Genomic DNA, 144179 nt, shown 5'->3' on the forward strand with positions numbered 1-144179 from the left:
CTACCTACGGCTCTAGCAGTGATTCTCAACCCAGAGACGAAATGGTTGAGTCAACCCGTTTAATTTCAAGGACCCCCCAGTTTGACATGCATTAGGCATTAGTCTACGGACCCCCATTTAATGGCATTTCTATCTCTGAGACCCCAATTGTAAAAGCAATGTTAATTTAACTCTGAGTGTACAAATGGAACAAATGGACCCTCAGAGTTACAGGCCAATAAGGGGTCGGTCCATTTGGTTCCAAACCATCTGACTGACTGACTAACTGACTCCTCTCTTCCTGACATCCCTCGGAAGATTCTTCTAGCTTCTTCTTTTCAACTTTTAGCTTTCCGGCAGTCTAGTCTAGTCTAGACTTTTCGCAGATAAGTAAGCCTGGGACCGAGGCTAGTCTAGAGTAGACCTAACCTGACTCTGCCTGTCCAGCAGGGGGAGTGGTTCCACCAGGCTACTCTAGACCAGTGGTTCCCAAACTTTTTAGCCCGTGATTTCTCTTTTGAGAAATTAGACCGGGACTCAAGCTAGCAGATCTACAAACTCTTAACTCACGTGTCGCTTTGTGCCGCATTGTAGATCGCCAATTTTCACTATACCTCTTAATTTATGGAATTTCTTCGATTTTTCTTTTATTTCTCCATGAAGTTTAATACTGAAAAAAATAATTTTGTTTCAATTCATGAAAAGTTTTCTTTTTTGGGAATGTTTTTTGAAAATGTTTTGAAATAATAATTAAAAAACAAAAACAATTACAAAAAAGAATCACACCCATGTGAAGTGAGGGGCGCTCTTTACATTGTACATCAGCATGATGTAAAATAGACACTAGGCCTGTTTACTCAGACACTATGACGTAAAATTCTCCATTCATACATTATGATGTAAATTCTCCATTCATTGTCAATGAGAATATAATGTTTGTGTAGGACGGAAATCTACACTAATAGCTGAATATAGGAGGGGCTAGCGCCCCTCAACAATAAGGAGACCCATAACAATGTGTCTGCGACCCACAAATGGGTCCTGACCCACTGTTTGGGAAACAGTGCTCGAGACTAGAGCAGTGGTTCTAAACTTTTTTATACCAAAGTACCACCCCAGAAAATATCTGGGGAACATGCAACACCTGAAAATGCATGTTCTGTTTACTAAAGAGCTGGAAAGACAGAGGGATCACTGTTACAGAACACAATACAGAGCTATCTAACCCTTATAACAAAGAATACTCCATTAAAAAACATTTGACTCAAAAATATAGTAAGGGTAATCTTTGTAGGACCCAAACGTACAGAAAATATATTTTGAATGAACCACTTAAGCCCCATTTAAAATATTTAGTTAAAAATAACTGATGATGCTCGATGACAAATTGACACGTTGAGCTTGTAGATCTGCTATTTTCACTTTCGCTTCGTATGTATATATGCACACATATGGGAAATGTTCTAAATATTAAAGTACAGCAAGTAATGCACTGATATTAAGGAGAAATGTTCTTGGCAATATTGTACTTGAATATTTAAATGAATATAAGCTCCATTATATGGACAGTCTACCTTTATTGACCCCATGGGGGGAAATGATCCATGTACACAGCACAGCAGTAGCATGAACAGCATCAGGGACGTGCACACATAGACATCAAAGGGGGCTTCAGCCCCTGCCCTTTTACCCGTCTGTAAAACAACTGCCCTCTCCAGACTATGAGTGCAGCATTTACTATAGTGAAAGAAATGCAAATGCCACTCCTTTCCATGCCATACCGGAAGGCAGCGTTCAGAAGAATAGCTTTTTTTCCAAAGTCTCCTGAACTTGAACATAGTATTTTGCGTTGAACTAATTTGTTTAGAAATCCATGTTGTTGCATCTCCAGTAGATAAATAGTGCTGGGTTGCGCCCCGAAAATAGCTGATCTACAAGCTCTCAACGCATCGCAACGCTTGTAGATCTGCTATTTTCGCTATTTTTGTCCAAAAGTGCCCTCTTATGGGATTTCAGCCCCTGCCTCAAACTGCCTTGCCTCATGCAGCACTCTGAATCAGCACTGCCTGTTTTTTGTGCTTGGTCGTTAAAAGACCACTTCACCACTTTTCAACATCTCTTCATATAATTGGTCCTCACTAATTTCATGATAAAATATCACGATTCTTTTCCTACTCAGTCTGTGGGCAGTTCAGAAACCCATCCACTATAGTGACATCATCGTTAGGCAGATTTTTTTATTTAAACAAGATTTAAAAATATACTGTATATAGGCCTATTTAGATTATCGTGAGAACGACCTTTCAGGAAAAGAAAGCCTGCAGTATAACAAAACATGCATCGCATGGATGCACCTGGGACGTATCCTCAGTGATGTATCCCAAGGTCATCGGGGTTTCGGGTCTTCCAACATCATACCCCTCACTCAGGTGACCCAGCCGGGGTGATCAAGTCCCGACTTACGTCCCATGCAGTAGCTACCCTCGATCAGTCCCATTAGGGCAAGACAAGGCCACATACAATCCGTTGCTCCGGAACCACTCTACCGGGACTGGGAGGATCAGCAATCTGGCGCATGGAGAGACTATAGGCTCTGTGGGTTGGCTCCTGTCCAGGCCCCTCCTACGTCTCACCAGGTCCACCCCTGCTCTCACCAGGCCCAGGACCTGTGCGTTGCACCAGACTCCCACTGGGTCTATTAGCTTGGATTCCCCATCGATGATGTAACTGGTGGAAGTGTTTCTGAACTGCCCACAGCCCTCCTATGAGACACAGAATGAGTAGAAAGAAATGGTGCTATTTTATCATGATAATTAGTGAGGACCAATTATATGAAGAGAGGTTGAAAAGCGGTGACAGACCTGTTAGCTCCAGTACCAAGACAAACATGTACCGGTATTCAAATAAAAATAAACCATTCTCACTGAAGGTTGAACAAACTCAATGTTATCGAAGGAGCAGTTCACTCCAAAAAAAAAAAGAATTATATATATATATATATACGATCTTGTGCGTAAGGGGACATTTTGAATATTTCTATACTGTTCCTGGGTGTGTGGGGACTGGGGAGGAAGTATGATATCGCAAAACGACATCTTACTATGCATCTAGTTGACTTTTATACCACTTAAATCGTTTTCTCCAGATCGGATAAATTGCCGATCGGGTCGAGTCATTTGGAGTGAAAATTCGGAACACAAGAACAAGGAGTATTTTACTCACTCAACAATAGAACAAACAAGCACTTCTTCGATCATACACAGCGCTTTATGAGGTACTAAGGGGTACCGCAGCTGGCGCAGCAGCAGGGACAAACTCTGCCTCATAGAAGTCCCGGAGAACTTTCATCTTCAGCTCCGACTTTTGGGGAGCGGGCAGCCTCTTCAACGCCGGCAGCAAGCTTTTGAGGAAGAGCTCGTCTTCGTCGGCGGTTTGAGAACCGAGCTTCTCCACGGCTTCCAGGAGCCGCTTGTCAAACTGTCTCTCAAACTGGGACTGCGTTCCTCCTTGTTGGCCTTCTGAGCGACGACGCTTCCGCTGAGTGGAGCCCGCATTCTGCTGCTGAGTGGAGACCCCAAGAAGTTCTGCCGCCGCAGCAAGGCCAGTCTTCAGCTCAGTGTCTTCTCCCAGGTTCGGGAGCGTTGGTCTGCTGCTCTCTATGTCTACGACATGGTCCATGAAGCTCATCAGAGTTGCGTATTTCCATCTGGCTGGACATCCTTCGTCCACGGCCCCACATGTCTTTCTATCCCTTTCGTATTTTTTTGATCTTCGGAAACTATCCGCCAGGGTTTTCCACTTGCGCCGACAATCCGCCTCTAAATTGAATGAATAATAACAATTAAAACATGCATATGTTTTCGTGAGGTACCCTAAAAAAAACATGCAGTAATCCTGGTCTCTATACTGCCTCTCCCTGGCCAGCTGGGGCACCTGATGGAGGGGAAAGGAACTGGTTGGAATAACGTGTTCCTTCCACGCGCTAAGTCCAACCGGGGAAACTCTCCCTGTCAGGTGAAATGGAGCGGTTTGGACTCCACATGAAGTGAAGGAAGCATGAGGTCAGTCCGTTGCTCTCCCCAGGTTGGCAGAGTGAGTGTAGAGCCCAGGATTACATTAGATAATTGACACTGGGTGAAGAAATGGTGACACGCCCACTTTGGTTCCCACTTCAGGGCAAGAAGAAGTATTTTCAGTAAAGTACAAGCAAGCAGGTCAACACAAGGAGAGCGTTGTTTTATAAGTTAAATAAACAATTATTATATTATCCAGTAGGCTACCTGTCTTTTCAACGTGCAAATGCTGTCAATGTTGTCACTTTTTTCTTATGTGTTCAAAAGTCGAGTGAGTTTGCTAGAAGATACTAGGCAAATCATAGCAGGGACGGATTAAACCCCACGAGGGCCCCTGAGCCGCAAATGTTTTGGGGTCCCCCAATAGTGCATCTTTTTTACCAAAATTGAACACAATCAACGCCCAACGAAGGGCCACAGGAGCCCTTGTTGGGGCCTCAAACCCATAGCATAGTCCAATTTCTCCATAGGGCCCCCGAGAGCCATTGGCTAATTTGGCCCTGGCATAGCTATATAAAAAATAAAAAAGATATAGCTATGCCTGTGTGCTTTAGTTTATTAGAAATTACCTGGTATTCCCGTGATTTCTTCCACTCTCCTCCACGCATCATCTTTTTTCTCATTTTTCCGGTACAGGTACAATTGTTTGTTCCATATAACTGGGAACTGGCTGACGGCGAAAATAAGTTGCTCTTCCATTCCCATGTTTGTTTGTTTACAACAACAAGCCAGAACAGGGTGGAATTGGTTGAAATTTATATTCGAGTTAAGTACAAATACAGATTAAAAAACGGTTATAGTTTTGTATCTTTGCATCTGGAAGTTTATTGAACCCGGGCTCAACTTCAATTTGTATCTTTGTATCTTTATATCTTTTGCAGCAACGGATTTGTTAGCTTGTAGCTTCAAGGGTTCACCACGTCGCTGGCTTCCATTGAAAATGAACGGTAGGCTGCATCTTTGCATCATGCTCTCCAGCTCTCGTGCGCCAACAATAGCAGATATACAAGCTCACTGCGCGTAGCAGCGCGGCGCGCAGTGAGCATATAGATCTGTTGTTTTCGGTGCTGCGCGCCGCCGCGCAACTATCAGACCTTTTTATGGTCTCCCTTCTACTAGGCTACGGTTCTTCGGTGAGGACAAACTTGTTTTGCGTTTGCGTTCTGCGCGAGGGAGTGGGCCTGTTGTCTGCAGGGTTGCCATGTCCGCCTATTATATGCGACTTTGGGTCTTTTGCGCCTTTTTTGGAAAGTTGCTTGTAAATATTGGTGTATTTGTAGGTTGCTGTTTTGGGGGCTTGTTTGTAGTTGCTTATTTTGGGCCTCCCCCCTAATGTTGATTGATTGATTGATTGATTGATTGATTGATTGATTGATTGATTGATTGATTGATAGATACAGTTTGTAGAATGGGTACAGTCCAAGGTCAATACAAAAACTGCTAAGAGGAAAAAAATCACACCCGTGTGAAGTGAGTGGTGCAACTCCGTGTGGGGGTCCCCGGGGGGTCCCCGGAACTTCCAGACCCCCAGGAACGCACCCAGGGCTCGTACTGTAGTGTACTCTGTGCCACTTTACTCTGTGCTGTACTCTACTGGCCACTTTCGGTGTTGCAGCTGTCCGTGCTTGGACAGACAGACAGGGACATATTAGGGACACACATAGCTACGTAATGGAGCGGCTGCGGAGGCACCGCTCAAAAAAGGGAATACGTGAACAGTATAGAAGAATAGAGTGGGGGCCTGGGCCGTGGCTCAGCGGTCCAGGCACTTTGGCTGGTAATCCAGTCTGGTAGTGTGCCGCGGGTTCGACTCCCGATCCCTTGTTTGAGCCGAATCTGGGTTGCACATGGTTTGTTGAACTCTCTCTGGTATTGTGAGTGTGGACTTTGTTGACATTCCCAAATTAATATAATACTATATGCTTCTCCACAGTCAGACCCCCATCTTAAAATAGTTTATGCCAGGGACAACATTTATGTTGTTAAAAGATATTCTACATTTTTCACCATTTTGACCAAGAATGTATTGTTAAAAAATATTGTTAAGTGCCCATGAGTCCATGACCCATGGGCTTGTTTTCATAGGCTTGTTTCTGTCGCAGGACCTGGCAACCGCTGCTAGCTGCCCTTATTTTTAGCATGTTTTTAGCTCCGTGCGAATATAAGGAATATTTAATTTCCGGTTTAATTCCGGTTTGGGAGCTGGCGAATACAAGGACTTCAGAATAAGAGCTCATAACTGATGTGTTCTTTTAAGTGCTACATTTATTTTTAAAAATGCATTTATGATATCTATTTGTAAATGGCATATACTAGACTACTTATATGTGCCCTAAAACGTTTTTTACCGATGTAAAATGGCTATTCCCATTACATTGGGCACATGTTCCCTGCATGAATTGTTTCAATTAAAGCAAAAGAGGGCGCTGTTTCTCCATTATTTGCAGATGGATTCTCAGATAGGCAATTATTATAGTGGTCTTCAACCAGTGGTGTGGGGACCAACCACCAGTGGTCCTTGCGGGGGTTCCAGGTGGTCCCCAGCTAAATGGAGAGTTGATAACCATATGGACCCTTACGGCCGGGCTCCACCGGGCGCGTCAGCGTCGCGTCTCCGTCACCGTCAGGGAATGTTCCCTTTTTAATCAATTAAGGGTGGCTCCACTGCCCGCGTTGACGGAGACGCGACGCGTGCATTAAAATTGAACCGGTGCGTTTTTTGACGCGACGCTGACGCGACGCAACGCGTCCGGTGGAGCCCTGGCGTTAGAGACCAACGGTGAGCGTCGCTTGAATTTCATTGGCTATCGCCCAATCGCCCACTATCGCCGGGCGACGTCGCCCAAAAGATGAATTATTTTTTATCTTTTCGGCCGACGTTCCTCCGCCCACTTTTCGACCATCGCCTGTTCGCCTTCTATCGCCAGTAGTTGCCGGGTCCCATTGACAAATAATTCGTCTGGCTGTCGCCCGCTGTTAAAACGTACTGTTATAGATCTTTAACTCTTGATTCATTGATTGATGAATGTATTAACAGATTGTAGAATTACAGTACATTTCAAGCACAACTCAAAAAACAACTGTTAACTGTGGACGACACTATAGAGCATTACACTTGTTTACAATAGGGCCCACCATGTTCAATTAATCATAACAATTAGAGACGTACAAATATACTCTATATAGCAAAAAAACAGGAAATCATCATAGAGGAGGTAAAAAAGGAAAGAAACAAACATACATACTGGGGTCAAAGGGTAACAAAAATTTGCCGATTCCGGACCAGAGTGGACGCTGGACAAAAAACGGCTCTTCGTGTCAGCTCGTCCGACATATGCACGCGTGCGGAGAGACCTCCTCTACAACGCCACACTCTCCGTTAAGCGGTAGAGGTGTAATATTAAGAGTGGCGGGCCTTCTATTGGGATCAGAGGTAAAAAATAGTGTCGTTTCCAGATCCCAGTACACTTTTTTGACCTCTGATCCCAGTAAAAAGCCTGTAACTTTTTATTTTACTCCTTTCCCGCTTAGCGGAGAGTGTGGCGTTGTAGAGGAGGTCTCCCCGTCAGACCAGCTGGCACGAAGAGACGTTTTTTTGTCCAGCATCCAATTTGTAAAGGCCACGCACTCCAGTGAACAGCATTTATCCATTTAGATATATTTTAAAGTTATTATTGATTTTATGTTTTTACAAAGAAACATAATGTGTGTTGTAGAGCATCGTTTAAATGTGTTTTAATCGTTTAGATGTGTTTTAGTGTGCAAATAAACAGTTTTTCAATGGATTCAGTTTACTCTAGAGGATACTCTTATTTTGAAGAGATCGTCCACCGGAAGTCTTATATTCGCTGGCTTAGATTCGCCAAAAAAACACTGGTCTCACAACCAACTGGTTGGATCAGGCTAGCTTAGCCAGCTAGCTAATGACATTACATTAAACACATTATAATATAATAATAATAACAGCACACAGTACACTTTTTACTAGTTGTTTATATTTATGCCACCTCCCTTATTGTCTAGGGCCCTCTCTCTGCCTGCCGACGGGACACACGCACAGGCTGAGAGCAGGACATTTTGTTCTGTAACCATATAGCATAATACAGTCAGGCAAATATTCTGCCACAACAACATATAGAGCTCCTTTTTCATTTCACAGGAGGAAACAACATGTCCTGCACTTGTAGAACAGCAGCGACCAGGCTGTATTCAACCTCCAGAAAAGGTACGTGAGTCTGTGTGCACTTTTACTGTTTACTTATCATGACATGTAGAGTAGACCAATATTATAATCCTTACATTTAAAGCCACGATTCAACAACCAACACACCCACTTTGGACATGCATGTGTTTAAGTCAATCCTAGCATACATAGTCGTAATAAATGACAACAATAGCAATGATAAATACTGATGATCGTTATGAATAATAGTGTAATAAGCATACTTTGATTTATTATTATTATTATTTAGCTGCTGTGGTTGTATTATGTTTTATTTAACCCTGCACTGTCTAGTAGGCTAAACACCAAAGTAGTTCATCCTCACAATGGAGCTTCATTGATGACTTTGGTGGTTATACTCAAAGCCTCATATACTATATAAGACAAATAAGTTAAATAACATAAATAAATTAATATAAAATATATAAATATGTAATTTAGTTTTTGGAGTACATTGTGCATTTGTACATTTGTGCATTGTTTTTATGTTACTAGAACGGCCCTGCATGCATTATCGATTAAATAATGTATTCTGCAATTACAGTAATGAATAGCCTATAGAGTAGAGAGGTCATGCAGAACATGTAATCAGTCACTGATGTGACATGTTGACCTACATGTCTGAATGGTGTGGCTGACACAGGCAGCGGCATAACTATTAGAACAATGATGAAGACATCCAAATTATATGAAATAATAATGCATACAGAATGTTGTTAAACTTGTTACAAGTACCATACATCAGAAATCAGCTTATTTTTAAAGAAGCCAACACAGGGCGCCTGTGGAATCTAAAATAAGAGCAATTCATGTTTACCTATATACCTATGTGCTGTATTCACTGTTGCTGCAATATAATACAGTTTGTTTTTTTAGTTTGAAGCTGAACCCATATTCATAGCTATGCAAGTCTTTGGCATAATAATTGAGGCATGACATTTTTTTATCGCACAGCCACATAAACAAACAAACAATTAATTAATTAATTATTAATTAATTAGTAAATGTTAAATTGAACTGTAAATCAAATTTTACCTATCATTTTATAATAGACTTTTGGGGCAAGTGGGCATGACCTGGCTTTGGGCAAGTAGAACATGACCTGGCTGTACTTGCCCGGTGTTGAGGCACGCTGTCTGAGCACGGAAGTAGTGTTTTTTTCACCACCAAGTTCATTCAAACCTTTATTTATTAGGTTTTCCCTCATTTGCCGTGTCGTCGAGATACGGTACAACATAATACAACATTTTCAAAGCAATAAACAAAAACAACAAAACAGAACGGCAACATTTCCTCATTGTGTGATCTAATACAAATACAAATAAAAACAGACACTTGGGGGTAAGTCTGCAATCAAAGATTTAAATTGACCGTATGTAATGGGAGAGCAGATCTTTAATTTAAGCTGTAAGTCATTCCATGTGGTTGAGGCACTAAAACAAAAGGTTGTTTTCCCCAGTTCTGTGTTTACATTTGGGACCTTTAGTGTGAGCCAGTGACTGGAGCATGTCCTATATGTTACAGAGCTTTAATATACAACGGTAATGTTTATTTCGCCTGTCGGCCAAGGAAGGCCAGCCCACTCTGTCATACAGGACGCAGTGATGAGTTCTATGAGGTTCACCAGATATAAATCGCAGAGTGATAAACCCACGGTTGGGTCGCGGACCAATTCTTATGGGTCAAAGAAATAAAATGTCAAAGAAATTCCATAAATTATCAAACAAATGTTTAAGATGTAGTGAAAAAAATAGCTTATTGCGACACGTTGTGAGCTCTGCTATTTTCCCTAGTTTGGGTCCCGGGGTCCGGAGACATAACATTTGGTTCACGGGCTAAAAAGTTTATGAACCACTGCTATAGAGTAAAAGCAAAAACCAAGAGTACATTGAATGGCGTCCGTCCGGTCAGTCATTATAGTACAGTACAAGCATGGGTTGACATGACATTAGGTAATGATAAATAAGACTGCTGGACTCGGGTTACACTGAGTGTTCTATACATTATGTAAGTGGGGTGGGCAGAGAGACCGCACACAGTTCCCACAGGAGGTGGACTAGGTGTGGAAACGCAGTGAATATCCTGGTGATGTTAGAGTATACAGGGGATACATTAAAACAACAACCACACTGCAGTGCAATATGCTGGTTATGTTAGAGTGGGGGTATACGTTATTATAACAGCAACCTCAATGCATTGACTATGCCGGGGTTTAGAGCGAATAATGCGCTATAACAGCAACCACATTCATCCTACTCTCGTCATAGGAACTAGGAAGTGTACCATGGGTGGTGGTGATAATAAGTTTAACCTGCTCTGTGGCCTTGCGGTCAGAGTGTCTGGGGGGCATACGTTAGTCCGACGACGTACCAATAGTGCCCCCTGTTCATCCCCCGGCCAGTGTCTCAGTCCCGCCCCCTTTCATGACGACGACAGGCCCATAGACGTTTCAAAAAGTATTTATTTAAAGACCTTTTTTTTTTGCCTTGGACAAAACCAACTCTTGCTGTGACAAATCATGACAATAAACACAACGTTTTGGGCCGATCAAATAATTGGAAGGAAAAAAAACGGCAGGTTACAACACTTTTTGTTTCGTTTTTCTTCTTTCTAATTATTTGATCGCCCCAAAACAAGAGCTGGCTTTGTCCGAGGCTTAAATGTCTTTGAAACGTCTATGGGAAACATGAATGGGGAATTCTCTTCCTGGCCTGTCGTTGTCATGTCTAGGGGGTGTACTGCACTTCACGCTACAGAAACAGGAGATAGGCTCCGGCTTCCCCTATGGGCCTCATGGCTCGGCGTAGGTGGAAACTCGACCCAGGCTCAATGATTACATAATCGCCACTGCAGTTAGTGCCTAAAAAAATAGCAGATCTTCAAGGTTACAAGGTTTTCTTTTATGTACAGCAGTGGTTCCCAAAGTGTGAACCACTCTCCTCTTCCAGTTGATCTTGGTGTTCATCATTCTCTGATGTTTTATAATATATATTATGTTGTATATTGTATATTATGAATAATAATATAATGTATATTATGTTTTTTTTATTCTCTTGCCAGGTATCTCTTCTTCACGATTTCATCTGACCATTTTAAGTAGAGCGGGGAAAGCTGAAGTACCGCTGACCACCAGGAGAGTGCCGGTGAGATCCTTCTCAGAAACGTCCGTATATTTTTCGTCAAGAGACGTCAAAGATGGTGCCGACGGTGGCAAGGTATGTTTGTTTCATTCAAATGAATTAACCCATTTTGGACTGAGGTCGTTTCAAAAAATGTCTTCTAACAGTTTTCTGAAATACCAATGTTTCTATGTCAGTGGTGCTCAACCTTTTTCAGGTCAATGAATTATATGCATTTGGCCGCGGACCCCCCATCTGAACATGTTTTTCCAGGGACCCTCCCCAGAAGCAAAGAAAGAATATATATTCAAAGATATGCACCACATTCTCACGATCTTTCAAAAATAGCAGACCTACAAGCTCGTAGCGCGGCACTTGGTGCCGTGCTATGAGCTTGTAGATCTGCTATCTATTTTTCAATAGCTGAAGTATAACATAATGCTTAAAACACGAAAAGGGGTTCTCGCCCAAAATCGGTTAAATATGTACAATATGCAATAGTGCAGCACAAGTAATCGGAGAAAAAAAAGATTGCGATCTAGATTATGCGATCTCATTTCTAAATTTGAGCAAGAATGGCGCAGCACTAGTACTTGTCTGTCCAGTTCATTTTAGTTACTCTGTTTTTGCTACAAGAGAAAGAGACTTTAAGAGAGGTTTAAGTCGAGCACTTTGATGTTGTCCGTTTAAAGTTGGCTCCAGGTGACACATTTCGAATGTAGTGGGGAAAAAAGGGGTGCAACAGGCGTACGACAGCTCAAGACCAGACGTGAGTTTTGGCGTGGCGTACTTCAAAGTTCAATGTCACGCTGGAATGATAAATGCCAAAAATTGCGGTGATTTCGGCGTACGCCCATTTTTGGGTGTAAATCGCGTTGATAAATGAGGGCCAAAGAGTGTACAAATGGAACCAAATGGACCCTTACGGCTCTGTGACTCTGAGAGTGTACAAATGGAACCAAATGGACCCTTACAGCTCTGTGACCCTGAGAGTGTAACACATGGAACCAAATGGACCCTTACGGCTCTGTGAGTCTGAGAGTGTACAAATGGAACCAAATGGACCCTTACGGCTCTGTGACTCTGAGAGTGTACACATGGAACCAAATGGACCCTTACAGCTCTGTGACTCTGAGAGTGTACACATGGAACCAAATGGACCCTTACAGCTCTGTGACTGAGAGTGTACACATGGAACCAAATGGACCCCTAACAGCTCTGTAACTCTGACAGTGTACGCATTAGGTTCCATTTGTACACAGCTAGTTCCATTTTTACATTCTCAAGAGTTCTGGTGTCTGAAATTAAACGGTTTGAGAACCGCTGGTATTGTAATCATAATACCAGCTCTGACAGTGAGAGGAAATCCGGAAACGGTTCCAATCTAAGTGTGGATCCGGGTCTTCCTGTCCTTCCGGTTCCGAAAGACACAAAATGTCTACATTTTCATGACCGTTTTCTGAAAATAAAACCTTAACGTTTCTATAATCAGTGATGCTCAAACTATTTCATGTCAAGGACCCCCCACATCTGTATTTAGCTGCAGACCCCCATCTGAAAATATGGGCACCCCCTCAGAAGCAAATATTTGAGTTACAAACGTTCGCTGTGAAAGAATCAAATATATTCAAAGGTTTGCACCGACATTTAATGCTTAATGTGGTTAAATGCTAGATGCGTTCCAGGTCTTAATGGGTTCAAACCGTCATTGTGTTTCCTTGTTTCAAATTGCAGAAATCGGGCGGCGAGTCGGGGAAGCGAGGAGGGTCCGGTGGCAGCCAGCTTCGCTGTCCTAAATGTGGAGACGCCTGCATACGAGTGGAGACCTTTGTGTGTGAGTCATTAAATAGGTCAAAGCTCACAGGTGTGCAGGGACTCACTGACCTAGTTTCTCTACAGAATGACTCACACCTGAGATTTATCTCTCTCTCTTTCTCTCCGTCCCCCTCTCTCTCTATCTCTCTCTCTCTCTCTCTCTCTCTCTCTCTCTCTCTCTCTCTCTCTCTCTCTCTCTCTCTCTCCCCCCCCCCCCAGCCTCCACTCGCTTTGTAAAATGTGAGAAGTGTCACCATTTCTTCGTGGTCCTGTCGGAGACCGACTCCAAGAAGAGTATCAACAAAGAGCAGGAGTCGGCGAACGAAGCGGTCAAGTTTGCCTTTCAGCAGAAACCTCCTCCTCCTCCTAAAAAGGTACAGAAAGAAACCTTATCATCGTACATCGTCATGACGTAACAATTTGACACATATGACTTAAATTCTCCATCCATTGTCAATGGGAATTTAATTTAAAGTTTGCGTAGGACGAAAATCTACACTAATAGCTGAATATAGGAGGGGCTAGCGCCCATCAAAAATAAATCATGTACAACCTCATGGTAATTATTAGGTAATTAGCGGTAAGTGATGTTGAACTTTGGTAGAACCGTGGTCCAGATATTTTTTATCAGGTAAACCATTGAGAGCATGCTCTCTTTTGCAAGGACGCCCTGAGTACAATCCCATATACAAAAAAAGAAACAACAACAACAATAACAAATAAGGTAAAATATACAAAAAACAGGTACAGTCGCTATGTGTTGCATCCTCAAGCAGTGCCTTAAAATGACTCTATTGTAGTTCATATTGTTGATCACTGTGGCCGGAGGCTAAGCCACCAATAGCAGGCTCTGGGGCGCCTGTATCTCCATAGACATAGAAAGGTAGACGCCTCCTTCGGCTCAAGGTAGATGCCTCCTTCGGCTCAAGGTAGATGCCTCCTTCGGCTCTGGGGCGTCTGTATCTCACAGATATGGCTGGCCAGGGGAGGCAGTTTAGAGAGTGTTCTTTGTGACACGGGGAGAACAACATGCAAACTCCAACATGCAAACTCCACACATAAGGGCCCTTTCGCCAACCCCACCCAGGGTATGGGCACTGATGACCAGTGTTGTCAAGTAACTTAAGTAATATACTACTTTCAGTAATATTATTATTTTTTTCCAGTAATATGTAACTTAACTAGTTACTTTCACATTTTGAGTAATAATATTACATTTACTTTTTTCCAAAAGTAATATTATTACTATTTTCACGAGCCTTGGTGGAACTGTGGGTTTGAGTGTTTATTTATAATGGTAGACTGGGTTGGGGTGGAGTTGCTTTGCAGACTGCTGATCCGCTCTAGATCTAGACTCTAGAGCGGATACGGAAACGATGCACACTCGTCGGTACGTATGTGTGAAGTATCGGATGCAGAAGGGCGGGCCTTAAACCGTCCGGAACACGGAACAACAACCTAAACTAGTGTGTGTAACTCGTTAGACTGCACTGTTAGAGAGAAGAGACGTAAACAAACTAAGCATGGAGGAGGTGGAGGAGACAGAGACACCGGCACAACAAAGCGTTATAACATTCAATACTTGGAAGTATTCGCATTATTTTGAGTATGTCCGCGATCGAGACGAGATGAACATTATTGTCCGCTGCAAGTTGTGCAAAGGGAAGAAGCTATATTCCACGTCGAAAAAAATCGACTTCAAATATGTGTACAAATGGACCCATCATCATGTGTACACTATACAGTATACCTTTTAGAGTTAAATAAACACTGCAGAATAGGGGACAGAATAGGACTTTTGGGGACAAACTATGCAATTACTGCAGGCGAGAGAAAAAAGTAATAAGTAAAGTAATAAGTAACTAGTTACTTTTCTCAGGGAGTAATAAGTAGTGTAACTTTATTCCTTTTTTTTTCAAGTAATAAGTAATAAGTAGTATATTACTGTTAAAGTAATATTTTGACAACACTGCTGATGACGCGGAGCAGAGAGCACGCCCCCAGCGCCCACAATGTCCCCAGCGGGAATCAAACCCAGGACCTTCTAGCTGTGAGGCGACAGCACTACCGACTACACCACCGTGCCCCCCACAAACATTTCTACTGATACTCTCTCTCTCTCTCCAATCTCCATGTGTCCAAACACGTTCAACACATGACCCAAAACGAGGTAGATTTTACTTGAATAACAACAAGTCCTGTTTCTCTTTCCAGCCTGCCTATTTCACCACCTGGTAATTGCACATCGTTGTCATCGTACCAAAACTCAAAACGTGTTGCGTCTGTGTTTGTTTATGTGCGATGAGAGAGCAACTATTCATGTCCAGATAGCTGTACGGTCCAAGGTTCTACCAAAGATAAACATCACTTTAAGATTACACTTCTTTTACTCAGTAGAATACCACCATGTGCTTTTTGATACCAATGAAAGTGGATGCAACTGAAACATGCGCTAACCCAGGGGTGGGTCAACTTTGAATTTGAGAGGGCCACTATATTTCCACATTCACTCCAGAGGGCCACATTGCACATACTGTTGTAGCAAAAACAGCAGATATACAAGCTTGTAGATCTGCTATTTTTGCTATATTTGAATTGATTTTTTTTTTAATATATATTTTATATTGGAAACCTGAACAGTAACATTTTTATTTAATTTCAAATGCAGTTAGTTATACTTATGTTAACTTTATGAACTTAAATGCAAATACATTGGACATAAAAAATACATTTTAATACTAGTCATTAAGCTACTAATAAAGCGGGTCATGTTTGCATTTTTGGAATTGTAACAGCTGAAAGAAATAATATATCAGTATCCTGAGGGCCGCATTAACCCATTTAGACCGTAGGACGTGTGGAGCCGTCATAGCTAATCCAACCGATGGATTGCGAGGATGTGTACACACGTCAGAGCGCATTTTCATTGACATCAAATGAAAGAAAAATATTCAGATATTTTTGGGGGGTTGGCCTCTCCTTCTGCACCATACTCCTTGCTGTTCGTGCTTGCGCGCTGCTGTTCACTTCCCTGTTTACCGCTAGGAAAAATAAAGAGGAAGGTGCACGGAAGTGCGGCCCGGTCTCCTGCGGGAGGTTTGCACATGTGCAGTGTGTTTTTAGCAGAGGTGCTAGATAGAAAGCTCATAACTTGTGATGTAAATAATGAGATTTCAAAATTGTGACTTTTCAAGTTATTATTATTATTATAACGTTGTCTTCCAGATCTACGCCTACCTCGACAAATACATCATCGGACAGTCTTATGCAAAGAAAGTGATGGCGGTGGCCGTTTACAATCACTACAAACGCATCTACAACAACCTTCCTGCTACCGGGGCCAAGCAGCCGGCGGAGACAGAGAAACAGGCCTCCCTGACTCCCCGAGGTGGGTGATATTATCGCAAACAAAACGTATCAAACTTAACTATAAACAGTTTTAGACAGACAGAGGGCCCTATTATGCGTGTCTTAAGTACCAGGTCTTGTTAACAGGAAGTTAACATTTTTATGAAAAAATAAAACCACATGAATTTTGGTGAAGCTCCATATTGTCTGAATCAACTTTGTTTGTGTTTGTTTACGTACTAAAAGAGTGACTTTGAGAGCCGTTTTAGCATACAATGTAAATCAATGAGGAGCATATTTTGAATTATCAATTCTGATCACTGGAACATTTTTTTTTATTTCTTGTCCACATGTGGAGTTACATCATGGCAAGGTAACTACACAACTCAAACCTAAAAAAAGTAATAAGTAGTAAGTAATAAGACCTGGTACTTAAGACATGCATAATAGGGCCCAGAGAGTCTAACAAAATGGTGGCAAGCACTGCTTATAACGGTTCTTGTTAACCTAACTTCTAGTTATTTAAATGCTAGACTGGAATATCCAATTGCCACTCAACACAGACGCGTTTTGGCGCACAGGCCCTTCGTCAGTGTCGGAAATTCCAACACTGACGAAGGCCTGCGGGCCGAAACGCGTCTGTGTGTTTGGTTTGACTGCTAACTGCTGATCCTACCATTATTCTGATGCTGCTGATCCTATCATTATTGTAAGATAGCGGTGCCCAAAAGGTAGATTGTGATCTACCAGTAGGTTTGCAGGTAGACCACATGACATGCCCCTAAAACTATATATCATTTAAAATAAAATCTATTTATGGCATCAGCCACTTGAATTAACCCATTTTGACCTAGGGACGATTCTACAAATTCCTTCTAAATCCTGACAGTTTTCTGAAAAACCCTATGTTTCCATGTCAGTGGTTCTCAAACATTTTCATGTCAAGGACCCCCAAAAATATATGTAATTGGCTGCCGACCCCCATCTGAAAATATGTTGTCCAAGGACCCCCCAGAAGCAAATATTTGAGTTAAAAACGTTTGCTCTGAAAGAATATATATTCAAAGATTTGTGCCACATTTTCAGGAATTTTCAAAAATAGCAGATCTACAAAGCTCGTAGCGCAGCACTCGGTGCCGCAAGCTTGTAGATCTTATTTTTCAATAGCTAAAGTACAATATAGCAAAATGCTTAAAACACCAAAAGGGGTTCCCGTCCAGAATGGGTGACTTGATTGAGTGACGTGAAAAAGTTTCTTTATTTCAACTGGTGAAGACGTCCTGGAAATGACGTAAAGATCATCCCCACATGGGCTGTGATCTGGCCTAGTCCTGAACGTTATCATCATAACGTCATCATGACATCATTTGGCTTGCTGGGTTGGCATTGGTACAGCAAGCATGCCCCCCCGTTGAAACGAGATAAGATCAGTCCATCGGCCCGTTTAAAATGCTTAAAGTGAACCTCAATGGGATTCAGCAGTTGATGCGCTAAGTTTGAACATAGTTAACTCTAGTCAACGCTAATGTACACAAAGGGTGAAACCTTGCCATTTAGCCCATGGCATTCCAGTGTCATACTGTAGTAACCTGCTATGATGTTATATTGACTCAGCATGTAACCAAACACTTCCAAGAGACTGGAAGAAAGGTTTTTTTATTTATAGAAAGCGCTTGGTGACAGCAAGTCAGTCAGTGCTGTTTGTTATGTATAGGGTTCCAAAAAGTAGGTCAACCTGGTCCTATAGCATGGGTTGATGTTCTGTAGTAGTTACTGGGTAAAAACAAATACTGGATGCAGTTATACTGAGTAAGACTACAGTCTGCAAGTGAGACAGTCTAAAAGGCAGTGTTTTTGGCAGCAAATTTAGATTTTAGTTTTATATTAGTCATAGTCTCTTGAATAGTTTTCATTTAGTTTTAGTCACATTTTAGTCACCTGGAATGTTTTAGATTTAGTCGACTAAATCTACAGTCATTTAGTCAAACAAAATGTATTTTGGTGGGCCTGGATGCCGTCATAATGACTGTTTTTTTCACTTGCTGAAAATAGCCGATCTACAAGCCCACAACGCGTCGCAGCACGACGCGTTGTGGGCTTGTAGACGATGTGGGCTTGTAGACGATGTGGGCTTGTAGACGATGCTTGTTGACGAAATTGTCAATATATTTAGTCTTGGTTTTAGCTTAGTTTCCATTTAGTTTCCATTTTGTTTACGTCAGTGAAAAAAGGTAGTCAACGAACATCAACACGAAATTGATGAAATCAACACTGTAGGCATTTAGCAGATACTCTTAAGCCAGAGCGTCATCAAGAACCCCTGGCCTCCTTACCTTCAACCCTGCAGGATCTCACAGCCTGGATCCTAATTCTCACCATTGGCTCACAAGCAGATTCCATCATTGACATTATTACATGATAATGCCAGCAGAAACATTGCTTTACTGTTTTATTTATTTTCTTTAAGCAGATGCTAGGCTTATATTTACGCCTAAAACCAAATACACCTAAAATTACTCCAGAGTAGACGGGCTCAAGACCCAAAAAGAGAAATTAGACACATTTTGCCCGGGACCCAAACTATAATGAAGTTGTGGAAATTATCACAATTTTGAAAAATGTTGTATGTTGTAATTGGATGAAATATATGATGATATTTTTTTAATTCCCTTCAATTATTATTATTATTTTTTTAATGTAGTGAACGGGGAAAAAAACGATTTTTATTCACGGCCCATAAAGTTATTGGTCCGTCCGTGACCCCAACATGGATTGTTTGGTGAAAACTAAAATGTTTTGTTTTTTTTCCACAGAGCTACTGCAGATCGCTGGGCTCAATCCCCATGGGAACGCGCTGGGCGCCTCATCACAGCAGACCAATCAGCAGCCTCCCCAGGAGAAGAGGGGCGGAGACGTCTTAGACTCAAACCCCACCCACATCAAACTAGAGAAGAGCAACATCGTCCTGCTGGGGCCAACCGGCTCAGGTGAGGAACCCATTAAGACCTGCAACGCATCTGTGTAACCTTATAGCTTTTAGCCAGGCTGTCAGTGGATCAGGGGTAGAGTGGCCGGTAGAGCAGCTGGATGGGGAATCGTGAGGTTCCCGGTTTGATCCCTGTGGGCTCTTCCAGAGTTACTGTCGAAGTGTCCTTGAGCAAGACTCTGAACCCCTAATTGCTCCCGATGAGCTTGCACATCTGCTATTTTTGAAAAATCGTGAAATTGCAAGTGCACATCTTTGAATATATATATCCTTTCACAGCAAATGCTTTTTAACTGACATCTTTGCTTCTGGGGGGGGGGGGGGGGGGGTCTCTGGAACAACAATATTTTCAGATGGGGGTCGGCGGCCAATTACATATCATTTTTGGGGTCCTTGACATGAAATAGTTTGAGAACCACTGATATAGAAACATCATAATGATTTAGAAGAGTGTAGAATCCGGTCTCAATGGGTTAAATATGAATACAGAAGACCTTAGCTGTATGTATGCCACTGTATCATGGTCTAATTACAGTAATGACAAGTTGAACTGTTAAGTCTACATTTGTTTTATTTTATTCAACATTTATTTCACCATGCAAAAGAGACTTTAGTCTCAATGTGTTTTTTTACAAGTGTGAACTGGCCAAGAGAAGAGACAAGATAATGTTACACAACTTTGCCAGTAAAAGAACACTATACAGGACGACATTTATGACAGACAAATAACATTTGTAAATTGTAGGCACAGTACACCCACTACCTATGAAGCTCAAGGAGAAACAGGAAAGTTTAATAAATTGACCAATAAAAAAAAAACTAATATAAACACTAGGCAACAATGTTTGCTACTAGACTAATATAAGACTAGAGCAACAACATTTTCTACACGTCAAAGAAGGAACAGTGTCTGTGAAATGTGCCCATGGCAATCCTTTTAAAACTCACTAGTGGAATCACAGAAGTCTGTAGGTCATTCCATGACCAGGAGCCAGTTGCACCACCTCACACTAAGTTCAAACATAGTTATAAGTAAGGCTGTCAAAAATTATCGCGTTAACGGTGTTAATCAATTGCGTTAATTCATTGCGTTAAAATATGTGACGCAATTAACGCATGCACAGTGTTCCCCTTAACGTGTGCCTGTGCGCGCTCAACGCCCAGCTCAGGAACGTCCCACGCATAACAAATCTGTCACGATTGAACATCACCAGAGGCCTAGCGAATGGCAGGCCTAGCGAATGGTAGGCCTAGCGAATGCTCACATCACTTCATATACAGTAGTACTAAATGCATTAGAAAACAAAAAACATAAAACAAACAAATCCACTATATGTGATTTATCTTTCCATTTCCACAACAATATACAGGAAAACATGGCATATTTTGGACATAGTTCTAATGGTGATTAATCGTGATTAATTCTTTTTTAAGCTGTGATTAATGTGATTAAAAATTCAAATCATTTGACAGCCCTAGTTATAAGTCAAGACTTTTGGCCATTTAAGCTATAACTAGGCTACGTTTTTCTTCCCCCCAGCCTCAAATCTGATTGTGGGTATGACATAGCGTAGCCAAGCATTTGATCTTGTCCCTAATTCATATCAAATGTTATGTAATGCAGCAGCTTGTCTGTGGCAAATGCCATAATCATATCAGCAGGTTACAAGAGAATAATCGCAACTGAGTTATCAGTATGACTAGTTTACTTTAATTTCTCAAATTATACAGGAGCAGGGACGTGCAGAGAGTGTTAGAGAGGCAGGGGCTGAAATCCCGTAAGAGGGCACTTTTGGACAGAAAATAGCAGATCTACAAGCTCACAAGAGAGCTTGTAGATCAGCAATTTTTCGGGGGGCAACCGAGCACTCTTTAGCTAGTGGAGATGCGGTGTAACGACATGGATTTCAAAACAAATTTGTTCAATGCAAAATACTGTGTTCAAGTTCAGGAGACTGAATGCTGCCTTCCGGAATGGCATGGAAAGGAGGGGCATGTGCATTTCTTTAACCATAGTAAATGCTGCATTCAGGGTCTGGAAAGGGCAGTTGTTTTACAGACGGGTAAAAGGGCAGGGGCTGAAGCCCCCTTTGATGTCTATGTGTGCACGTCCCTGTGTACAGGAGCTCATGTTGTCAACTACGTAGAACTGAACCGAATCTAATCCAGCCAGTCTGACGTCACCAGACTGTCAGTCACTACCCGTGACTCTTCCAGTAAACCTGTTGTGAGAACTGGTTAAGCAGCACGCCCTGGCCCGATGTCACAAACAACACACGTACACTTTCACAACACCCGAGAGTTTATCTGGGGGCACTGGGTTAATATGGAAGCTGAACAGGCTCAAAATTATTTGTATCCGTAAAATCTGATTTGTACTTGTGGCAATTCATAACTACAAATGTTCATATTTCAGTTACAAATCTGAAAAGGAGACTCAGTGGTTCTCAAACATTCTCATGTCAAGGACCCCCCTCTGAAAATGTTGTTCCAGGGACCCCCCCAGAAGCAAAGATATGAGTTAAAAACGTTCACTCGTTTAAATTCAATTCATTAAATTCAAAGATATCCACCGCATTTTCACGATTTTTCAATAGCCAAAGTATAACATAATGCTTAAAACACTAAAATGGGTCAAGCACTTAAACCCCATTATAATTAATTGGCCGCAGTCCTCTAAGGGTCCATATACTGTCATATAGGTCTAATTAACTCACGCTTGCATGGAGGTTGCTTTGAGACAATGTCTTGCGAGCTTGTACAGTAGATCTTATATTTTCTCAGAATGGTTGTGCCCCAGAATGGGGACAGTGGGGTTCATGGTTAACCCAATTTAGGCGGGAACCCCTTTTGGTGTTTGTAGCATTATGTTATGCTTTAGCTATTGAAAAATAGCAGATCTACAAGCTCATAGCGCGGCACCGAGTGCCGTGCTACGAGCTTGTAGGTCTGCTATTTTTGAAAAATCGTGAAAATGTGGCACAAATCTTTGAATTCTTTCAGAGAACGTTTTTAACTCAACTCTTTGCTTCTGAGGGGTCCCTGGAACAACATATTTTCAGATGGGGGTTGGTGGCCAATTACATATAATTTCTGGGGTCCTTGACATGAAATATGGAGCACCACTGACAGAAAACTCGACGTCGAGCCTAAATGGGTTAAAGAAAAACAAATACTAATAATGATATCAACGTTGCAGGCAAAACTCTCATCGCTCAGACGCTGGCCAAATGCCTAGACGTGCCCTTTGCCATCTGTGACTGCACCACGCTAACCCAGGCAGGCTACGTGGGAGAGGACATCGAGTCTGTCATCGCAAAACTCCTCCAAGATGCCAACTTCTCTGTGGAGAAAGCACAACAAGGTACAGGATGTACAGCATTCATTTGTTTTGAAAGATTTATTTTTGGGCTTTATTGGATAGTGTACAGTATGGTGACAGGAAATGGGGAGAGAGATGGTTGGGTTGACACGCGGCAAAGGTCGTCGGGATTGGGAGTCGAACCCGCGACACGCCGTCAGGCTGGCTTAGCAGCCTAGGTGCTCCGACTGCTACACTAGTGTTGTTTTTGGCAGCAAATTTTTATTTTACTTTTAGTTTTCATTTAGTTTCAGTCACATTTTAGTCACCTGGAATGTTAGTGTTAGTCTAGTTTTAGTCGACTAAATATCATAAGATTTTAGTCGACTAAAATGTATTTTGGTGGGCGTTGATGCTGTCATAATGGCTAATTTTACACGCGTTGTAAGCTTGTAGATCTGCTATTTTCAGCAAGTCGACCCAATAAATACAGACTGACAACGGGGGACTACTGTCACTCTGTTTTATTGTGGGTGTGTGTGTGTGTGTGTGTGTGTGTGTGTGTGTGTGTGTGTGTGTGTGTGTGTGTGTGTGTGTGTGTGTGTGTGTGTGTGTGTGTGTGTGTGTGTGTGTGTGTGTGTGTGTGTGTGTGTGTGTGTGTGTGTGTGTGTGTGTGTGTGTGTGTGTGTGTGTGTGTGTGTGTGTGTGTGTGTGTGTGTGTGTGTGTGTGTGTGTGTGAACAAAACCTTTAAGTGCTTAATGAAGTTCATGCTCGTTCCTGGCAGGCATCGTGTTTCTGGACGAAGTCGACAAGATCGGCAGTGTTCCTGGAATCCACCAGCTGAGGGACGTGGGTGGAGAGGGAGTACAGCAGGTCTGTATACTCACTGGAGTAGAGGGACGTGGGTGGAGAGGGAGTACAGCAGGTCTGTATACTCACTGGAGTAGAAGGACGTGGGTGGAGAGGGAGTACAGCAGGTCTGTATACTCACTGGAGTAGAGGGACGTGGGTGGAGAGGGAGTACAGCAGGTCTGTATACTCACTGGAGTAGAGGGACATGGGTGGAGAGGGAGTACAGCAGGTCTGTATACTCACTGGAGTAGAGGGACATGGGTGGAGAGGGAGTACAGCAGGTCTGTATACTCACTGGAGTAGAGGGACGTGGGTGGAGAGGGAGTACAGCATGTCTGTATACTCACTGGAGTAGAGGGATGTGGGTGGAGAGGGAGTACAGCAGGTCTGTATACTCACTGGAGTAGAGGGACGTGGGTGGAGAGGGAGTACAGCAGGTCTGTATACTGAGGGACGTGGGTGGAGAGGGAGTACAGCAGGTCTGTATACTCACTGGAGTAGAAGGACGTGGGTGGAGAGGGAGTACAGCAGGTCTGTATACTCACTGGAGTAGAGGGACGTGGGTGGAGAGGGAGTACAGCAGGTCTGTATACTCACTGGAGTAAACTTTTTGCTGTGGCAATTATTCAAATTTGTGATTTTGGTTGTGATCCTAGATCTTCATCAGGCAATATTTTGCCTGATGTGGAGCTCTATAGAAACAATACAATTAAGTAAGTCATGTGGAGCTCTAGAAACAATACAATTAAGTAAGTCATGTGGAGCTCTAGAAACAATACAATTAAGTAAGTCATGTGGAGCTCTATAAACAATACAATTAAGTAAGTCATGTGGAGCTCTAGAAACAATACAATTAAGTAAGTCATGTGGAGCTCTAGAAACAATAAAATAAAGTAAGTCATGTGGAGCTCTAGAAACAAGTGTGCGTCAGAGGGGAAGGACCCTCTCCTTGATGTTTGCCTTGAGGTCCAGCATAAATACAGGCAAGAGAAGTGCACACACACAGGGCTGGACTCGGTCAAAACAATTCGGCCCTGACATTCGACCCACCCAGGGATCCAGACAAACTTTTTCACAGGTAGCACTGGTGACACATACCTTTTCATTTTTGAGCACTTGGAAAAGTGCTATAAAAATGCAATTCATTATTATTACCCGACTAAATGAGGAGGGGAGAGGCTGGGCGCTTCTGTTGATACAGCGTTGCGATCCCTGCACGTTTTGTGATTTTGGCTGTCGTGGTGCTTCCTTAATGACTGAACCTTAAACACTGTCGACCCATTAACAAGTTTTGTTCTGCCTCCAACGGACGGGCCACATTGCTTGCAATAAACACACAGCGCTAAAACGGCATTGCGAGGTCGCAGGGATTTGTTATTGAGCTCCTAAAACATGGATGTTGTTCTGTATGATCACCTCAATCTGAGCTTCAATTTGGAGAAAAACGCAACTATAGATCGTTGCTAAAGATGAGGACGGAAGGGGAAATATTGAATGACGTTACAACACGGAAGTAAAGCGTTGCCCGGCGACGGAGAACCAAGACGCCAAGAACTGCTAAATGAGTTAACTAATAGGCCTATCTCACAGCCCGCTTTTCACGCCCACTTCCGGTAAATAGTGGTGTCATTAACATTAGCATTTACACGTTTTTTTTCTCTGGAGAATCTAAGTACATTTTCTAATGTAAAAATGTGACAGACCAATATTATTATGAAGCAAACAAGATGGTAAATCAGCTCGAACAGATAGAACAAACCTTACCTTGAGAAAACAAAAGTTGTAGACTTCTTAAATTACCTCTGTTAACATGTAGCGTCTATGGAGTGACGTCACGCTATCACCACTAACCCCGAAAGGGGGCGTATTAAGGGGGGCGGGGAAATTCTGTGAGATAGGCTTATTTAGACCTAAGGCCGATTCTTCAAAAATTGGTTCTAAATCCTAACAGTTTTCTGAAAACCCTCTGTTCCTATGTCAGTGGTGCTCAACCTTTTTCACGTCAAGGACCCCCAGAATTATCTGTATTTGGCCACGGACCCCCATCTGAAAATATGTAGTTCCATGGACCCCCCCAGAAGCAAAGAAAAACGTTCGCTCTGAAAGTATATTCAAAGATTTTTAAGTGCCGCGTTATAAGCTTGTAGAGCTGCCATTCTTCAATAGCTAGAGTATTAAAAATGTATCTTTGAAAAACAAAGAAAAGGTCGTCCCGTACACTGTCAGACACTTGCCAAAATGTTGCTCTTTATTAGGTCGACGTTTCGGTCGCTTATTTAGACCTTCATAATCAGGACAGACAAATAATATATGCTCTATTGCCCCACGCACCTGTCACCAGCCTTTTGAGGTGTGCAGCATCAGCATTTGGCTAAAAATAGCTAAAGTATAACATAATGCTTAAAACACCAAAAGGGGTTCCCGTCCAGAATGGGTTAATGTCATGCTGGCAGTCAGGAACATTCCTGGATCATCCTGGATTACATCATGTTTCATTCCAGGGACTCCTGAAACTCCTGGAAGGCACGGTGGTCAGCGTTCCCGAGAAGAACTCCAGGAAGCTCCGAGGAGAGATGGTCCAAGTAGACACCACCAACATCCTGTTCGTAGCGTCCGGGGCCTTTAACGGACTGGACAGGATCATCAGCAGGAGGAAAAACGAGAAGGTGAATTATATACAGTATGTACTGTATGTGGGTCATTCTACGAAAACATGCCATTTTGTGTCCCTCAGAACAAAACAATTTGTAAATATGAATTAAAAAAAAAGACAAAATTATAAAAATCTTAATTTAGTTTCCTTTTCATAACAAGAAAAGAACAATAAAGTTTGTGTTTTATTGTTTTATAGGGAAATTTGCACACTTTAAAAATGCATGGCCTTGGATTTATGCATAAATGGCCTGTCCCTCTGCATGATTGTTCAACTTTGACTAGATATTGAGCCCAAAAAATGTTAATGATCTTAAAAAAATCAAATCAAACTTTGGTCGATCAGTCGTTTTTAACCCATTTTGGGGACGGGAACCCCTTTTGGTGTTCTAAGCATTATGTTATACTTTAGCTATTGAAAAATAGCAGATCTACAAGCTCATAGCGCGGCACCGAGTGCCGCGCTATGAGCTTGTAGGTCTGCTATTTTTGAAAATTCATGAAAATGTAGTGCAAATCATTGAATATATATTCTTTCAGAGCGAACGTTTTTAACTCAAATCTTTGCTTCTGCAAAGATTCTGCCTGGAACAACATATTTTCAGATGGTGGTCCGGCAGCCAAATACATAATAATCGTGGGGGTCCTTGACAACGACTGACATAGAAACATAGGGTTTTTCAGAAAACTGTCAGGATTTAGAAGGCATTTGTAGAATCGTCCTCAGGTCTTAATGGGAGTAAATGTGCTTCATAAATCAGTTTGATTTGATTTAGATTTTTTTATTTCATTTCCTTTTTCCCAGTACTTGGGTTTCGGCGCTCCACCGGGCATGGGCCAGGGCCGGCGGGCCGCCGCCAACCTCTCCAGCAGCGCCGGAGAGCAGGAAGCGGTGCAGGAGATCGAGGAGAAGGACCGCCTGCTCAGACACGTGGAGGCCCGGGACCTCATCGACTTCGGCATGATCCCGGAGTTCGTGGGCCGTCTGCCCGTGGTGGTGCCGCTGCACAGCCTGGACGAGGACTCGCTGGTCCGCATCCTGACCGAGCCACGCAACGCCCTGGTGCCTCAGTACCAGGCCCTCTTCAATATGGACAAGGTAATGCATGCACACTTTACCACTTTAACCCATTTTGACCTGACATCGAAATTTAAATCATGACAGTTTTCTGAAATACCTATGTTTCTATATCAGTGGTGCTCAATATTTCATGTCAAGGACCCCCAGAATTATCTGTATTTGGCCGTGGACCCCCATCTGAAAATATGTTGTTCCAGGGACCCCCTCGGAAACAACGATTTGAGTAAAACGTTCGCTCTGAAAGAATACATTTTCAAAGATTTGCGCCACGTTTTTACGATTTTTCAAAAATAGCAGACCTACAAGCTTATTAGCTTGTAGATCTGCTATTTTTCAATAGCTAAAGCAGAACAGAATGCTTAAAACACCAAAAGGGGTTCCTGCCCGAAATGGGTTAACCCATTTTGACCTGAGGCCCATTCTAAAAAAACGTCTTCTAACCCCCAGAATTATCTGTATTTGGCTTCAGACCTCCATCTGAAAATGTTCCAGGGACCCTCCAGAAGCAAAGATTTGAGTTAAAAACGTTCGCTCTGAAAGAATATATATTCAAAGATTTGCACCACATTTTCATGATTTTTCAAAAATAGCAGATCTAAAAAAAAAACATGACTCGGGTGGTCCGCAATTCTCCCGTGATAGGATTGCTTATCCCTGAGCTAACTTCCATAACTTTTCTCCTTGAATAAGTCACCTCACTTTCAAATACCTGTGGCAAATGACTGGACAGAGACTGAAACAATGGTGGCAGTTCAGAATAGCTTCATGAGTAACACTCATGCCTTCGTTCAGTAAATATAGCATCCCTGTGTTGTCTTTTAGTGTGAATTGATCATCACTCCTGAAGCCTTGAGGTCCATTGCAAAGATGGCTTTGGAAAGAAAGACCGGCGCTCGCGGTCTGAGATCTATCATGGTGAGGAAGACGTTAATTTGTCCTTAAAAAATAAATGTTAACTGTAGACACAGGCCATGTTGGAAATATAAAATGCTAACTGTAGACACAGGCCATGTTGGAAATATTAATTGCTAACTGTAGACACTGGCCATGTTGGAACTATTAAATGGATTGTTGTTCAACAGGAGAAGCTGCTGCTCGATCCGATGTTTGACGTTCCACACTCCGACATCATGGCTGTAGAACTTAACAAAGACGCTATCGAAGGGAAATCGTTGCCCAGATACGTCAAGTAAGTATACTTAATGTCTTCAATTGACAGTGATTTAAACATAAGTCAAGTTATCGCTTCACAGCTTCAATTTGACCTGAAAAGCATGCTCTATAGTGTTTTTGTTTAGTGTCTGTGTGGCCAGTTGGTCCATCAGTCCGGTCTGGTCGCAGTTTATTGGATTATGTGCTTGTTTTCTTATTATTTGGTTGTATGTGTAGACTTAAAACTGTTTTTTATTATATTTTTATTTTTTTAATTCTCCAGAGCACCAGTGAAAGAACCTCTAGAAGAAGAGTACGACTCTGGCGTTGAAGAGGAAAGTTGGCCGAGGCAGGCGGATGTAGCCAAAAACTGATGGGGTGAAAATACCCCCCCCTAGAATTTCTACTGAATAAGCTATTGACGTTTTATTTGGGAAAAAACAGATCATTATGTATGGACCCATTTTCAAAATTTGAAAACTTGGAATTCAGAGGCCAGGCCTGATAGCAGTAAGGAGCATTTAATCCTGTTTATTAAGACTTATTTTTCCACGTGATTGTAGAATTGAGTCTCTCGCCCATCAAGCGACACAGCGGAATGTCGTCAATAATGTTTGTATCGGACTGCCTTTTATGCTGTCTGTCTGTCAGAGGAACCATTCCTTTATGTCACTGATTTATTAATAATAATAACAAACGTTAACAAAGACCTTTTTGTATTTTCTAAACGTTTTGCTGCTTAGGGGTGGATTTTAAATATTCTACACAGAATACACATGCAGTGCCACACACACACACACACACACACACACACAGGTGCGGTTTAACATAAAGTAATATTGTTTGCATCCTGGATACCAAGCAATATGGCATCTTTGTCTTTCTTTTTTATTGACGTTCTGACAGATTGTAGTATACAATTTGTGCAGAACCATCCATTTTTAACATGAAAAACAAAGAATGGCAAGTACCACACAATATACAGACATTACGTTAGACAACAAATAAAATAAAATAAGGCAAGATAAAATAGTCAAATATAAAGTACACCACCAGTTTTACATGATTGCATATTCCAGACAGGAGTCTTTAGAGCCCAAACTCGGGCACTCCTTACAACAAAACAGTTTTAAGGCCAACCGCACCAATGCAACTCCTTGCAACAAAACAGTTTTATGGTGAACCACACCAATGCAACTCCTTGCAACTGCCATTGGGGATAATGGTTGCAAGGAGTTGCGTGCCGAATTATTAATGTGAAGACGTAAAGTCCAGACCACACCATACTGTTCAATAATGTACATTGAGGCTCGGTCTAGAGAGTTCCACTGCTCAATATGGCATCTTGAAGCTTGCTTTCATCTGTGTTAAAGCCATAATATGGTGTTCTATAAGAATTGGATGAAGGATGGCTAGCTATTTTCTTTTCTTAGAATCATCCCGTAGCATATGCCTGGTGCATTCTGACCATGTTCGTATCAAAGAGTGTTATTTCTGTTTTGTGAGCATAACTGGATCAGTTATCCAAAATCCACATCTTGCTGAGATTTTCTTTTTACAAGGGACAATTCATCCAGAGATCAGATCATTTTGATTATGTATATGAGCTGTATATAATCTTTAAGTTGCCGTAACAAAAGTGCCACCGACATAACAACCAACCCTGACTGTAAAAAAGTACAGGTAAATTAACCAGCAATTTGCAATCAAAAAACCATGAAGATCAGTGTGATTGTGAACCCTTTCACCTCTGGAACGCAGCAGTTGGGGAAAACGTGTAGTATTGTCATTACATTTGGGACCTTTCTTAGTAGGTCCAAAAAGTCTTTACTACTGTATAGTTTCTGTATTGTGCAAGATGTCTTGATTGACTTAGAAGGAAAAACACCTTATATTAAACATTGTGTGTTCTGTTGAATGAACTGATAATAAGACAGAGGATCATCAATAAGTTAGTCAGTCAACACAAACGGCTTTTCCTCAGTGATTTGTTTTCGTAGACAATCTGAATTCTCTGCTACTTTTGGACACCTTGAAGCACCAATGCTACTGTCCTAATGGAAAGGTCACTGTGTGGCAGATGACATGAAAAATGTTTTCATGTAGCAACTATGAAAATCGTTAAGGCAACTAATGAGGTGTTCATTGATATTTCCCAGTAAATGTATCTAAAAATGATTTCCTGAGTAATGAAACTGAAAAACCACCATGAAGCATGTCTTTTGAAACTGAGGTAAAGTTGGAAACTAGTCTTTCCAGTTGATTCATAGTTCAGTTTCATTCTTCTTTTTTTCAATTCAAAGATGGACAATGCATTTGGGTTTATTATTATTATACCTGTTTCTAATATAAAGTGCTGTGAGAAGAACATGAATCTTAAGACGTCTTTCTTCAGAATGCATTGCAACGATTACTTTTCTAGACACTGAAACTTATCAGCAGTGGTTTTCAACCCTTTTCATATCAAGGTCCATTATTTATTGGGCATCTGAGCCACGGACCACCATTTGATGACATTTAGCCTCTCAGACCCAAAACTAGAATATTTTGTTATTGTTGCATTCGATTTTGTCCACATTTCCATGCTGTATTGATGTTAGTTTTGGGTCTGATCTCTCATCAGCTGGTGGTCCGTGGCTCAAATGCCGAATAAATAATGGACCTGAACTGTACTTTCGGTGTTGTCGTCCCCCTGCAAACTTTTAATAAAGTAATCAATCAATCAATCAATCAATCCCTTGATATGAAAAGGGTTGAAAACCACTAGTCATCGTACAGCATGTGGATTCTCTCTTTTAACCCAGAGGAGGGCAGTGTTGTGTCAGAAATGTGTTTAGCGCACAGGAAGAGAAGAGAAGAGGAACGTTGTGCTAAACGAAGGTATTTTTTTTTAGCCTGGTTAATAAACCAGACCGAATCAGCCGTTGGCAAAAAAAAGTTGCCTACCAGCGGATTTCGGTCTGGCGAGGCTCAGTAGCACGCCTCTTTCCTACAATCGAGAACAGGTCGGACCAATCGGGACACGGTATGCAATATGGGCGGGCTTTGGTACAGTGACGTTCAATGCTTGAGACCTTTGACTGACAGTAGCTCTGACCAATTGCGTCAAAGAGAAAATGTTTGAACACGCCCCACGGGAAATGAAATCCAAGTGGAGCCAGCCCAGACTGATATACCGCGACAGTGTTGTGTGATATTAGTCTGGCTTATTAGCCAGGCTAATTTTTTTTGCCCTGACTTCTTTACTGTAAGGAATAAGGATCCACACCGATCACAACACAACAGTACTGCAGGCTGTGTCTTTCGGGAGTTAGTTGACCCGAGTGGAATAGAAGAGAGTGGCGACACGCTTTGATCTCGCCGCAAAGCGGGTGCATGGGCTATAGTTCCAAACATGACCTGATGAAGATCGGATAGATCGAAACGTTGTCAGACTTTTCAATAAAGAACGTCTTTTCTTATACCTATGGTGTGCGGGCTCCATCCATATCCTACTAAACATTGGAACTATCCCATTGAGATAGAATAAGCACTTCCGCATTCCATTGTTACAAAGGGAGTCAACGCTAGTGTCGCCACTCTCTTACTAGATTACTCTGGAGTTGACAAGGCACAAAACTACCCTAGGAGTCTGGGACCTAGTTTTTATTTTTTGCGGAAGTCTTATTGAGAACTCCAGTCATATGACCAGAATCAGATCAGTAGAAAACAATGATACACACATTAATGGATAGAAGTGACATTATTCTGATACTCTGAATGACAACCAGGGGGAAAACAACGGTAAATATTTGCTTCGCAATCCAGCTACAAATATACCATTTCGTGTGTATACTTCATAATCGTCTCGACTAAAATGGTGTACAGGGTCGTTTTTTTATATTATAGTCACGTGTGGGTTGTTAGTTATTCAGCCCCCAGAAATACACACAATCCAACACAGTTGCTTCAGTGTGTTTAGATTGTTGCAGCAGCATTTATAGACGATCATACAAACATCAGAAACAATAACAAACTGTTCTGATGAATTGAATGCAAATGGAGGAGAGGACCCTGTGTAAACAAGTGCTTTTTTCCTGTGGTTTTATCCTCTTAGCAGTTGTATTGACCTGTACTTCTGTTGAACTGTACCCATATTCTACATACAATTAACATTTTCAATCAATCAAACACATCAATCAACAGCCTAATTCATATCGTAATAGGAATCGGTTGTGTTTATTATGGAGCATAACCACCAGATACTTACTACAAGAAAATAAATGTCACTATTTTTGTTGTAATGTGCTTTAGAAATGGAGGAGATAAAAGTGTCTCCTGACTACAACTGGTTCAGAAGTACGGTGCCCCTGAAAAAAGTAAGTATTTAATCTGAAAATAGTATTTAATCTGCTTGTGTAATTGTGTCACAAACAGGCTAGCTAGAATTATTTTTTACTGCATGATGAAATTCCCTTTTTTGTTTGAATTTGGGATAGTTTATATCAGGGATAGGCAACACCATTGCCAACATTGGCACAAACAATGATGAACACTGGCATAAGTGTGTGAGAGAGAGGATTTTTGGTTTAAAATAAACCATTTAAGAAAAAAGAAGTCCCTCACATTTGCATGTAAATGTAATCTTGCACATAATTCTACATTTGTTAAAACTCTGAAACTCTGACTGGGGACATAGGTGAGGTTATTGCTCTTGAGTCTAATGATCATTATAACAATGTGAAAGAAAATATTTAAAAGTTTTTTTTAATGTAGTGTCAATAATATGTGTATTGACATGGTACACGACTCACAAACCTGGCACTTCATTTCAAAAAGGTTGCAGACCCCCTTTTTATATCATTCTACACACAATTTATTAAGACTAACTGGATTTTTGTTTTAAATATAGCATGTGGCATCTTTGAATAAGACGAGAGCTAATTTGTGGCAGATTACGGACATTGAAATATGATCAAATATGGAGTGTTTTTGGCAGTGGCATGCACAGACATTTGGAGGGGCAGGTGCTCAAGTGAAAAAAAAGCCACCTTGTGCCGCGTGTGGAACCGGCCACCGGCCCTATAGTCCCATGAGCAAGGCAGCGCAGCCCCTAATCAGTGTTGCCATGTTTCGCGCGAGAAACGAGCCCAAAAGAAGCAACTATACGTACATGCTCACAACATGCCACATCACGCGTAGATCTGCTATTTTCAAGGAAATGTAAAAAATATATATATATATGCTCCTGGCATAAAATAGTTTAAGAGGGGGGAGTCTGTGGAGAATACATACTAATTTTATTTGCGGGTCCTTGACGTGAAAATGTTTGAGAACTCGTTTATAAAAAGCATTAGGAAGCACACCCAAAATAACCAACTAGACTTTAAAAAAAATCACACCCGTGTGAACTGAGTGGTGCAACTCCCCTCTCCCCCTGCCTCTCTCTCTCTCTCTCTCTCTCTCTCTCTCTAATTAGCAGGCAACAGTGCAACACTATCTCTCTCTCTCTGTTTCTGGCACAGCAGCGCCACTTTTGCCCCTACTGGTACTCTATAGGTTAGGACGGACTTTTCTCTTCCTTGGAGTGGTTGCACCACTCAAAAATATCCCCCCCAAAAAACGCAACCCACAACTGCAGATATTTACAAGCAGCTTTTCAGAAGAACAAACCCAGTCTCTTATAATAAGAAGACGTGGCAACAATGCCCGTAATTGCTCATGACCCGTTGTTGCTTACGCAAACCAAACACATCTAAGACGGTGGTTGTTGTTACCATTGGGTCACATGCATAACATGTTGAAATAACAGCCTTTTTAAAACTGCTGCCGGGGATCTTGAAACTATTAATGCTAGGAATGTTACTGGAAGTGCAGTCAAGTGAATGTTATCTCTCATCCTCCTGCTACAGAAAACATACATGCTTTGTTCAACACACATGCTATGAAATCGATTCATAGATTAATCGTGATCATTAATTGATTCGCAAATGTCAAAAACCAATTATTTTATTATTTAGAAAGAATATTATGTGTATTATTTTAGAAAAAAAGGTCTTGTTTATCTTCTTTTGAGTTTTCTGCAATTGTTGATGCTGTCAAATCTAACCTTCCAGTTGAGTTGACAGTGACGTATCGCTGCCATTTGTTTTTTATTAGCAATACAAGATAATGGAAGTAAATTAATGTGTTTTCGTTATGGGTCGTTAGAAAGCACGTTGTTTAGTCACACAGTGAGGGGGGAATAAACCAATGTATTTGCATCGCGATGCATCGGTAATCGAATTGTAATCGGATCCTAGCCCAATTAATCAGAATTTATCCAATCGGAATGGAGTCGTCATTCCGGTTCCCGCCCCCCTACTGGACATGCTAAATAATCGCCCCTTCTATTCTTTTTTGTCTGTCACGGTTTAGATCATCGTGGACGACGACGACAGCAAGGTGTGGTCGTTGTACGATGCAGGGCCAAAGAGCATCCGCTGCCCCATCATCTTCCTCCCGCCGGTCAGCGGGACGGCCGAGGTGTTCTTCCAGCAGGTGTTGGCCCTGACAGGATGGGGCTACAGAGTCATCTCGGTGAGTTCACCCATTTAGACCCGAGGCCCATTCTAAAACAAAAAACCCCCCTAAACCCTATGTTTCTATGTCAGTGCTGCTCAAACTATTTCATGTCAAGGAGCCCCACAAATTATATGTAATTGGCCGCTGACCCCCATCTGGAAATATGTTGGTCCAGGGACTCCCCCCAGAAGCAAAGATTTGAGTTAAAAATGTTCGCACTGAAATATACACATTTTCACGATTTTCAAAATGAAAGGAAACGAGGAGAGAGAGTGACGGGGAGTGCGTCATATACTGTACAGCAAAGTTCGTCAGGAACGGGACTCGAACCCGCGATGCGCTGTCAGGCTGCATTAGGAGCCCGGGCCAGAAAAGTCTTGTTTACTTTATGAGGGAGACGATATAGCGAGTTAATATACGGGGCACCCAAACTATGTTCAGACTTAGTTTGCAACTACAGATAACGACTGCTCACATAAACAGCGTAAATTGGGAAAATGTAAAAAAATCAGCTTTGTCAGTCCCTATAATATGTATGTATGTATAATATGCCAATGGCCGATGTTCAATTGACTAACTTAAAGAGGAGAAAAATGCATTACTGTGTACTGTATTTACTACACACTACATGAGCAACAACACAGGATTAATAGCCCAGACTTGCTGCTGTTTACCATGTGTTTAAATCAAAGTCCTTTAACTTTGTGTGTGTGCGTGCGTGTGCTTGCGCGTGTGCGTGCAAGCATTTGGCTGCCTCTAAGTCTACTCCTTAGAGAGTCTTAATCGAGTGAGAGTTCACAGAAATTCTAATAATAAGCTTAAATTTTATAAATTAGGAGGACAACGTTTGAAGGTAACCCATATGGTTCTTCCAAAGTATCACTATCAGTAGCAGAGATTCAATTCAAACAGATTCTTATTGAGGTAAAGATGTCTTATTTGGTTGAAAAGAGGCTTTCTGTAAATAAGGAAGTGCCGTGGCGATGGAAAACATGCAGAAAGACAGTTGTTGCACAGAGAATAATATGCAACTATAGTCATAGTGTTGTAAGTAAGTAGTAACCAGGTTTTCAATGTAATTGTCATCTTTCTCCGCTGTCTCAGTTGTAGCACCCTATCAGTGGTTTCCTTTTCACATCAAGGTCCATTATTTATTCACACAAACCGCCATTTGATAACATTTAAGCGTTATTCATAGTCTGATTTATCGGTGGTGAGGTGACCACCGCAACTACATGACGTCACGGAGCCGTGGTGAAGAGCAAACCACCGCTCTCCCTAGCCCTTCTCTCTGTTTTTACTCACCACCGCTCCACGTTATTACAGCTCCAGTGGTCAACTCACCACTGGAGCGGTGGTCACCTCACCACCGGAGCGGTGGTCACCTCACCACCGGAGCGGTAGTCACCTCACCACTGAAAAGCCAAACTATGAATAGACCTTAATAGCCTCTCAGACCCAAACCTAAAGAATATGTTGTTGTCGTTGGATGCGATTTTTGACCACAATTCCATGCTGTATTGATAGTCAAAATAACTATTCTTCTACATTCTCTAATTGTGTAGACAGACGTAAATTAAGTAATGCATCTGTTTAACAATAATTTTAACTCTTGAGAGCGTCCATTTGTCCATTTGGTTTCATTTAGAGTTAAGGATCTATAAGGGTCTATTTGGTTACCAACTCTCCATCATTTCGCCACCTGGAGCACGGCCCCCTCAAGGACCACTTGTGGTCCCCGGACCACTGGTTGAAAACCACTGCTATTTATTATCTATATTTCGGTCTTAGTTGCAGTACCATATATATTGTCTATATTTCAATATAGTTCGGTCTTCGTTGCAGTACCCTATATATTGTCTATATTTCAATATATTTCGGTCTTCGTTGCAGTACCCTATATATTGTCTATATTTCGGTCTTAGTTGCAGTACCCTATATATGTGACCAAATTTGACTGAGGGACTGCCATTGGATTTATTTTGTTATTCTCTTTTTTTTGTTCATGTCATATGAAAGCAGGGATTCATAGCTTCAAATTGACATATTGGTTGTTCAGTTTGACCAACCAGTTTTGGAGATATGGCTTATAGAGTAATGTCTTGCAGAAAACAGTGAGTTGAGAAAACAGGCTTGAAAGGTTCACTTCTGTGGACTCTAACATTACACCGTGACCTAGCTACATGTTTAAGCATTTAAAAAGGGAAAAACAAGTTTTTCTCCTCTGGTGAAAAACTGGAATTTGTGCGATGGCAGGCTCTCAGTCAAATCTGGTCACATATTGTCTATATTTCGGTCTTAGTTGCAGTACCCTATATATTGTCTATATTTCGATCTTAGTTGCAGTACCCTATATATTGTCTATATTTCGGTCTTAGTTGCAGTACCCTATATATTGTCTATATTTCTGTCTTAGTTGCAGTACCCTATATATTGTCTATTTCGGTCTTAGTTGCAGTACCCTATATATTGTCTATTTCGGTCTTAGTTGCAGTACCCTATATATTGTCTATTTCGGTCTTAGTTGCAGTACCCTATATATTGGGACCTCTTGGAGTTCTGCGATGGATTCCGGAAGCTTCTCGATCACTTGCAGCTGGATAAGGTAAGCCTACATGTTAAGAATAGCAACTCATTAGTTTGTGCCTGGTCTATAATGTCTCTATTTGGCTCTAAAACCACAAGAATGTATTTTTCTTCGTTGAAAAGGTCCATCTTTTCGGCGCCTCCTTGGGTGGATTCCTGGCCCAGAAGTTCGCCGAGTGCACGCACAAGTCCCCGAGGGTTCACTCGCTGGTTCTGTGCAACTCGTTCAGCGACACCTCCATCTTCAACCAGACATGGACAGCTAACAGGTATTTATTTATCTGTATTACACGTCTTGGTTGAATGCTTGATTGTTGGTTGAATGCTTGATTCTTGGTTGAATGCTTGATTCCATTTCAAGTTTTCAAATGTATAAAAAACGGCCGAAATGTATATAGGGCTGAAGTGGTTAGTGTTGTAGTAATGTACAAAGTATGTATCTACAAAGTAACTAGTGACTAAAGTTTTCAAATAAATGTAGTGGAGTAAAAGTACAATATTTGCCTCTGAGATGTAGTGGAGTAGAAGTAAAAGTATTGGAAGTACAAATACCTCAAAATTGTACTTACCACTATTTGTGCCCAACGCGTCTCCAGTCGTCTTTAGAAGACCCCCCTCCCATAGGGAGCCCATGACGCAATGTGCAGTTAAGACGAATAACAGTCTAAGTCCACACTAATTATCCATAATGTATAAATGATGGATTAGGACAGATAAGCCTTTTCGGTCAGAATAAATGATGGATTTAGACTGATATTCGTATCAACTCTCCAGAATGTATTTGAAAACATTTGAAGCGAGAAATGGACGATGCAGTAACCGAAAATGTATTTTATTTTTATCAACACTTCCTTGTTTTCCAAGGTGACAGAGTTACACAGAGTACAACACTTATAATATATGAATATTTTCATTATCGTAAGCAAGGAAATATTCGTTTTGTTGTTTTTTGGTAAATGTGTTAATTTATATATTAAGGAGCCGTGTACTAAGCAGGATAATTGTCAGCTTGCAGGTCGTTGTTTAAAAATAAACCCCCGACAGGATGTTTAATCACTCAGGCGAAGCCGAGGTGATTAAACGGCAAGCTGATTCCGCTCATTCCGCTGCCTCTGTTACATTGCTTTAGTTTTTAATACATGTCTTTGATGTCATCACTTAATGCCTTGATGGTGTGATTTGAGACTAAAACCACATCATTCTCTTCTTCCTCAGTTTCTGGATAATGCCTGCCTTCATGCTGAAGAAGATCGTCCTGGGGAACTTCGCTAAAGGACCCGTAGACCCCAAAATGGCCGACGCCATAGACTTCATGGTTGACCGGGTAAGTGTTGTTATGGGATCAAGTGTGGGTAATGCGATGTAATAGATCACATTACTGATTGGGAGGGAATTGTCCTGTCCCGCTATAGCGCACGTAGGCTACGCTATCGCAAACATAGCGGATTTATCCACCAAAAAGAAATTTGGGGTGGATTGGACATTCCGTTAGTGATTTGTGTCATTGTTTTGTAAAACAGGCCCCTCCCACTAACTTTGGAGGCTGATTACAGCCGAATGATGGACTATGAAAATTCTGCCTGTGGTGTTTTCGGATAGGTCCATAGATTATGTGTACCGTTTTTTGTGAGATTTGCACAAAAGCTGTATGTGGAAGAGCAAAAAGTGGCCTATATGAGTGGATGGGTGGATGGGTAATTTTAATGCACTAATAAATTAGTTATTAATCAATCATTTGTTAAAGTGAAAAAAGGGCGTTGTTAAGACCTCCATAATATTATGGTCAATGCCTGTCTGAAAAGTCGGTGCGATTGGTGCAGGCAGTGAGGCGCTACGACAGTGTTTCATTCACTCAGACATTGAGTGAATTATAGTATGATGTGCTCATAATTCAATCCCATAACTCTTTACTATGACGTCCATTTATTGTTGGTGGCGGATACATTTTATTGGTTTATATGATAATTATCAGAGAGCTTCAACTTGTGTTGCAGTTTCAGAGTACACAAGGACTCAAAGAACCTTCTGGATAAATTCCCTGATTTAATTCAATCAAGTACATTTTGAAAAACATTAGGGAAAAAATACATGATCAAATCTTGGACTGTTATCTATTAATGTTCAGTTTATTTTTATTTATAGTGTGTAACATCACACCTGGTAGTCTTAATTGGCGAGATATCTCCTCCATTTTGCTGTTGATTAGAAATTGATAATACAAAAATGACAATTTCCTGTTGAAGATCCGGATGTGTGGCTCCAGTCTGAATCTTCTTCCTAGTACAGATATAGATTGCTAAATCAACATGAAATTGACAATTTTCTTAATAAAAAAAGAACTTTGTAATGTATATATTGGCAGAATCAGCTTAGTTTGCATTTTTTATATGCTAAAAGAAAGGAGTCTATTTTTGGATTAAATTTATAATCAATGGCGCAAACGAAGTGACTAGTTGCATCATGTCAAGGTAACCACACAACACAAACCTCTACCAACCTCTTGGGTTTTTAACTCTTGCAAACTGGACTTGCCCTGACTCCCAGTCAGATCAATTGCTTGCTTACTTACTTATCAATTACAGATCAATAATGGGATTGGGACAGCATTGTAGTTAGTTCTGAGGCTTGAGGATAAGGCTGTTCTGATTTGAATTAGATTAACTCCAAACTGTTCCCAAGTACAGAAACATAAAAGTGATCACATGAACCTGTAACTCACTCATTCTCCTGTTCATTGAGTGACAACGTGTCTTGTCTGTCTGTCTGTCTGTAGCTGGAGAGTCTGAACCAGAGCGAGCTCGCCTCGCGGCTCACACTCAACTGTCAGAATTCCTATGTGGAGCCACACAAGATCAAGGACGTCGCCGTGACCATTATCGACGTAAGTCTAATCATTATCCTAACCTTGAACCTTTTCTATGTTTTTCGCTCAGCACAGTTTTGTGGTCGATTGTGCTGTTTACACTTCTGCCAATAAAGTATTCAAGCAATCAGAGTACGTACAGTCAAACACTTGGTCCAAAGGGATATCACCGGAAAACAGTCCTTGCGGTATTGTTTCCATTCAGGTCCTGGGTATTCAATTCATAATCATGACATGAAAAATAACAAAATTCAAATCATCATAAAAAGTAATAATAATTTCAGAAATCAGAACAAGCTGAAGTGAGTGGTGCTGTACTGTACTCGTGCTGTAGTACTGTACTCCGCTATAATTGGCAGCCGTCATACATGGTGGAGACGCTGTTACTTATACCCATAGAGTACTGAGTGACATGCCTGTTGTACCATGAAAACACATGCCAACAACTCTAATGGTGTGTGTGTGTGTGTGTGTGTGTGTGTGTGTGTGTGTGTGTGTGTGTGTGTGTGTGTGTGTGTGTGTGTGTGTGTGTGTGTGTGTGTGTGTGTGTGTGTGTGTGTGTGTGTGTGTGTGTGTGTGTGTGTGTGTGTGTGTGTGTGTGTGTGTGTGTGTGTGTGTGTGTGTGTGTGAGAGACTTGGTGGTCAACAAACATTATTTCCGAAAATCACAGGGGAGCTCTTATCATACATCACATTCCGTGCTCAGCCAATCAAATCATCACTTTTCTGCCCTCACTTTTATCTTCAATATGTACTTTGCTCAGCCAATCAAATCATCACTATAGGGTGATCAGCCAATCACAATTGATCGATCCAGACCAATGTTTGTGTTCACACAAACCCTCAAAGCTGGGCATAATGGGGGCTAGCGCCCCTCAAAAAGATATGTACAGGTTGGGGGGGAAACAGGAAGGGGTTATAAAGAGGTGAGGGTAGTCCTAAGGAAGGAGTGATCATGTCCTCTCCCTTTGGCCTGCTGAAAGGTGGGTTTTTTAGGCCTATGCTGCCACCTGCTGGACGCAGAGCCAACCGCAGACTGCTGAGCCTATTTCAATGAAGCACACACTGGGACTGTTTCCTGTTTGGAGCGTCCGTCTTACTGCTAAATAAATAGCATCAATGCTAGCGAGCTAAAATGAAGCCATCCTTGCTCTAGAAAGCGCCAATGTTTCCATCTAAACCACCGGATCAGCTTTTTAGTCAGCCTGTATAATGGGAGGTGGCAACACGGTTGCGCAACCCGGTCTAGGATTGCTAAAGAAGGAAAGGCCAAGCCAAAAAAATAATACAAAAATAGAAATCAGCGATCCGGTTTGATATCAATAATAAATCTTATCAGACGGAACGTTACATCACAAGCAGATAAACCGTTGTTAAAGGACACCAGTGATTTGCATTATTTGAGGGAAGGGGTCAGGGCATTCCGCACAGTCCTGCTAATTGTTACATGGTTCTGGTCCCTGCTAACCCCCTCTATTGTACCAGGAGATGGCGCTGTGGACCACTGCATGCCTCCTTCAAGTCACCAGCCAGCCTCTTCTTTATTATTATTATTTATTAGTTTTATTTGTTGTGCAGGTTATTTTCTCCACCAGGCCGAAGGCATGGGGAGAGAGTATGGTTTGCACTCTGTCCGTCCGTCCGTCCGTGTACAGCTAATCTCCGGCACCGTTAACCTGGTCGATGCCAAACTTTGCACACACACTCCATGGATGCCAACGATGAACCTCTGCCCCACATTTTCCAGAACGGCCTGTTATAGCGCCACCAGGAGGCCGACTTTCGTAAAACACATTTTTTTATATTACTTTTCCAGATTCTGTCCAAAAATCCCGAAAATTGTTACACACTATCTCTATAGTTATGTGTTCAAGACGGATCTGGCCTTTCAAAGTTGGCAGGATTGGCCCGTTTTGAACAAAACGCCTCAAATCATGAACGCAGCGTGCAATTTACGTGAAATCTTTTACAGACTTTCCTATTAGGCTGAGGAATATATCCCACCCTTTTCACATTGGCCTGCACATGTGGCTTCGCCACCAGGAGGCCACAACCTGCCCTGCCCTGGTGGAGACCTGTGCCCCGACTCCCGAGGGGCACTTTATCTAGTTATGTCTGGTTTGAGCTATGATTTCTTCATCTATGTATCTGTCTGTCTAATATGTCAACTGTGCTTCTTGTTCTTGCAATGCCACTCAGATTCAGTGTGGAGAATCCTCAGAGCAGAGCCTTTTCTGACAAAGATTTAATGCAAATGTCTGACAGAAGCGTTATTACGCGTGTGTTTTATATGTTTGATCAGAGTGTCTTATGTCTCATTAAAGGTGTTTGATCATGTCTTATGTCTCACTAAAGGTGTTTGATCAGAGCGCGCTGTCACTCGAGGCCAAGGAGGAAATGTACAAGCTGTATCCAAACGCCAGGCGAGCTCACCTGAAAACGGGCGGGAACTTCCCCTATCTGTGCAGGAGCGCCGAGGTCAACCTCTACATACAAGTACGTTTATCTGTGTCTTAGTGCTGAGGAGGGTTTTAACCCATTCAGGCCTGACGTCGAAATAAAAAAACCGTTCGCTCTGAAAGAATATATATTCAAAGATTTGTGCCGCATTTTTACGATTTTTCAAAAATAGCAGATCTACAAGTTCATAGCGCGCCACTCGGTGGCGCGCTATGAGCTTGTAGATCTGCTATTTTTCAATAGCTAAAGTATAACATAATGCTTAGTTAAAACACCAAAAGGGGTTCCCGCCCAAAATGGGTTAAAAGCTATAATATGACACAGATGCGTCCTCAGGTCTAAATGGGTTAAATGTTTATCTGTGTCTTGGTGTCGAGGTCAACCTCTACATACAAGTAAGGAGGGTTTTAAATGTGTTTATCTGTGTTTTAATCGAGGTCAATCTCTACACAGTACACACAAGTAAGTAGGGTTTTAAATGTTTGTGTCTTAGTGCCGATGTGAATCTCTAGGGGTGCACACGCTTGTCCGACACCAAAAGTCCGACATGCATTGCATCCCACGTGCGGTTAGGTTTCTGGTTTAAGGACTTAAGTGTTTTGTACCATGCTATGTATTATAATATAATATTATATTATATAATATTATATTATATTATATTATATTATATTATATTATATTATATTATATTATATTATATTATATATGTACAGAACAAATAATGTTTGCTTTTAGGGTTTGTGGTAGGGTGTAAGCATGTGACAGTTTTTGGTTCAACCAACCGGTTTCATCTAGTAAACCGGATTCATTTATTTAAACCGACCGAACCCTTTTTTTATGTTTACCGACGGAAGCGGCCGCAACGCGGTGCTCACACTTGACTGCTGCTACTGTAGGCAGTGCTGGCTGCCTGCTGTAGCCTGCAGAGCGGAGCCCAACACACACACAAGGTTTCAAGTGAATGGGGGCAGGGGGTGGAGCTGGGTGGTGGTTTGTTTACAATAAAGTTTCAATAGTTGTCACTGTACAATACTTTTAAACAGTTGTCATGTTGCACACATGCCTAAAATTGCTGTTATTTGCGCTGCCCTCGTTGAAAACAATGTATTTCAAACTCCAGCTTGTCACACTCCAGGCTGCATGAACAGCGCTCGAGCGCTCAGTTTTCTGCCCCATCAATGTTGCAAATCAAGACTCTTAAGGCTCTTCTCTGCACAGCGGTAGCTTTGCTTTGCGTTAGTCAAAACTAAAGCGAGTGACAGCGAGACGAGATTAACACAACATGTCGACCGTAGCAATGAATGGAGAGACCTACTTGGAATTATTAAATCCATTATTGGCTGGGAGAAAGTTTACAGCCGTCGCCTCCTCCTCCTCCCTGGCAACAAGTTAGCCAGAGGGTGAGAGGGTTTTCTTGTCAGTGAAAAGTCAAGTGGTCAGTGGCTTTATACAGTAGGTAGGTCTGCTCACATCTGGACTGGACACGACAGCGTTGTATTTATATGTTTTGGACTCAGCGGACCACATATAGCTGGTAGCTCTGGTCCATAGCTATAATGCCTTCATTACAGCTATGGTCTTCCTACGCTCGCATAAATGCCTCTTGTCTGTAGCGTAAATATTAAAAAAACGTTTTACCTACTCACCAAAACAAAGGTGGTTTGTGTAATTAGAAAGCCTACTTTCCTTTAACCCATTTTGGGCGGCAACCCCTTTTGGTGTTAGCATTATGTTATGCTTTAGCCATTGAAAAATAGCAGATCTACAAGCTCGTAGCGCGCCACTCGGTGACTGACATAGAAACATAGCTTTATCAGAAGACTGTCAGGATGTAGAAGACATTTTTAGAATCTGATCTCAGGCCTAAATGGGTTAATAGTGGACACACTCTGAGCCGCCCACCACATGCAACGGCAGCAAAGAACATTAGGGCTATGGACCAGAGCTAGTAGAACATTAGGGCTATGGACCAGAGCTAGTAGAACATTAGGGCTATGGACCAGAGCTAGTAGAACATTAGGGCTATGGACCAGAGCTAGTAGAACATTAGGGCTATGGACCAGAGCTAGTAGAACATTAGGGCTATGGACCAGAGCTAGTAGAACATTAGGGCTATGGACCAGAGCTAGTAGACACATTATTAAAGAACATTAGGGCTATGGACCAGAGCTAGTAGAACATTAGGGCTATGGAGCAGAGCTAGTAGACATTAGGGCTATGGACCAGAGCTAGAACATTAGGGCTATGGACCAGAGCTAGTAGAACATTAGGGCTATGGACCAGAGCTAGTAGAACATTAGGGCTATGGAGCAGAGCTAGTAGAACATTAGGGCTATGGAGCAGAGCTAGTAGAACATTAGGGCTATGGACCAGAGCTAGTAGACACGCAGATGTAGGGCTATGGACCAGAGCTAGTAGAACATTAGGGCTATGGAGCAGAGCTAGTAGAACATTAGGGCTATGGACCAGAGCTAGTAGACACGCAGATGCATCTATGAGATATATGTGCAGATCAAGATGCGTTATTGTTTATTGATGATTAAGTACCAGCAGCATTGTATTGGTATTTGAAGATTTTTACAGTTTGTTTTTCACATTTCTTACTTTACGTACTATTATTGTATTCTCAGATTCATTTACGTCAGTTCCATGGAACACGCTACGCAGCCATCAACCCTGCCATGATCAGCGCAGAAGAGCTGGAGGTGCAGAGGATGAGCGACAGCAGGGATACTGACGAGGACCAATGAAATTACTTCTTCTCTATCTCTCTCTCTCTCTCTGTGTGTGTGCGTGCGTGTGTGTGTATGCGTGTGTGTGTGTGTGTGTGTGTGTGTGTGTGTGTGTGTGGACCATAGACATAGAAAGGTAGACGCCTCCTTCGGCTCTGGGGCGTGTGTGCAAAAGTGAAGGCAAGCTTCCTTTTGTTGGTGCTTCACTAGTCTCGCGTAGCCAGACAACTATTGCAAGAGGCAACAGTCTGGCAACGCGAGACTAGTGCTTCACAGAAGCTTCCGCGCACAGAGTGGACGCTCGGGTCTGACATGTCCCGGAAAACATGCGCTGTGATTGGCCAGTAATCACTTGAGGGGCCTTCCGCACTTCCGGGGCAACTTCCGCCCTCACGTCGTCGATCCATTGAACTGCAGCGGCCAATGAGGTCGCTCCAATGAACTACAGCGGCCAATGAGGCGTCTATTTAAAAAAATCTATGGTTTGGACTAGCCTGGGCAGCATTCCTTTTCGGGTTTATGATCCGGTTGGGAGCGGAACCCTCTGAACCAGAACTTCCTTTCCCTCAAACCGGAAGTATAATACCTTCCCAATAAAAGCGTGACTCTCTCTCTCTCTCTCTCGTAGCCTGCAATGAGAATAGTAACAAAGGTATACAGACGCTAAATAGTCTCCGGAAAGCACACTCACAGTTATATTTATTTTGTATTTTAGAAATCAGCGAAACTACTCTTTTATTGGGATGGTATTCTTCCAGTTTGAGGGGAAGCAAGTTCTGGTTTGAGGGTTCCGGCCTGATGACTACAAAACAGTGACTACAACATGACGTAACGATATCATCCTGATGACTACAAAACAATGACTACAACATGACATAACGATATCATCCGCTCCCGACCGGATCACACAGTGATTTAGTAACACAGACCAGGCTTTCCTCTGAGGTGGAAAGCCAATGGTGACGCCAGGTTAGATTTGGACAAGCAGAACTTTGGGCTTTTTTCCCCTCCCCCCTCACCCCCTGGACCAGCAAACTGCGAGATATTCTCAACCAATCACCACTATCAGTCACCATGACCATTACAGACAACCACGTCCTCTTATAAAAAGTATTCATTTGAAAAGGACCTATTTTTTTTTTGCCAGAACGCCAACGAAGTGGCGAGTTGTTTTTTTTTCTATGAAGTCGAATAGTCAATCAACAGGTTCAATTGATTATTATATTTTTAATTTACAGGAAAAGAAAAAGCAATATTTTGATAATCACTTGTACATAAGATGTGATTGGCTGCTTTTGCTTTACAATTGTATGTATGACGATGCCATGAACCTTTTGCCTTATGTAATATGAATTTATGTAATATGACTTTCATGAACTTTGATAGATGTTGCACTTTTTGAATATTATAGCCTGATTCCCATGTTGAACGTGTTGTTTTCCTTTGATTGTTTTATGGTTACTACTACTGCCAAACCGTTTACTCTTAGGTCAGAAAAGGCAGAAGCAAAATCTTCTTTGCACTGATTACAGAGAAACGTATATGTGGATGATATTTCCATGCTATTTACTGTCACCTCATGTCAACCATTTTGATTTGTAACAGAGTAAAATATGGTATTGAATTTCATGGACGGTTGCTTTGGTGTTGCTGTTTCTCATGGTGTTCGGGCCGGCGCAAGTTGTTTGACGTTCTTTACTAACGGTGTTGTTTTTGGCAGCAAATTTAGATTTTAGATTTAGTCATAGTCTCTTCAATAGTTTTAATTTTGTTTCAGTCACATTTTAGTCACCTGGAATGTTTTAGTGTTTGTCTAGTTTTAGTCGACTAAATATCATAAGATTTTAGATGGTAAATGATGCATTTATAAATGGTGCATTTATATAGTGCTTTTATCCAAAGGGTTTTACATAAGACAGTTTAGACACGAACTCTGGGGGAGCCCACAGGGATCTAACTGGGAACCTTTCCGGTTCCTATCCAGCCCTCTCAGTTATCAAAGGTAAATGTATAGGATGCTGCAGTGAGCTGTGTTTTTTGAGTGGTGCAACCACTCCTATAGACAGCTATAGCCAAATTCCAATACCCAAAATCTCGGCCACTCGCTCACTCACACTCAGTCACTCCAGCATGGTGGTGTTACGGTGAAATTGGTGACCTGCTGAAATATGACAATCGTGTTGACAATCACATGATGTTAGTGTCTGAATGTAAATTGTTGCAGTTTGTTCATTAGCACTGCAGAGTTCAACCTAGCGGTATTTGGGCCACATATTTGAAGATTTCCATGTAAGTTATGTGAAGTCCACACGATGGTCACATATTTTGGCATGTCACCAATTTCACCATCATTTTGCCATGCTGGAGTGACCGAGTGTGAGTGCGCGAGTGGCCGAAGTTTTGGGTATTGGAATTTGGCTTAAGTGTGTGTGTCCCTGGGTCTGTCCCTGTGTCCGAGCACGAAAATATATAGCCTTTGTTCACCAGCAAGTGTCACTGTTGCACAGCCTAACACACAGACACACACAGGCCAGGGAGGAGGGCTAGTACAGTACAGCATATGTACAGTACAGCACCACTCACTTGAGACGGGTCTGATTACTTTTTTTAATCAAATACTTTTATGGTAAATGATGCATTTATATCGCACTTTTATCCAAAGCGTTTTACATAGACACTTCCACACAGTCCGGGATGGAACTGGGAACCTTGCGGTTCCCATCCAGCCGCTCTGCCCCAGTGGTTCGCTCATATAACCGTAAAATGAGCCCTCGCTGTCGGGGCATTCTCAATAGATGTGTCACTCACTGAACAATTAAGGGCCTGACATAATACTGTAACTGATCACTGAGCCCCAGTTCATAATCTACATCAGTGGTTCCCAGGAGTCCTTGAGGGAGTTCCAGGGGGTCCCCAGCTAAATGATAGTTTGGAACCAAATGGACCCTTATGGGTCTGTAACTCTGAGAGTGTACACTTATGGGTCTGTAACTCTGAGAGTGTACACTTATGGGTCTGTAACTCTGAGAGTGTACACTTATGGGTCTGTAACTCTGAGAGTGTACACATGGAACGGGTCCATTTGGTTCCATGTGTACACTCAGAGTTCAATTCACTTTGATTTTACAATATAAATTGCGGGTCCCAGAGATAGAAATGCCATAAAAATGGGGGTCCGTAGAATAATGCATGTCAAACTGTGGGTCCTTGAAATGAAACGGGTTGAGAATCACTGCTAGAGTCGTACAAATCTTCTCTTATGGTGGGTTCCTGGCATAATATTTTCAAGTGGGGGTCCAGGGGCTAATCAGTGTCAATTTGGGGGTCCTTGACATGAAATAGTTTGGGAACCACTGTTCTACTGTACATGTCACTTACTATTTCATTTCAGCCCAGGTTGTGCCATCAGTCTGCTGTTTCATTTCAGCCCAGGTTGTGCCATCAGTCTGCTGTTTCATTTCAGCCCAGTAGTCGGTTGTGCCATCAGTCTGCTGTTTCATTTCAGCCCAGTAGTCGGTTGTGCCATCAGTCTGCTGTTTCATTTCAGCCCAGTAGTCGGTTGTGCCATCAGTCTGCTGTTTCATTTCAGCCCAGTAGTCGGTTTTGCCATCAGTCTGCTGTTGACTCAATTCAGGTGTAGGTTACTCAGTGCCGGCTCCAGGTACAAATCGGGAGGGGGCAAACATTTATTCAAATGGGGCACATTATTTTTCCAACACCTATATGTATAACAAATACTTGCCTATACAAATAAACAGTGATGCATTGAAAAAGCCACAAGTAGGCTACAATTATATACAGCTGCACCAACAACAAACAATACAATTATGTTGAGCATTACGTTATGTTGAGCATTATGTCTTCTGCATATAAGCTTGTACTATTAATTAATTTCAAAATGTATATTTTAATAATCATAAAGAACATATAGATTTAACATTTGTAAAACATTAAAATATTGTTAGGGTAGGGTATAGCCTACTATACTGGCCAATCTGGACTGGAGGGGCACAATGTCCAATCTGGGTGGGCTTTGCACCCCAATGCCCCCCTGTAGCGCTGCCACTGATCGTTGTCTGATCAATGCCTGGTGTGTGGGTGGACCCTGGACCCTCACCATGCATTTAGTCATGTAGAATTTGTTGATGTTTTTCTTTTTTTTCTTTCCACTGTCTGGTTGAGAATAAGTAAACTGAATGCCCTGGTGACCTCGATGACCACCCATGTAGTTATTTACTGACAAGACGGAGGTCAAGAAATTCAACAGAAAAAGGGAGTTAGAATAAAAGAAGTGCACCGGATTGCATGGATGAGTCATAATTATTAGGAAATTATTAGTAGTCAATGGACCATTGGTTGAGAAACAGTGGTATGTATGTGTATACACATGGGATGCATAGTAGTAAGCATTACAAAAGCACTAAGCTTAGCCCCACCCAACACAACGGTGGTCCCCAGGTTGATTCCAACCTGGTCCCTCGTTCACAATCAGTTGAAAACCCTTGTCCTAAACTGTCTTTCAGTGAAAAATCAGTAAATCACGCAAAAACTCTGACCCACAACAAGTACTGTTACATAATATCCAGCAGACTGGCTGTTCTAATATGAAGAAAGAAATGTAAAATTATATAACGACATTGCAAATGTTTTCCCGGTTTTATTGATATTATGCACTTATCAAACCACAATTACAAAATTTAGAAAACAACATTATTGCACTGGTTATGAATCACATGACACCGTCCGGGGGGACACAACCAAGAGCTATATGAGGCCGATTAGGCAACACAAGGTAATTATATAACCTGTGTTCACACACCAGGGTTTGTGTTCCCCACATGCATCTTCCACCACATAGTAAGTACCCCAGCGCACACACACACACACACACACACACACACACACACACACACACACACATACATGCGCACGCACACATAGTAAGTAACCCCAACCCAAAATATATCCCTGGTCCCATACACGCACAGACACACGCACGCACAGGCACATGCATGCACACACACACAAGATGTCAAACAACTTGGCACGCTCTCCTGTTGTACAGTGTAGTGTTACGGTACGGTAAGCAGTACGTCTGAACTGGGTCTGGGAGTTCAAGACAAAATCTAAATAGAAAACATAGTTCCCCCTCTTCTCGGTAGCCGAGTCTGCAAAGCCCAAAATAATGGATGTTAGCAACAGAGTGTATATGTGCATATACAGTATCAGTACAATATACAGTACCTTGTAATACACGGTCTGTTATACAAATCCTAAACGTTCGATTTGTGTTACTTTGTGTAAATAAAGTATCACAGCTGTACATGCAAAAAAGAAAAGAAAAGAAAACATAAATGTTCAGTTGTACTCATCCTGTTCAGGAAAGGTTGAGGAACACTTGAGTAGCCATGATGGTGTTGCCCAATAACAGTGGTGGAAAGTAAGTACATTTACTTAAGTATGGTACTTAATCAAGTAAAATGTTGATGTATTTGTAGGCCTACTGTAGTTTAATTAATATTTTAATATTTCCAATTTCCAATACTTTTACTTCTACTCCACTACATCTCAGGTCCAAATATTGTACTTTTACTCCACTATTTGAAAACTTTAGTTACTTTGTAGATCTTGATTATTATTACAAAACATGCATTAACCACTTCAGCCCTATATACATTTGAAAATAGCAGATTTGCGACGCATTGTGAGCTTGTGGATCTGCTATTTTCAAAAGATTTGTATACATTTGCGAACTTGAAGCCAATACTTTTGTACTTTTACTCAAGTATAAATGTTGAATTCTGGACTTTTACTTGGTTGTAACAGATACATTGCAGTATTGATACTTTTACTTAAGTATAACAAGTGAGTACTTTTTTCCACTGCTGGTCAATAAAGCCCTTTGAAATGGAGATGTGCACGGGGGAAATATTTAAAAATATTTTGTTGTCATCACTATCAATTTGTACATTTCAAGGTACGGAAACAATTACAACAGAAATCACAGAGTTGCAACAAAGTTAGTCCCAAGTAGTGTAGTTAATGCCTTTGATTCACATGGTTTCCATTAATTGGCTCAGAGATAGTTGTGCATTGAAGTCCTGTATCTTGTTGTGTTCTCAAATTGTTCACAGTGTTGTTCACATCGTAGAGCATTTCTTACAGTGTTGTTCACGTCGTAGAGCATTTCTTACAGTGTTGTTCACGTCATAGAGCATTTCTTACAGTTTTGTGCACATCATAGAGCATTTCTTACAGCGTTGTTCACATCGTACAGCATTTCTTACAGTGTTGTTCACATTGTAGAGCATTTCTTACAGTGTTGTTCACATCGTAGAGCATTTCTTACAGTGTTGTCCACATCGTAGAGCATTTCTTACAGTGTTGCGCACGTCGTAGAGCATTTATTACAGTGTTGTTCACATCGTAGAGCATTTTTTGGGAGAGCTGGTGTCTGCTGCGTTGGCCTTCTGCCGGATGCTTTCTGATGGATTCAAGGAAACAACTATTTAAAATGTAATTTTTATCCCATGATTTTTGCAACCCATCTTTTCACCCAGTGTCAATTATCGAATGTAATCCTGGGCGATACACTTAATTCCTCTGCCAACCTGGGGAGAGCAACGGACTGACCTCATGCTTCCTTCTATGCAAGAGGAGTCCAAGCTGCTTCTTTTCACCTGATAGGGGAGAGTTTCCCCGGCTGGACGTAGCGCGTGGAAGGAACACGTTATTCCAACCAGTTCCTTTCCACTCCATCAGGCGCCCCAGCTGGCCAGGGGGAGATGATCATCTAGAGACCCATATGTCTACATGTCTTGGTTCTCATAACCCCCCTCCCCCCAAAATAATCATATTTTAACTGGCACAGTCCGGATGAATTAATGAACAATGCACAACAGCACTTTAAAAAACGGTGCTGGTAACGTTTTGTTTTTAAGGATAGCACCATGCCACTTTATTTATTTATAGGTTGTGCGTGGTGTTGGTAACTCTTAACTTTTCCATATGAATTGCACGTCATCATACATACTGGGGCTCTTTTTAAATGTTTGTCCATGTTTTGTTTTAGTTTTTAGCTTGTGTTTTTTAAATAGGCTCTATGTTTTATGTTGCACTGCCAATAACTGAGGGGAAACGGTATTTTCTTTTGTATGCAAGTACATAGGAAAATGACAAATAAAGTGATTCTGATTCTGATTCTGAATTAGCACAGTCCAGGTGAGTTGCGTCCACTCACCTGCCAGGTCATTCCGTGAGATTTGGGCCAGCCCTTCATAGAGGCCTTTGATGGGGTTCTCCCCTGACGTCACCACCCCGTGGAGCCAGATGAGCAGCAACCGATGACCATGCTCTCTGAAGCTCTTTGTACCTGGAATACAATGCAACAGGGACGTGCAGAGAGTGTTAGGTCATATAGCCTATTCACACCAGAAAGCTTTACTGCGATTAAAACGAATCCTGCTGCACATTCAGCCCCTGCCTCTCTAACACTCTCTGCACGTCCCTGGCGCAAAGGAGCTTCCCCCCACCTGTCCACTGCTGTTAAAGGAGCTTCCACCCACCTGTCCACTGCTGTTAAAGGAGCTTCCACCCACCTGTCCACTGCTGTTAAAGGAGCTTCCACCCACCTGTCCACTGCTGTTAAAGGAGCTTCCACCCACCTGTCCACTGCTGTTAAAGGAGCTTCCACCCACCTGTCCACTGCTGTTAAAGGAGCTTCCACCCACCTGTCCACTGCTGTTAAAGGAGCTTCCACCCACCTGTCCACTGCTGTTAAAGGAGCTTCCACCCACCTGTCCACTGCTGTTAAAGGAGCTTCCACCCACCTGTCCACTACTGTTAACACAGCCGACGCGAATCGCGTATCAATACGTTATCAATTAATCAAACGTCGGGTGCGGATCACGTATCAATACGTTTCAATCACTTTTTTATAGCATACTTTCATTCATCTTTTTACCCACCCGGACAATGAAGAACCATCGCCCTATCATTGCTGCTTAGTCCAGCTCACGTGATCAGAAAAAAAAACAAAAAAAAAAAACCCTCCCCTCCTGAAAACAGGAGGGCGGGCCGCTTTACGTGTAGAAGCCGGTGTAATGGCTGCGCCCATGCCGATCTAGTCTGTGTTTGAAAAGAATCAAATTTCACCTAACCTCGCCTCACCAGGCTTTCCACCTCGGACATTTGATTCCCCCCTCCCCTCCTGTTTCTCCAGGAGGAGGATCTTGCGAGGGGGTACATGCTCTCCTCTGTCTCTCGGAAAAAAACATGACGAACGCTGAACGGAACGCTGCCTGAACACATATGCACCAGATCGGCATTGCAATGCAACGTCTGCAGCACACATGGACAGATGCATGTTTCCTTCTTCATACTGTAGCGACCAAACGATCCCCGAGCCTACAATACTACGAACTAACCACAGTATCGAGGGGCCGCCACGACAAGACAGTGTTCCGTTGGTGGATCACGTATCGCCATGCAGAGCCGTCATAATCGGAGATCGCTCAGACGTGTGATTGTAACGCTTTTTTATTCATTATAATTGTAGTGATAAGACCGCAATGAACGCGTCGGGGACGTAATCGACCCGGGTGTAATGTATAACGAACTTTTCCGCGACCTAAACCGTGGTGTTGTCATCTGTGGAAGTCATTTTTTCCTTCTCGTCGACATCACAGCCGGGTGACGCTTTTTTTTCCCTCCATCGCCCCCAAGCTGCATGCCCATAGCCTGGCTTGGCCAGCCTCATAGCGGGGATTCACTGAAGATTCTTCCCCGGAGGAAACATCAGTGAACCCTCGCTATGAGTCTGGCCGTGCCAGGCTAGCATGCCCAGGCATGTTCCCCTACACTAGCTTGAAAAACAAAATCAGCTGATGACAACGCGTCTCACCGTTATACTATAGTTCTGAACCGAACGGTGGAATGGGACTTTTTATAGCCGTACGGATCAAGACTTTTGCTGCCCAATGTGCCCATGACCCCCCCCCCCCCAATGTTACTGCGATCAAAACAATGAAAGCAGTGAGATAGATTAGGCGAGGCGGCAATCATCATCATCATCAAAAAGAAAGCATAGTTATGAAGGTTTATAGTCAGACATTGACAGGCAGATATAACAATAAACACAATAAATATGCTATACATCCTATACATCGAATGAAAGCCCTGAATGTGTACTTTTACGAGGAAAAGAGTAAACATTGATCCCATGTACAGTTTGTCATAAATTGGATACTGGGTGGATGCACATTGCGCCCACCAGATATAACTGCAGAGAAGACATGGACCCGAACTCAATATTCACAAAATAAGGCCTATAGCGACATATAAATACTATATACCGTATGAAACAGAAGACTCTCTGCTTTCATAAGAAAAAAACTTCTACTGTAGTAATAATAAAAATCACACCCATGTGAAGTGAGTGGTGCAACTCTGTCCCATATTCTGTTCTCTGCTTATTCAATACAGCTCGCTATATACGGACTGAGGCAGAAAGTCATGTAAACCTTTTATTTACAGTTTGGTCTGTAAACTTCTACTGTAATAATAAAAATCACACCCCTGTGAAGTGAGCGTTGCAACTGTTCTGTACTTATTCACTACAGCTCGCTATATACGGACTGAGACAGAAAGTCATGTAAACCTTTTATTTACAGTTTGGTCTGTAAACTTCTACTGTAATAATAAAAATCACACCCCTGTGAAGTGAGCGGTGCAACTGTTCTCTACAGTTGCGCGGTGCAATGGTAGAGAACAGTTGCACCGCTCACTTCACAGGGGTGTGATTTTTATTATTACAGTAGAAGTTTACAGACCAAACTGTAAATAAAAGGTTTACATGACTTTCTGTCTCAGTCCGTATATAGCGAGCTGTAGTGAATAAGTACAGAACAGTTGCAACGCTCACTTCACAGGGGTGTGATTTTTATTATTACAGTAGAAGTTTACAGACCAAACTGTAAATAAAAGGTTTACATGACTTTCTGCCTCAGTCCGTATATAGCGAGCTGTATTGAATAAGCAGAGAACAGAATATGGGACAGAGTTGCACCACTCACTTCACATGGGTGTGATTTTTATTATTACTACAGTAGAAGTTTTTTTCTTATGAAAGCAGAGAGTCTTCTGTTTCATACGGTATATAGTATTTATATGTCGCTATAGGCCTTATTTTGTGAATATTGAGGAGTTCACGTCCATGTCTTCTCTGAAGTTATCTGGTGGGCACAAGCTGCATTCAATAACCAATTACTGTCTAACTGTAGATGGGATCAATGTTTACTGTTTTCCTCGTAAAAGTACACATTCAGGGCTTTCATTCGGTGTATAGGATGTATAGGATATTTATTGGGTTCAATTTTATATCTGCCTGTCAATGTCTCTGACTTTAAACCATCCATAACTCTGCTCGCTGTTCAAGATAACCACTTCCAGGCAAATGCAGGTGTTGCAAAAAGGTCAATATCTCCAGAATGGAACATGGTAAAATCAAAATGTATTTTTTTAATTGAAGTGGACAAGTTCAGCTTTCTTTTGATGTAGGCGTGTGATTCTCGCTATAAGAGAACATTTTACTGTGGGCCCCCGAACAAGGCCTTTGTGCAATGTTAAATGGCAGCAACATCCAAATAGGCCTGTTGAGATCTTCCAGCAATCAAAGTGTTAAAGGAGCTTCCACCCATCTGTCCACTGCTGTTAAAGGAGCTTCCACCCACCTGTCCACTGCTGTTAAAGGAGCTTCCACCCACCTGTCCACTACTGTTAAAGGAGCTTCCACCCATCTGTCCACTGCTGTTAAAGGAGCTTCCACCCACCTGTCCACTGCTGTTAAAGGAGCTTCCACCCACCTGTCCACTGCTGTTAAAGGAGCTTCCACCCACCTGTCCACTGCTGTTAAAGGAACTTCCACCCATCTGTCCACTGCTGTTAAAGGAGCTTCCACCCACCTGTCCACTGCTGTTAAAGGAGCTTCCACCCACCTGTCCACTGCTGTTAAAGGAGCTTCCACCCACCTGTCCACTGCTGTTAAAGGAGCTTCCACCCACCTGTCCACTGCTGTTCGATGGCTCGTATGTGAGAGTCGGTGAAGCCCCAGTGCTGCGCCAGGAGCTTCCACTCCCCTCGACAGAGCTGCCTGGTCGCCAGACCGTACAGCACAGAGCGCAGGTGCTGCGTTTCGCCATGGTGGTCCTGCTTGAAGCTCAGCTGTCTGCCTCCCTCCCACCAGTCCTGCTCACTGCCCATGTGCTCCTGGGATCACAGACGAGAGACGAGAACAAAAGGTGAACGGTTTAGCTGAAAAACCTATATGTCAGTGGTTCTTATACTTTTTCAAGGTTGAAGGACCCCCAGAATGATATGTATTTGGCTGCGGAACACCCCTCACCTGAAAATATGTTGTTCCAGGGACCCATCCAGAAGCTAAGATTTGAGTTAAAAACGTTCGCTGTGAAAGAACATGTATTCAAAGTAGGAATGCACCAAAAGGGAAATTCTTGGCCAAAACCAAATACCGAATATAGGAAACAGTTGGCCGAAAACCGAATATCCAAATATATATTAATATTATATATCTTTTTTCCTACCATTTCTGTTATGACCGTACCTTAAAGCTACCTGATTTATGGCAAAATAAATGGTTATGGCAAAACTTAAATAATAATCACTATTATGGGTCCATAAAACATTTATTCAGCTCTTTTGAATGCATTAATTGCATACACTATTCAGTGATATATTTTCTGCCTATTCGGGCTAAAACCGAATAAGCCGAAAATGCATTTTTAGCCATTTTCTGCCGAATATTTTCTGCAGACGAATATTCGGTGCATCACTAATTCAAAGATCAGGCACTGTACTGTATGATGATGAGGCTATAAGATCAGCGGACTTGCCTTTTCCCACTTGTAAAAGCGATCTGCTTTGATGATCATGTCGACCAGGAGGACATGGCCGCCTCTCGCTGCTACCTCCAGGGAGGTTTTCCCCTGCTGTGGAAGGCAGTGCAGTGATCACTCAACGCTGGACTGTAAGGTTACATCATTCCAAAAAAAAAAAAAGTGTCGTAGGACAGGGGTTCTCAACGTGTTTTGGCTGGGGAGACCCCCGGAAATGCTTTGGCCATGTCTCGGGACCCCCGCCCCGCTCCCCAACCCCAATACAAACTGACTGCAAAAATAACCTTTATAATAGAGAAAATATATCATAAATAAATACTGAAACCAGATATAATCATTAAGGAAGGTTTATGCATGTACTCTATGTGTACAATGTAAACTCTTCATTTCCATTTTCCAGTCATTCACTTGCAAAATATTTTTTTTATAATTTGGGGACCTCCCCAAAATAATTTGGCGACCCCCCTTCCCCCCCCCCCCCCGAGGGGTCGGGACCCACGGGTTGAGAACAACTGTCGTAGTGTACTGTTTAGCCAGGAACTTTTCCACTGTCATTTTGTGATGGGAAGATTATGGGCTATATATTGCGCCACCCCTTACCCCTTATCCCTAAACTTATTTAGCCATTTTTTACTATTTTGAAGAACATTTTAAAATAGTTCAAATAGCCGATCTACAAGCTCACAACGTGTCAATGTACCATTTTTAAATGTGTTTCAAGATAGTAAAATATGGCAAAAAAAAAGTTTAGGGATAAAGGGTAAGGCGCGCCCAATGATCTTCTCCAAAAATGTGTTATTTTTGTCTAAACAAATGTGTATTTTACATTATAATTCCGTACAGAGTGATGGATGCAGTGAATGATGCAGAATGATTAACAGGTCGTCCAGTGTGTGAGCTATAGCCTACCTTGTCGACCAGATTGAGGTTGACTCCAGCAGTGAGGATCATCTCAGCCACGTCCTGGCGTCCGAACTCTGCTGCGATGTGCAAGGCTGTCTGCTGTCTCTGTGAGGGAGGGGAAGGAATATCACGTGACACATCACACATGCCATGCACATCGTACTGTGCTGCGTCACCGGGCTTTCCACCTCGGAGGAAAGCCTGGTCCGTGTTACTAAATCGCCCGTCGGCAGCGGATGATATCTTACGTCATGTTGTAGTCACTGGTTTGTAGTCATCAGGCAGGAAACCGACAACCAGAATAACTACCCAAAATAATTACCTTCATGCAATCATAATTTTAGGGCCGGGCGCCTGAAGGAACTGGTTGGAATAACGTGTTCCTTCCACGCACTACGTCCTACCGGGGAAACTACACCCCTGTCAGGTGAAAAGAAGCGGCTTGGACTCCTCATGCATAGAAGGAAGCATGAGGTCAGTCCGCTGCCCTATCCAGGATGGCAGAGGGAGTGTATAGAGCCCAGGATTACTTTAGATAATTGACCCTGGGTGAAAAAATGGGTTGCACAATTGTGGGATAAAAATTTAAGTAAAACAAAAAAGAAAGATTTAGGGCCTACCCAATAAAATATAATTTCCCTGTGGGATAACAAAGGTATACAGACTCTAAATAGTCTCTGGAAAGTACACTCACATTTATATTTATTTTGTATTTTAAAAATCAGCAAAACTACGCCTCATCAAGGTTTTTATTGGGTATAGGCCCTAAAATTATGATCACAAAGAATTATTTTGGGTATAGTTCTTATTCCGGGTTGTGGTTTCCAGCCTGATGACTAGTACAAACCAGTGACTACAACATGAGTGACGTAAATTTTCATCCACTCCAGACCAGATCATAAACCCGAAAAGGAATGCTTCCCGTAGGCTATAGTGTGATGTGCAAGGCAGTCTGCTGTCTCTATGAGGGTGTGGGGAGGAAGGAATATCACGTGACACATGCCAGTCCCTATCTATCTGCTCGCCAAAGGCGTCTAGTACAGTGGTTCCCAAAGTGGGGTCCGGGGACCCCCATGGGTCCTTGAGGGAGTTCCAGGGGGTCCCCAGCTAAATGATAGTTTGGAACCAAATGGACCCTTACAAGTGTACAAATGGAACAAAAAATAAAATAAAATAAATTTGTGGGTAGTGGGTCAATTTGAAAGTAGTTCTCAAGTCAAAAACGTGCGTGCACCCCTGATGTACAGTACAGTCCTACCGTGAAATGCATTTAGATTTCCGGGACACATTACTAATCATCACTCACAGAGAAACCCCATATCTTTCTCCCAAACCAGAGCACCTAGAATAGACTCTCTAACTTCGCCGGTCATTTGAAATCAAATGCACATTGAAATGAAGTAAAGTGACAGTGAAGTGGACCGTGTTACATAAAACATCATCCCCCCCTGACACAGAAACGTGTACCCACGTTGTCAGAGATGTCCAGGTCACAGTCGGCGTCGATGAGCAAGCGCACCAGATCAGGGTGGTTGTTTGAGACAGCTGTGTGGAGCGCCGCCGTGTTTAGCTGATATAGAGGAAATTAATCACATTAAAGTGTATGTAGTTATATTGTATGTAGCAGAATCTAGTTTAGTGAACGTTTCGTGAAGATTCTTGTAACATGTGACATATGAAACTGGGGGGTTTTCATGATTCTGAATCCATTCCAAGCATTAGTTTTGCACAAAAAAACACTCCTTGGGCTAACAACGGTCATAACCGTCATCACAAATGTGATGAGGTCAGCACATTTGGTAGCGATGGCCGTTTTTAGCCCAAAAGGAGTGTTTTTTTTTGTGCAAAACTAATGCTTGAAATGGATTCAGAATCATGAAAAACCCCTAGTTTCATATGCCACATGTTACTTAAAGAATGATGACATTTTTAATTTTTTGCCTTATATAGGATGTTAATGGTAAATATTGTCAGGGCGAAAATAGGGTCCATAGAACAGAAAAAACATGGTTTACAAGAATCTTCACGAAACGTTCACTTAAGTACACAATGACATAGGCTACAACGGCAGTTAAAGGAGCATTCAGTGATTTGAGTGATTTGGAAAACCACCCAGTCCGCCCCAGTAACAAAATGTGCACATGCACACACTCTACAGTGGGGGGAAGTGCAACAGGCCAACAGCATGTGCCTCCACTCGATCATGATTGGAGGAAGGCCCCTCTCATCCTGATTGGATGAAGGCTTTGCCACCCGCCACCAAAACTGAAACTAGGGTTTTTTTACCCCAGGGGCTGACTGGGGACAGGGAGGAACTCCTTATATGGTCAGCACACTCTATGGTAGGGAGGATTATCCAAAAAAAAAAAAAGTGATATTTGAATTAAGTGAAATCACTGAATATACCTTTAATGTCTTATTATCCTCATGCAGACATAGTATTAAAGCTAAAGGCAGGCATAGCAGACAGTGCCGGATTTTTTGAGGTTCCACTCAAAAATAGGCCATTCAACCCCCCCCCCAATGAGATTTCCAAAAAATATTTGTATTGATTATTTTACGCCTAGAATCAAGCCATCCTGGATCCTGGATGAATCATGACCATAAAAGGTTTGATTCTGTGAAAAATAAATATTTAAATGTTTAACCCTGTTTTTTTTTTTCAGAATGAAAGGTTTTATGGTCATGATTCACCAGTTTTATGGTCATGATTCACCAGGATCCCGGTGATCAATATAAATATTAATCAATATAAATATTTTTTTTGGGAAAAATGAATGGCCTGTTTTTGATATAGTTTGATATAGCCTAGTCACCAGCTACTGCTAAACTAGGACAGAATCAGTTACGTCACGTTCAGCGTGCGTGCGTGCGTGCGTGCGTGCGTGCGTGCGTGCGTGCGTGCGTGCGTGCGTGCGTGCGTGCGTGCGTGCGTGCGTGCGTGCGTGCGTGCGTGTGTTCTACTCACAGTGTCTACAGTGTCAGTGTTGATGTGAGCCTCCAGCAGTAAAACAGCCAGTCTGACAAAGCCATGCTGAGCCACGTAATGCAGAGCGTTCTTGTTCTTCTGCAGACACACAATTTATCATTTACAATGTGAACAGAGCGATTTACAGTAAGCAAGAACAAAACATGGTAATACATCAAATACATAGAAAAGAATCATATACGTAAACTACGAACCTAATCTAAACCTAATCTGGAATATCTATAGCAGTGTTTCCCAAACTTTTTCATGTCAAGGACCCCCAAATTGACACTAATTAGCCCGCGGACCCCCATTTGAAGAGATATATGCCAAGGACCTCTCATAAGAGAAGATGTTTACGGCTCTAGCAGTGATTCTCAACCCATTTAATTTCAACGACCCCCAGTTTGACATGAATTAGTCTACGGACCCCCATTTAATGGCATTTCTATCTCTGAGACCTCACTTTATATTGTAAAATCAATGTTAATTTAACTCTGAGAGTGTACAAATGGAACCAAATGGACCCGTTAGATTCCATTTGGTTCCATTTGTCCACTCTCCGAGTTACAGACCCATAAGGGATGGACCCTTATGGTTCCAAACTATCATTTAGCTGGGGACCCCCTGGAACTCCCTTGCAAGGACCCCTGGGGGTCCCCGGACCCCACTTTGGTAAACCACTAATCTACAGTATATAAGGAAACCATGCGTATACATACACTATAGAGTGCTATGTGTACATAAAATGCTATTGAAATTATATAAATTGAGCCTTCGCATACGCCTGTAAGGTCTTCGAGTCTAGGGACATGAACAACGATGATATGACGGCTGACAATAACCCAAACTCTTCAAAGCAATATTTTGTCCACAATTCCATGCTGTATTGATGTTGGTACCATAACAATTCTTCTACATTCTCTAATTGTGACTTTTCTTGTAAATGAATTAACTAATGCAGATGTTTAACATAATTGAACTCTTGAGAGTGTAAAATGAAACGGTCCATTTGGTTTCATTTTACACTCATAAGTTAAAGATCTAATAAGGGTCCATTTGGTTACCAACTCTCCATCATTTAGCTATAGGGACCACCTGGAACCCCCTCAAGGACCACTGGTTGAAAACCACTGGTGTAAAAAGAAACAATCCTCACATTGGTTAATGCATTGATGTTGCAACATGACTCCACCAGCAGTCTGACACTGTCATAGTGGTCTCCTTCAGCTGCAAAGTGCAAGGCTGTGAGTCCGTCCTGAAAAACAACAAAGTGCAAGGCTGTGAGTCCATCCTGAAAAACAACAGAAAAGTTCATATACTTGGCAGTTCCTTCCAAGTGTTCTACATCTGAACTAAGTATTGTATATCTCTGCTGTCGGGAAGAAACCTCTTAACTCCAAATTGTTCATTGGAATGGGCCGTGGGTACAGCCCATTCCAATAAGGAAGTTATTAATATTTACATTGTCTTTTAGGCCGTGGGTACAGCCCATTCCAATAAGGAAGTTATTCATATTTACATTGTCTTTTAGGCCGTGGGTACAGCCCATTCCAATAAGACAGTTATTAATATTTACATTGTCTTTTAGGCCGTGGGTACAGCCCATTCCAATAAGACAGTTATTAATATTTACATTGTCTTTTAGGCCGTGGGTACAGCCCATTCCAATAAGACAGTTATTAATATTTACATTGTCTTTTAGGCCGTGGGTACAGCCCATTCCAATAAGACAGTTATTAATATTTACATTGTCTTTTAGGCCGTGGGTACAGCCCATTCCAATAAGGAAGTCCACCAGGTTCACATGGTTGCATTTCAATGAAAGTACAGGTAAATACAAAATCAGCTACGAGGATAAAACCAGAAAAAGCACTAAGGATTCAATAGATCCTGTGATCTTTTGTGGCCAGATGTAATTCCCTGGGGTCTAGTAGGACTATAGTAAATAATATGAAAGAAATAATAAAGAAATCTCCGTAAGCTTTTGTTAAAAAAACAAAAACAGTGTCAGAATATTTTTCAATATCAATGAAAATGCGTACACGTCCTAGCAATCTGTCGGTTGGATTAGCTATGACGTTTCCACACGTCCTACGGTCTAAATGGGTTAACATGTATAGGAACACCAGTTCACTCCACTCACAATGTTCCTGTCATCAATGTCTATCCCAGTGTCCAGGATCTTCTGGAGTAAGTCAGTGTGTCCATGCTTCGCTGCCAGATGCAGGGCAGTGTTCTCCTCCTGTATCCCAGTTACAAAGTTACAAAGATTATATTATGTGTGTGTCGTAATAAATGGTAAATGGTGCATTTATAGCGTTTTCTTCCAAGGCGCTTTACATTGCATTACAGTTACCCATTCACACACACACATTCACACACCTTTACATAGATTGTGCATTACATTTACCCATTCACACACACATTCACACACCTTTACATAGATTGTGCATTACATTCACCATTCACCCATTCACACACACATTTATACACCTTTACATAGATTGTGCATTACATTTACCCATTCACACACACATTCACACACCTTTACATAGAGGTATGGAATGGGTACAGCCCATTCCAATAAGGACTTTATTCATATTTACATTGTCTTTTAGGCCGTGGGTACAGCCCATTCCAATAAGGAAGTCCACCACTTCCAGTTGTCCGTGCTCGGCTGCCAGGTGGAAGGCTGGCTTTCCCATCTGAGCAGAGTGGGTAACATTTACACAGAAACAACAGCATGGTTCACAGAGTGAGTGTTTTGACATGTCATCATGCATGGCCCACGATATCCCTCATGAATTTAAATCCCTTTTTTCCCTTTTTTTAACCTGTTTTCCCTAAACGTTTTTGATAATATGATTAATAATAATACATAATAATTCTTAACATTTTCAAAACTAGCCATTTTTAACCGATTAATTTATTATGTCTTTTTGTGAGTTTGGTTCCTGGGGATATTTTCTCTGTTGGCTGAAAACCTGGGAATGCCTGTCCCTTGGGAAATTAATACAGACCATTTCTCTTACTCAGGCCTCAGAATCATAATATGCAATAATAATAAGAGGGATAATATTAGGAGAATATGGCTCACATAAGAGGGGTTCATTTCCAGAATGTTTCAGACTTAACATCTAGACTTACATCATCTTAATGAACTGCACATAAATTATAGACGACTACATCTTCAAACAAATATCAATATTTAATATTTAGTAGACAGAGGCTCTTAATTAAATTAAAACAGATCACATCTTATTTTTCTTTTAAATCTTCTGGAATTACTTTACTTTTATGCCAGAAAGGACTTTGAATCAGTGTGTTTGGAATGGACATTCATGGGATCTCCCTTAGAGATATGGTGAGAAGTTCAGTCACACGAGAGAGACTCAGAGTAGAGCCGCTGCTTCTTTGCCTGGAAAGGAGCCAGCTTAGGTGTTTCGGGCATCTGGTTAGGATGCCTCTCGGGCGTCTCCCTATAGGGAGGTCCTCGAGGCACGTCCCACTGGGAGGAGACCCCGAGGCAGACCAAGGCGCAGATGGAGGGATTACATCGACTCACTGGCCTTGGAACGCCCCGCGATCCCCCAGGAGTAAGTCACTAATGTTGCTCTGGAGAGGGAAGTCTGGAGCTCTCTGGTGGAGCTGTTGCCCCCGTGACCCGACTACGGATAAGCGGTTGTAGATGGATGGATGGATGGAAGAGTTTCCTAGAACAGAGACTTAGAAATCCTATTTTTTCCTGCTCATCTCCATGGCTTTATCAGTTGTAATAATGATAACTAACTTGGTGCTAGGCCCATCGTCAATGCTCTCTATATCAGGATTTCACCCAAACATTTTTTTTTCTATCATTATTATCCCACGATTTTGCAACCCAGTTTTTTCACCCAGTGCCAATTATCTAATGTAATCCTGGGCTACACTTCCTCTGCCAACCTGGGGGGGCAGTGGACTGACCTCATGCCTCCTTCTATGCATGAGGAGTCCAAGCTGCTTCTTTTCACCTGACAGGGGGGAATTTCCCTGGCCGGACGTATCGCGTGGAAGGAACACGTTATTCCGACCAGTTCCTTTCCCCTCCATCAGGCCACCCAAACATTTCCATGCGAACAAGGAAGGACCACCAAATAGCCATGGCTTCTGGCTGCGGACCCCCCTATTACAGAATACTTTTTTTTTTATTCCAAAACTTTTGGAATGAATGACGTGCCCAAAATATGGAACCCCAGCCGACACTTTGACCTGTCCTCTACAGAGGCAACCAATGGAAAGCCACACTGGGATGTCCAGATGGCATGGAGGTAAAAAGCACACGCCCTCCGGCTCTCGGCCGGGCGCTTCAATGAACACCATGTCAGAGTTTCAGAGTGGGAAGCAGGCAGGGGACTCTGTGTCCTTGTTGTCACTCCTTATAATGTATTTCCAACTGTACAACAGTACATTTACTTCTACTCCTCTACATCTAAGGGGAAAATATTGTACTGTAAAAATATTGTACATCGCCTTGCAACGTACTCCTTGCAACCATTATCCCTAGTTGCAGGGAGTTGCAGTGAAGCGGTTGAGCGGCTCATTATCCCCCCCCCCCCCACACACACACACACACACACACACACACACACACAATGACTTGTTCTTCTTGAAGCTGTTGATTCCCTGCTTTCACATAACATGAAAAAACGAAAATTGTGTGTGTGTGTGTGTGTGTGTGTGTGTGTGTGTGTGTGTGTGTGTGTGTGTGTGTGTGTGTGTGTGTGTGTGTGTGTGTGTGTGTGTGTGTGTGTGTGTGTGTGTGTGTGTGTGTGTACGTGTGTGTGTGTGTGCATATGCGTGTGTGTGTGTGCATGTGCGTGCACCTTGTCCACTCTGTCCATGTGCACATCCTCCAGATCCTCCATGATGAACTCCAACACTTTGATGTGACCTCGTTGAGATGCACAGTGGAGCATGCTCAGACCATTCTGTCACACACACACACACACACGCACACGCACGCGCACGCGCACAAGCACGCGCACGCGCACGCACACGCACACTCACACGCACACACACACACACACACACACACACACACACACACACACACACACACACACACACACACACACACAGTTAAAATGTGGCCTCGATAGGAGGCACAGTGGAGCATGCTCAGACCGTTCTGTCACACACATGCACACGCACGTGCGCCAGTGAGTTTGACCTTTGACCTGGCCTTTCTGCCCTACATGAAGTGGTTGAAGGGATGGTGAGGAACTGCATGCGGAGACAGCAGAGTTCATACATGATTTTACACGCACGCACGCACGCACGCACGCACGCACGCACGCACGCACGCACGCACGCACGCACGCGCGGTTAATAAGTGGAACGGTGCTGTAGTTGTGTAGAATGCAGAGCATACTTTGTTTTGGCAGCTGAGCTGTGCGCCGCAGGACACGAGCATCTGCAGGACCTTCAGGTGACCGAACCAGGACGCCAGGAGCAGCGCGTTCATTCCAAACTGGGTGGGAAACGGAGAATTAAAACGTGTGTGTGAATCTCACATGTATAGAGCGTCGCAGTCCCGCCCCTTACCATGGCCCAGGAAATTAATCCCAATGCATTTTTCCCATAGACATTTCAAAAAGTATTTATTTAAAGACCTTTTAAGCGTCGTACGAAGCTCGAGTCGTGACAACACACACAATATTTTGGACCAAACAAATAATTACATAGAAGAAAAACAACAAAAAAAGTGTTGTAACCTGCCGTTTTTTTCTACTTTCTAATTCTTTGTTTGGCCCGAAAAATTGTGTTTGTTGTCATGATTTGTCACGACAAGAGTTGGCTTTGTCCACGGCGTAAACGTCTTTAAATAAATACTTTCTGAAATGTCTATGAGGAAAATTAACGGAGAATCATTTCCTGGGCCATGGTAAGGGGCGGGACTGCGACGCTCTATAGGCTACAACATCATGATGTAGCAGCCTGTTAAACAATACCAGTTCAAATCTAAGTCTCACTCCTCTCCCAGAGAGGGTTGCTAGGCTAGCGATTTTCTACGGACATTTCCGGTCGTATTTTACTATTATTATTTATTTTTTTAGCAAATATTATTTCACCTTTATTTAACCAGTAACAACACATTGAGACTGAGTCTCTAAGTGGGGAACTGGCCAAGAAGCAGAAACAAATTTACTCTGCAATGCTACATCGTACAACAACAACCAATAATACATCCATGACATACCTCAAGAAACCTATACAATATATACAACAATTCTCCAATAATATTATGTTATAATGAAATTGAGTTGATGTGTTTTTTTTAAGGGTAACTGTTGTATAATCACAATAGGTTCGTGCTTTACCGTCATTAATGGCACTTCTGTGCTGATTTAAGAACTGTGTGTGCGTGTGCGTGTGCGTGCACGTGTGTGTGCGTGCGTGCGTGCGTGCGTGCGTGCGTGCGTGCGTGCGTGTGTGTGTGCGTGCGTGCGTGCGTGACCATTACACTGTCTCCTTCATCCACGTCTCTGTCATGGTCCAGCAGGAAACGAAGTGCCTGGACGTTCCCGGCTCCAGCTGCCCAGTGGAGAGCCTTACGGTCTATCTGAGAGACAGGCAGGCAGGCAGGCAGGCAGGCAGGCAGGCAGGCAGGCAGACAGACAGACAGACAGACAGACAGACAGACAGACAGACAGACAGACAGACAGACAGACAGACAGACAGACAGACAGACAGACAGACAGACAGACAGACAGACACAGAAAGGGTTAACACTGATGCCAGGGCTTTCAACACAGCCGTGTTGGACGTTGTGTTCTGTTGTGGAGTCATTATGTGATATCCTGTTTCCAGTCATTATATCCTGTTTCCAGGGACAACATGGAGACTGTTTCCTTTCTGCTCAGTCACTAACAAAAGCACTGCTGATTGGCTGGAAGGCTGTTTTCCAATGATGCTGAACATGGTGTGTGTGTGTGTGTGTGTGTGTGTGTGTGTGTGTGTGTGTGTGTGTGTGTGTGTGTGTGTGTGTGTGTGTGTGTGTGTGTGTGTGTGCGTGCGTGCGTGCGTGCGTGCGTGCGTGCGTGCGTGCGTGCGTGCGTGCGTGCGTGCGTGCGTGCGTGCGTGCGTGCGTGCGTGCGTGCGTGCGTGCGTACTCACTCTCCTCCTGTATTCAGCTATTAGTGTACATTTTCGTCCTACACAAAGATTACATTCCCATTGACAATGAATGTAGAATTTACATCATATGTGTCTGAGCAAATAGACATGTTACATCATGATGATGTATGATAAACGGGTGTGATTATTTACATTTTTTTGCAAACTCCACCTGTTATGACGCAGTAGAGAGAACACGCCCCCAGCCACCCTCAGTAAACTCACTTTATGCTTTGCTCTGTGTTGTGTGTGGTGGGTTGGGTGTGTTGTGTGTGGTGGGTTGTGTGGTAGGGTTGTGTGTGTTTTGTGATTTGACTTCACTTCATCTCCGCCTGTAATATATCTTATTTTGTTACCCTGACACCGGCGCTGCAAAAACAGACAGATCTACAAGCTCTCAACGCGTAGCGAACGGCGCTGCAAAAACAGTCAGATCTCCACGACGCCTGGAGAGCTTGTAGATCTGCGTTTTTTTGCGACTCGCAATGGGCGATAGGAAAAACTTGGCATATCGCCCAACCTTTAATAGTAATCAGTAAACTCACTTTATTCTTTGCTTTGACGTTGACACCTTTCTTCATCAGTTCCTGCATCTTGTCAACGTCGTTTCTCTTTGCTGCATCGTGGAAGTCCTGCTCTGAGCGAAGCACTGGACAGACAGACAGACAGACAGACAGACAGACAGACAGACAGACAGACAGACAGACAGACAGACAGACAGACAGACAGACAGACAGACAGACAGACAGACAGCATGGGTCAGTCTCTACTAGGGGTGTAACGACCAATTTTAACACATTTGATCCCATTGACAGGTATACTCGTCCTGATAAATTAATTTTGCGCAATGCGCGGGACGCTTTTGACGAGCAGGCTCGTCTTAAGGCGTTTGATATTGCTATAAAATTGCCTCGCTGTTTCATGTTTTGGAACCGCTCCGGTTGCTATGCACCGTTGTCAGGGCTCCGCCCGCACTGTTTTTGTTTCTCCATATAGCTTCTGTTTTAGTCGCAGCCTTCGAACGCTCTTTTCTCGGAAACTACGCCGCTGTCCGTGGTTTTGAACTATTCTCCGATGTTCAGAGGACAATTCTGATTATCCGGTGATCGCGATTGGAACATTGGCGTCAGGGTGGAGGGTCCCCTCCCACGCCCCATCAAATCTGACTATTTTCAATGGGAACCCCATACTTCACTGGTTCTGAAAATGTTTAATTTCCCCCCAGGGAGTGTACAACGGATTAACCAAATAAGTTGGTTCCATTTGTACACTCTTGAGTTACAGGCCTGTTAAAGGGTCTATTTGGAACCCCCTCAATAAGTCCTGGGCTTATGGCTGCATCACAGACCCCACTTTACTGCCTGCACTATATATGTTTATTGATTCACATTCTGTTTTTTTATTGTAGTTTCATGTCATACGATTGTTAGATGCCACATGCTTTCCCCTGCTGCTGTTGCTGCTACTCAGTGGTGTAAAGTAACTAAGCACATTTACTCAAGTACTATACTGTACTTATGTACAATTTTGAGTATTTGAGTATTACTTGAGTATTTCCAGTTTCCAATAGGCCTACTTTTACTTCTAATCCACTGCATCTCAGAGGCAGATATTGTACTTTTACTCCACTATACATTTATTTGAAAACTTTAGTGTTATCACCGTAGTTACTTTGATTATTATTACAAAACATGCAGTAACCACTTCAGCCCTATTGATTGATTGATTAAATCTAAACATTTTTGTAAAAAAGTCTTGAAAAATAAAATCTGCCTAACGATGATGTCACTGGTGGACGGGTTTCTGAACTGCCCACAGCCCTCCTATGAGACACAGACCGAGTAGGAAAAAAATGGTGCCATTTTATCATAATTATTAGTGAGGACCTATTATATGAAGATTGGTTGAAAAGTGGTGAAGTGGTCCTTTAAGCATTATTTCATCATAATTCATCATGAATTAATGATAAATTCATCATGAATTCATTGTGTATAGGTATTGAATCCTAAATGTCCACAATGTTTAACTTTGTTCATGACAGAGCCCAGGCAGTGCCCTGCCCGCTGACTGAGCTAGGACACTCACAGCATCATTAAATGTCATGTCATTTTATTTAAGTAAAACACTTGAGTACTTTTTTCCACCACTGTTGCTGCTGTTTCTGAACTGGCCTACTGTTTGCTGATGATGTTTATCTCAACTCAACCCGACAAGTTTAACCAGCTCGGGGGAAATTATGCTAAATGAAGCCTGATACTGTCATGCACATTATTTTAATCTCCACCAAGAGCAGCAATATTCAGCTCACTTGGTATACATGTATTTAGTATAATAATAGAACAGGGTGAATTGAGTACAAGGAATTGAGTATCTACATATGAACAAACATAGTGCTTTATTGGGTTATAAATCCTAGTATAATAATAGAACAGGGTGAATTGAGTACAAGGAATTGAGTATCTACATTATGAACAAACATAGTGCTTTATTGGGTTATAAATCCTAGTATAATAATAGAACAGGGTGAATTGAGTACAAGGAATTGAGTATCTACATATGAACAAACATAGTGCTTTATTGGGTTATAAATCCTGGAACAGGGTGAATTGAGTACAAGCAATTGAGTATCTACATATGAACAAACATAGTGCTTTATTGGGTTATAAATCCTCTTTAATAGAAGATCTTGTATTGAACTGTATATATATACTTCCCATGTGCTCCCCCCTGCAAACTGTTAATTAAGTATGCAATCAATGAATCAATGAATCAATGAATCAATGAATCAATGAATCAATCAATCATCTCCTAATCATCGGCTAATTAATCAATTAATTAGCCGAGCCCTATTAGTGTATAATGAATTGCATTAACTTGACTGAGGTTAGCCTGCTGCCTGATCAATATTGGCTGCAGGAGTCACAGACTCCTTTTTTCCCCTTTCTTTCCAAAAAGGAAATGTTAGCTAAATTCCTATAAATCAAACAATCAGAACATTTAGGCTATATATGTCACGCCTATTTTATAAAAGAAAGCAAATCAATATAATAGCCTACTATAGTCTAACTAACGGATCTATCGCGCTGAGCCGTTCACTTCATTCAGAACAGTCATATTACAAAGAAGAATGCTTATAGTTCCAGTCAAACCAAACGCATAATAAATCTCACACTTACAGATATCGTCTTCCGAAGCCAGATCGTCCTCCATTCTATCCTGTACAGTGTTACTCACACAGCACACACAGCCGCAGGCAGCAGGTCATGTTTATTGACGTGGTGTGCGTATCATTATGATATGATATGAATATGATATCACATTTCATCTGTAAGGATGTTTAATTAGTGTTCGCCAGCAAGCAGTCAATTCAGGACGGAACATCCGGGTGCTGCTTCTTATTTGACTCCAGTCCTGACGAGACGGTCCAAAATAACCAACCCATAGACATATATCGGTGGTCCAACCCCATAGTTACATAGTCCAGCCCCCCATAGAGTTATAGCTTATCTATGTCCAGCCCACATTCATTATAATGTAGGGCAAATATATGAGAGATATGATTAATGATATCATTGTCATCATGATGAGCAGCATGCTATAGGCTACCAGCCTTCTTATGGACAGAGTGCATTATTATTATTATTATTATTATTATTATTATTATTATTATTATTATTATTATTATTATTATTATTATTATTATTATTATTATTATTATTATTATTATTAGCCCAACCCATTCAATTCAAGTCAATGGAGCTTTATTTATTGGCATACGCTTAGAGTGCCAAAGCAAAGTGTCAGATTGATTGATTGATTGATTGATTGATTGATTGATTGATTGATTGATTGATTGATTGTGGAATGGGTATACAGTTCAAAAGAAAGTACAGGTTAATACAAAAAAAAGCAATAAGTGGGCAGTGAGATCTTTAAGTTTACAGAGATCGTGGGCATCCATGGTGGATGCTGTCCATGCACAATATTACTACTTTCAACTTTAGATGGACCTTTTTCATTAACTGCTGATTAGATATGTTTGTAAATAATAATTAATAATGGTGACATGTAAAAAGGTCCATCTGTTCTAGAGCCTACACTATAGAGCAGACTGCTCCACAAGAGGGAGCCCTAGTCCAACATACAAATCATACAGCATCCTCACAGTCGACCATGATAGACCATGGCTTTCAACCTTTTTCATATCAAGACCCATTATTTATTCAGCATTTGAGCCACGGACCACAATTTGATGACATAGCCTATAGCCTCTCAGACCCATTTGAGCCACGGACCACCAGCTGATGACATTTAGCCTCTCAGACCCATTTGAGCCACGGACCACCAGCTGATGACATTTAGCCTCTCAGACCCATTTGAGCCACGGACCACCATTTGATGACATTTAGCCTCTCAGACCCAAAACTAAAGAATATTTTGTTATCGTTGATAAAAAAAACAATTCTTCTACATTCTCTAATTGTGTAGACTTCTTGTAAGGTTAACGGATGCAGATGTTAACAATAATTTAACTCTTGAGAGCTTAAAATGAAATCAAATGGACCCTTAGTTTACGCTCTCAAGAGTTAAAGATCTATAGCCTATAAGGGTCCATTTGGTTACCAACTCTCCATCGTTTAGCTGGGGACCACCTGCTGGAACCCCTAAGGACCACTGGTTGAAAACCACTGACTGAGATGGACTGTTAACAGGAGCAGAGAGTGGAACTAAACTATTATCTAATATTACACACCAACACTCTCAGTGTTCATTTAACTCTGAACAGTGTGTACACAACCAGGGGTTGACACCATAAGGTCTCAGAGGCACTTGCCCACCGAGCAAGTACAGGTCATGTTCTACTTGCCCAAAGGTCATGCATGGCCACTATCCCAATTATCCATTATAAAATGATTTATTTACCTGTATTGCTTTTGTTTTGTTTTCAAAATATAAGGGTTTCTTAATTTCCTGAAAATGTTATATTTTTCATTTCTTAAAAACATGAACATTTTGGAGTTAGGTGGTTTCTTCCCGACAGTAGAGATATATAAGAATGAATGGTGTTAGAAAGTAACTAAGTACATTTACTTACGTTTTTGATTGATTGATTGATTGATTGATTGATTGATTGATTGAATACTTTATTAGAAGTATCACAAGTAGACCATGTATGGCCTACTTGTGCGCAAGCAGAGCGTGCCATGAGGTGCGCTCTCTGCTGCTGTCTGGGTACGACTGCTGCTCTGAGTCTTAGAGCTCTCTGTCTGGGTACGACTGCTGCTCTGAGTCTTAGAGCTCTCTGTCTGGGTACGACTGCTGCTCTGAGTCTTAGAGCTCTCTGTCTGGGTACGACTGCTGCTCTGAGTCTTAGAGCTCTCTGTCTGGGTACGACTGCTGCTCTGAGTCTTAGAGCTCTCTGTCTGGGTACGACTGCTGCTCTGAGTCCTAGAGCTCTCTGCTGTCTGTCTGTGTACACAACCAGGGGTTGACACCATAAGGTCTCAGAGGCACTTGCCCACCGAGCAAGTACAGGTCATGTTCTACTTGCCCAAAGGTCATGCATGGCCACTATCCCAATTATCCATTATAAAATGATAGGTAACATTTGAATTACCGTTTTATTTTATTCTGAGGCTCTGCGATAACAACTAATCTTTTTTTGCCAATACCTACATATAATATGACTATGGGTTCACACTTCTTATCTTATATTTTTAAGTGTATGTAGCAACAGTGAAAACAGCACATTATAGATAAACAGTGCTCTTATTTTACATTCCACAGACCAGAAGACGTTCAGGTGTTTAAACAGATATCTTGTGTTGTGTTTATAGATGGTTGCACTTGCCCGGTCGGGCAACCTGAAAGTAAACTCCACCTGCCCGGAAGTTTTATTTACCTGCCAGGGGCAGGTGGGCAACACTTAGTGTTTTATTTACCTGCCAGGGGCAGGTGAGAAACCCTTAGTGTTTTATTTACCTGCCAGGGGCAGATGGGCAACCCTTAGTGTTTTATTTACCTGCCAGGGGCAGATGGGCAACCCTTAGTGTTTTATTTACCTGCCAGGGGCAGATGGGCAACTCTTAGTGTTTTATTTACCTGCCAGGGGCAGATGGGCAACCCTTAGTGTTTTATTTACCTGCCAGGGGCAGATGGGCAACTCTTAGTGTTTTATTTACCTGCCAGGGACAGATGGGCAACCCTTACTGTTTTATTTACCTGCCAGGGACAGATGGGCAACCCTTACTGTTTTATTTACCTGCCAGGGGCAGGTGGGCAACCCTTACTGTTTTATTTACCTGCCAGGGGCATGCAATCCTTAGTGTTTTATTTACCTGCCAGGGACAGATGGGCAACCCTTACTGTTTTATTTACCTGCCAGGGGCATGCAATCCTTAGTGTTTTATTTACCTGCAAGGGGCAGGTGGGAAACACTTAGTGTTTTATTTACCTGCCAGGGGCAGATGGGCAATCCTTCGTGTTTTATTTACCTGCAAGGGGCAGGCGGGCAACACTTAATGTTTTATTTACCTGCCAGGGGCAGATGGGCAATCCTTAGTGTGTTATTTACCTGCCAGGGGCAGCACCCAAAATATTGAACCAATGAAAAAGTAAAAAGCTCTTCGGACAAAACCTAATAACTCTATTGGACCCTCAAACTGTCTGCTAATACAGCTAACTCCACCACCTCCCCCCCTCTCATGGAAGTAACTGACAATATATAAAGTCACAACACCAACTTTGATGAGGCTGTATTGCTTTGTTTTCAAAATATAAGGGTTTCTTAATTTCCTGAAAATGTTATATTTTTCATTTCTTAAAAACATGAACATTTTGGAGTTAGGTGGTTTCTTCCCGACAGTAGAGATATATAAGAATGAATGGTGTTAGAAAGTAACTAAGTACATTTACTTACGTTTTTGATTGATTGATTGATTGATTGATTGATTGATTGATTGATTGATTGATTGATTGATTGAATACTTTATTAGAAGTATCACAAGTAGACCATGTATGGCCTACTTGTGCGCAAGCAGAGCGTGCCATGAGGTGCGCTCTCTGCTGCTGTCTGGGTACGACTGCTGCTCTGAGTCTTAGAGCTCTCTGTCTGGGTACGACTGCTGCTCTGAGTCTTAGAGCTCTCTGTCTGGGTACGACTGCTGCTCTGAGTCCTAGAGCTCTCTGCTGTCTGTCTGAGTACGACTGCTGCTCTGAGTCCTAGAGCTCTCTGTCTGGGTACGATGCTGCTCTGAGTCCTACAGCTCTCTGTCTGGGTACGACTGCTGCTCTGAGTCCTAGAGCTCTCTGCTGTCTGTCTGAGTACGACTGCTGCTCTGAGTCCTAGAGCTCTCTGCTGTCTGGGTACGAGTGCTGCTCTGAGTCCTAGGGCTCTCTGCTGTCTGTCTGGGTACGACTGCTGCTCTGAGTCCTAGAGCTCTGTCTGGGTACGACTGTCTGCCTGGGTTCCTCTCCCTTTGGCCTGCTGAAAGATGGATTTTCGCACGTATACAGAGACTTGGTGCATTTATAGATAGACTACACCGGTGCCCGGCTGTAGAGCACCGAGTCGGTATAGCGATGGAAGTTGGAGATCCACCATGCCCCACATGGATCTCCAACTTGGTGGTGGTTCTGGACAACGGTGTATTCGACGGACTCAACACGGGGCACTGCACACCCTGTAGGGGTGTGGAACATGTGTGTCGAATTTGAGGTCGATGGGGAGAACGGTTCTCGAGTTAATAACGTGGATTACAGACGTATACGTACACACGTAGGCTACAGAGACATTTATAGATTTCATACTTTTACTCAAGTGCATTTTGAATACTTTTACTTGTTAACAGAGTATTTCTACATTGCAGTATTACTTTTACTTAAGTAAAAAATGTGAGTACTTTTTCTAGTGACTTGTTGATGAAAGCCTTTCAAGTTTGTTTTATATCTTGTATAAACTCAGCATCAAGCCACATTCAAAAACCATGGTGTTGTGGCTGTTAGTTTAATGGGCACGTTGCTATGGGGACTAAAATGTTTCAGGTCTAGATTAAAGGCAAACAAATACATAATATCTTATTGTTTTAGGAAAATATACTTTTCATAGTTTGTCCTAAACATAAATAACATATTGTACAGCACTTAGTTGAGTTAATTTGCACATACATACATTCTAAAATGTATTTTTAATTATAAAAACATAATGGTAAAATAAAAGGGAAAAAAATGGAAGAAAACGAAAATTAGATGTATGATGTGCCGGAAAGGGGCTTAAATATCGAGTGGCCGTCCTACAAGCTACCAATTGAGCTTAAATGGAAAAACTAAAATATTAATAATATTGGTAATAGTGATAATAATAAAGATAACAAAATAATTGTACTGAATCATAAGAAAAAATATATATCAATAATATCATGACTAGTCTAGGACGAGTTGCCCCCCCCCCCCCAACCAACCAAGCTTGTTAATAGACATTGCAGTGATTGTCTCTTATCTTATAAAGCCGTAGTTGTACAAATGTTTTTGTTGACTTGTTTTGAAGAAGCTAACTTCAATTTTATCACCTCCCCGCCTCATCCCTCTGTGGGTGGGCTGTGTGTGCAGTAACAGCCGTAGGCTACCCTGCAGTAACCATAATGTGACACAGACTGAAGCCACATGTATTTCTGCACACAGACACTGTTGAATGTAGTAGACCAGTGGTTCTCAACCAGTGGTCTCTCTGCTGTCTGTCTGAGTACGACTGCTGCTCTGAGTCCTAGAGCTCTCTGTCTGGGTACGATGCTGCTCTGAGTCCTACAGCTCTCTGTCTGGGTACGACTGCTGCTCTGAGTCCTAGAGCTCTCTGCTGTCTGTCTGAGTACGACTGCTGCTCTGAGTCCTAGAGCTCTCTGCTGTCTGGGTACGAGTGCTGCTCTGAGTCCTAGGGCTCTCTGCTGTCTGTCTGGGTACGACTGCTGCTCTGAGTCCTAGAGCTCTGTCTGGGTACGACTGTCTGCCTGGGTTCCTCTCCCTTTGGCCTGCTGAAAGATGGATTTTCGCACGTATACAGAGACTTGGTGCATTTATAGATAGACTACACCGGTGCCCGGCTGTAGAGCACCGAGTCGGTATAGCGATGGAAGTTGGAGATCCACCATGCCCCACATGGATCTCCAACTTGGTGGTGGTTCTGGACAACGGTGTATTCGACGGACTCAACACGGGGCACTGCACACCCTGTAGGGGTGTGGAACATGTGTGTCGAATTTGAGGTCGATGGGGAGAACGGTTCTCGAGTTAATAACGTGGATTACAGACGTATACGTACACACGTAGGCTACAGAGACATTTATAGATTTCATACTTTTACTCAAGTGCATTTTGAATACTTTTACTTGTTAACAGAGTATTTCTACATTGCAGTATTACTTTTACTTAAGTAAAAAATGTGAGTACTTTTTCTAGTGACTTGTTGATGAAAGCCTTTCAAGTTTGTTTTATATCTTGTATAAACTCAGCATCAAGCCACATTCAAAAACCATGGTGTTGTGGCTGTTAGTTTAATGGGCACGTTGCTATGGGGACTAAAATGTTTCAGGTCTAGATTAAAGGCAAACAAATACATAATATCTTATTGTTTTAGGAAAATATACTTTTCATAGTTTGTCCTAAACATAAATAACATATTGTACAGCACTTAGTTGAGTTAATTTGCACATACATACATTCTAAAATGTATTTTTAATTATAAAAACATAATGGTAAAATAAAAGGGAAAAAAATGGAAGAAAACGAAAATTAGATGTATGATGTGCCGGAAAGGGGCTTAAATATCGAGTGGCCGTCCTACAAGCTACCAATTGAGCTTAAATGGAAAAACTAAAATATTAATAATATTGGTAATAGTGATAATAATAAAGATAACAAAATAATTGTACTGAATCATAAGAAAAAATATATATCAATAATATCATGACTAGTCTAGGACGAGTTGCCCCCCCCCCCCCAACCAACCAAGCTTGTTAATAGACATTGCAGTGATTGTCTCTTATCTTATAAAGCCGTAGTTGTACAAATGTTTTTGTTGACTTGTTTTGAAGAAGCTAACTTCAATTTTATCACCTCCCCGCCTCATCCCTCTGTGGGTGGGCTGTGTGTGCAGTAACAGCCGTAGGCTACCCTGCAGTAACCATAATGTGACACAGACTGAAGCCACATGTATTTCTGCACACAGACACTGTTGAATGTAGTAGACCAGTGGTTCTCAACCAGTGGTCCTTGAGGGGGTTCCAGGTGGTCCCCAGATAAATTATGGAGAGTTGGTAACCAAATGAACCCTTATTACAGCTTTAACTCGATTATTCCATTATTCCATTATTCGATTATTGTTAAACATTACTTCATTTACAAGAAGTCTACACAAGAGAATGTAGAAGAATTGTTATTTTGATCAACGTTTGCCTGTTGTCTCTCCTATGGTACCAACTACCAACATCAATACAGCATGGAATTGTGGACAAGGTCTTATCCAACAACAACAAAGAAACAGTGCGAGACACGGCCGAAGCATTTACGGGGGTCCCCCAGCCAAAAACGTTTAGAACCCCTGCCCTACAGTAGCCTATATGAAGACACAAAGAGTATCCTTTGTGTCTCCATAGAGAGCGTAGGGAGGCTGGTCATCATATCATTGGCTTAGGAATGCGACAAAGACAAAAACATTTCCATGAATTCAAGTCTCCACAGGGTGAGTAATCCATAGATTATTTTGGGGGTGAACTGAACTATCCCTTTAAGGCCAGACAGACCACACCAATGCAACTCTTTGCAACTGCGATAACGGTTGCAAGTAGTTGTAGCCGGGGAGCCACAGGCCCAAAAGCTCAAGGAATAGGGTTTTACCTGTGATGTCATGCCGTACTTTTTATTTGTGTTTTTTCTATCAATTTGGTCATTAATGTCCACAGAATGAGAGGCCTGCTCTGCCGGAAACATCACGAAAAAAAGTTAAAGCCATTTTTGTATACCACACCATTGACAACCAATATAAGGCACAATCTTCCAAATTTCATCATGCTTTAAGTAACATGTGGGTGGCAATTGTGACATGTCAAACTAGGGGTTTTTCATGATTCTGAATCCATTCCAAGCAATAGTTTTGCACGAAAAACACTCATTGGCCTAAATTCGGCCATAGCCACTTGCCCAAATGTGCCCAAAATATGCTGAACTCAGCACATTTGTGCTGACCTCAATCACATTCATTTTACGATGACGGCTATGGCTGTTTTTAGGACAAGGAGTGTTTTGTATACGGTCAGAAGGAAAATGTATCTCTATATGCTTGTGGAGTGTTTGTTATTATGGTGTAGGCTACAAGTAATCAAAAGGATTATGTTGCAGATAAAAACAAACTGACTCAGGCACGTCAGAAATGACTATGGCATTATCGTCTGCATTGTTGTGTCACTCACATTAGGAATTAATGCACTGTCTGGGATGTTTCACAATTTTGCACCACATTTCATGTTGTCTGGAGGAGCAGCCAAATGTTGAGGTGAAGAACTGGCTATGTGTGAAGGCCATGTTAAATATGCTTACTACTTTATTACTGTACTATAATTATAAAATATATGATTTTTTTTATAGAATGCACAGAATGTAGCCTATACGGTTATTTTTTTGTTGAAACCATAAACAAATACCAACGGTAAATGGTTAGTTCCTATACTTCTCCAAATATAACCTTTGGTGGAAAAAGCTAATAGCTATAACATGTAAGCAGTGGTGGAAAGTAACTAAGTACTTTTACTTAAATACTGTACTTAAGTACAATTTTGAGGTATTTGTACTTTATTTGAGTATTTTCAATTTCCAATACTTTTACTCCACTACGTCTCAAAACTTTAGTTACTAGTTACTTTGGAGATTTTAATTTTGATTAGAAAACATACATAACCACTTATACATTTCGGCCATTTGACAATAGCCGATCTACAAGCTCACAATGCGCAACGCGACGCATTGTGAGATCTGCTATTCAATAGATTTTGTACACATTTTGAACTTGTGAAATGGCACATTCTGCACAATGAGTACTTTTACTTGTAGTAATTTAAGTACATTTTGATACCGATACTTTTGTACTTTTACTCAAGTACATTTTCAATTCCGTACTTTTACTTGTAACGAAGTAGTTCTAAATTGCAGTATTGGTACTTTTAAATGTTTTTTTTTGTGGCTTTCGCCTTTATTTTATATATTTTATGGAGGGACAGGAAATGGGGAGAGATATGGGGGGGAAGACATGCAGTAAAGGCCGTCGGGATCGGGAGTCGAACCCGCGGCACACTGCCAGACTGGATTACCAGCCAAGGTGCCTGGACCACTGAGCCATGGCCCAGGCAGTATTGGTACTTTTACTTAAGTAAAACAATTGAGTACTTTTTCCACCACTGCATGTGCAGAGAATCAGTTCCTCTATAACTAACAGTAACTGCAATGGTGCCCTGTTCAGTTTAGATTAGGTGACCACTTCTTTGTTTGTTATGGGACATGAGGAACTAACAATTGTTTGGTGGTTCATGCTATTGAATTTACCACCACATCTAAATGCACCAAGTATACTGTACTATACTATCTGTACGTACGTACGTCTGTAATCCACGTAACTCGAGAACCATTCTCCCCACCGACTTCAAATTCGACACACGCGTTCCACACCACCACCACGGGGGGTGCAGTGCCCGGTGTCGAGTCGGTCGGACCCACGGTTGTCCAGAACCGCCCCAAAAGGGCCTCTGCCATGTCCATACAAACATAATTGATAATTGATATATTTGAGAAACTTATCAACCGAGTAACCGGTTAGTTGATAAACAACGTTTAAAAAAATGAAAATCTGAGAATCTTGATTTCCCTCAATGTCTATAACATAAAAATCTACAAAGCAAAAAAATCATCCATCGTTCCATGATTCTTCTGCTTCAGTGTGTGTGTGTGTGTGTGTGTGTGTGTGTGTGTGTGTGTGTGTGTGTGTGTGTGTTAAAGGCATCCTGAAGTAATAAGACAAGTGAGAAAACGGTTCCAACCAGGATGTGACATCACACTCACACTGGATATCAAACTTCATATGCAACATAGCAGAGACATGCGTTCCAACTTCCATGCTATCTGTCAAATATGCATGTGTGCAACAGGCACACAGTACATGTACACAATTAGAGAATGCAGAATAATTGTTGTTTTTGTTACGTTTGCTTGCCTGTTGTCTCTCCTAATGGAGAACAACATCAATACAGCATGGAAATCCTATCCAACAACAACCTTGGGTCTGAAATAGGGCAGATTAAACAGTGAAGTATGTTGTAGAAGTTATACAAAAATCAAATGTCAATTCAACGGCAACATTTATTTAAGGATGGTTTTACATTTACAAAGATTTGTTAGCATGTATAAAACATTTATTTTTACTGCAAATGCGCATTAGTTGAATTAGTAACATTTATACAGACATTTATACAGACATACAATATATTACAAAAATAATTACAAACACATTTTGCAATGTTGCAAGAGTTATAGGCCTATGCATTAAGCCGTTTGATAGATTCCGCGTTAGTTTTCTTTTCATATTGGCCGACCCAACGAAAATGTAAATTAATAACTTAATGTACTTAAAAGTGTGTTATTTACAATTTCATACTCGCCGAAATGTATTCACAGCAGATTACTGAGCACTGTTTCCCAAACAGTGGGTCTGGACCCATTTGTGGGTCGCGGACCCATTTTTATGGGTCCATTTATGTTATGTTTCCTACATTGTTTTTAATTATTGTTCCAAAACATTTAAAACAAATTCCCCCCCCCCACCCCCGAAAAAAGCTTTTCAAAAAACTTTTCATCAATTAAGAACAAATTCAATTATTCTTTCAGTAATTTCATGACAAAATAAAATCAAAATCAAAGAAATTCCATAAGAAGTATATTGACAATGCCCGATCTACAAGCTCACATTGTGTGAGCTTGTAGATCTGCGGTTTTCACTAGTTTGGGTCCGAGCAGAGCAGTGGTTCTCAACCCGTGGTCCGGGGACCACCAGTGGTCCTTTGAGAGGGTTCCAGGTGGTCCCCAGTTAAATGATGGAGAGTTAAGGTATAACCAAATGGACCTTTATTAGATCTTTAACTCTTGAGAGCGTAACATGAAACCAAATGGACATTTTACGCTCTCAAGAGTTAAATAATGAAAGTTAAACATTACATTACATAATTTACAAGAAGTCTACACACAATTAAATATTCTAGTTTTGGGTCTGAGAGGCTAAATGTCATCAAATGCTGGTCCGTGGCTCAAATGCCCAATAAATAATGGACCTTGATACAAAAAGGGTTGAAAACCACTGTACTATAGAACAGGGGTTCTCAACCCGTGGGTCGCGACCCCTCGGGGGGTCGCCAAATTATTTTAGGGGGTCCCCAAATTATTTTTTACATTTTATTTTCACAATTTTTCAAAAATAGCAGACCTACAAGCTCGTAGCGCGCCACTCGGTGGCGCGCTATGAGCTTGTAGATCTGCTATTTTTAAATAGCTAAATTATAACAATGCTTAAAACACCAAAAGGGGTTCCCGCCCAAAATGGTTTAAGGTTATTGTAGCAGTCAATTTATATTGGGGGTCGGGAGGGGGCGGGGCGTGGGTCCCGAGATATTGCCAAAGCATTTCCGGGGGTCCCCGGCCAAAAACGTTGAGAACCCCTGCTATAGAAGATGAATAAGTTATGTCCATCTGTTTGCTTTAGGCACATAACAGTACAATCTAATGTTATATTTGGACTATTTAACACAATGTGCACGGTTAAAACTTATTTTACTTAGTTTACTAATGTAAACCCCACAAGCAAGATGTGTTCATACAATACAGTACATCACAGACAAAGCGACATTTTCTTATACTGCGAACTGTGCATGGATAAAGAACTCTAGGATTATTATTAGGTAGTACCATGTCCAAGGCATACAGACTCTGCCATGCAGTCTGTTTTTTGTATTATTGACCAATACAATTCTATCAAAGAGGAAAATATTCTTAGCCTGGCTCCAGCCCTGAATGGCTACCATTAAAAAAATAATGTTCTGGCGATTCAGGTCTGGTGACTCTCCCTACGGCAGCGTCAAGTCTCGATCGGAAATCTGATCACAACAGCTGATTGGCCATCAGCCCCGTCACTCGACAAAGCGTCAAACAACAAACATGGCTGCCCCCACTGCGGTGACTCGCGACCTTATCAATCTGGCTATTAAATCGCCCTATGATAAATAGTTTCTTTACAGAAACAGGTTTTATAAACCTCATCCGACATATTTTACCGCTTTTGTTTACATGCTAGTAGCGCTCGACGCTCGTTGGCTGTGTTTGTTTGGTTAGCAACCGGCTTAGTCAAGGCCACATGATTGACAACGTCATCTGCTTTCCTACTATTCTGATTGGTTGGTATGAACCAATCACCAAAGACTGCCGCTTTGACAACGCCCATCCCAGAAACTGCTGCCGTGGGGAGGGCCTTCAGTCTGAATAATGAAGTGAAACGAAATGAATGTCAGGCTAAAATATTATAGTAAAAAAAAAAAACATAAAGAAAGATTAAACAAGTGAGCGTTTGGCTCAATGTGTAACATGGAAATGTAAAGGGGAGTGGTTAGTCTGGACGTGTAACATGGAAATGTAAAGGGGAGTGGTTAGTCTGGACGTGTAACATGGAAATGTAAAGGGGAGTGGTTAGTCTGGACGTGTAACATGGAAATGTAAAGGGGAGTGGTTAGTCTGGACGTGTAACCAAGGTATATGAAATGGAGGTAAGGTCACCAACGTCATTTTCGCTATCACGCAATTCCAGACGGCAGATTCGTCGCACCATTGGAGCCAAACTACACCCGGAAGTTCGGCAGAATGCACTGGAGTCAATGAGAGCTCAGTGACCAGCTCATGAACAAACACTATTTCTGAATGACTGAGATCTTTTGTAAAGTAATCACTTCTGTCAAATAACAGAAGACATATAACACATTATTGTCTGCTGTGTTGCTTTTCGATCTGTACACTGTTTAATTTTATAGAGGTATCTAGAGAGCAAAAAGTACGTTTCTGAACGTGCCAAGTATCACAAGACTGTTTCCTGTCTGGCAGCCAAATATCGCGATACCCCCAGAACAGAAACGATACCTGCTGCTGTTTAAATCCTCAAATAAAATGATGTAGGCCTACTGTGCACTCGAAAAGCAAGTGATTAGAAAACAAACTGTGTGTCTTCTTTTATATGCCTTAAACGATTATATGACACAGCTAGGTCTCAATGGTTCATAAATAATGTTTGTTATGAGCTGGTCCAACTTTCTCCATTCACTGCTTTGTATTCATGTAACTTCCGGTGCGAGATTTGGCTCAAAAGTGTCATGTGACCATGACACTTCCTTCTCTAAGCTTCCTTGCGTGTAACATGGAAATGTAAAAGGGAGTGGTTAGAGTCTGGGAGTGTAACATGTAAACAGGGACATGCACACATAGACATCAAAGGGGGCTTCAGCCCCTGCCCTTTTACCCGTCTGTAAAACAACTGCCCTCTACGGACCATGAATGCAGAATTTACTATGGTGAAAGAAATGGAAATACCACTCCTTTCCATGCCATGCCGGAAGCAGCATTCAGGAGAATTCCTATTTTTCTCCTGAACTCGAACACAGCATTTTGCGTTGAACAAATTTGTTTAGAAATCCAGATCTACAAGCTCTCAACGCGTCGCAGCACGACGCATTGTGAGCTTGTAGATCTGCTATTTTCACAATTTATTTTGTCCAAAAGTGCACTCTTTACGGGATGTCAGCCCCTTCCTCTCTACTAACACTGTACATCCCTGCATGTAAATATAAAGGGCAGTGGTTTTAAGAGTCTGGAAGTTCTTGTTTGTGATATTAATAAACAAAAGAGGGCGGGGCAACTTGTTGATCAACCTATCACTGGTATAGGCTCAGTGGTGGAATGTAACTATACTGTACATTTACTCAAGTACTGCACTTAAGTACAATTTTACACTACATCTACTGTCAGAGGCAAATATTGTACTTTTACTCCGCTACAAATATTTGAAAACTAGGCCTACTAGTTACTAGTGGATTTTAATTATTATTACTAAACATACATTAACCACTTCAGCCCTATATATATTTCGGCCATATTGTGAACTTAATTGTAGATCTGCTATTTTAAAGTGAAACGGTAGAGTACGTGCTACTTTTGGTACTTTAAGTACATTTTGATGCAAACACTTTTGTACTTTTACTCAAGTAAATTTTTAATTCCAGACTTTTACTTGCAAGTAAGTATTTCTACATTGCAGTATTGACACTTTTATTTATGTAAAAAAAAAAGAAAAAAAAGAAAATGGGAGTAGCCTACTTTTTCCACCACTGGCTGTGTGTTCTGTGCTATCGGCATGCACCATTCAATATTTTTAGGACACAAAACCAAATTATTACAGACTATAGTAATTGTAACACTTTATTATTATTTATTTCTTTTTACTGGAGTACCCCTCTTTTTTTACGGACTACTTGTCCCACAATTTTGGTGGCACGCACTTGTTTGTTTGCACTTTGTAAACATCTTGAAAAAAGTAATTACAGAAAAATCCTGAGATACATTTTTCTTGTTTCATGAACAATGTTTCATGTCCCGCAGCATGGCCGTGTGTCATAACACCATGGCAAAACAGGAAAAAAAAACGTTTTAAAAACCATGTGACGAGGATCATGTGAGAAGGTGGATTTAAGTATGAAAAATGTCTGATTAATTTGGTAAGCTGTTAATTTGGTTCATTAGTAAGCTGTTAATCGCATTCTCCGACTCACCGTATACAGTGGCTGATTAACTGTCAATTTGCATTCAAGTAATTATGGTAGGAAATGATCGATGTGGAATGTAAGCAAATACATTTACAGCAGAACAGCATAGCCTAATTTATTTATAATTATACCGAAGGTAAAATATTTATAATTATATGGAAGGCAAAATGCAACACAGGTTTCGTTGAAAATCAGTTCCTTTTGGTGAGCAACACTGTCGTGTGATGAAGTATATATAAATTAGGCTTAAGCATGAATGACCTTCGGGGGACAGTAGGAAGTAATTGCACTTAGTTAATTATGCGCAGACAGTTGGCATGTGCTTCTGTCACTCTGCCTGATAGATGGCTTCCAGCAGTGCACAACGAGTCAGTTCTCTTTCCTTTTCATCACCAACTGATCCTCTTGCTCGGACTCTGCTGCGCCTGCTTCGACTCCTTGAGAACCTTCGCTTCGCTGAGGAACTTATCAGCCTTCCTGAGCTTCTCCATGGCCTTCGTCAACAGCTCCTCTGGCGTGGTGGTGCCTTCTCCCCCCTGCGACTGGGACACTCGACGCAGGAGCTCCCGCGTCTTTTCCATCTCCAGAGCCACCTGGCTCTCGAGCTCCGTCGTCGCGGCGCTACTCGGTGGGGCGGTGCCGTTGCCCGAAGCCGTGATGATGTCTCTGACGATCGCGACGTCCGCTGCTGCTGTCTCGGACAACAGATCTCCCACGGAGGCAGACCTGCCGATCTTAAACGCTATGGTGGGTTTGAGGGGAATGGGAGGACGGAGGAGGAGAGAGGCAGCCTGGCCGATGGCGTGATCCTGGATGAAGCCGACCCTGGGAGTCTCCATGTAATCTTCGCTCACGTCCACCTCGAGTCGTCTCTGCGTGTCCCCGCTCTCCGACGCCTCGCTGCCGTCATCGTCCGAGTGCTGACCACTGTCCACCGATTTCTCCTCCTCCCTCTCTCTCTTCTCGGCGTGCGGGCAGGACGAAGGCAGCGTGCCGAGGCTAGCCGGGTCACCGCCGCTCGGGTCGTTCAGAGAAAGAAACACTGCCGGAAGCTCGCTCTTTGGCTCCGTGGGGAGTTTTGTCGTCTCCTCTTCTTCCGGAGAACCGACCAAGTCGCCTGATGACGCCGGTTGTGGTGAAGCCACAGCGTGGTTGTCATTGGTCACTTGAGGCACAGCACTGGTGGCCATCTTGGTTTCTTCTTCGACAGGCTGGGCTTTGGGCTCGCTGTGATCAGCAGGAGCCGCTGCTGCCTTGGATGGAGGAGGATGTTTCACAGGCTTTTTCTTCAGGACCGGAGGACCAGGGCTCTTTTTGGTTCGCTCCGGTGTCAGCGCCACAGTGGGGGTCGTCAGCTGACAGGACTTGTCGGCTGCTTTGCTACTAGCGGCAGGCACTTCGGGTGAAGGCTTGCACACCTTGGGACCCGCTGAACTCTTTTTGGTTCGCTCCGGTGTCAGCGCCACAGTGGGGGTCGTCAGCTGACAGGACTTGTCGGCTGCTTTGCTACTAGCGGCAGGCACTTCGGGTGAAGGCTCGCACACCTTGGGACCCGCTGTATCCGCCGTAGCGGTGCTGCTTTCTACCGAGTCTGTCACCACCAAACACTCCTCTGTGACACCAGGGAGAGCCTCTTTAGACACGGTGGAGGACGAGGACTCCGTCTCGGTCTCTGACACGGATACACTGTTTTCTTTTATGTCCATGTCTCCCTCGCTTTCCTTCTCATCTTCACCTCCAGTCTTGTTGTCCTCGACGCTCGTGCATCCCTCCAGCTCCTCAGATTGTGTGATGTCTTCTCTTGGCTCCAGCTCCTCAGACTGTGTGAGCTCTTCTCTTGGCTCTGCGACGGGCGGAGGTGGCTTCTTGTCTTTGGACGGCGGGGTGGGAGGACGTCCCTCTGGGCTAGACCTCGCGGCTTCTGGCGGGTTGTCGTCTGAGCCGCTAACAGATCCAGACTTGCTTGGAGAAGTTCCATCTTCAGGGCTGTTTTCCGGGTCGGCGTAAGGACCGGCCTCCTCCTCCTCGTCCTCGGTGGGTTCCTGAGTGGGTGGGGCGCTGGGCTTGGCGCTTTTAGACGGTGGCGAGGGCGGCATCGGCACCTGCAAAACAAGCACACAGTTTGTTATGCGTCAAAATTGTATAATCATGGCCCGGACGGTTAGCTCAAACCCTTCTGCACCTAGGCTGCTGAGCCAGCCTGGCGGTGTGCCGCGGGTTCGACTCTCGATCCCTACGGCCTGTCTCCCCCCTATCTCTCTCCCGATTTCCTGTCAGTCTACTTTCAAGGCAGAAAAAGCCAAAAAAATCTTAATTGTTATTTTTTTGCATAATCATAGCGGAAAGTGAACACGCGTTGGAGTTCTGCAGAGCATGATTTGGAAGTAGATTAGTAGAACATACTGTACGATGTTTCGATTTGTATCAGCTTGCAGAGCGCTGATCAATGACATTGATGGACTTTCTAGTCTAGCCACGTGGTCTAGTGGCGAGATTTTCACGATTGGCTGGCCTGCTCTAAGCCAATTGGGAGACTATAGCTCTATATGGCCAATGGGACACTAAGCTCGCTCTCCTCTCCCCCCACGGCACCATGACTAGAGACTGAAAACGCGACCTCAGGAAGCCCCACTAAAGGTACAATATGCAAGAGAATGGAATGTAAGCTGATATATAATGACTTGATTCATTTCTTGTTTTAAATGTTTTATCAGACGTAGCCTGGCGAGCCAGCCAGCCTCTCTGTTTCAGACCTGAGAATCTGAATATCGTCACGTCTGATCATTAAAGAAGTCTAAATTGGCTAAGCCTCGGTTTAAGACCTGGAACGCATCTGTGTCATCTTTTAACCACTTTATCCATTATTTAAAACTTTAGCTATTGAAAACCCGTGAAAACTTGTGCAAATCTTTGAATATATATTCTTTCACATGCAGCAAACTTTTTAACTTGACATATAACATATTTTCAGATGGGGGTCGGCAGCCAATTACATAACATTTTTGGGGTCCTTGACATGAAATAGTTTGAGAACCACTGATATACAGTAGAAACAAGGTTTATTTTTTCTGAAAACAGTCATGATGATGATCATGAAGACATTTGTAGAATCGGGTCTCAGGTCTCAATAGGTTAAGCATATTGCAAACATGTCAACCCAAAACATGCAAAATCATTCAGATAACCAAGAAAACCACGTAGTGCTCCACAGACCTTCTCAGAGCTATCCTCCTGGGTGGGTTCCTCCTCAGAGGTTGTGCTCAGAGGTTTGGCGTCTTTCGAGGGGGGCATGGGAGGTTCCTCAGAGGTTGTGCTCAGACGTTTGGCATCTTTCGAGGGGGGCATGGGAGGTTTAAGGATCTTCTTCTCAGCCGGAGGCTCCGTGTCTGCACTAACGTCTAACTCCTCCTCCCGTATGGCGTCGCTGGTTTTCGACGGGGGCATGGGGGGTCTCATCGCCTCCTTGGGGGTCGTCTCTGTGGCAGCGTCGTCACGATGGGACATCCCATTGGGCACGGCGGCGTCTGGAACGTCGAGGTCCAAACGCAGGATGCCGTCGGATGACACGTTGGCCACCTAGAGAGAGAGAGAGAAGAGAAATGCCTTGTTAATTCGGCATCTTGTGCTGAATCAACTTTTACTTGTTGTACCTTGGAACAACTAACCGTATATCCCATTTTAAATAGCATAGCGCATACATTGGGCAACTGCAGCCCCCACTTATATTATTGATTTCAGCTGTTACAATTCCCGCTTTAATGACTTCTATATTAGTATAATATATGAATATAGTATTACAATTGTATTGTCAGGAGAAACCTGACGAGTGTTTACTCATGAAATTTAGACGACAAGATCGACCCCCTAGTCATACTGACGTGGTGACGTGATTGGCTGCTTCTAGCCAATGGGACGACAAGCAACGACAATGCTGCCTCTAGCCAATGGGAAGGGGAGGGGCAAATATCCCTGGCAGCAAAGCAGGCGGCAGACAGACATTGCAGAGCAACGCGCATACTACAGTTATTTGACACGTTTGCAATGTTCGCACGTCACTATAACTTCAAACCAAACGCGGCTGAAACAGCGCAGCAGAACCACGCACAGAACGTCGGCAACGAACGCAAGCAACTGCCGCAAAGCGCAAGGTTGTCACACAAACATACACGTTACTAAAACAATAATCATACTAATATGGGGGGGGGGCACAACAGAGACAGCGCTTCTTTCACCTGACAAATATCACTGTGTGATAATTTATTGTTTAATGTCCAGTGTATTTGTATTTAAGTTCATAAAGTTAACATAAGTATAACTACATTTAAAATGAAATAAAAATGTTTTTGGATTCCAATTCCAAAATAGCAAAATAAAATCAAGATTCCAATTTTTTTTTAAATAGCAAGAATAGCAGATTTACAAGCAAAACGCGTCGCAGAGCGGCACGTTTTGAGCTTGTAAACCAGCTTTTTTTAATACTTTTGTGTGACATAGAATGACGAAGTAGGTCATTAATTACAGAAAAATAGTGTAGTGTAGTGTATAGTGGCCCTCTGGAGTGAGTATGGAAATATGGTATAGCATTACTCAGTTAAAGCAACAATTTTATTTTAAAACAGTTTTTAATATTTAATATCATATTGTCTATGTCCCTGGCCTCAAACTTATTTCTAATGGTTTGAGCCTCAATCACCACTCTGATATAACCAGTCCATGGCATTTCTTTTTTGCTTCTGAAGCTGTTTTAGCTGCAGTACCACAATGTCCTGAGGTGGTGGCTTATTTAATATTTGAGTCATTATAATACTGATGCTAGATAAACCCAGGCTTGTTTCCATTCCATGCCAGCTTGGAAAATCAACAATGGCGGACATTGTAAACAAAGTGGAAATGCAAATTTGGAAATGAAGACTGAAGAGAGGGAGGAATTATACAAAGTAGGGTGACATTGATGACATCACAAATACGACCAAATCAGTTGAGCTGTTCCTGAGAGCAATTTCCATAAAAGCCCCTATATGAAGAGAAATCCTGATTGTTCAAAATTGCATATTTGTGGGGATAGAAAATACACAGGGGAGCTCAAAAAACACACAACAAATTTAAAAAATAGAATTTTATGTTATATGTCCTTTAAATAGTGTAGCATTCATTACACATACAGTTTACAGTACAGTGAGTACACAGGCACACAAGCGAACACACATACCTCCTGCATGTACATTCTGGTCGGGGGTCTTCTGTTGGGTCTTCCCTTGGGTCTCGTTCGTGTCACATGGTCTAAATTATTGCCTTCGTCCACCTTCACCTGTGAAACAATAACAGTTTCTCTTTCAGTGACGCCACGTGATGCTTTTATTCACTGCCTCAGTGATGTCAATAGGTTTTCAATGTAATGGGTCCCGGGACCCAGGGGTGATCTTTTAGATTGGTCCCAGGGACATTTGATGAGTCCTGCCCTACTTCAACGACGTTCGAGTACAGTACTGAGTACAGTGTTGCATCCCAGGACCCCCGGAGGGTGACATGGTTTATTTCGTCCTCTCTCAATTTAGTGAGTCTAAAGCCCAAACCACACCAATGGGTCGAGACGCAACAAAACGGTTTTAGCGTTCGTCCCAGCGGTGTGATCTGTCCTGTTGCGAGTAGACGCATGTTTGTAGACGCAAGTCGACCCAGGTGATTCACTTAGTTCAATTCAATGGTTGCATGCATCTGTATGCGTCTTAACGTCTACAGGCAACTACATGCGTTGACATGCGTCTACTTGCAACCGTTTGGTTGCAAGGAGTTGCATGGTGACCCATTGGTGTGGTTTGGGCTCTGCAGGCCTGGACTGGCCACTTGACGTACAGGGCAAATGCCCGGTGGGCCACCCAATGAATGCTTGCCGGTTGTGCTGGGCCGGTCTGGGCCAAATGTCAGGGCCGAATGTTTTGACCCAGTCCAGCCCTGTTTGGGTTTGAAGCCCTAAACACACCAGAGGGCCGCCATGATGCAACTCCTTGCAACATGCGACTACTTGCAACTACTTGTAAGTTAAGTAAGCAAGGAGTTGCATTGTTGCGGTTTGTTTTGTTGCAAGGAGTTGCGAGTAGTTGCAGCTGGTGTGGTTTGGGCCTAAGGAGGCAGGCTATTTGCACCACTGCTGTCTCTACAATCTACATAGTCCATTTATTCCGCAACAGTATGTATGAGTCATCCACATCCACACAAGAATGATAACCATAAAGATAACACTAACGATAATGATGTGAGCATCCATCCAATCCACACTGATGAACCAAAATGTTCTGTAGTGTAAACATATTGAGCGTGAGGTGATGTGTTGCACATGACGCTTCTCGAGGATCTCTGATTATAGCTGTCAGTGATCCTATATCGTTCATCAAAGAATGATCCCAAAATGTGTTTTTACATAAGCGTCTGACTCATCCTAAAGGCCAAGGTGTTTATTTTCTAATGTCTGCCTCACTGTATACATTACTGCATTGCTTACTTACTCCTTGGATAGGAAAGCACATGGTACGCAGGCGAAATTACCTTGTCAAAGATTTTATTCTTTCCTCTGTCGATGCTAAATTACCTCGTCAAAGATTTTATTCTTTGCTCTGTCGATGCCTTCCGTGAAAGCCTTGATCCAAGCGTCCTTGTCCTCTGGAGTCTGAGCCAGGAACTTTATATCGTGAACCTGTCGAGACAAAAACACAAGAGGAAAAGTGAACAACACAGACAGCACCAACTAGAGTTCAGGAGTGTGCCACTGCCTTTCAGAAGACCTACAGCGTCATGTCATGTGCAACCATCTATCAATGTAAAGAAAGTGGATACAAAAAGGATTGCACCAACAAAAAAAAGAGTACAAAATACAGTTAATAGTGAGATAATGACTAACTAGTCATAATGGGAGCCTTGTATTCAATACCTTAAATAAATGTTATTGTTATTTGTACAACTGTGCATACTACTGTAGTACAGTAGACCTCCTACTGTATATTTGAATGACTCAGCTCTGAGGGACAATGTGGCAGCGGTGCCGAACGGATTGCGGAGCGGTCTTGATACCGGAAGGTCGCCAGTTCGAATCAGCGGTCCGACACGTTAAAATTACCACCGCTGAAGTGCCCTTGAACAAGGCATTGAACCACTACGATGAAATGTTCTATGAGCAGGGCCTGGCTGGAAACAAGTTCTTGAGCTTAGCCCAGATACCCTGGGTAAATATAGTAATCATTTCATTTCATTTCATGTAAACTTTAAATAGATGCGGAGTGTTGCATGGCGACCAGAGGGTCGCCATGCAACTATACTTGCAACATGCAACTCCTTGCAACCATTATTCCCAAAGGCAGTTGCAAGGAGTTGCATTGGTGTGGTTTTTGTTTTGTTGCAAGGAGTACTAGTTGCAAGGAGTTGCAGCTGGTGTGGTTTGGGCCTAAAGCCCTAACTACACCAAAGGGTTGAGACGGTTTTAGCGTTGTCCCTGCGGTGTGATATGTCCTGTTGCACGTTGACCCCCCCCCCCCCCCCCCCCCAAGTGATTTAACTGGTTGAATTCAATGGCCCAAACCACACCAAAGGGTCACCAATGCAATGATGACCCTTTGGTGTGGTTTGGGCTTAAGACCCAAAGACCATTAGTTGTGAGTCAGAATGCTAGCGTGCGTGCGTGCGTGCGTGCGTGCGTGCATCTGCAACAATAAATGCTTAGTTCTGCTTATTTCAGACCCAGACTTTCACTGGCGTCCCGCCATGCAGAGGAAACTGGAGAGCAGAAGAAAACAAGCATGTGCATCCTGGGATAATGTTTATCTAACAGGAGGACATGCGGCCACTAGACACACCGACGGTGTTTCCATTAAACCATTGAGACCAGATTCCAGAGTCTTCTAATCTATATCATGACAGTTTTCTGAAAAACCTATGTTTCTATATCAGTGGTTTTCAAACTATTTCATGTCAAGGACCCTCAAAGTTATGTGTATGTATGCATTATGTATTTGGCCACCTACCCCCATCTAAAAATATGTTGTTCCAGCAGATCTACAAGCTCGTAGCACGGCACTCAGTGCCCCCGCTACAAGCTTGTAGATCTGTTAAACGCTACAGCGACACAGATGTGTTCCAGGTCTTAATGGCTTAACAATAACAGAATGTCTCCATTAGTTTAACAATAACAAATGAAACCTTGCATGGACAAAACCGTTACTTTTTTCAGTATTCTGTAAACATGTTTAGTCCCAATTTCTTTTTAACCTATTATAGACCTGCAGGCTGATTCTACAAATGTCTTCAAAATCATACTCGCGGTCTGTTTTTTTCTGCACCGAGCGCGACCACCGGTCAAGACACCACACACAGCATTATGTCATTGTAACATCTGGTTACGGATATTTGGCTCTTCAAAATAAGGGTTGAAAGCGGAAAAACCTTGGCAATGCGCGATAAATAGATTAATTAATCAGTTTAAAACCTCGCTATGACTTCTATGAAACACTTCTATGAACACTTGAAACAGGAAATCAGAGTCAGAATCAAAGAAAGTTAAAAAATGGAAAAACATACAATATGGTTAAAAAGGGGTGGGTTGGGGAGGGAGGGTGGATGGATGGACTCTTTGAGAGCGGTTTTGAATATCGGTGCCCATCACAACATCATTAACTGAAGTGTGTGCGTGCCAGAGCCAAAGACAGTGAAAACATCCCTGTGTGTTATTGTTAGGGCTGTCCCCGACTAAGGATTAATACATCCCTGTGTGTTATTGTTAGGGCTGTCCCCGACTAAGGATTAAAACATCCCTGTGTGTTATTGTTAGGGCTGTCCCCGACTAAGGATTAAAACATCCCTGTGTGTTATTGTTAGGGCTGTCCCCGACTAAGGATTAAAACATCCCTGTGTGTTATTGTTAGGGCTGTCCCCGACTAAGAATTTGTATAGTCGACTATGATTGGCCAAATGTTGCCTATAATAGTTAACTGGTAGTTGACTATTAGGAACTATTGGACAAAAAATGCATGATTGGACAAAAAATCATCTGTATTTGGCCGCTCACCCCCATCTGAAAATATGTCGTTCCAGGGACCTCCCAGAAGCAAAGATGTGAGTTAAAAACGTTCTGAAAGAATATATATTCTAAGATTTGCGCCACACACAAAAAAATAGCAGATCTACAAGCTCATAGCACGGCACCGAGTGCCGCGCTATGAGCTTGTAGATGTGCTATTTTTCAATAGCTAAAGTATAACATAATGCTTAAAACACCAAAAGTAAAAGGACTCATTGAGCAGAATGTCCCATTCCAAGTTTTCAAATGTATTCAAAAAATATATTTTGAAAATAGCAGATCTACAAGCTCACATTGTGTTGCGATTCGTGACACATTGTGGGTGTGAGTGTGTGTGTGTGTTGCGCGCGCACGGCCACGCACGTGCATGTGTGACTGCCTGTGCGCATACACATTGTACGACACATGCATGAGCACACGTGCAACTGTGTCATTTTTTCCCCTCTCTCCCTTTAACACAGTGACCAGGCATGGAAATGAGTCACACGCACACACGCACGCACGCACGCACACGCACACGCACACACACACACACACACACACACACACACACACACACACACACACACACACACACACACACACACACACACACACACACACACACACACACAGATGAGGTATTCGGGCTGCTGGCTCTGCATACCCATCCCCTCCCTACTCGGCTGACATCTGCTTAAGTTGCGACGTTGGCCAATACTCTGGTCTCTCGTCATCTGTTTGTAATACAGCATATTATTTCACTGCTCTGGTATCCCACTGTCTTTCCAAACCCCCTCCATTGTCCCGGTGATGGTGATGGTGATGGTGATGGTGATGATGATGATGTGCACTAACGTGGAACCTTAACCCATTTAGACCTAGGCTCCATTCTACAAAATGTCTTCTAAATCATGACAGTTTTCTGTCACCGACAGTTTCTATATGGTGCTCACATTATTTCATGTCAAGGACCCCAGAATTTATATGTAATTGGCCACCGTTCACTCAAACAATATATATTCAAAGATTTGAGGCACATTTTCACGATTTTTCAAAAATAGCAGACCTACAAGCTATGAGCTTGTAGATCTGCTATTTTTCAATAGCTAAAGTAAATCATAATGCTTTAAAACACCAAAAGGGGTTCCCGCCCAAAATGGGCTCCACTACATCTCAGAGGCAAATATTGTACTTTTTACTCCGCTATACATTTATTTGAAAACTTTAGTTACTAGTTACTTTGTCGATTTGGATTATTATTACAAAACCACTTCCACCTTATATTACATTTTGGCCATTTGAAAATAAACAAAATGTAATACATTACAATACAAAAAAAATCTATATTTGAAAACTTTAAATGGGACATTCTGCATAATGAGTACTTTCTACTTTTGGTACTTTAAGTACATTTTGATGCCAAATACTTTTACTCAAGTACATTTTGAATTCCAGACTTTTACTTGTAACAGATTACTTCAATATTACAGTATTGATACTTTTACTTAAGTAAACTTGGTAAAGTACCACTGTATTTTCTGCAGGAGTCTCATACAAAGTGTCACTGAAGCTCTAAGTATCTCCTCTCTAAATGCAGTCCACAGATGCTTTAGGCTAGTGTAACGGGTCCATTTGGTTCCATTTGTACACTCTCAGCGTTAACCCATTCTGGGCGGGAACCCCTTTTGGTGTTTCTTTTTTTTATCACTTAAAATTTGATAAATTTTTAAACAATGACAAAAGAAAGAAAACACACACAGAAAAGGAAAAAAACACAGTACAAACAGACATGAACAAATAAAAAAGGAACCAAATACAAACGACACAGCGTTTCAGACCCTGCATGTTACATATCCCTAGGCATTTACCCATACCTATTCATTCTGCTCAATCTTATTAGCATTATAACTCCTCTTCTTTTTCCATTTTTGTATGAACTATAATATGAGTTCCTGTATCCATCCAATATATATTCTTTCAGAGTGAATGTTTTAACTCAAATCCTTGCTTCTGGGGGGGTCCGTGGAACTACATATTTTCAGATGGGGGTCGGAGGCCAAATGCAGATAATTATGGGGGTCGTTGGCATGAAAAAGGTTGAGCACCACTGATATAGAAACATAGGTTTTTCAGAAAACTGTCAATACGTCCTCAGGTCTAAATGGGTTAAATTAACCATGATTTTACTATATAAATTGGAGTCCCAGAGATGAAATGACATTAAATGGGGGTCCGTAGCCTAATGCATGTCAAACTGGGGGTCCTTGAAATTAAACGGGTTGAGAATCACTGCTAGAGCCGTAAAAATCTTCTCTTATGGGGGGTCCCTGGCATATATTTTTAGTGGAAATTTGGGGGTCCTTGAGATGAAAAGGTTTGGGGACCACTTCTCTAAGTATCTCCTCTCTAAATGCAATCCACAGATGCTTTTGGCATTATGTACTGTATGTATGTAGGCCTACTGTTACTGTAACAATAGTCATACATGCAGGGAATCAATGATCACACTCCTGGCCCTGATGCAGCTAGCCCAGACTGTGGTAGGGTGACCAGATCCAAACTGTTCATTTGAGGGACAGAAGTGTCGCTTGTGTGGGACAAGTGGGATGTGTCGGGATTATAAACGTGTTACTTAACCGTCTGCCCGCCAGGATTAATTAGTGTGGTTGCCCTAGACTATTGTTATTGTAAATGAGCGATACTTGACGCACTACTCCTCCCACAGTTTTTGCCGCACGCACTCGAGCCATATATTAAATCGACCAGCTTAATCGGGAATCGTGTGTGCTTGTATTTTGCTAAGAGATCCTTTGTATACTGTAGTTTAATTGATATTAATTAATTAGTTCTCCATAGACTTAAAATGGGAAGATCGAAGACTAATTAAGGCTCCAATTTAAGTCTTATTTTCCTTGGAGACCATAAGCGCCATATTCACAAGATTTGGGGGGTAATTTTGAAAAGGAATTACATCAGTCATGGTGGCGCTATAACAGCCCACTTTACGTTTTTTTCCATGGATTCCGTGGGTCATGACGCATCTCCCCAAATAGACCATGCCCATTTCCACCAGGAAAGAATTTCCACCAAATTTGAATTTTCTTCAAAACACACTTTTTGCTTTTCCACCTTTACGGATTATGGCGATTCGCGAGGATTATGGCGATTCGCGAGAATTATGGCAGTTCGTAGAGGATTTCATAGAGGATTCCGGCGATTCGTAGAGGATTCCGGCGATTCGTAGAGGATTCCGGCGATTCGTAGAGGATTACGGCGATTCGTAGAGGATTATGGCGATTTGCGAGGATTATGGCGATTCGTAGAGGATTACGGCGATTCGTAGAGGATTATGGCGATTCGCGAGGATTATGGCGATTCGTAGAGGATTATGGCGATTCGTAGAGGATTATGGCGATTCGTAGAGGATTATGGCGATTCGCGAGAATTATGGCAGTTCGTAGAGGATTATGGCGATTCGCGAGGATTATGGCGATTCGCGAGAATTATGGCAGTTCGTAGAGGATTATGGCGATTCGTAGAGGATTATGGCGATTCGTAGAGGATTATGGCGATTCGTAGAGGATTATGGCGACACACACACACACACACACACACACACACACACACACACACACACACACACACACACACACACACACACACACACACACACACACACACACACACACACACACACACACACACACACACACACACACACACACACACACACACACACAATTAAGGCTTCTAAAAAGAAGAACAAACATGCAGTGCTAGATGATTGTTGCTCACCTTATTCCCGGCTTTGGGGGATTTTATCAAAGCCAGTCTGTTCTTCCTAAAGCGACCCTTTAACTCACTGCATCCGTCATAGTTGTCCAGGTCCAGTCTCTCCAAGCAGCTCTTCAGGTCCTACACAAGACAAGAGGTTTACATTCAGGACGGGAACCCCTTTTGGTGTTTTAAGCATTATGTTCAACAAACCATGTGCAACCCAGATTCGGCACAAACAAGGGACTAAATTAATTTAGCTCCTATGCCACCAAAATGTGGCATAGGAGCCAATACCAACGCCCTACCAACAGTCATTAAGACATTAAGACATGCGAAGCACTTGACTCCTTCAAAACTGCTCTCAAAGGGCACCTACGGACGGCTGCAATTCGAAACTGGCCCCCGTAAAATCTGAATCCCCCTCCCACCCCTTTTCCCCCTCACTGTATATGTTTCTTTTCCCTTTTTACCTCCTCTATGATGATTTCCTGTTTTGACTATATAGTTGTGTATATTCGTACGTCTCTAAATGTTTTGATGAATTGAAAATGGTGGGCCCTATTGTAAACAAGTGTAATGCTTTATGGTGTCGTCCACTCACAGTTTTTTTGTATTGAGTTGTACTTGAAATGTACTGTAATTCTGCAAACTGTTAATAAATCAATCAATCAATCAATGTTATACTTTAGCTATTGAAAAATAGCAGATCTACAAGCTCATAGCGCGGCACAGAGTGCCGCGCTACGAGCTTGTAGATCTGCTATTTTTTGAAAGATCGTGACAATGTGGCGCAAATCTTTGAATACATGCTTTCACAGAGAACGTTTTTATGACCGATAACATCTAATTTCTGGGGTCCTTGACATGAAATAGTTTGAGAACGACTGACATAGAAACATGAGTTTTTTCAGAAAACTGTCAGGATTTAGAAGACATTAGACCTGTACGTGCCCGTCGGTCACCGGCCTACAGTACTTGGGAACGATGCAACTTGGGAACCTAATAATACCCATTGTCATAGGACCCGTTCTAACTGTCTGTCTGTGTCCCACTTGGAGATCTCTGTATCTGTCTGTCTGCCTGTGTCTGAAGAGTGCAAACTGACTGTGAAAAGTGGACTGGTTAAGTAATTAATTGGCAGGTGTGGGGTTGCCATGGCAAACAAATGGCTGACGCAGAGGCTGGAAATTGCACAGGTGAGAGGAGTTGGCCTCATTTGGTCCACTGGCAGAGCCTGAGCAGAGCCTTTTGTGGTGTTTCTGGACAACGGTGTATGCCACCGACTCGATGCCGGGCACTGCACTCCCTGCGTGCGCGAACGCGTGTGTCGAATTTGAAGTCGGTGGGGCAAATGGTTCTCGATTTACGAGCATTACAACCGTACAGACACGCACGCACGCTCGCACGCACGCACGCACGCACGCACGCACGCACGCACGCACGCACGCACGCACGCACGCACGCACGCACGCACGCACGCACGCACGCACGCACGCACGCACGCATGCACGCACGCACGCACGCACGCAGACAGAGCCGTGGCGCATTTATAGTTAGATTTGTAGAATCTGGTCTCAGTCCTAAATGGGTTAATGATCTGTCAGGTCCAGTGTCTCTAAGCAGCTCTTCAGATCCTACACAAGAGATTTACATTATTCAAATAAAGAAGAGGATCCAAGGCACTCTGTTCCAGTGAGGTGAAAAAAGCCTTTATTGAAAGTTAAGGCATGGCAAAGATCATTACACAAAAAGGGAGGACCAACGCGTTTCGGCAATCAGCCTACTTCAAATTTTGTGTAAGTATACTGTACTTAGTTACTTTCCACCACTGCATATTGGTGTGGGAAAGAAAATGGAGATATACAGCAGTAATACCCAAGGGTTATTATTTAGGAGGAATAGGACTGTGACATATTCAGAAACAACTCACACAGGGAAATGTTGTTAGTTACTAAGGGTGGTTATGAAAGCAGTGCTCAACTACGTTGTAATACCATGTGAGAAATGAGGAATGTTAATTGAAATGAGATCAGACCGACATTTCTTCCTCTTCATGTGTTTTTGTAGATTTGTGGAGTGCAGCGATCACAATGCTTTGCATAATTTATAGGAACCAAACAGCGGAATTACAGTGTAGCACACAGTAGTATAGAGTAGAAACTACAACAAGTAAAACATAACTGTACTTTTCAATATTACCCGTATAATATCTTCCAAAACCACTTCCCACACCCACGCTCTCTGATATGAACAATAAGGCCATCACACGCCTTGGCACTTTCAATATCACATGACACTGATCAACCCCCTGTGTCCGCTGCTTCGACCTCATGCCATCAGGACGAAGATACAGAACCTTGAAGTGGGAAAGGGTTTGTTTTAGCAGGAGTTTTGGTCTCGTCAGCCATCGCGGCATTGAACAAACTGCCCCATTGATAGCTATAGGAACAAAATGAAAGGAGGTCACGTGACTGGATGCCGGGGATGCGCCATGACGCTCATGCAGGTGTTAAATCTCGCACCGGAAGTTCAATGAATACTGTACATGGCAGTGGAGTGGATGGAACAAACACTATTTAAGAAGCAGAAGGGAGTTCCAACCGCGCCTCTAGCCTATGGCAGGCCAGTCTGGTGCATCTCAGAGGCCTCTAGCCTATGGCAGGCCAGTCTGGTGCATCTCAGAGGCCTCTAGCCTATGGCAGGCCAGTCTGGTGCATCTCAGAGGCAGCCTCTAGCCTATGGCAGGCCAGTCTGGTGCATCTCAGAGGCCTCTAGCCTATGGCAGGCCAGTCTGGTGCATCTCAGAGGCAGCCTCTAGCCTATGGCAGGCCAGTCTGGTGCATCTCAGAGGCAGCCTCTAGCCTATGGCAGGCCAGTCTGGTGCATCTCAGAGGCAGCCTCTAGCCTATGGCAGGCCAGTCTGGTGCATCTCAGAGGCCTCTAGCCTATGGCAGGCCAGTCTGGTGCATCTCAGAGGCAGGACAGGTATCATGAGAGAAGGAGGCAGGTCAGGTCATCGTGACCTGACGAAGATGTAACTGAAACATCGAAACGGTGTCGCTTGTTACCTTCACCCTGTTAATAAAGTAAGGGCCTAAATTGTCTGAGCTGCTCCAGTGCCTCCTTCTCTCACTATTTAAGAAGCATTGAGACCTTTGTCATGTAATTGGTTCAGGAATATAAAAGAAGACATATCACAGGTTGTTTTCTATAATCACTTGCTTTAAGATGTGCACAGTACATCATTTTATTGAGACATCTAAACATGGGTATCGTTTCTGTCTCGGAGGTATATCGTCAGATTTGGCTGCCAGAAAGGAAACGTTGCCTCTATAAAAGTACACAGTGTACACATTGAAAAGCAACACAGCAGGCAATGATGTGATATATGTCTTCTTTTATTTGCCTGAGCCAAGTATTTTATAAAAGTCTCAACCATTCAGAAACATTGTTTGTTCACATGCTTGTCCCCTCGGCTCCATTGACTCCAATGTATTCCACCAGAGTTAGGACAGCAGATTGCCACCCAGTGTGACGAATCTGCCGGCTGGAATTGCAGGGTAGAGAAAATGACGTTGGCGGCCTTTCCTCCTATAAGCTTCCTTGGTTGATAGGATGGTTTTCTGTGTACAGTGGGGGGCTCATGTATCGTCTGGGTGATAAGTTGTTCTATACTTTTGTACGTGTTGTTTTTGTCTTGTTAGAAATAGACAAATCTCCGTCCGGGTAGGGATGGAGCTCGATAACCAAGCTTATTGAGTACCCGTTATCAATAAGCTTTATCGAGCATAGCGGCCCATGACGTCATGAGGCGATCAAGATACTGTACGAATGTAATCACCCACACTGGCATAGACATGTTGGTCTAAAAGTGTATTGATACCTGCCAACCAGCGCTGTCTGTTTATGCTTTTAAAGTGACTGTACACACATTAAAAGTTAACAGTTAACAGTTTCTTTAATATTATTTTCCAAAAGTAAAATGGTCAATTGCCTTCCGTCTATTAGAAAAGTACTGTATTTGAAGGCCCTAGGAAAAGATATTCTGTTCAGAATTTATTGTCTCCCGTATTTTCACAAAATAGAAAATGCTCGATAGTGGGCTCGATTAGAACCCGGCTCGATAAGCCTGATCGATAAGGTGCTCGTTATCAATAAATCAAATAATGAGCTCCATCCCTACCGTCGGGGGACACCAAATATTATTATTATGGAATGGTACACCACCTCATTTTCATACACCACGACCTCGGTCTTCTCCACATGGATGAAGCGCTCCTTGTAGTTGCCTAGGAGTCTCCCCGTGGCCCTCTTCAGCCAGCCTGCTCTGCCCAGGAACACAGGCCCTTTCCGCTGGACGCCGTCCTCATTTGCACCCTGTGGAGAAGTGGAGAGAGAGAGAGAGACCGAGAGAGAGAGAGAGAGAGAGAGAGAGAGAGAGAGAGAGGGAGGAAGGAAATCAACGTCACAAACTGCTGCAAATAATGACATGCACAATATACTGTAGGGACGCCAGGTTGAAAGATCACGCCTTCAATGTCCGCCTTCTATAGAGAAATACAACTGGAGAGCTCTTGTAATGAGAGAAACTATGTTGCCATCATCATGTTACTACGCGGCATGTTCTAATGCTTGGGCAGAAATGTGTCTTTGCATGAAGACTGTAAAAGTCAGTATGTCCGTCGTTTAACCCATTTAGACCTGAGGACGCATCAGTGTCGCCTCATAGCTTTTGACCACTTTTAACCATTATTTGACCATCATTAAAAAAAAACTGTTCAGTTTTTTGTCTTTTTTTTTTTTTTTTTTTATATATTCCTACAGAGACTTATTACTTTGTTTGTTAGTAGTTGCACTGTAGTTGTTAGTAGTTGTAGTGTAGTTGTAGGTCTGTTTGTCATATATATTATTTGTAGTTGGTGAGGGTAGGCAAAATAAGCTAATTAGCTTCAGCCTACACCTTTTTTTGGTCATAGAAATGTATCTTTATGTATATACTGTTTCATTCTGTACATGAACTGAAGACCAAAATAAAACATTGAAAGTGAAAGTGAAGTGAAACCATTATTTTAAACTTTACCTGTTGAAAAATAGCAGATCTACAAGCTCATAGCATTGTGTGCCGCTCTACGAGCTTGTAGTTTAGTTTTTATATATTTAGTCTTAGTTTTAGTCTTCATAGCTTAGTTTTCATTTAGTTTCCATGTAGTTTTCATCAGTGGAAAAAGGTAGTTGACGAACATTTTTCGTCTTAGTTTTAGTCGACGAAAACAACACTGCTTAAGACGAGCCTACTTGTCATGAGCGCACGCATAATTAATTTAGAGGACGAGTATACCTGTCGATATGATGTGTTAATTACCACTTTAGCTATACAGCCCCAGGTATAGTATGGCAGACAACTATAACATGGGTGAATGGCAACAAATCAGTGTTGATTTCATTGACTACGATGATTTTTTTTTGCTGTTTTACTGACGAGAACTAAATGGAAACTAAATTAAAACTAAGCTATGGTGACTAACACTAAGACTAAATATTTTGACAATTTCGTCAACAAATAAAAACTAGACTCAAATGTTAGGAAGGGAGCCCCTTTTTTTTGGCAGTGGTGGAAAGTATAAAGTACACTTAAGTACTATACTTGAGGAATTTGTACTTTCCAATACTTTTAGGCCTATATGTGATATATACATTTCGGCCAATTTGAAAATTGTCTGTGTCTGTGTCTCTGTGTGTGTGTGTGTGTGTGTGTGTGTGTGTGTGTGTGTGTGTGTGTGTGTGTGTGTGTGTGTGTGTGTGTGTGTGTGTGTGTGTGTGTGTGTGTGTGTGTGTGTGTGTGTGTGTGTGTGTGTGTGTGTGTGTGTGTGTGTGTGTGTGTGTGTAAAAGTTCCCAGCCTCTCTATTTCTATGGCAGGAAATTCCTCAGGATATCTTTTTTTCACAGGTCATCCAACAGTTTTTTCCCCACACACACACTTTCACTTTGACGTTGAAAAGAAGAGTGCTTCTTCGGTAAACACACCGCCGACACGGTGATGGAAAAAGGAAAGCCAGGCAGAGAAAAGATGATGTAAACCAGCCCATTTCACATCAAGGTCCATTATTTATTCTGCATCTGAGCCACGGAACCACCATTTCAGACCCAAAACTAAGGAATATTTTGTTGTCGTTTGATAATATGATAATGATATATACACTTATAGGTAAACAAATATATTAATTAGAGTAATGCTGCATTCACATGGGCAGCTGCAAAGATACAGTCCACATTCACATGGGCAGCTGCAAAGATAGTCCACATGCACATGGGCAGCTGCAAAGATACAGTCCACCATTAATTTTCAATAGAAGCCAGCGACATGAAGATACAAAGATACAGTCCACCATTCATTTTCAATAGAAGCCAGCGACATGAAGATACAAAGATACAGTCAACCATTCATTGTCAATGGAAGCTATAGCGACATGAAGATGCAACGATACAGTCTACCATTCATTGTCAATGGAAGCTATAGCGACATGAAGATGCAACGATACAGTCTACCATTCATTGTCAATGAAAGCCAGCGATATGAAGATGCAAAGATACAGTCTACCATTCATTGTCAATGGAAGCTATAGCGACATGAAGATGCAAAGATACAGTCTACCATTCATTGTCAATGGAAGCCAGCGACATGAAGATGCAAAGATACAGTCCACCATTCATTGTCAATGGAAGCTATAGCGACATGAAGATACAAAGATACAGTCTACCATTCATTTTCAATGGAAGCTATAGCGACATGAAGATACAAAGATATACATCCGACGTTTGTAGCTGCTGCAAAAGATAACAAAGCTACAATGAAACTGTAACTCATTAGTTCACAGAAATCTTGACGTTCCCAAAATGACAGTGACGAACTAACATTGAACTGTGATAATAGCTGATCTACAAGCTCACAACGCCTCAACACCCTGTGTGTGTAGCCTATGTGTGCGTCTGTGTGCGTGCCTCACACACACACACACACACACACACACACACACACACACACACACACACACACACACACACACACACACACACACACACACACACACACACACACACACACACACACACACACACACACACACACAGATGAGAGACAGAGGAATGCTTCCACATAGTGTGCGTGCGTGCGTGCGTGCGTGCGTGCGTGCGTGCGTGCGTGCGTGCGTGCCTCTGGGTGTGGTACTGTAGAATCCTCATAACAGATTGGCAGGGAGAGGCTGCAGTTAAAGCATACTTGGCTTTCAGTGTGTCTTCAACTACATGCACTACACTAACAACTAGTAGGTCTGACTCTGGTTCAACGACAGTACAACTATACCAACAACTACACTACAACTACTAACAACTAGTAGGTCTGACTCTGGTTCAACTACACTACAACTACTAACAACTACAGTGCAACTAACAACTACACTACAACTACTAACAACTACAGTGCAACTACTAACAACAACTGTAGGTCTGACTCTAATGTCTTCAACTATAGACTATATTGGACTCTGCAATCACTGTAATGTCTTCAACTACAGTACAGCTACTAACAACTACAACTACATACTGTAGCTCTCACTCTGTTTCAATTCCAACTACACTCCATAGGAATAATACAGTAACGTTTCAACTACACTACAATAGATCGGACTCTGCACTCACTGTAATGTCTTCAACTACAGCACAGCTACTAACACCAACTACATACTGTAGCTCTCACTCTGTTCCAACTACTGTACACTCCATAGGAATAATAATGTAACGTTTCAACTACACTACAATAGACTCTGCACTCACTGTAATTTTTTTGTTCGTCGCAAAAAAATGTTTATTGTCATGATTTGTCAACTCGGCTGTTGGCTTCGCCCGAGGCTTAAATGCCTTTAAATAAATACTTGGGAGTCTATGGGAAAAATTAATGAGGAATAATTTCCTGGTGCCCCCGTCGTTCTGAAAGGGGGCGGGACTGCGACGCTCTATTAGAGAATGTAGAAGAATTGTTATTTTGATCAACATTTGCCTGTTATCTCTCGTATGGTACCAACATCAATAATACAGCATGGAATTGTGGACCAATTTGGATAATAAAAAATGTGCGTGAAAATGAATGAATGAAAAAAATGTTGTCCCAGTCCAGCCCTGGGCTCCAAATTTGGTCTTGCACAGGAAGTTATATAGCCTGCTCTGTACTTTAGCCATGACTAAAACGGCTGCAGTGCATGCAGTCACACAGAGGAAATTACTTTTCAGGTCAATCTGTTCGACATTCTCATCTGTGGTGGTGTGTATTAGACAAGTGTGAACATTCATGCAGGTCAACTCTGACGCTGTCACGCGCAAAAGCGTGCCGATTGTTAACAGCGAGGAAGGCGTGCATGCTAATGACAAACTGTGACTCATGACATACAGGAGGTCTGTATCTTCTTTGTGCTCTACTGCAGTGCTTTTCACCCCTTTTCATATAACAAGGTCCATTATATATATATATATATTCAGCGTTTGAGCCACGGACCACCATTTGATGACATTCAGCCTCAATTTTGCCTCAATATTTTGTTCTCCAAGTGTATATCAAAATATGAATAACCTTTAACACATTAAGACCGGGAAAGCTGCAAGCATCTGTGTAATTTTGTATTGTAGTAGCTATATATATATATATATATATATATATATATGATAGCACATATTTGAATATATTATATACATACTTTTAAGCGAACAAAGAACGAACATTAGTCTATATTAACTCAAATATTTGCTTCTGGGAGGGTCCCCGCATCAAAATATTTTGAGGTGGCGGTCAGCAGCCAAATACATAATTTTGGGGGTCGTTGACATGATAACCGGTGATCATCATAGCAGCATAGGTTTTTTCAGAAAACTGATTTAGAATCAGCCTCAGATCTTAAGTGTCTAAAGCAGTGGTTCTCAACCAGTGGTCCTTTATTGAAGGGATTCCCAGGTGGTCCCCAGCTAAATGATGGAGAGTTGGTAACCAAATGGACCCTTATAGATCTTTAACTAGATCTTGAGAGTGTAAAATGAACAGCCTGTTTTCATATTGTTAAACATCTGCATTACTTAATTTACAAGAAGTCTAAACAATTAAGAGAATGTAGAAGAATTGTTGTTTTGATCAATGTTTGCCTGTTGTCTCTCATTGTAGACAAAATCTTATCCAACGACAACAAAATATTCTTTAGTTTTGGGTCTGAGAGGCTAAATCTCATCAAAATGGTGGTCCGTGGCTCAAATGCCGAATAAATAATGGACCATGATATGAAACGGAGTTAAAGTGAGAGGAAGAAGTGGACGGGGATTTTGTGCGAGGCAACACCTTATAATGGACATCATGTGTTCCTTATAAATGTTAGGTCAGGGTGCAGGGCGTACAGAGCATCTGGGATTCATTGGGCTTTGTGCTGACCTGCCAAGATTCTACTCACCACAAAACCTCAGTGGCTTCATCTCTGAGCACAGGACACCTTGACCCCACTGCCCACGTTTGAAAGGAACAGAGGCTGAAATAAGTATAACAGAACGAGACGAGGAGCAGGGGAAGGGAAGCAGAGGTCTCAAATGCTTATTTTAGTAGGGTTCATCAATATGTCCAGGAGGGGCGAGATCATTCCTCGACTAACGGCGTCGTTATTTTCATCGACGTCATCGCAACGAGCGGCCCACGCGTCAAGGCTCGTCTCAATATGTCCGTACAAATGTGTCTGTGGCAAAGACTTGGTCTTGTTCGTGTTAAATTGTAGATTTTCTTTTTTTACACAACATTATAATGTTCTTATTTTGATCATGAGACCCAATTACTGAAAGTCTCTCCAGGTTTTCTTCACAATATGTATGACACTGATTTACTACGACACATACTGTAGGCCTATGGCACATTAGGAGTCCAACTAGACACATATGCCTATGGCACATTAGGAGTCCAACTAGACACATAGGCCTATGGCACATTAGGAGTCCAACTAGACACATGTATAGGCCTATGGCACATTAGGAGTCCAACTAGACACATAGGCCTATGGCACATTAGGAGTCCAACTAGACACATAGGCCTATGGCACATTAGGAGTCCAACTAGACACATAGGCCTATGGCACATTAGGAGTCCAACTAGACACATAGGCCTATGGCACATTAGGAGTCCAACTAGACACATAGGCCTATGGCACATTAGGAGTCCAACTAGACACATGTATAGGCCTATGGCACATTAGGAGTCCAACTAGACACATAGGCCTATGGCACATTAGGAGTCCAACTAGACACATAGGCCTATGGCACATTAGGAGTCCAACTAGACACATGTATAGGCCTATGGCACATTAGGAGTCCAACTAGACACACAGGCCTATGGCACATTAGGAGTCCAACTAGACACACAGGCCTATGGCACACTAGGAGTCCAACTAGACACATAGGCCTATGGCACATTAGGAGTCCAACTAGACACATAGGCCTATGGCACATTAGGAGTCCAACTAGACACAGGCCTATGGCACATTAGGAGTCCAACTAGACACATGTATAGGCCTATGGCACATTAGGAGTCCAACTAGACACACAGGCCTATGGCACATTAGGAGTCCAACTAGACACATAGGCCTATGGCACATTAGGAGTCCAACTAGACACATAGGCCTATGGCACATTAGGAGTCCAACTAGACACAGGCCTATGGCACATTAGGAGTCCAACTAGACACATGTATAGGCCTATGGCACATTAGGAGTCCAACTAGACACACAGGCCTATGGCACATTAGGAGTCCAACTAGACACATAGGCCTATGGCACACTAGGAGTCCAACTAGACACATAGGCCTATGGCACATTAGGAGTCCAACTAGACACATAGGTCTATGGCACATTAGGAGTCCAACTAGACAAATAGGCCTATGGCACATTAGGAGTCCAACTAGACACATAGGCCTATGGCACATTAGGAGTCCAACTAGACACATAGGTCTATGGCACATTAGGAGTCCAACTAGACACATAGGCCTATGGCACATTAGGAGTCCAACTAGACACACAGGCCTATGGCACATTAGGAGTCCAACTAGACACATAGGCCTATGGCACACTAGGAGTCCAACTAGACACATAGGCCTATGGCACATTAGGAGTCCAACTAGACACAGGCCTATGGCACATTAGGAGTCCAACTAGACACAGGCCTATGGCACATTAGGAGTCCAACTAGACACATAGGCCTATGGCACATTAGGAGTCCAACTAGTAGTGGTTCTCAAATGTTTTATTTCCACCACCCCCTTAACTCTGAGAGTGTACAAATGGAACCAAATGGAGCGAGACGGAGTTACAGACCTGTAACAGGTCTGTAACTCCAGTCTCGGTCCATTTGGTTCCATTTCAGGGTCATTCAGGGCTATATAGCTCTTTACAGTATGCCTTTCTGGTGATATCATTGTCCGGTCGTTTTGCATGTCCGTGGCAAAAATAAAAAATAGTTTTGCGATGACCGCTGCTTATTAGGCAAACAGAAAATTGGATCTATATCTGAAAATAAGCATGCAGCTCATATCTGTTACTGTCTCCATGTCTGGCCTCCTGGAGAAAGACAGACCCCCCCCCCCAGAGACACATTCACCCCCCCACCCCCCCCAATGATATGCTGGTTTTCTCTTTCTCACACACAAAAGCACTCTCCCAGAGAGAGAGAGAGAGTGCTTCATCTCAACACTGCTTCAGTACTTTGGAACTTCAGTTTCACACACACACACACGCAGCCCATTGTAGGGGAGCGGGGAGCTCATGGGCGATTGTCTGTGTGAGAGAGGGGTTAATTGTTTTGCGTGTGACAGATAATGTGCCAGTGTGCTTTCCCCTGGCGCGCAACGGGACGGGTCAGGGCAGAGCGGCCATGAACCACGTCACAAGCACGCACTCTGGGTCACTGGAACGCCAATGAAAGAAGGGATCATGACTCAGAGAGCAGAGACAAAAGCCATTAGTATGCTGGAGTGGTTCGTCTGCAGTGACTGGAAGGGAAAAGACGCAAATATGTTGCACGATAACAAACACAAGAAAATCACTCAAGTCATTATATATCAGCTTGCATTCCATTTTCTTAAGCATATTATTGTACCTATAGTGGGGCTTTCTGAGGTCGCATTTGCAGTGCTGTGTGGGGGAGAGGAGAGCGGGCTTAGTGTCCCATTGACCGCAGGGCTTAGCGTCCCATTGGCCGTGGGGCTTAGTGTCCCATTGGCCATATATATAGGGCTAGTCTCCCATTGGCTTAGAGGCCAGCCAATCATGAAAATCTCACCACTACATCGCTACTAAACCCGATCATTGATCAGCTCTGGAAGCTGATAAAAACCACACTCGTGTGAGGGGCGCTCTTATCGTCATACATCATCATCAATCAGCCAATCAAATCATCGTTATTTGGTACACACAAACAGACAAAGCTTATAGGCATAGGAGGGGCTAGCGTCCCCTCAAAAATATAAGATGGGCAAATCGTCTGAAATGACAGAAAGATATAGCCTAATAGCTGGCGGTATATAGCCTGGAGCAAGTTGGCCACTGACTGGGCAGTGAGCCAGGTAGTGGGTGGGTGTCACTCACTCACAGCCAAACACTTTCCACCCAAAACCCCAACCAGTCTGTTCCACTTGGATTCAACTCTGGAGTGGAAAAACAAATGCTGACTTAATATCCGCCTGAACAGCAGTGTTGCCTAACCTAACCTTACCACAGGGACTATCTGAACTAACCCTTTAATATCTGCCTGAACAGCAGTGTTGCCTAACCTAACCTTACCACAGGGACTATCTGAACTAACCCTTTAATATCTGCCTGAACAGCAGTGTTGCCTAACCTTACCACAGGGACTATCTGAACTAACCCTGGGGTCCTTGACATTTTCATGTCAAGGACCCCAATAATAGGCTATATGTAATTGGCCGCTGACCCCCATCTGAAAATATGTTGTTCCAGGGACCCCCCCCCCCCCCCCCCCCCCCCCCAGAAGCAAAGATTTGAGTTAAAAACGTTCGCTCTGAAAGAATATATACTCAAAGATTTGCGCTACATTTTCCAGGTGGTCCCCCAGTGCCCAGCCAAATGATGGAGAGTTGGTAACCAAACGGACCCATATAGATATTTAACTCTTGAGAGTGTAAAATGAAACCAAATGGACCCGTAACGATCCATTTGAATTATTTTGAATCCATTAAAATTATTGTTAAACATATGCATTACTTAATTTAAAAAAATGTATTATTTATTAAAGTTATTTTGATCTCGTCTACTACACTTATGTACAAAATGAATGATGATGCATGCCCAGATGGCAGTAAAGTGACAAGTTAATACGTTTAAAAAAGGCCAAGTTGTCAAATAGGAGAATAGTGAATAATCGATCTACAAGCTCACAACGCCTCGCAGCGTGAAGAGGTTAATGCCTCAACTTTTACAATTCCAAGTGCTTATCATGCATGGTGGGGGCAGAGCCACAGAGTAAGACATTGAGGGGGCAGAAAACAGCCCGGTCACGTGGTTCATGTACTCGCGCGAGGCCACAGACTCCAATGCATTCCGGAAACTTCCGGTTGTCCCCATTCAATACTTCCGGTTGTCCCCATTCAATAGAGGTCTATGTATTATAGCGGGTGAAGTGTGGCTGCGCCAGGCTAGGGCTGGAGCACCCCCCCCCCCCCCCCCCCCCCCAGGCACAGCCCCCCCTCGGACAGGAGGGGAAAAATAATAATAATTTTATTCAAAACAGATTTCTGTTACTAGGCTTAATACATATGCTGTATGTATGCACAGTATCGGAGCCTTATCCTGGTTAATTGCCTGTTTGCTCATGCGTGTGGTAAAAGCCACTTTTCTGCGTGAAAATGTACGAAAATGCGCGTGCACGCGCATTACGCGCGTGAGCACCCCCTGCTAAACATTCAGCACCTCCTACTGTAAATATCTTCCCGCTGCCCTGTAGAAGAGCCTGGCCCCATGAAGTGAACGGAGTTGTCATAACTCTGTCTTACTCTATGGCTCTGGGTGGGGGGCCCCAGTTAGAATATGATTATTTTGGGGGGGTCGTGTCCTGAAAAGGTTGAGAATCACTGCTCTATATATATAGCCTATAAAATATTAAACTACTCTCGTCTAAAAGTTGGGTGTGTGGGTGAGCTAATAACATAACTTTGTAGTGAAAGTGAAAACATGAGTAATTTAACAATCATCTCTAGTGTCTTAAGTTATTCATTATTGGACACGGCTGTAAATAGGCGACCATGTATCTAATAATCAAATGACTGGTGTTGTTGTGTAGGCCTACAAGTGTCATAATAAAAGGGTGCGGCGCGGATGCAATCCGCCAATACACACATGTTAATGTAGGTATAGGCCCTGGCAGTGGGTTTCTGCTTTCTCACAACTTCCTCTTTCTTCTCAAGTTTGCTGCTTCCTGTAAAAAGCTCACCTTCTGCAAAAAGCCATGTGACATTCTGTAAACTGTACTGTAGTAGTAGTAGGTGATAATCTATCATCATCTGTCCTGTAAAAAAGCTCACCTTCTAAATAAAACCATGTGACATACTGTAACTGTACTACTGTAGGTGGTCATCTATCATTCTGAAACCAGATGGATTATGGTCACTTTGCATGGTTATACGCACCGTTGATCAGCTCAGAAGGGGGACTATATACTGTATTAGTCCCAATTTTGGGTCCCAATTTTGGGTGACGGGCATTGTTATGCAGGGTCCCCTTAGTTTTTTTCCTATAGGCCTACATTTGTTTTTTTTAGTTATGATTATTTCAAAACATAATAATAAAAAAACATTCCCAAAAAGGCTAAACTTTTCATGAATTAAAAACAAAAATGTTTTCTCTGTCATTTCATGAAGAAATAAAAGAAACATCTAAGAAATTCCATACATTTGAGTAGTGAGTAAGTGAAAATAGCCGATAGTGAATCTATAGTGATCTATACTAGTACTATACTATAATACTATAATGCTTCGTGCCGTGTTGTGAGCTCTTAGATCTGCTATTTTCACTCGTTTGGTCCAGTCCCGGGGCGAATATCTTATTTCTGTTTTGGGTCACGTACGGGCTGAAAAGTGTGGGTAACCATTGGACTAGTGAAACTATAAGACTTTCAGCAACACAAATGTGCAACAGTGTGCAGGTGAATTGGTCAACATCAACAAACGTTCTGAACCAACATCTTGTTATCTTGTTAGCCACATTTAGGCTAAGCTTGTTAAACTTCTGCTTTGAGGCTTTGATGTTAGAGCTTTTTTTTCTAATGAGGAAATACTAGGAACTACAGCTATAGGCCTATAGTTCTATATGCAGAAGTAGAGTACAGAGTAAAGGCTCTCCTTCAGTCTCTTGAGCAGGCCACCAACTGTGTTGGTCTTTATCTCAACGAGACGAAAACTGAATACGTATATGCAAATCCAACAATAACCACATTATAAAAACACTTAACAACACTCCTCTGAAACAGGTTGACGAGTCGACTACAAGTATTTGGGTTCATATATCTTCTTCCCAAAAGGACTTTCAAACTAGGAAGGGTATGGCCTGGTCAGCCTGCAATGACATGCATAAGATCTGGTCATCCCAGCTTAATAAGATGACAACCGTTGAGCCGATTCTACTCTATGGCTCCGAGACATGGACACTTTCAAAGAAACTAGAGAAACGGTTGGATGGCATTTACACCCGCCTTCTAATGAGAGCGCAAAATCTGTCTTGGAAGAGCCACCCATCAACTAATATACGGCAACCTTCCCTGTGTTTCTTCACTAGTCCGATCCAGAAGAACACAGTTTTCCGGCCACTGCTACTGCGCTGACAATGAGGTTATACTGAATCTTCCCTTCTTCTCTGGAGTCCTGCCTCAAAGCAGACCAGAGGTAGAAAACTGTCGTTCCCTGATGTCATCGCTAGGGACACATGCATCAGTAAGCAGGAACTGGGGATGGCAATGAAGGACCGGAAAGTCTGGCGTGGCAATGTGAAATCCATGATCTCGACCACGGTAGAAAAATGATGATGATGATGAAATGGACTTGAGTGCTGTACTTAAGTATGGCTACAGATTCAGAGGATCTGTATTTGCAAGACAAATATTTTACTTTTGCTGTTTCCCTATTAAAGTTGGTTCACTGCATTTGAAGACAGTGTGCGGGTGTTTGTTCTTTTTCATTGTCGGGCACCTTACCCTCTCCTACGCACCTGTCGCCTGTAGGTGTGCAAAAGCCTTGCTTTTTATTACTTTAACTGTACTTTTAGGTCGGCTGTTTTTTTTTTAGGGTCGCAACGTCTGCCTTTCAGACATATGATGACATCAGCTGGCTGCCAAGTCTATGGACTTTTAATATTTGTCTGGGAAAAACTGAATCCATTCTCTTTGGAGCAAATAGTAATCTCAGAAAGGCAGGTGGCTTCTTTGTTAGAGTGGGTGACAATATTATCACGCGAAAATTACCTACCTATGTTCCATCCTGGAGGCAAATCTTTCCGGTGATAAAATGGCCACCAACAAAGAACATGATTCCTATACAGGATCTCCTCACTGGTCAACAAAAACACCTTGAAGACCCTAACAGCTAGCCTAGGAGCCCTCGTACAAGGTTTCTTCGACTATGCATGCACCTCCTGGTACCACAGCACCTCTAAGGCCCTTAAAACAAGGCTCCAGACTTCCCAAAACAAACTACCCAAAACTACTACTTGGCCTCACTCCCCGAACCCACCTCACCCCTGCCCACTTTGATAGGCTGGAATGGCTTAGGGTTGATGACAGAGTACAGCATCTTGCAATGGGTCTGGTCCCCAAGATTCGATACAGCACCAAGATACCCATGTACCTGTCTAAATACTTCCTAAATGTCAACGAATTCCACACCCATAACACCGGAGGGAGTTCAACAAACAATGTGCAATGCGACATGCAAATCCCTTGATTCCTTCAAATGCGCTCTCAAAGGGCACCTACGGACGGCTGCAATTCGAAACTGGCCCCCGTAAAATCTGATTCCCCCACCAACCCCTTTTTCATGTATTTTTTACCTTTTTACCTCCTCTATGATGATTTGATGAATGATGAATTGAACATGGTGGACCCTATTGTAAACAAGTGTAATGCTTTATGGTGTCATCCACAGTTAACAGTTTTATATTGAGTTGTGTTTGAAATGTACTGTAAATCTCCAATCTGTTAATAAATCTTTCAATCAATCAATCAATCAATCAATCAATCAATCACTCAGTCTTATTCAAGCCCCCCCCCCCCAAAAAAAAACAGGTGCCCCTGAAAATCAGCAATTCGTTGATGTGGAAAAATAAGAAATGTAGCCTACATTTATTTGACTTGTACTTTAAGCATGCAGTTTAAAAGTTGAGTAACATGTAGACAGAGCAGTGGAGATGTAAATTGTACACAGTAATGCCTGTACTCTTACTCAAAGTATTGGGGTCGAGTAGGCTACTCTCTGTATACATGTGCATGCATGACATGACAGAGCCATGCAAGGCCCCTTGATGAAGCAGGATGTGGATGGCTGGCTGGTTGGTTGGTTGGCAGGTGCGTTTGTTGCCAACAGAACTGATGTTGACATCAAGTAGGCTACATCACTGTAGCGAATGCAGCGAGTGTAAGCCTATATGCATTTAATTGTGTATTTTGTATTATAGGTGATGATGAAAAAACCCATTCACTGAAATTAATACAATGTTGTAAAAAAAACAAAAACAAAACAAAAACTATTAAACAGTTCAGAACTTCCTAGTGGGCCTGTAAGTACTATAGTTAGAAGTCGAACCGGTGCTATTCTACAACTATACGACCGAAGTTGTCTGCGAGTAAAGAATCCAACTAAACAACGTCATATAGCCTACTGTACATACATCGCACCATAATTTGTTTTCTGCGATTCCCTCAGACGTATAGCCTACTAAGTTATAGAATCCGTTATGTGTGCACAGACAGACAGACAGACATATACAGTCATATATATATAGTTGTAGGCTATACTCACATCATCTCCCATGATGATAACACTGGGCCGTTACAGAATCCGTTATGTGTGACTGCAGACAGACCAAGACACTCCCGTCACTGATCTCTCCTATTGATGGTCGTCGCACCTCGTCGATACATGTCCAACAATAACATGACACGTAAAGACACAAATAAGGAACTGCGTGTGTTGCGTTTTGACGTTATCGTAGCTGTCTCTTTTCCTCTTCTGCTCTGAGGCTGAGCTAGAGAGAGATACGAAAAAAAGTTCGAAGAAAAAAAAGTTTGGTTTCCGGGTAAGTCCCCAAATGTCTTAGACACACTTGAATGAGTTCTCTCTCTCTCTCTCTCTCTCTCTCTCTCTCTCTGAGTCTCTCTCTCTGAGTCTCTCTCTCTCTCTCTCTCTCTCTCTCTCTCTGAGTCTCTCTCTCTCTCTCTCTCTCTGTGTGTGTGTGTGTGTGTGTGTGTGTGTGTGTGTGTGTGTGTGTGTGTGTGTGTGTGTGAAATTGATTTGTTGTCATTATTATTTAATATTATTTATAATAATAATAATAAGTATTATTATTATTATTATTATTATTATTATTATTATTATTATTATTATTATTATTATTATTATTATTATTATTTTTATTATTTTTAAGATGACATAATTCAGTCCATATTAACACCAAATGCATCAAACTATATTTCAGAAAAAACTGACAGAAAAGCACCCTGCCCTGCAGTGAAGCGCCACCCACAGGGGATTTTGATGAACTGCACCTGCATGAGTCCTAGCTCCGTGTGTTTAATTATTGATTTAAAATGTGTGTAGTGTGTGCGTTATTGATATATATAGCCGGGGTCACTGAAGTGGTTAATGAATGTGTTGTATAGAATTTTCCAGTAACCTAATTAAAGTTATGTGCAAAGCTTAGGGGTCATAAATATGTCATAAATGTCCACCACAAGCCAGCATGGATGCATGGTGATGTTGATGACCCCTGACCTCTCTAGCCCAGTGTCAAGGACCCCCAAATTGACACTAATTAGCCCGCGGACCCCCTTTTGAAAAGATATGCCAAGGACCCCCATAAAAGAAGATTTTTTAGCAGTGATTTTCAACCATTTTCATTTCAAGGACCCCTGGTTTGACCTGAATTAGGCTACAGTCCCCCATTTAATGGCATTTCTATCTCTGGGACCCCCAATTTATATTGTAAAATCAATGTTAATTTAACTCTGAGAGTGTACAAATGGAACCAAATGGACCCGTCATAGTTACAGTCCCATAAGGGTCCATTTGGTTCCTAACTATTATTTAGCTGGGGACCCCCTGGGCCCTGCAACTCCCTCAAGGACCCCTAGGGGTCCCCGGACCCCACTTTGGGAACCACTGCTCTAGCTATAGTTGAAATCCACAGCAGGCCTGGGGTATTTGGACCTTAGACATGTTACCTGAGTGTCAATATCTGATCTAATCAATCGACAGGCTGATGATTGATTAGATCAGATATTGGAGACATGTCATGTGCCAGAACTCGTGTTTCCTCTGTTCGGACGATACACAAGTCACGTGATTAATCAGCAGAGGTTGACACACCCATGAAGTTTAGTTTAGTTTATAGTTTAGTTTATTTCGATCCTCATCAAAGAATTACAAAAACATTTATTTCATGGTTGTTAGTTAGTAAACTTGCTGGTTGAATTGTTTTTTGGTGATATAAGGTGACCACCGAAAACAACAACGTGACGTCACGCCGCGGTGGTAATTAACTAAGCGACCACCGTTTCGGCACCCGGTGGTCACCTTATCACCTAAAACTGGAGATCTAAATGTCAGAGGTCTTTTGACGAATGGGTGTGAGCTTCAATCAGTTCCTGAGGGATTCTCACAGCCCTCTATACCATATTGCCGAATTTGTGAAGAATCATATAGCACAGAATTGCCAAAACTGTTTAAATGGCAGAATTCTCACGAAAACGGAAAGGGTCTATATACCAGGGACGTCGCTGGACATTTGGTTGCCCTACTCGTAGGATATTAATAAGACCCGAAACCCCGTTGACCTCAGGAAACATCACTGAAGATACGTCCCAGGTGTATCCATGCGATGTATTTTTATTTATAGTTATTCTATTTATAGTGACTCATAGGAATAGACTATGTGACAACCAGGTATAGTCTGGTGACCACTGGAGAGACGGGTGACAGCCGGAATGTAGACGGCACCCGGGTGAGCAGTATGGGTTAGCGCCCCAGCCTGTGTCCTCCGTGAGGAGGAAGCCCAACAAACCTTGGTGAGGCCTTTAGGAGGGCCATTATAGTCTACTCCTGAGTGCAGTGCCTGGTACTGGGAGTCTGGTGCAACGCACAGGTCCTGGGCCTGGTGAGAGCAGGAGTGGACCTGGTGAGACGTAGGAGGGGCCCGGTCGGGTCAGGAGTCAACCCACAGAGCCTGGTCCTTCCATGCGCCAGATTTTGGTTCTCCCAGTACCGGCAGAGTAGTTCCGGAGCAACGGATTGTGTGGCCTTGCTCATTCCCTGATGGACTGATCAAGGGTAGCTACTGGGACGTAAGTCGGGATTTGATCAACCCCGGCTGGGTCGCCTGAGTGAGGGGTATGATGTTGGAAGACCCGAAACCCCGTTGACTTCAGGAAACATCACTGAAGATACGTCCCAGGTGCATCCATGCGATGTATTTTTTTTTAAATATTTATTTATTTATTTATTTATTTATTTATTTATTTATTTATTTATTTATTTATTTATTTATTTATTTATTTATTTATTTATTTATTTATTTATTTATTTATTTATTTATTTATTTATTTATTTATTTATTGATTTATTGATTGAATCAGGGCCTGAAAAGGTTGTCCTAACGAAACATTAAAAGCCATTGATAATGAATGGCTATTTTTACGTCATAGTGTAAACAAACATTTAATGCTGGACATGGGATGTGAAGATGTATACTATGATTATGTACAATGATAAGAGCACCCCTCACTTCACAAGGGTGTGATTTATGTTATACCACACAGTTCTTGTGGAATAGAAGAAAATCTGGCAATCCAAATGGATCGCTGGCCTCCAGTCAGCATTTAATTGTGTATAATTGTCTGCAGTCAAATACTTATTTCTGGATTCTTTGGTGGATAAAAACAAGCATCCCTGGATGCCTGGAGTCAGGTGTGAACATTGCTTTGGTGGTGATTTAGAAAGAAAGGTACAGCTGCAGTGCAGAGTCTGGCATTTCCAGTGCTTTCTTTGTCTTTGAAGGAATCCTTCTGTAAACTCAACTCAACTCAGACACAGCTTTTCCACTTCTAATTCAACTTTTATCTATGGCAGCAGTCAGAAGTAGACACACAGAATATCAACCAGAGCCTCTGAATGTGTCCGCCGTTGCCATGGAGGTCCCCCCGGCAACCTCTGTGAGGCGTAGCCCCTCGAGAGCCAACAGATTTCAGCCACCTTGAAGAGAGCCCCGCTCAAAAGCCCTTCTGTTTCTTGTTCTTGTTAGTAGGCTGACCAAGGCTGTGTCTAAACAGTGTTAGTAGGCTGACCCAGGCTGTGTCTAAACAGTGTTAGTAGCTGACCCAGGCTGTGTCTAAACAGTGTTAGTAGCTGACCCAGGCTGTGTCTAAACAGTGTTAGTAGGCTGACCCAGGCTGTGTCTAAACAGTGTTAGTAGGCTGACCCAGGCTGTGTCTAAACAGTGTTAGTAGCTGACCCAGGCTGTGTCTAAACAGTGTTAGTAGCTGACCCAGGCTGTGTCTAAACAGTGTTAGTAGCTGACCCAGGCTGTGTCTAAACAGTGTTAGTAGGCTGACCCAGGCTGTGTCTAAACAGTGTTAGTAGGCTGACCAAGGCTGTGTCTAAACAGTGTTAGTAGCTGACCAAGGCTGTGTCTAAACAGTGTTAGTAGGCTGACCCAGGCTGTGTCTAAACAGTGTTAGTAGGCTGACCAAGGCTGTGTCTAAACAAGGCTTGGTCTGTGTCTAAACAGTGTTAGTAGGCTGACCCAGGCTGTGTCTAAACAGTGTTAGTAGGCTGACCCAGGCTGTGTCTAAACAGTGTTAGTAGGCTGACCAAGGCGGTGTCTAAACAGTGTTAGTAGCTGACCCAGGCTGTGTCTAAACAGTGTTACGCCAGGGCTCCACCGGACGCGTTGCGTCTCCGTCGCGTGCGTCAAAAAACGCACCGGTTCAATTTTAAAGCACGCGTTAATGTCACGCAACGCGGGCAGTGGAGCCACCCTTCATTGATGCCTGGCTGACCCAGGCTGTGTCTAAACAGTGTTAGTAGCTGACCCAGGCTGTGTCTAAACAGTGTTAGTAGCTGACCCAGGCTGTGTCTAAACAGTGTTAGTAGGCTGACCCAGGCTATGTCTAAACAGTGTTAGTAGCTGACCCAGGCTGTGTCTAAACAGTGTTAGTAGGCTGACCCAGGCTGTGTCTAAACAGTGTTAGTAGGCTGACCCAGTCTAAACAGTGTTAGTAGGCTGACCCAGTCTAAACAGTGATAGGCTAACCCAGTCTAAACAGTGTTAGTAGGCTGACCCAGTCTAAACAGTGTTAGTAGGCTGACCCAGTCTAAACAGTGTTAGTAGGCTGACCCAGTCTAAACAGTGTTAGTAGGCTGACCCAGTCTAAACAGTGTTAGTAGGCTGACCCAGTCTAAATAGTGTTAGTAGGCTGACCCAGTCTAAACAGTGTTAGTAGGCTGACCCAGTCTAAACAGTGTTAGTAGGCTGACCCAGTCTAAACAGTGTTAGTAGGCCACTAGGCTGACAGAGTCTGACACACACACACACACACGCACGCACGCACGCACGCACGCACGCACACGCACGCACGCACGCACGCACGCACGCACGCACGCACGCACACAAATATATATATATATATATATTTTTTTTAACGTACTGTAAGTAAAAGTATCAATACTGTAATGTAGAAGTATACTCTGCCGGGGAAGGAATTGGAGGAATTGGAGTGACAGGGGCGGTAGGCTATTGCAGTCGCTGTACCGCACTGTTGTGACGAAAAGAGCGTTGAGCCAGAAGGCAAAGCTCTCTGTCAAGTGGCCGAATACAAGCGGCCGTCGAAGAAAATGTTTTCTTCGACGGGTGACTGGCCTTCTCCCTTAGAGATTGTGGCAGCGGTGGCCGAACGGATAGCGGCGCGGTCTTGATACCGGAAGGTTCCTAGTTCGAATCAGCCGTCCGACACGTTAAAATTACCACCGCTGAAGTGCCCTTGAACAAGGCATTGAACCACTACGATGAAATGTGTTCTATGAGCAGGGCCTGGCTGGAAACAAGTTCTTGAGCTTAGCCCAGATACCCTGGGTAAATATAGATTTCATTTCATTTCATTTCAGATAATAGTCCATGAGCCAGACCCCCCTAATTTGCGCGTTAATTACGAAATGGGTGGGCAAATTCTTGTTTGAATTTTTGACTAGCTGTACATCTCTACTTCACATTTTTGTATGATAACAATCGCAGACTAGCAGCTTAGTGGTAGTTATCATGCATTGAATACATGCACCCCTATATTGCCACATGCAAATTGTGACAACACATATATGAACAACTTTTGAACCTTACTTTGTGCAGAGACCAATGAAACCACTTTTCTGCATAATTCAAATATGGGGAATCGATTGGAATGGTTATTTTACTTCCACAAAACTTCCATATATGCTTAAATGGGCTTTTAATGCAGTATTTTGCACACACACATCTAAGAAATTTAAAATAAGGCTTGCAAATATCCCCATTTTGGAAGTGTGTTCTAAGAACCAACATGTTCCTAATGGCTATAGAAAACTGCTCACCATTCTAAGCTTTAATATGAGTGGTAACATGTGTTTATACGTTTTGTAACTCTAGAGATATAATCAGAAACACTATTATAGTGTGATAACACGAGCCAGGGCCATAGCTATAGAATCAAATGGGTGGGCAAAGCTGGTGTGATTTTTTTTTACTTGTTGTGCATCTCTACTTCACAGTTTGGCATGATAACCATTGCAGACACATAGCTTAGTGGTCGTTATCATGCATTGAATATGTGGACACCTATATTACCACACACATTCTTACAAAAATATATGATCAACGTTTGAGCCATTATTGTGTAGAGACCTATAATCACACCTTTCTGCATAATTCAAGTAGGGTAATTGATTGGAATAGTCATTTTACTTATTCAATACTTTCATATATGCTTAAATGGCTTTTTTTTTGAAAATAAGTGCTGAATGAGGACATCAACACATAACGCCACCTAGTCCGGGAACCGAAGGGTGATTTTTGGCTGAACGTGGTTTCGTCAGATAACGTTTTTTTGTCAACTGATTCTTGTAGCATGGGGTCACCTCTTAATAATTCAAGACATGTAAATATGAAATAAATGCTTAAACATGTAGCTAGGTGTAATGTTTGACCACAGAAGTGAACCTTTCAAGCCTGTTTTCTCAACTCGCTGTTTTCTGCAAGACATTACTCTATAAGCCATATCTCCAAAACTGGTGGGTCAAACTGAACAACCAATATGTCAATTTGAAGCTATGATTCCCTGCTTTCATGACGTGAAAAAACGAAAATTCAAAAAAATCCAATGGCAGTCCCTCAGTCAAATTTAGTCACATTAATGTATAACATTTATGATTAATGCATTATTTATTAATGCATATTATTAACCCCTTCATGCCTGAAAACCCCAACATGCCATAAAATATATCTTTTGAGAATGAGATTGTATGCACAATAATCAAGTCAAATGTATCAAATCTGCTTTCTACCATCTGTATTAGTGAAACTGTAGCATATTTCTTTTCAGGTTGAAGATGGTGGCAACAACAGCCAAATCCAATTCAAATGATACACTCCAAAGTGTATGACCTAAATTATATCTATTCAATGGTCATCGTACTCCTGTCTAGTGACTGTGATGTTCATGTGGAGGATGGCCTTGCCTATGAGCTGGCACCAGTCTTAACTGCCATGTTCACAGAGGATGGAATGCAAATGTATATACCTTTTATTGAAAGGATAAGCCCCTTGAGATGCATCATCTCATTTTAGAGGGGGTCCTCAACACCGATGAACAGTAATAATAAACAGCATCATCGAATAAGCAAGGTATAAATATGAACATGCATATTGGAAAAGAGGCAGCACTTTGTTTGTTGTAGAAAGACAAAGTCCAAGAAAAAAAAAAAAAGATTAGAAGCATGAGCACAGTGTTAGAAGATGAGTGAAAATCGATTCTTTAAATACTGTACATTGAAAAGAAGTGATTGTCCACATTGAAGACGTCACTTCGGGAGGAATGCTGCTGATGCAGATGTCACTGTCATTGATGGATCAGACCTTTGGACCATCCAGCTGATGTCAACCACATACCTGTCTGACAGTGATGTCTACCTAATCTTCGAGATATAGGTCTACTGTGATTACAATATCAGGTCAGTCAGCAGAGATGCCAGGGAGACGGGGGTCAGCTAGAAATACCATGTCCTATCATGATATATCTCCTCCAATCACTGTAGCTACAAACAGGTCTGATTTCCACACTCATCTTGTGCTATAGGCATTCCAGCAAGTGCATTCTGGACCTTCAGGTCCTGTTCCGTTAAGGAAACTATGGAGGAAACTAGACTACTAGTCTGGGAGAAAAGAATGGGAAAGGTCATGCATGTACTTCAAACCACTACACTACCACCAACAGATTAATTGAGAATGTATAGATCCCCCACTTTTAAACATCTTTGTGGCAAAATGTTGATGGGCATCTTACACCAGCATGAGACCGAGAGTAGTTCGGATGGAAAAAGACAGATCTATCAGGCCACTGAGCCCTAAAGACCTGCAGTAATAAGTGTAATGAAGTAATAAAAGTAATAAGTGTAATAAAGTAATAAGTGATCGAGTTAATTCATAGGAAAGGAGGTGTGGTGCCTGGTGGACATGACCACTTCCAAATAAGCATTTATTTTGGAATGCAAATTTGTTGCTTTTGCATTAATTATTGTAGGCCTATTTTATAGGCTTTTGCTGTGTTAAGCATGACGGGGTTAATATCTAAAAATGCCCTATTCTGAAATCAAATATATTGTACATATCCACATTCATGAAGATAAACACTATAGAAAGCTAATTTGATGCATTTAAACAATATATTTTATGGGATTTGGGGGTTTGAGGCATGAAGGGGTTAATATGCATTAATTACTTGCGCAAGCAGAGTGTGCAAGTAATGATATCAGTCAGGTGCTACGATGCGTATGTCCCTTAGCAGTACATGATATGACGTCATATGCTGGCACGAAGCAGACCGTGCAGGTATGTTCTCCGTCATGCTACGAAGCGTATGTCCCATGACGTGATGAAGATATGTACCAATGTCCCTTAGCAGCATATGATATGACGTCATATGCTGGCACGGGACATACGGAAGCAGACCGTGCAGGTATGTTTTCCGTCATGCTACGAAGCGTATGTCCCATGACGTGATGAAGATATGTACCAATGCCAGGGTGTAATTCATGGTTATTGAAGGTGACGTAACGATGACATGTTACAGTGTCGGGTGGACTAAAGGTAATGCCCCTATGTATACATGTATGTAATCTGACACCACTGCCATAACAGGCACAAGTAATCATTACCATACTTCAAAATACTACTTTTCTTCCTCCAAAAGCAAGGTACGTAGCAAATAGCTAAACCTAATAATTCAATATTGCAAACGTTCTTTCACAGAGAGGCTGAGATTTGAACGTTTGTAGCGGTCTACAGTACTTGCACGCTCTGCTTGCGCACTAGTAGGCCAGGCCTACTTGTGTGCAACAAGCAAGTAGGCACTCGACAGAGTGCAGTTCTAGTTAATAATGCATTCATCATAAATCTACTACATTGTGCCTATCCACATCCACAAACGCATGTAGAAAGCAAATTTGATGCATTTAGACCAAGTAATTCGCATGAAATACCATAAAACTTTATTTTCAGGGATTTGTTAGTATTTCAGGCATTAAGGGGTTAATAACAAAATTTGCCCAAGGGATATCACTGGGCACCCTTTTGAATTTGTGAGAGGTGACCCCAAGCTACAAGAATCAGTTGAGAAAGAAACTTTATCTGACGAAACCACGTTCAGCCCCACGGCTCCCGGACTAACCAGCTTTTCTGTGCACAACGTGACTTGAGTCGAGCCAGCTGACACCATGCAAGGACTGTCTTTTCATGCATGCCATGCGTGCCAACTACCAGGCTGGCATTTGGAGAGGGAGTCTTCAACAACACCTGCAAGTCCCAAGCCCAGTTCAGCATGGCTGGGCCAGAAATGATGATGGTTGGCGCACTGTCGAATGGATGCAGGGATCTCCAGCTCCTGATGTAGTGTTGCAGCTGCTGCAGTCGCAAATGCAAGCTCCCAGGATGCACGTGCTTGACATGGCTTGAAATGCACATCAATGTGCAAATTACAAACATGCAATAACCAACCCCAAGAACAGGGCCTGATTATCACTCGGAAATAAAGGACTGAATTTACCAGTCCGTGGGAGCCTGGGCAGGGGCCCTGCACAGAGCCCGGGCAGAGGACTTTTGTGGCGGTTTTGGACAACCATGGGTCTGACCGACTCGACACCGGGCACTGCACTTATATTGTAAGGACCTCTTTAAAAACAACATTGCTGATAAACTGGCACTTCTTGTTTGTCTCTTCATCTCGAGCAAGAATGCCTGCTTGATTTGCTAACCCTACTGGCCGCCACATAGAACTGGCCATGGCTGAAGAAGTCCCTCATGCAGAAGACCCCAACACGGTGTAGTGTCTGGCCCTGAGACATATTGACAGTCATGCCGAAGCAGGGTCGGACTGGAAACTGTTGGCGGGGCAGAGTGAATGGATAGATGATGTCGGTTGGACACAGGGTGATGCGTGGACTGAGTGTGCAAATTTGACACCAACCACAGATCTTGCAGCTTTAGGCGTGCATCTCGTGCTTTGTCTGACTCAGCTCTCCGTGCACGTTGTTGTGCGTCACGCATCCAGTTGCGGTAGTCTCGGGTACCTTTGGGCATATTGGCATGTAAAAAAGGTGATCTGTATTCTGTAACTGCCATCTATTAGCTGGCTGTTGAGCTCGTGATGTCAGAAGTGATGTCAGCGGTATCACCATTTATGCCCATCTTTGTCAGGCATGCCCAAATATGGGGTCTATGCAGATGTCAGAAGTCGGTGGGACGAACCCGTATTTAGGCATGCCCAAATATGGAGTTGCAGAGGCAGAGCCTTGTGATGTCAGTGGCCCGGGCAGAGGCCTTTTGTGGCGGTTCTGGACAACCATGGGTCCGACCAACTCGACACCGGGCACTGCACTCCCTGTGGGGGTGTGGAACACGTGTGTCGAATTTGAAGTAGGTGGGGCGAACGGTTCTCGAGTTACATGGATTACAAACGTACAGCTGTACAGACAGACTTTGCATTTATAGTTAGATGATACATTGGCTACTATATGGACATTGAATATTCCCTTGTTTAAAACCTTTGACATGTTAACAAAATGAAATAAGAATGTTGACTGTCAATACAATATTCAATCCAATATTTGGATTGAATATTGATTCGGGAAAGTTAGGCGAAATCAGGCATATTTTCCTATATAATGCCTAATTTGCATATTTAAAGATACAATTTCAGAAAACTTGTAATACAATAAATCATTGTTTTTATGTAATTAATCAACTAGGGAAGTTTCATGGTGATCACTAGTTCCTAATTTTTTTCATCCTATTCACCCATCATGTATATAGGTGAAAATAACAAAATGTGTGATAAATATGAAAAAGCTGCTCCTGTGGAAGTGTTATCATATATTAATTTACTTATATTGACATTCTAAACAATTTAATATAGGTGTGGTTTTGCCCACTCATTTCGTAATGAAAACTTGTCCGGCTCATGGACTATAAGGTGAGAAGTCCAGTCACGCAAGAGAGACTCGGAGAAGAGTCGCTGCTTCTTCGCCTGGAAAGGAGCCAGCTTAGGTGGTTCGGGCATCTGGTTAGGATGCCTCTCGGGCGTCTCCCTAGGGAGGTCCTCAGGGCACGTCCCACTGGGAGGAGACCCCGGGACAAGGCACAGTTGCAGGAAACACATCGACTCACTGGCCTTGGAACGTCTCGGGATCCCCCAGGAGGAAGTCAGTAATGTTGCTCTGGAGAGGGAAGTCTGGAGCTCTCTGTGGAGCTGTTGCCCGCGCGACCAGCTGACTATGGATAAGCGGTTGAAGGTGGATGGATGGATGGATAATTATGTTAATACTGTTAACTGTTTTCAACCAGTGGTCCGGAGACACCAGTGGTCCTTGAGGCGGTTCCCAGCTAAATGATGGAGAGTTGGTAACCAAATGGACCCTTCATATATATTCCCTGATGAAGACTCGTTTAGAGTCGAAACACGTCGGCCTCTTTTAACTATCTATTTTTATCCACCCTCTCCTCATTTTTTGAGTGGTGTAAACCACTCCTACGACTGGCTTTGTTAGTTTACGTGTCTGTCTGTCTGTCTGTCTGTCTGTCTGTCTGTCTGTTCGTACCAAAAAATGAGCATGGTTGCTACGGTCACCCAGTTCACCCGGGTGTGATTTCATTACGTCAGACATTACGTCAGACCACAGCTGATCAGGCTATATAAGACCTTACACCACTCAGTTCACACGGGTGTGATTTTTAACCTTTTGAGTGCTCGGATTGCCGCCTTGTCTAAAGGACCCTTATATATGTTTAACTCTTGAGAGTGTAAAATGACTATAATACGGGTCCATTTGGTTTAATTGTATTCTCTCAGAGTTAATTAATGTTAAACATCTGCATTACTTAATTTACAATTAAAAAGTGTTGAAAACCACTGCTCTGCTCTACTCTACTTTGGTGTTGTTGTAGTTTTGGACACAAGGTGGCAGCAGAGTGTCATGACAACAAGTTGTTGTTCAAAAGTGTCTCCTTTCAGAGTGACTGGCAATATGTTGATAGCCTACTTTTAGCAGTGGTGGAAAAAGTACTCAAATGTTTTACTTAAGTAAAAGTATCAATACTGCAATGTAGAACTACTCTGTTACAAGTAGAAGTCCGGAATTAAAAATGTACAAAAGTATTGGCAAGATGTACTTAAAGTAGTAAAAGTAAAAGTACTTTGAAAGTATTATAACACTAATTTAACTCTTGCCTAAACTGAAACCAAATGGACCCATCAGGGTCCAGTTGTATGGTCTCAAGAGGTTTTATGCTTGCAAGAGTTAACAGTTAAAGATCCAATAAGGGGCCATTTTGTTACCAACTATCATTTAGCTGGGGACCACCTGGAACTCCCTCAAGGACCACTGGTGGTCCCCGGACCACTGGTTGAAAACCACTGTGCTACAAAATATTTTCAAATGTGGGGTCCGCCGTGGCCAAATTCAATTTTGGGGGTATAACTTTAACATGAAAAGAAAATAAATAGAAAAGAATCACTGCAAGCAGCGATAAGGCATCGATAAGGCTAACCTGACCAGGCCACCAAACGGCCTGGCCAATCAGCGGCAGCCAGAGGCGGAGGCGGGATCAAGGCATACACAGACAGTGCTGCCTTGATCCCGCCTCTAGCTGCCACTGATTGGCCAGGCCGTTTTGTGGCCGGAGCATCTAGTCTGCCTAGAGTTCCCAGATGGGAGCAGGAGGAGGGAACCAAGTGTACTCTCTGCTGCCCCATCTGGCGGAGTCAGGTTACGATAAGGCAGGACCAAGCAGGAAGGCAATAAGCAATAAGAATATATGCACAATAAAAGCCATAGAAACATGGAAGAGTGAACTGTGTGTGTGTGTGTGTGTGTGTGTGTGTGTGTGTGTGTGTGTGTGTGTGTGTGTGTGTGTGTGTGTGTGTGTGTGTGTGTGTGTGTGTGTGTGTGTGTGTGTGTGTGTGTGAGCTAGAGCTATCCGGATACAATCAGTTGTTGTATTGTTATCAGCAAAATCATTCAAGAAGACAATAGCAAATATACTTTGAGTACCAACGCATAAGTACTCAAACAGATCTACATGTGTAACACCTGGGATTTGAACTCAGGTCTCCCGCGTGAAAGTCAACATCTTAACCACTAGACTGAAGGGATATCAGACTTTTGAGGCCATCAGGCAGAGCCTCTGAGCCACTCGGGAAACCCGATCCGGGTCACAGCACCAATGTAACGCCCGGGATTTGAACTCGGGCCTCCTGCGTGAAAGTCCAACATCTTAACCACTAGACCAAAGGGATATCCCTCTGGACAGGGGGAGATATTAGACTGTTGAGGCCAGTGCTGGTTTCAGTGCTGGTTTCAGCGCATGACCCTCTACCATAATGTAAAGTTGCAAAAGCATATGACTTTCCTTTTATGTATTAGGGACAAGAATTTTCACAAAACGGCAATTTTCATTGGCTCATAAAACCTTCATTTTTTCACTTAAAAAAACGTACTATACTTTCCCATGTCCAAAGTTCACGTGTCAAACTTTTGCATAGATGCATAATTTTCATATAATTAAAAATGGCGGGTGATCTAGAGGTCAGAGGCCAAAAGTAAGAGCACGCTACTTGTTTGGCATGAGGAGACACATATGTGTATCGAAGATTCATTGCTGGCGGTCAAACGGTTCATGAGCTATGCATGGTCAAAGTTTGCATTTTCAATTGAGTGCTATAGCGCCACCCTTTGGCCAATGGTTGTGGGCTTCGCATCCTCACCGTTTGGCATGGCCCTCTACCATATCTCCAAATGTCGCGAAAACCGACTGCACGGTTCAGCCAGAACTGTGGAAGGAGAAGGAGGAGGAGAAGAAAAAAAGAGCCAAAAACAATAAAGGACCAAGTCCTTTCAGGACTGCTTGGTCCTTTAATAACTTTGAGAACCACACATGTTCGTTCACACCGGCTCTCCAGCCAGACATAAAAAGCCACGTGTGTGTGCACTGTGCAGAGCGTTTGTAGAAATAGCTGAGTTATTGCTCGGTGACACATACCCACCTGAGAACTTCAAACATCGCCCTGCCAGCAGCATGTGCCAGGGCAGAGACCTGCCAAACAGTAGGCCTACGCAACTACTGGTCTTTGTAAGGTCACTGTGCACGCACACACACGTGCACGCACGCACGCACGCACGCACGCACGCACGCATGCGCACACACACACACACACACACACACACACACACACACACACACACACACACACACACACACACACACACACACACACACACACACACACACACACACACACACACACACACACACACACACACACACACACACACACTCAAAATGTCACTGAAACATGATTAAGTGATGAGGCAGCTGTATGAATTGTATAGGAATTAATGACTATATGAAACAGACAAAGATCAAGTGCCATTAAAAACATGCATAAACCACAAAGCATGCATACAGTATATCATTTACAGTATTTAATGTTCAGGATAGTTTTGTTTTTGCTTTATTTACAGTGAGAGACAGGAAAAGTGAGGGCAGAGGAAAGACATCTCTGGCTATAGGATAAACATGGAGACGTGGGTTGGCACACTCACCATGCAGTCACCTACTGACCCACACACCCACTAACACTTGCAGTCACCCACCCACACTAACCACCCAAGAGAACAGAATAACCTGGGGAACCATGTGAAAAGAATAGATCAGTGATTCTCAATAACACAAATTAGCTCTGGACCACTAGGATATGTCAGTTAAATAATGACTGGCTTGATTTAATTCACCTCAAAAAAAATTCGCCCACATTTTTGCATTGTATATTCTGTCCGTACACAGACAACATGTTATATGTGTCGAACACACGGCTGCTGTACTTTATACCTCACACTTTAAATGCTTAGTATGAGGTATAAAGTACAGCAGCCTTGTGTTCATACAACAGAAATATTGGGTATTGGGTAAGACTTACGTTATGTATCTTTCAGGACCTTTCACTGCTTCGTCTGAACCATTACTCACACCATTACCGTGGTGTATTTTTTGACATTCCGTTTCTCTCCAAAGTTGAATGTTGCCACTACTGTTGGAGCAGCCATAAACTACAGGTTCATGCTGATGTTCTGGGCATCTTTGTAACGTTAGTGTTAGTAAAAGAGTAATGTTTTGGGCCTGGGCCATGGCTCAGTGGTCCAGGCACCTTGGCTGGTAATCCAGTCTGGCAGTGTGCCACGGGTTCGACTCCCGATCCCGACGGCCTTTACTGCATGTCTTCCCCCCATCTCTCTCCCCATTTTCCTGTCAGCCTACTGTCTGTCCCTCCATAAAAAATATAAAATAAAGGCGAAAGCCAAAAGAAAAAGAGTAACATTTTGAGCAGACTATAACATCAGTCACTCTACCATTCAATGTAGTAGAAGACCTGCCTGTTTACACCGCAGATATGTCGTCTCCGCCTACAGGAAATACGTTACCCATTTCTGAGCTAACGTGTCTATAGATCTTGACCCACAGACTTCAAATTTGACACACGTGTTCCACACCACCACAGGGAGTGCAGTGCACAGCCTTGAGTCGGTCTGGCCCACGGTTGTCCAGAACCGCCACAAAAGACCTCTGCCCAGGCTCTGTTACCCTCTGTACAGGGCCCCTGCCCAGGCACCATATACTGTATGGAGCTGGCCTGTTCTGACATTTGGGCATGCCTGAAAAAGAACTCCATATATGGGCATAAAAGGGACACAGACATAATAACTGGGTGGGGATGCATTTCCAACTTGCATCGTTATAGGCAACGGCCGGGCATCGCTCTAGTTTATTTAATGTGTGGAAAAAGTCAGCCCATAAGGGTTGCATTAAAACTCAATAAAAATGTGTATTCAGACTGCATGAGAGAGTTATTTGTCTCTATAGCCTATATTTCCTTGTGCAGACCCAGACCTGTAATATGGTGTTGTAGGAATTCGCAATCATGATTTTGAGAAAACAGTTCCCAGCGGGGCCGTTATTTGACCGTTTGGCCATTGACCCTATATCTGTCTTGCATCAGACCAACCCCCCCCCCCCCCCCCCCAAACAGTTATTATGTATTAACTTTATTTAATTGCCTACATGTTATCCACTCCACAGTAAAATCCTTAGCAGCCTATAGGGCAGGGGTATAGGCAATCTTAGGCACGGGTGCCAAAATTGGCACAGGGGAGGGTGATACTGGCACACTGGCATAAGACGTTTTTTTTTCTTTCTTTTAAAATTAAATATTCCAAAAAAGTTCAGTCAGTTATTCAAACTCCTAACTCGTGACTGGGGAGGGATTCTGGCAGACAGGCAGGTTATTGCTTGAGTTTAATGATCATTACATCCTGATGTGAAATAACATATTTCTAAGGTTGTAATGTGTATCCTACAGTTTATGGCCAATCAAAATCAGTTGGGAATATTTAATTTTGATGTGGTGTCATAATTATATATGGCATACTGTATCGCACTTCATGTGAAAAAGGTTGCAGACCCCTGTTAGGGGACATTTAGGCCAGTGGTTATCAAACCTTTTTATGTCAATAAGCCCCTCCAAAATTATGTATATTTTTAGCCCACAAAGGTTTTCTTTTTACGTGCAGCTATATCAGTGAATCTCAAAAATGATCATTTCAAGGACCTCCAGTTTGACATGCATTAGGCCATCAGGACCCCCATTGCACTTTGATACCCCTGGACCCCAATGGGCACTGTGGTATCATCAGTGTTCATTTGTACTGTTGTACACTCTCTGATCGAGTTACAGACACATAAAGGGTCAATTTGTGTCAAGTGTGCGGCTTGGGTGGTCAGGGCACGCATGACACGCATGGGGCGCCGGCGTGACCATCCAGGGGCATCACTACTCGCGAACGTGTAGCATGCGGCTTGGATTGTCAGGTCGGGGGGAAGGATGCCATTAGGGGTGCCGGCACGAACATCTAAGGTCATCGCCGCACGCAAGCGTGCAGCGTGCGGCTTAGATGGTGTGGGCCTCGAATGACACCGGGGGTGCGGCTTGGTCATCTAAGGTCATCACCACACGCAAGCGTGCAGTGTGCGGCTTAGAAGGTCAAGAGCACGGGACGTGGGCAACAGTGGGATTAGAGGTTCGAGGGGGCGTGGACCCAGATACTTTGGCTTAGGGGTCGAGGCGAGCGCCTGTGCGATTGTGTAGAAACCCCCTCTGGAACCTGCAGAGAAGATAGGAGGGAGGGAGGGAGGGAGGGTTACTGGAAACTAGCACACTGGCATTTTTTAAACTTGCGTTTAAATACCCCCGGTGATAGGTGAGGTAGGAGTGGCCAGTCTGGTTGGAGGTGGGTGAGTGGTTGGCAAGGGTGGCAAGGGTGGAGTTGACAGTGGCAGGTGGGTTGTGCTTGGTTGTCTTCTGCCTGGCCAAACCTCCCGAACCTCAGTTGTTCCAACTCCATTAATATTAGGACCCCTGGCGGTCCCCGGACCCCACTTTGAGAACCAGTGATTTTAGGCTACAATTAAGTAACACATTTCCCATCATGGATGCATGGAGGATGGCTGGTTTGGTCTCTCACTACTCTGGACCCTAGACACTAGACAGTGAAGAATCATTTCTTTGTTCAAAATGATGAAGCAAAATTCAGGTCACAGCGACCCCCGTCCCGTCTGCTGTCGTCCCGTGTCACTGTAGCCTCGGAAACCTTTTTATTTGTGTCACTGTGGTGGCTGCTGGGATGATGTTGTGTCACTGTGGTGGCTGCTGGGATGATGTTGTGTCACTGTGGTGGCTGCTGGGATGATGTTGTGTCACTGTGGTGGCTGCTGGGATGATGTTGTGTCACTGTGGTGGCTGCTGGGATGATGTTGTGTCACTGTGGTGGCTGCTGGGATGATGTTGTGTCACTGTGGTGGCTGCTGGGATGATGTTGTGTCACTGTGGTGGCTGCTGGGATGATGTTGTGTCACTGTGGTGGCTGCTGGGATGATGTTGCAGTTAACTGGTTGACTTTAAAAAAAGCTTTAAACCCTGTAGCCTAGAACGATAATGTAATGTGACATATGTTTACAAAATGCTGTACCCTCCCCAACTGTACTCTCCATGTTATTAACTGTTTTTAACTTTATTATATTTTGACACTTGCTTTGGCAATGTAAAAGTATATGTTTTCTCATGCCAATAAAGCTCCTTTGAATTGAAATATTGAATTGAATTGAAATATTGAATTGAATTGAATTGAATTGAATTGAATTGAATTGAATTGAATTGAATTGAATTGAATTGAATTGAATTGAATTGACTGGTTGGGGAGGCGTGAACAGAGCAAGCACCGACCACCACCACCACCACCACCATCATCATCATCACAGTGTGGCTTTGATCTGCGCAGAGACTCACTCACTCGCTCCGTACCCTACGTGCATGGTCCCACATGGTCCGTGGAGTGGAGTGTCAGTTTGTGGTGTGGATGTGGACTAGCGCTCCGTGGACTCCACCGCTCCGTGCAGAGCAGATCGAGGAACAAATCATGGATCATGTTTTCGAACTTTTTATCATGAAATGAATCGCGTTCTATGCTGCCAGACAGACAGACAGACAGACAGACAGACAGACAGACAGACAGACAGACAGAGAGGATTCTAGCCATGGTGCGGCGATAAAGACAACAAAAACAAAATGCTGTGACAAGACAAACAGCATTCCATTGAAGTGTTGGATTCGGATGGAATATAGCGGCTACTATACCGACTTTAATTGAGATTTTCTTTTTTCTTTTAATTCAACACTTTTAGACAACTTTTTTAGATTTTTGTTGTAGGATAGCCTATTATTTCCTTAGTAATGGCAATCAGAATGCGTGTCCATGTGTTGTTGTTGTTGATGTTATTATCATCATGTCAGTCACTGCCCTCTCACCGCAGCGTCTATACGAACCACTGGGCCGTGCGCGTGACAGGAGGACACGGAGAGGCGGACAGACTGGCTGCTAAATATGGATATAACAACCTGGGGCAGGTATGTTCTTAAGTTCTTAAAATATGGACACATTCATGGATGAAAGTTCTCAGTCGCCACGAGTCACCGACTGATTGATTTCAGTCATTTGGATTCCATATAGAAGCCAATGCAGCGTGTCTTCTGTGAAAGCATGCTGTGCGCACCGAAAATAGCCGATCTACAAGCTCACAACACGTCGCAGCGCGACTTGTTGTGAGCTTGTAGATCGGCTATTTTCGGTCATTAGTTAATTTAATATGAAAGTGTATTTGAAGTGACCAAACTAGCAATGGATATAATTGCCTACAAGTTTATAGAAGCATACATGAATGGTCTCAGAAATGTCATGATTTCTTCAGCTGGTCATCATTAGTCAGTGGCGTGCACAGATAGAGGTGCGCAAGTGAAAAAGGGCACCTTGTGCAGCACGTGGAACCGGCGGTTGCCTTAATAGTGTGAGATTTATAGATTTTGGGGCATAAATAATATATTAGCAGCTTTTTTTTATCAGGAATTGATATGTCACCATGGTCCACATACTGTACACTGTAGTGTACACAATTTCTTTTTTCTTTTTTTTAAAGGGCACATTGCTGTCCAGAGGGCAAGGGCTGGTGGTGCTCTAGCACCGCCTAGTACATTTTCAGTCATGATATTTTCTTTTTGCTTTATTCCATGTGGATACAATAAACTGGACAGGTAATGTTCTTTAAATATGAAGTTATTATTATATACCAGAAAGACGCCTGAGGGCGAGAAGCGAGCTCGAGGTCACGTGCACGCATCCACCTGGGTGACAGCAGACTGCTGGGCGAGCGCTGGCGCTTTGGAATGGGGGTCAGATCAACATATCTGTGGGTGACAGCAGACTGCTGGGCGAGCGCTGCCGCTTTGGCATGGGGGTCAGATCAACATATCTGTGGGTGACAGCAGACTGCTGGGCGAGCGCTGCCGCTTTGGCATGGGGGTCAGATCAACATATCTGTGGGTGACAGCAGACTGCTGGGCGAGCGCTGGCGCTTTGGCATGGGGGTCAGATCAACATATCTGTGGGTGACAGCAGACTGCTGGGCGAGCGCTGCCGCTTTGGCATGGGGGTCAGATCAACATATCTGTGGGTGACAGCAGACTGCTGGGCGAGCGCTGCCACTTTGGCATGGGGGGTAAGACCTTCATTTTCGGGCCTGTTAAGTTTTCGCCGGCTGCCGGGTGCGGCTGAACTATTAACTTTGGAGCAGGCCCGTCTAGAGTTTGAATGGACCAGGTATCAGTCAAAAGGGAGACATCGAAGAGGAAGGATGGATGGGGAAGGATCAACATATAGAATGTCAGAACAGGTCAGCTCCATATATGGAGATCTAAGGGTTTGAGCTTTGAGGTCAGATGTAGAGTTGCTGGCCAATATTGATGACATCAGGGATCTCCATATATGGGCTTAATATTGATGACATCAGGGATCTCCATATATGGGCTTAGTCAACTGTGACATTCGGTCGCAACAATAATAACTTGGAAGTGACAGGTTGCTAAATATGGATATAACAACCATATTTAGCCATTTAAAATGGTTCTATAGTATATCTCCCATTAAGTGCATTTCTGTTTAACGTTATCTGCTTTATAATGTTTTTGTGACTGAATATTGACTGATCAGACTGTGTTGTAGGATAATGTCTGCGACCAAGCAGGCTTTAGGCTAGCCTGCTTTCAAAGCCTGGCTTCTACTGAATGTTGGAAATTAGAGGCTATACATTGGAAATTATAAGCTGTTTTTGATGTGCAATTTGAAAATACCTTTCTCACAAAGTTATAAATTGCGGTTCCGTAGGCTAATAATCATCATAGATTTACGACAGTCAGGTGTTCTAACTTAATTAGGACCTGTTGGAAAATTCTACAAATAGGCATGCAGTTACTTCTAGGCTAATACTTTGTCTCCTTGAGTTAACCAATGAACTTTAATATCCTACAACACAACTGCCAACCCATGGCTATCCAATTAACTTAATTAAGGCTACTGAATTGATTGCAATCCTCCTAGTTTCAGCAGTCAGACAGGCGTAGCCTCCCCTCTGAGTATCATCTGACCCAGCCAGCCAGTGCATGTTGTTCATGCTTAGCTCTGGGAGTAGGTTAGTTATACAATGTGTACTGTATAGGCCAGTAATTCTCAAACGTAATGTTTATATCTGGTTTCAGTATTCATTTATGATATATTTTCTCTAATATTAAGGTTGTTTTTGTATGGGGGGGGGGGGGGGGGGGGGGGGGGGGGGGGGCTCGTGGGTCGCGAGACATAGCCAAAGCATTTCCGGGGGTCCCCAACCAAAAACGTTGAGAACCCCTAGAGGCTATGGATCCCCATTTCATTACATTTCTATCTCTGGGACCCAGTAGTTTATTCAGTAAAAATCTGTATTAATTTAACTCTGAGGGTGTACAAATGGTACACATTTGTACACCTGTGGACCCCCTGGAACTCCATCAAGGACCCCTGGGGGTCCCCGGGCCCCACTTTGAGAACCACTGTTGTAGGCTACTGCAGCAAAACCTAACATCTGGCCTTTTCTTCTCGATATTGGATGGCGTTTTTTAAACAACATCGTTCAGAAATGTTCAGTGTGTGTATAGAAAACAGCTGTGGGCTGAGAGAGAGAGAGGGCAGATCGAGGGAACAAGAGTTTTTTTTTTACCTAAGTAAAAGAAGGCTATCAATACTGCTATATGTAGAAATACTCTGTTAAAAGTACTAGGGCCTTACCCGTTCTAATATATGAACAGGAGATGATGTACAGTGTGGGTAATGCCATATAATAGATCACATTGATTGGGAGGGAATTGTTTACGGATGATGTTGGGAAATTGGGTTGAACTTGGCCACAAAATTAATGTTATTATATAAGATAGATAGCCTAGTCTTAGATAGATAGATATAGATAGATAGATAGATAGATAGATAGATAGATAGATAGATAGATAGATAGATAGATAGATAGATAGATAGATAGATAGATAGATAGATAGATAGATAGATAGATAGCTGTCATTAACTGTCATTGCATCTCTGTATATATTTATCATTTTATTTTACCGATGGCACGGGATGGCGGCAGTTTAAACGTTGCAAATAACTTTGGCATGGTAGGCGACCGTGTTGTTTCGAAATTGCGATGCTGCCTGTCTGCCACGCGCCCCCCAGAAATGTTCCCCATGTGGCTCTGCTGCTACATACTAATTCCTACACGGGTTGTGTTTATAAACACACCCCCGGGCAAGTTAAGTTTACTGAGGTTAATGTTAGGGTTAGGTTTACAGTAGGTATAGTTTTCTTGAGGTTAAGGTTAGGGTTAGGTTTAGGTATAGTTTTACTGAGGTTAAGGTTAGGGTTAGGTTTAGGCTGTCAATCACAGCGACTGGCCAATCACAGCACGTCGACTGCACAACCCGTGTAGGCTTTGGTATGTCGCGGCTCTGCTGCGAGACACGGTGTAATTCCAAAAGGAGAGGTGTCCGTGCGGTGTAAAGCCTGGTGACGCGAGGTTAGTGCGGTGGGTAGGCAAGGGGAGTGTGTCACCGCCATAGAGTATATAAGAAGGATAGAGACTGAACCGGAGCGATAGCCCCGCCCCCACCCCCTGCTATTCGTTTCAGTGGAAGTTGCTCAGTGGCGTTTTGAAGCACCCAGAAGAACCGTCTACTTCCGCGTTTTTTTCGATTTGCGGAAAATGCAGAAGTGCTAACGGGCGCTCAATGTTAAAGCCCAGCTGCACGGGTTTCCTCGTCATAACTCCACGGGTCCGCCTGCAGTCCCTCCTCTTACCACTAGGACCGAGTGCTTCAACGTTGGAAAGCCTCACTGGGGCCTTGGTCACCGCCCATACATTAATCTGTGTCCCTCCCAACATTTTTTCACTTGTTACAGACACTTGTTTCCGACAGGTTTAATGTTTGTCTTTACTTCAATGTTTGTTTTGTAAACGCCATTGACAATGAAGGGAACATTTACGTCATAATGTATACCTCATTACGTCATTTCCTCTTTATTGTTAATGGCATTTAATGTTTGTGTTGGCACTGTTTGTTTTACATCACTATTACATCGCCTAATCAACATGAGTTAGACTTTAATATATTAGCGCCCCTCACTTCACACGGGTGTGATTTGTTTTTCTGACAGCCGACAGCTTTTCTTAAATTTTCCGACTTCTTTTTGTTTTTCTGTGGACATGCAGTGGCACTAAAAGCTGGATATAGGAGGGGCTAGCGCCCTTCAAAAATAAATAATGGAAATTGGAAATACTCAAGTAAAGTACAAATACCTCAAAATTGTACTTAAGTACAATAAATAGTAATTAAATGTACTTAGTTACTTGTCACCACTGCCCAGGACTGTTTTGAATGAGAGAGAGAGAGAGAGAGAGAGAGAGAGAGAGAGAGAGAGAGAGAGAGAGAGAGAGGTCCCTCACTGTAGAATAATGATGTTGCCTCCCTGCCAGATGAGCACACATGTGCTGGGATGGGATTCATGAGATGCCTGCGTTTTTTGGTGCAACTTCAAGAAGGGAGAAGAACATGTGCATATAGGCCAATTTATCAGGTTCCTTCGAGCTTGTAGGTCTGCTATTTTTGTGTGTGTTTACTGTCACTGTGTTGAATGGTATGTTGGTCACCTCACCTCACCTCATCATCAGTGCTGCCTCTCTATATCCTCTGTAGAGGATGGCTGTTATTTCACCATGTTGTGTTATGTTTGTTTGTTGTCGTAAATGAATTGGGCCTGTGAAATATAGTTAAGTGTTTGTAATTTTCCTTTAAAGTATAGTAATGTGTAAGGCCTTGCCGTGTTTTGAGTTAATTGGTTACCACTCACTCACTGATTAGGGGATGGTTAGTCCTATAGGCCTGGTTCAGTGCTTGGAGCATTGCTCCGGCTAGTTATATAGACCTCCTCCGTCACCACCAGCGATGCAATTTTTAAATCCAGCTCCGTTGAGCCTCCATTATAACCCGATGTTCAAAGCGATTTATGGGGGAAAAACACCTGAAAAATGTTAGTAAGTTAGTTGGTTTCTGCCGGACAGTGGGCGACGATATGCATGTCTAACTGAAATGTATTCTAAGGGAACAAACATGTAAAAACAAAAATGGAGCATGACATGTGTCTCATGTGTTTGTATGTATGTGTGGTCAGATAGGAGGAGATGTGTCTCATGTTGGTGTGTGTGTGTGTGTGTGTGTGTGTGTGTGTGTGTGTGTGTGTGTGTGTGTGTGTGTGTGTGTGTGTGTGTGTGTGTGTGTGTGTGTGTGTGTGTGTGTGTGTGTGTGTGGTGTCTGTGGTCAGATAGGAGGCCTGGAGAACCATTATCACTTCCACCACAGCAGGGTGGTGCGTCGAGCAGCTTTCTCCTTCAGAGGACCTCACAGCTTAATCCACATGGACCCCAAGGTGAGACCCGTAGCCTACTCCATGTTCTGAAAAGCACTGATTTAAAAGAACAACCATTGTTTTCAGACAACTTTTTCAAACAACTTTAATGCACACGGAAGATAATTGTCTTCACAACAACAGACTAAACTACAAATTATTTAGATGGTATATCTAACGTACTGAGAGCTGAAGATTGGACTGGCGGGACTGCCACAGAGTTATTGTTGAGTTGAAGTGTCCTTGAGCAAGACTCTGAACCCCTAATTGCTCCCGATGTGCAGGTTGGCGCCTTGCATGGTTTCCTCTGCCATCAGTGTATGAATGTGTTTGTGAATTGAACCAATTGAATCACTTTGGGTCAACATGCGCCGACGTGCAACAACAGGTCATGTCACACCGCTGGGACGCTAAAACTGCTTTTTGCGTCTCGACCCATTTCTGTGGTTTGGGGTTTAGGTGGAGTGGGCGCAGATTAGCTATGGCTTCTCCCCCAGGTGGAGTGTTCTACTCACAGCTATGGTTTCTATCTTTATAGGTGGAGTGTTCTTCTCACAGCTATGGTTTCTATCTTTAAAGGTGGAGTGTTCTGACAGCTATGGTTTCTGTCTTTAAAGGTGGAGTGTTCTCACAGCTATGGTTTCTATCTTTAAAGGTGGAGTGGGCGCAGCAGCAAATAGTGAAGCACAGAGTGAAGAGAATGACCAGCAGTGCCAGTGACCCCAACTTCATTCACTTCAATGACCCCAAATGGTCCAACATGTGGTATATTGTAAGTATAGTCTAATCTTATAACCAGTAAGATGCCTGAGTGCGAGAAGCCCAACGTGTCACGTTGTGACGCGTTGTGAGCTTGTAGATCAGCTATTTTTGGTGAAGAGATTGAAAAAGAATTCGAGTCACTCACTATACTAGGATAGAGGGTCTAAGCCAGTGCTTTCAAACAGTGGTCCTTGAGGGGGTTCCAGGTGGTCCCCAGTTAAATGATGGAGAGTTGGTAACCAAATGGACCCTTATTAGAGCTTTAACTCTTGAGAGTGTAAAAATGAATGCTGCATGCCCAAAAAAGAACTCTGTAGGCGAGAGGTTTTAGAGAAACTTCTTCACACCTATAAGTGTGTACTGTTCATGTTTCTCTGAATTCAGAACTCAGAAAATTAACCTGTGTCAAACTACGGGGTTTTCATGATTCTGAATCCATTGCAAGATGAAGTGATAAGAACAGTTCATAATAACTGTTCATCTCTCTCTCCTCCTCAGCATTGTAGCGATAACAAGAACTGTTCATAAGAACTGTTCATAAGAACTGTTCATCTCTCTCTCTCCTCCTCAGCATTGTAGTGATAAGAACGTCCGCTGTCGCTCAGAGATGAACATCCTGGCCGCCTGGCAGCGAGGCTACACGGGACGGAACGTGGTGGTCACCTTCCTGGACGACGGCATCGAGACCAACCACCCAGACCTGGCCCAGAACTATGTAAATACCACACAGAGCCCTTCCATTGTGTTCCATAGAACTATGTACGTCCGTTATAAACACTCTGGCCCAGAACTATGGACTGTATCGTTACCACACTGAACCCTAATTGTCTCCACCAGGCCGAAGGCATGGGGAGAGAACATGTTTTGCACTCCGTCCGTCCGTCCGTGTGTGTGTGTGTGTGTGTGTGTGTGTGCGTGCGTGCGTGCGTGCGTGCATTTGATGTATTACCTAACGTAAGTCACTCTGCATTAAGAGCGTCTGCTAAATGCACACATTGTTTTTCCTCAAACCTCTCCCTCTCTCCTCTGTCGTTTGTCCAGGACCAGCTAGCGAGTTACGACGTCAACGGGAACGACCACGACCCCACGCCCCGTTACGACTCTAGCAACGAAAACAAGTAAGAGGGATGATATAACAATATCTTGTGCTATCGCAGTCTGTTCTTTAACCCATTTAGACCTGAGGATGCATTTGTGTCGCCTTATAGCTTTTAACCACTTTAAGCATTATTTTAAACTTCAGCTGTCTACAAGCTCATTGCTTGTAGATCTGCTATTTTTTAAGAATCATTTAATATATATTCACCTTTAGTTTGAAAGCCGATTTGGCCGGAAACTGCGAGTCAGGAAGTAAAAATCTGCTATGTAACATTTCCTGCGATTGTCATTTAATCCACCCAAAACTATTTTTGTAAGCTAGGAGGATCATATTGTTTTGAGAAACCCCAAACCCCCCGAAATGCACATACTGCATTTTGGCACAGTTATTATTAATTACCTTGC

General features: G+C 42.7%; 6 protein-coding genes across 8 annotated transcripts in view; 3 read left to right on the top strand and 3 right to left on the bottom strand.

Moving 5' to 3' along the window:
- Positions 1-1533: 1533 nt before the first annotated feature.
- On the bottom strand, positions 1534-4986 carry LOC306920707 (uncharacterized protein). Of its 2 annotated transcripts, none has more exons than XM_079497541.1 (3): positions 4622-4986; positions 3202-3797; positions 1534-2738 (listed from the first exon to the last, which is right to left on the bottom strand). In XM_079497541.1, exons 1-2 carry the CDS (start codon positions 4755-4757, stop codon positions 3247-3249), a joined length of 687 nt encoding a protein of 228 aa, XP_079353667.1. In that variant the 5' UTR covers positions 4758-4986; the 3' UTR covers positions 1534-2738; positions 3202-3246. The 2 variants fall into 2 exon arrangements, with proteins under 2 accessions (XP_079353667.1, XP_079353666.1); XM_079497540.1 differs by having other exon boundaries at positions 1534-2741.
- A 2937-nt stretch (positions 4987-7923) lies between these two features.
- On the top strand, positions 7924-30949 carry clpxa (caseinolytic mitochondrial matrix peptidase chaperone subunit Xa). The gene is made up of 13 exons (XM_079496160.1): positions 7924-8277; positions 11335-11489; positions 13128-13227; positions 13428-13582; positions 16434-16596; positions 19370-19543; positions 22742-22906; positions 23629-23717; positions 26198-26362; positions 27154-27447; positions 28252-28344; positions 28512-28618; positions 28865-30949. Exons 1-13 carry the CDS (start codon positions 8223-8225, stop codon positions 28953-28955), a joined length of 1806 nt encoding a protein of 601 aa, XP_079352286.1. The 5' UTR covers positions 7924-8222; the 3' UTR covers positions 28956-30949.
- Positions 30950-32212: 1263 nt separating this feature from the next.
- On the top strand, positions 32213-47388 carry spg21 (SPG21 abhydrolase domain containing, maspardin). The gene is made up of 9 exons (XM_079497521.1): positions 32213-32364; positions 32875-32939; positions 34978-35139; positions 37649-37729; positions 37834-37979; positions 38926-39034; positions 40484-40591; positions 42929-43069; positions 45664-47388. The coding sequence occupies exons 2-9, from the start codon at positions 32877-32879 to the stop codon at positions 45781-45783; spliced, it is 930 nt and encodes a 309-aa protein (XP_079353647.1). The 5' UTR covers positions 32213-32364; positions 32875-32876; the 3' UTR covers positions 45784-47388.
- Positions 47389-51640: 4252 nt separating this feature from the next.
- Positions 51641-72024, bottom strand: ankdd1a (ankyrin repeat and death domain containing 1A). Its single transcript, XM_079497915.1, has 15 exons — positions 71883-72024; positions 69252-69355; positions 68054-68152; positions 66962-67060; positions 66414-66518; positions 64158-64256; positions 63695-63793; positions 62708-62806; positions 61549-61647; positions 60052-60150; positions 58587-58685; positions 57675-57770; positions 56826-57030; positions 53006-53137; positions 51641-52249 (listed from the first exon to the last, which is right to left on the bottom strand). The coding sequence occupies exons 1-15, from the start codon at positions 71914-71916 to the stop codon at positions 52185-52187; spliced, it is 1533 nt and encodes a 510-aa protein (XP_079354041.1). The 5' UTR covers positions 71917-72024; the 3' UTR covers positions 51641-52184.
- Positions 72025-85966: 13942 nt separating this feature from the next.
- On the bottom strand, positions 85967-117700 carry plekho2 (pleckstrin homology domain containing, family O member 2). Of its 2 annotated transcripts, XR_013789612.1 has the most exons (8): positions 117501-117700; positions 103642-103791; positions 99433-99552; positions 93178-93282; positions 91801-91899; positions 89805-90167; positions 86230-88693; positions 85967-86022 (listed from the first exon to the last, which is right to left on the bottom strand). XR_013789612.1 is itself a non-coding variant. In XM_079496716.1 (7 exons), the coding sequence occupies exons 1-7, from the start codon at positions 117510-117512 to the stop codon at positions 86981-86983; spliced, it is 2562 nt and encodes an 853-aa protein (XP_079352842.1). In that variant the 5' UTR covers positions 117513-117700; the 3' UTR covers positions 86054-86980. The 2 variants fall into 2 exon arrangements, 1 of the variants encoding a protein (XP_079352842.1); XM_079496716.1 differs by lacking the exon at positions 85967-86022 and having other exon boundaries at positions 86054-88693.
- Positions 117701-136091: 18391 nt separating this feature from the next.
- Positions 136092-144179, top strand: part of pcsk6 (proprotein convertase subtilisin/kexin type 6) — a 65003-nt gene continuing 56915 nt past the window's right edge. Inside the window, exons 1-5 of the mRNA XM_079497304.1 lie at positions 136092-136507; positions 141831-141935; positions 142570-142686; positions 143248-143391; positions 143718-143794. Of these exons, the coding sequence (XP_079353430.1) occupies positions 136334-136507; positions 141831-141935; positions 142570-142686; positions 143248-143391; positions 143718-143794 (617 nt within the window). The 5' untranslated portion in view covers positions 136092-136333. The remainder of the gene's footprint in view (positions 136508-141830; positions 141936-142569; positions 142687-143247; positions 143392-143717; positions 143795-144179) is intronic.

The sequence above is a fragment of the Electrona antarctica genome (assembly GCF_951216825.1).
Source record: "Electrona antarctica genome assembly, chromosome: 3".
Lineage (NCBI taxonomy): Eukaryota > Metazoa > Chordata > Actinopteri > Myctophiformes > Myctophidae > Electrona > Electrona antarctica.

What these genes read in the sequence shown, in the direction of transcription:
- LOC306920707 (XM_079497541.1), bottom strand. Translation starts at nt 4,757, where the DNA reads ATGGGAATGGAAGAGCAACTTATTTTCGCCGTCAGCCAGTTCCCAGTT. An exon ending in AGAAATCACGGGAATACCAG is followed by an intron (nt 3,798 to 4,621) that starts GTAATTTCTAAT and finishes CATTCAATTTAG; the next exon opens with AGGCGGATTGTCGGCGCAAG.
- clpxa (XM_079496160.1), top strand. Translation starts at nt 8,223, where the DNA reads ATGTCCTGCACTTGTAGAACAGCAGCGACCAGGCTGTATTCAACCTCC. An exon ending in GTATTCAACCTCCAGAAAAG is followed by an intron (nt 8,278 to 11,334) that starts GTACGTGAGTCT and finishes TTCTCTTGCCAG; the next exon opens with GTATCTCTTCTTCACGATTT. An exon ending in CTCCTCCTCCTCCTAAAAAG is followed by an intron (nt 13,583 to 16,433) that starts GTACAGAAAGAA and finishes GTTGTCTTCCAG; the next exon opens with ATCTACGCCTACCTCGACAA.
- spg21 (XM_079497521.1), top strand. Translation starts at nt 32,877, where the DNA reads ATGGAGGAGATAAAAGTGTCTCCTGACTACAACTGGTTCAGAAGTACG. An exon ending in GTACGGTGCCCCTGAAAAAA is followed by an intron (nt 32,940 to 34,977) that starts GTAAGTATTTAA and finishes GTCACGGTTTAG; the next exon opens with ATCATCGTGGACGACGACGA. An exon ending in AGGTCAACCTCTACATACAA is followed by an intron (nt 43,070 to 45,663) that starts GTACGTTTATCT and finishes TTGTATTCTCAG; the next exon opens with ATTCATTTACGTCAGTTCCA.
- ankdd1a (XM_079497915.1), bottom strand. Translation starts at nt 71,916, where the DNA reads ATGGAGGACGATCTGGCTTCGGAAGACGATATCT. An exon ending in GCTTTTACAAGTGGGAAAAG is followed by an intron (nt 57,031 to 57,674) that starts GCAAGTCCGCTG and finishes CTGTGATCCCAG; the next exon opens with GAGCACATGGGCAGTGAGCA. An exon ending in CTCACGGAATGACCTGGCAG is followed by an intron (nt 52,250 to 53,005) that starts GTGAGTGGACGC and finishes TGAATCCATCAG; the next exon opens with AAAGCATCCGGCAGAAGGCC.
- plekho2 (XM_079496716.1), bottom strand. An exon ending in CCCCCAAAGCCGGGAATAAG is followed by an intron (nt 93,283 to 99,432) that starts GTGAGCAACAAT and finishes TTGTCTCGACAG; the next exon opens with GTTCACGATATAAAGTTCCT. An exon ending in AGAATAAAATCTTTGACGAG is followed by an intron (nt 91,900 to 93,177) that starts GTAATTTAGCAT and finishes ATTGTTTCACAG; the next exon opens with GTGAAGGTGGACGAAGGCAA.